The sequence below is a fragment of the Vulpes lagopus genome, chromosome 4, assembly GCF_018345385.1.
Source record: "Vulpes lagopus strain Blue_001 chromosome 4, ASM1834538v1, whole genome shotgun sequence".
Taxonomy (NCBI): Eukaryota; Metazoa; Chordata; class Mammalia; order Carnivora; family Canidae; genus Vulpes; species Vulpes lagopus.
The window spans coordinates 95,933,528-96,077,706 of NC_054827.1; the positions used below are offsets into that span (position 1 = coordinate 95,933,528).

The 144,179-nt window shown below is 37.7% G+C and overlaps 2 protein-coding genes, 1 long non-coding RNA gene and 3 other non-coding genes across 9 annotated transcripts; all 6 read right to left on the reverse strand.

The window, feature by feature from the left end:
• Positions 1-6,611: 6,611 nt before the first annotated feature.
• Positions 6,612-35,508, reverse strand: LOC121489154. The gene is made up of 6 exons (XR_005987285.1): positions 34,025-35,508; positions 33,460-33,604; positions 11,341-19,710; positions 10,840-10,950; positions 10,404-10,488; positions 6,612-9,628 (listed from the first exon to the last, which is right to left on the reverse strand). It is a non-coding gene; the product is annotated as an uncharacterized LOC121489154 (long non-coding RNA).
• On the reverse strand, positions 29,306-29,378 carry LOC121490292. Its single transcript, XR_005987612.1, has one exon. It is a non-coding gene; the product is annotated as a small nucleolar RNA SNORD108 (small nucleolar RNA).
• LOC121490289 lies at positions 31,239-31,299 on the reverse strand. Its single transcript, XR_005987609.1, has one exon. It is a non-coding gene; the product is annotated as a small nucleolar RNA SNORD64 (small nucleolar RNA).
• Positions 34,424-34,495, reverse strand: LOC121490293. Its single transcript, XR_005987613.1, has one exon. It is a non-coding gene; the product is annotated as a small nucleolar RNA SNORD107 (small nucleolar RNA).
• Positions 35,509-37,864: 2,356 nt separating the features above from the next.
• Positions 37,865-48,898, reverse strand: SNRPN (small nuclear ribonucleoprotein polypeptide N). 2 transcript variants are annotated; one of them, XM_041751768.1, is made up of 8 exons: positions 48,880-48,898; positions 43,245-43,313; positions 41,896-42,047; positions 39,977-40,088; positions 39,401-39,553; positions 38,618-38,756; positions 38,142-38,267; positions 37,865-38,038 (listed from the first exon to the last, which is right to left on the reverse strand). In XM_041751768.1, exons 2-8 carry the CDS (start codon positions 43,245-43,247, stop codon positions 38,001-38,003), a joined length of 723 nt encoding a protein of 240 aa, XP_041607702.1. In that variant the 5' UTR covers positions 43,248-43,313; positions 48,880-48,898; the 3' UTR covers positions 37,865-38,000. The 2 variants fall into 2 exon arrangements, with proteins under 2 accessions (XP_041607702.1, XP_041607701.1); XM_041751767.1 differs by lacking the exon at positions 48,880-48,898 and having other exon boundaries at positions 43,245-43,385.
• On the reverse strand, positions 43,253-63,521 carry SNURF (SNRPN upstream open reading frame). Of its 3 annotated transcripts, none has more exons than XM_041751769.1 (5): positions 63,387-63,509; positions 55,596-55,712; positions 53,566-53,661; positions 48,853-49,005; positions 43,256-43,391 (listed from the first exon to the last, which is right to left on the reverse strand). In XM_041751769.1, exons 1-4 carry the CDS (start codon positions 63,398-63,400, stop codon positions 48,900-48,902), a joined length of 333 nt encoding a protein of 110 aa, XP_041607703.1. In that variant the 5' UTR covers positions 63,401-63,509; the 3' UTR covers positions 43,256-43,391; positions 48,853-48,899. The 3 variants fall into 3 exon arrangements, with proteins under 3 accessions (XP_041607706.1, XP_041607703.1, XP_041607704.1); XM_041751770.1 differs by lacking the exon at positions 43,256-43,391 and adding an exon at positions 48,092-48,150; XM_041751772.1 differs by lacking the exon at positions 55,596-55,712 and having other exon boundaries at positions 43,253-43,391; positions 48,880-49,005; positions 63,387-63,521.
• Between the last annotated feature and the right edge of the window lie 80,658 nt (positions 63,522-144,179).

Genomic DNA, 144,179 nt, shown 5'->3' on the forward strand with positions numbered 1-144,179 from the left:
CAGAAATCAAAACTACAATGAGATATCACCTTATACCTGAATGGCTAAAATCAACGTCACAAGGAATAGCAAGTTTTGGGGAGAACGTGGAAAAAAAGGAACTCTCTTATATTGTTGGTGGGAATGCAGACCGGTGCAGCCACTCTGGAAAACAGTACAGGGGGTGGGGGGGGGGTTCATCAAGAATTTAAAAATAGTACTTCTTATGATCTAGGAATCACACTACTGGGTATTTACTCAAATAATACAAAAGCACTAATTCAAAGATATACAAGCAACTCTATGTTTATTGCAGAATTATTTACAATAGTCAAATCACAGAAACAGCCCAAGTATCCACTGAGTGATGAATGGATAAATATGTGGTATATATCTAATGTATGTTATGAAATATATGCCATATATATGATGGAGTATTACTCAGCTATAAAAAGAATGAAATCTGGGATGCCTGGGTGGCTCAGCTGTTGAGCATCTTCCATCAGCCCAGGGCATGATCCTGGAGTCACGGGATAGAGTCCCACATCAGGCTCCTTGCACGGAGCCTACTTCTCTCTCTGCCTATGTCTCTGCCTGTGTGTCTCATAAATAAAAAATAAAATGTAAAAACAAAATTAAAAAGAATGAAATCTTGTCATCTGCAACCACACAGATGGAGCTAGAGAGTGTAACGCTATTTGAAATAAGTCAGTTATAAAAAGACAAATATCGTATTATTTCACTCGTGTGGGAATTAAGAAACAAACTAGCCAAGTGGAGGGAGGGAGAGGAACCAAAACTCTTAACTGTAGAGAAAAAGCTGATGACTAACACAAAACTGGGTGGGTGGGGACAGATAGGTGAACTAGATTATGGAAATTGAGTGCACTTCTGATGTGAAGTGGGTGATGCTTGGTATTGTACACCAAAAACTAATATAACACTGTATATTAACTAGACCAGAATTAAAATTTAAAAATTTATACTATTCTTTGAAATATTCCTATAATAAATGACTAAAGAATTAACAAAACCAAGCCGATGTGACATTTAAATCTAGCTATCTTGGAAAATGGAGGAAAATGTTATAAACTACTACAGGGATAGCATATACTACTTGTAGAATATAGAAACATAATAGTTGTAAAAGGCAAATTTCTTCCAAATTTAAATAGAAATAATGAAAGTTTTTTAAAAAATAAAGGCTGTTGTAGATTCAAGGAATTATGGGTTAACAAACTAAGTGGAATGGAACGCATGATCATTCAAGTGCTGATCTGTATGTCACTATTTTAAAAACACCGAAGTCTAAATAAATTTTATCTAGCAATACCTCAAAGTACATTAGGTATCACACAATGACATACTACAAACATTATCACATTTTATATTTTTCAGTAGGTGGCATTATGATTATCTATTTTTTTAAAGATTTTATTTATTCATGAGAGACAGAAAGAGAGAGAGAGAGAGGCAGAGACAAAGGCAGAGGGAGAAGCAGGCTCCATGCAGGGATCCCAATGCGGGACTCGATTCCGTGACCCCAGGATCACACCCTGGGTGGAAGGCAGGCGCTCAACCACTGGGCCACCCAGGTGACCAGGATTATCCTTGACAAGTACTGGAGTCCCCAAATCTTGAGATACAATAAAGTCCACTGAAAAACTATAAAGCAATTAGTTATTATTTCTAGGATAAGACAGGAAAATATAAGTACTTACTCATAATCAATTTGGGACATATTAGAATTACTCATCAAAAATTGACAAAATGGTCAAATATTCAACATGAAATGAAACAAAAGAAAATTGCTATTAGTACATCAATATCAAGTCATATTAGTACAACTAAGATAGTCCCTAATAGAGATACAGACCTATAAAAATAGTAAGCCTGTTACAATTACTTAGAATGCTCTGTACATTGGAAACAATGCCTCTTTCCTAATACCCTTCATATATTTAGAAATATGAGCCATAGTTTTGTTATGGTCTACATGTACATTTATATTTACATAGGTTTTTATGTAAACATTTTTTACACATACTTACAAATGTCTACATAGATTTTTATGTATTAGTTTACAAAGGTATTTACACATTGAATATAAATGTTTATAGTTATAGATACATAGGTATGTGAGAGAATATAGGAAAGAGAAAACCTCAAGGCAGAAATAACCTCGACCACATTACTTCACCAAAATTCATTTGAAATACTAGAAATAGTGTGTAATCAACAGGAATATGAGAAACCATAAACTTAAGTTCCTCCTGATTGAAATGAATTGCAAAAGAGCCAATGTTTCTAAAATATTTAACACATATGAAACAAAAAAGCACGTAGAAAGTCCTATACTAAAAGATTAAATGATTTAATATTAAGAATAAATTACTAAAAATAATCAAGAAAAATATCCTAAATAAAAATTCATGGTCCCAGCTTTGATCCAGGTTTGTTCCAATTCTTATGATCTCTTTGGACCAATTCACAAATTTACAGGATAATCTATTTTAAAACTCACTAAGAGATTCTACTTAATAAGAAATAGGATACTGTACTTACTTAAAATTGTGCTCTATATGCCTACAAAAATTAAAGATTGATTTGTCTTTTCAAAATATGGTAAAACATTGATAATTAGTTTTAGTTGTTCAGATGTCAAAGCTATTATGATCTCAATGATCTATGAATATGAAAACAAATCATTCCTCAGAGTAAAATATGAATACATCATGACTTATAGCAATTTTCCTTAGATATATACCCAAAGGAAAAGAAAACAGGGAGTCAAGGCATTTTCATGCAAATTCTTGGCACCACTATTCACAATGTGGACAGCCACAAAGCCACTATTCACAAAATCAAAAAGTACGAACAGCCAAGTATTCAAAATCTAATAAAACATGACAAATATCTGCCTCAGAATATTACTAGGCCATGAAAGTAAATGAAATTCTGATATAGAACTTACTTCCTAAGTACCATTCCATACCCTGTAAGGAACTAGGTATCCTCTACGAGTTGCTGGCTGTACAACTGGAGTAAAATAAACCTGGATACTGTTAGGTGGCCAGAGAGTAAGTGGTCCTCAGGAAAGTATATATGAACACATAGACAAGACTGAACACCTTGAGAGACCTGAATGGCCAAATGGGGGACAAACTGATTAAGGAAGAGTAATGAGGGGCACCCCGGTAGCTCAGGAGGTTAAGAGAATGCCTTTGGCTCAGGTCATGATCCTAGAGTCCTGGATTGAGCCCCACATTGGGCTCTCTGCTCTCTGGTGAGCCTGTTGCTTCCTTTCCCTCTCTCTGACTGCTAGTCTGTCTAACTTATAGCACACAATCTGTCAAATAAATAAAAAAAATCTAAAAAACAGCAATGATCTTAATCCATATAAGTAAAATATCCATGAGTCCACATTGAAATGACACTCAAAATTAAATGGGGGTAGGAAGAGGGGAAAGGAATAACTTTTATAGTACAAAATTCAAATTTTAATTAATAATGTGTAAGATAGACAAATTTTTAAAAATCACAATTTATGTTGTCAACACAGAATATGTTATCTGGAAGTTAGTGAAAAAGTGCAAGTTTGACTTCTTTGCCGATCTGGACGTATTTCTTTTTGTTGTCTGATTGCTGAGGCTAGGACAACAGTGGTTGAGAATGGACATTCTTGTTATGTTCCACACCTTAGGGGAAAAGCTCTGTATTTCTCCAGAAAATGGTATTTGCTGTGGGTTTCTCCAATAAGGCTTTTAGGATAGGGAAATATCAAACAGCCCAAGTGCAGAGTTTTAATCAAGAAAGGATGCTGTATTTTCTTAAATGCTTTTCCTTCATCTATTGAGATAATCATATGCTTCTTGTCCTTTGTTAATGTGATGTATCACATTGATTTCCAGATACTGCACCACCCTTGCAGCCCAGGAATAAATCCCACTTGGTTGTTGTGAATAATCGTTTTAATGTACTGTTGGATCCTATTAGCAAATATCTTCCTAGATAAAGGGCTATTATCAAAAATCTATAAAGAATTTATCAAATTCAACACCCCAAAATAAAAAAAAATACGGTCAAGAAATGGGCAGAAGACATGAATAAACATTCTCCAAATGGCCATTTAAATTGCCAACAGACACATGAAAAAATGCTCAGCATCACTCAGCATTAGGGAAATACAGATCAAAACCACAATAAGATACCTCACACCAGTCACAGTGGCTAAAATTAACAACTCAGGAAACACCAGATGTTGGTGAGGATGCAGAGAAGAGAGGAACCCTCTTACACTGTTGGTGGGAATGTAAACTGGTCCAGCCACTCTGTAAACCAGTTGGAGGTTCCTCAAAACGTTAATAACAGATCTACGCTATGACCCGCCAATTGCACTACTAGGTACTTACCCAAAGGATATAAACATAGTAATTTGAAGGGGCACATGCACCTGAATGGTTATGGCAACAGTATCCAAAATAGCCAAAATATGTAAAGAGCCCAGATGCCCATCAACATTGGAATGGATAAAGATGTGGTGCGTATACTCACACACATACTCATGGTCACCACACACACAATGGAATATTACTCAGCCATCAGAAAAATGAAACCTTACCATTTGCAACAATGTGGATGAAATTAGAAGGTATTAGGGCTAAAGTGAAAAAAATCAAAGAGAGACAAATATTATTTTTGATCATATGTGTAATTTAAGAAATAAAAAAGAACACGGGAAAGGAGGGAAAATTAAAGACAAAAAGAGGGAGACAACTATAGAAAACATACTGTGTGCTGAGGTGGGGAATTGGGGTAACTGTAACTGGGTGATGGGCATTAAGGAGGGCACATGATACAATAAGCACTGGGTGTTATACAGAACTGAGGAATACCTAAACTCTACAACTGAAACCAAAAAATCTGTTTTGTCAAAAAAAAATTGTTACTGTGTATGAATTATTGTAAGCAACAAACATCAATACATTCTAAAATTAGCAGATATAGTATAACAGAATTCGTGGGATCTTCCCACAGATACTTAATATGTAACACTAAGAAATCAAAGGAACATCACTAGTGACAAGGCATATCAACAGTATATGATCTCTAGTGATGAACTGAGAAGGGAGCACCATTTCTGTAGTAATATGCACAATTTCAATGACAAAAATCGCACAAACTCATACTGATGAACATTAAGAGATATTTTACAGACTCTTCAAAAATATCAAAATCATGAAAACCAAACAAAACTCGTCAATGGTCTCAAGCAGATGGGACATTAAGGAAAGTATAAGAAGTATATGAAACATGGGATTCTACTTTCAAACATGGATTATAAAAGGATCAGGTTAAAGCAGTTTATCAACTTCCTGGTTTAGATAACTATCAGGCAAACAAAAAGATGTTAATATAAGTTACAGAACAATATACATTTCTATAAGCCAAAAATTATTTCAAAATAAATATTTAAGAATTAATATTAATACTTTTTGTTTCCAGCCTATTAAAAATAATGCTCCAAACATTTTGGTAGAGCAGGCAAACCAAATACAAAAACCTGGCAAAAAAGAACAATATAAGCTGTTTATTTAGGATTTTATGTTTAGAATTTTCAAATAAAACTGTAACAATTATAATAGGGAAATATATATGAATTCACACACACCTTCATGCACATTCACACACAAATGTAGTTCATTCATTAAGATGCAAGAATGTTCATTTTTGGGAAATGTTAGTTTTTAGCCTAATCGATTATAATAGCAAGTATGATCACCTATAATACATGACAAATACAAAACATTTTATTAAACCTGTCAACATATATTGCAATAAATTCTCAACAAAGGAAGGATACCTAAAATGTCCCATAATTAAGTGATACTTATACTAACAGGTTTAATATTCACTGTCAAATAACCAAGAGCCCTTTCTGCTTTACTATATTCTTTAATAACCATGAAAAAATAAAGAAAAGCACAATTTTGGAACTTTAATGAAATACTATTAGGGAAGTAAACTAATTATCCAATCCCCATCACTCCATTAACAAAACTATGATATGACTGGGAATGATTTAAAAAATTACACTAGCAATTTTCCAACATAGCAATTTGATTAAAAATAGAAAGACATACCTTGCAGTTGGATGACTCAATTTTAAAGAGATCTATTCTCTCCTAATTAATCTATTAAATTTGGTGCAAATGAAATTAAAACTGCATTTTTTTTCCACCTTGCAAAATAATTTTAAGCATCAATTCAGAGAAAAAAATGCGACTATATACAGGGAATATTCTGAAAAGAAAGAAGAGAAATGAGATAGAACTCAATGGAATAGACTAAAAATCATCAATAATTTTAAAGTATCAATAGAATGTAAGGCAAACAAATAGAAATGCAGCTGATTATATGTGGGAATTTCTAAATAACTATGGTAAAATTTAAAATGAGTGGTAACTGCTTAAGTCAGGGTAAATAACTTGAGTATGTAATGCTTTAAAACCACAGTTAATGATTAATGAAAAAAATGACAGAACAATTGACAAAAAAATAGAAGAAAATACAGATGAAGAATGCATGATGGTAATGCCCATGTTTTACAATAAAAACACAAAACTCAAAAGGCATGAATTATATCATTATATTTCAATACACAACTTCTGTACAAGCAAAAAGTAAAACATCACAGTAAAATGGTAGTGAGAAACACATAGTATTTCATTTGCAATGCATGGCAAATGGTTAACATCCTTAGTCATAAATAATCTCTTAGAAACCAGTAACAAATGCACTAATATTATAAAGTAAATGAAAAAAATAAGTGATTAGCAGGTTTAAAGACATATGAAGATGACTAAACTGAACAGTAACAGAACAATTCCCTTGTAATACCATGTTATCAAAGATTAATAAAACACTGAAATCTAACGTTTGTACGGTTTCAGAAAACAGGTATCTTAAACAAATGCTGAGAGGCAAGATTGATGAAGACAATGTAATTTGGTGAAAATTTCTACTGTAGACTCAGAATATAAATTTTGGATAGCATTAATTCAATAAAGTGCAAATACTAGGACTATTTCAACAAATTAGCTGGAGGAATTAAAAATAATTTATATATAAGCACGTTATATGCCTAGAAAATCTGTAGCTATGTATGGGTGCAAAAGACTACTAGCCTAACAATTTGTTCAGCAATATACCCCAAAAGGAAATACACAAAACTCCATTAACGGTAGATAATGTTTCTGTGACCTTTGGAACCTGGAAGAAGATTTTTTTATCAATTTTAAATTTACCCTGTGAAAAGTGAAATGTATAAATATGTGCACTATGTATTTATGAGAACACTGAAATGAAGCCTTACAATCATACCATCCTGAGCTTTTCTGTGTATTAACATCTACACCATTCAAGCTCCTGAGACTTAGTCAAATGTCAGTAATGAAAACAACATGCCTTGTTACAATTCCCTCCAATGACACTCATCTTTAGATAACTTTCAAACATGATTTTTCTCAGTCCAGTTTTTCTGATCTGAGAAGTATCCACCCCAACACAAGAACAAGAAGTCTCCATACATTATGGAGATTGTCTTTTGGATTTGAAGATGGTGGCAGAAATAGCATCAGTTTCCGGTTTAGACATCACACATTAGGAAATGGGTAAAAAATTATGTACCATCAAATGCAACAGCCATTTTATTGTGAAGAAATAATGGATGAGAATTACTTTTGGATTTTTTTTAATAAGGCTAGACATAACTACATTTATTGTGTTGACCACTGCATAACACATAGAATTATCAATTCACTATCACTGTTCGCTATCTATATACCTGAATCTAACATAAAATTGTAGGTCAAGTTTTTCCAAAGCCAGTTATTGGTATTCTTTCTTCTTATATCTTAATAAATGGACTGATTCCAACATTCTCATTTTATGTTATCTTTCCAACTATGTATTTGAATTCTTGCTTGTATCTCTAAATTGCTCATTTACATACAGAATTATTTCACATAATCTCTATGCATTTCTGTACACAAAACATGACAACAGTACCAAAAATTCCAATGAAAATATCAAAAGGACATCAGTGCATTTGGTGCGAAAAATGGTAACTATACTAATGATACAGACACTACAATGGAATTCAGGAATAGATTTAGATCCTAATCCATTATTCCAACTGGCTACCAAAATTGTTGAATAGGCACTACCCCAAAGAAGTCCTTAATCTTCTATTTAGTAATCATGTGAAAAAATACTTTATGATTAAAGCTTTCACACCTTTAAGGTTATTCTGGGATTAACAGGTAGGCAATAAGTCTCTCTGAAAAAGAATATCTAAGGAATCTGGCAGCTTTCATCTCATCAATTAATCTTCCAAAGGGGCAGAGTGGGTAATAAAAGAAAAATGAGAATCCTAAAACTCCTAGGTCCATCAGGATCTGGAATTCACTATTTGCTATAACATCAACGGTTTCATTAAAAACTGCTCCCTCTATTTTTATAATTCATTTTAGTTCTAAGATTGCATATCATTAGCTTAGTGCAAGTGGTCTCTAGCCTCTTTTGCATTCCTGAAACTCACTTAATTTAAAATAATCACTTTTTCTTATTTCTCTAATTTCTTATCTTTTACATAATTTAATTCCAAAGTCACAAGAGAGTTCAGTAAAATTGTATTCTGTGGCAGGCAGTAAGTAAAATGCTTTTTGAAAAATATCTGCAAAAAATACATAATGTGAGAAGTGAAATTATGAAAATCAATTTTGGGATTGACCTCATAAAGATGTGTGATTTGATGGGAAAATTGTGAATGGATCCAAAAATTAAAAAAAAAAATTCTGAAATTCCATAGTTGTAGGTCTTAACTAGGTGCCTTCTTTCATCTATTCTTACTGTAACATCAGGTCAGCTGTTACCCTGGCACTACTCCATTAAGATGGAATCTCTACTAGAAAGTGAGTGGTCATATAACAACGCTAGCCAACAAAATATGGCAAAGTGATACTACATGACTTCTAAAGTTGGATCATAAAGGCCACAGGCACTTACACAAAGCTAATACTCATTTTTATGATACTTCCTCTGGGGTAAACTCATTGTGTGAAGGTGCTTTAACCTAACCGCAGCCTTCCAAGTCATCCCAAACCAAATGTAAAAACATGTATGAAATAGGGTGGACCAGATAACTCCAGCCTTAAGCTGTTTGAATAACTGTTAAACACGGGTTCTCCTGGGCTTAGCCCACATTCTGGCACTGTCAGAAATCTTCACATACAGAAATCATGAAATTATAACTCAAGAGATGCATTATGCCAACAACTTTCAGGATTATTTATTACTCAGCAATATTAACCTGAACAGATCTCATTCCCCACTAGCTGACACCAAAAAAACATTAATATTAAAAAAAGCATAATATTAACTCCTGTCTAACCAAATTGTCCCTCTCTAGATCAAATGAACACTTATCCGTCCTTACAATCGTTTCACCAAGGGGTATTCCTGGAATCAGAGATGGGAAGTGAAGAACACTTGAATGAGTAATACTGCCAATGGAGGTCTGGTGATACCAAATCTTGCAATTACAAAGAAAGATGGCAGAATTGTGTTTTCATGGAACTATCATCTCCTAACAGGAAAAAAAAGAAGAAACATTGTAAAGTAAGATATATACCATTCTCATAGAATAGCTAAAGCAGCAGGTAAGTGGAGGCTCATCATGAACTTTCTTACAAATTTCTTTTAATGCTTACACACAATTCCTCATTAATCAATCCTATATGATACAACTCTCCATCAGCACTTAGTTTATGAATACTTTTCAAGCTTTGATTTAAATTCCAGTTAGTTAATAAAGAGTGTAATACCAGTTTCAGACGTACAATTTAGTGATTCAACACTTCCATACAACACCCCTTCTTCATCACAAGTGCACTCTTTAATCCTCATTGCCTGTTTCACCCATTTCCTCTACCTACCTTCCTGCTGGTAACCATTAGTTTCTTTTCTATAATTATGTTTCTTGTTTTGCCTCGGACTCTTCCCTTTGCTACTTTGTTTTGTTTCTTCACTTCCACATATTAGTGAAGTCATATGGCATTTATCTTTCTTTAACTGCTTTAACTTAGCACTGTACTCTCTAGCTCCATCTACTTTATTCCAACTGGCAATGTCTCATTCTTGTTTTATGGCTGAGTAACCCCCATTGTGTTTATTTATCAGTTCTTTCTTATCCATCAAATGATGGACCCTTGGGCTATTTCCATAATTTAGCCATTGTAAATAATGCTGTTATAAACACTGGGGTGCATGTATGCCTTTCAATTAGTATTTTTGTATTCTTTGCATAATTGTCTTGTTCAATTAATTGCTGGCTTACATTTTTAACTTTTTAAGTAACCTACCTTTTTTTATTCCACGGTGGCTGCACCAGTTTGCATTCCCACCAACGATTCAGGAGGGTTCCCCTTTATTTTCAGTTTCTATGAACTATAAAATATATAAAATATAAACTATAAAATATATATAAAATATAAAATATATTTGCAAAGATCCTATTTCAAAGTTTTTTCCAATTTATGCACTGATCATTTCCTTTATAACATTAATTACATAATTGATTATAAATGAGGTAAATAATTGAAAGAAGACAAATAATCTACATTCTGCATATACTATTCATTTCTATTTTCATAAAATTATCTTTGGAAATAATTAACTTTCTCACGAATTCTCAGACTTTGTTGAATATTCCAAAGTCAGCCATTAGTGATATTTTCCTGAGCTTAGTAGTATAACCCTTGTCCTAAAACAGCACTACTTGATCCAAAACCTTCTTACCTGTAGTTCCCAGTGAAGACTTTGAAATTAAGAAAGTCCATAGGATGAGCAATGAATGTTCCTGATATCAGCTGTCCTTGGATTATCTATTCATCTTTTCATAATGTACATCTGATAAGTAAGTACACAATATAGCCAATCAGTTACAAATGAGACACCAGGACACACAGATTAGGATAACTTTAGAATTATAATTATTATTGAATACAGAAATTAAACAAGCAGCTAATATTACTGCACAATAACTTACTAAATAATATAAAACCAACAGCTTGCTGAAATCCTGCTGACAGACTTTACCACGAAAGAATCCATTCTCAATCATGCCCATTAAAAGTCATTTCCAAAATATACCAATAAACGCTCCTTCAAACAATTTGATCTAGTCAGTAATCACAAATATGGCAGTGTATTATGAAAATTTTCCCCTTATAGAGTTTCAATGATTTCTTTAAATTATTCAAGTGTTTATAAACCTAAATATAATTGTTTAGCACCTACCTCAAATCCCATCTTCTCTCATTTCTTTTCATAGGTCCCATAATACTGTTTCAGTGTGTAAACTCTCTGCTGTATTGGAGTCACTAGATCACTCACAAATTATTCATAATGGCCACTGGGAATACAAAATTGGATATAACAGCCCAATACTCCAAAGATGATAACAGGCAGCAAAGCAGAGAGGCACAGATTGGTAGTACCTTAAAAAAAAACCCCTTTCGTTGTTTAAATGTTCCTTTTGAAATCTTTAAAATTTCAAATGCAGAAAGCAGAACAGTCCTCCATTCCCATCTCCCCACACAGTAGTGATACATTTTTGCCATATGATCTTCTAGCGAAATTTCTATTCAACAATTCATATATTCATTTCAGACTGTCAAGTAGTAATAATACAGATAATTAACAATGTATTACCAATCAACTTACACATACACAAAATTTTAAGAGTGCTAAAATAATCACCAATATGATAAAACTGATGAGTACGCATTACTTAACTCTTTAACCATGTCAGAATAATTACATTCCTCAGGAATAGTAAGCATTAACATTTCCATTAGAACAGACATATATGGACATACCTCTGTAAACACACTATTAGTTGATGTTTGTTCAAAAAGTGAAATAATTTTAAATGTCCCTTTAAAACATACTTTCATATCAGAAAATGTTCCAGTGTTTAAATTATATTAGTATAATGAATAAGCTATAACCATTTGATTTTTTATAGGTGTTTATTTAAGATGCTCCAATGTTATACTCAATGTAACACTTTCTTTGTAAATCTGAGATGTAAAATAGACAAAATCCCAGCAGTAAGTTATATTACTTCAAATATTTTCACACTTGAATTTCAATTATTATTGCCAAACTTCTGTTCAAAAACTACACGGACTTAGATGTTTGTTTATACTTTTCTGAGAAATTTTCATAATTTATTACAGGCTACTGAGATGGAACATTTTTGACATTTGTTTATCACATAACATACAAATATAACTATACACTGGAAATTTTCAAAAAAACCTTTTAGAATAACAAAATAATCACAGAAATTCTATTTTCATTGGATATATATACACATGGTAACAGATCAGAAGACAAACATGGATAGCTACTCAAACATTTCGTATTACAAATAACATATTTAGATAGAACATAGAGTCAATTTTAGAAATGTTTAATTAAGTTTGGAATCGAAATACTATTTCTACAATTTTCAGAAAAATAAAATACAAAGCAGTAACCTACAATTAAGAAAAAGAACATTATCAGATTTATATTCCTAAAACTAATTTTACATGTATACATGTACTTAACATTTATATTATATATGGATATATGGATATAGACATATAAATTTGCAATGAGTAAAATAACAATTAGAATACCAAATGTCTTCTAACTATGAATTTATCTGATATTAAACAAAAATTTACTTCTCAAGTATTCATTCTAAGGATAAAATACATCCTGGGTATTTCTGTTTGTTTTGGAATATAAAATCTAATACTTTCTTCTACATGAAAACATAATAATCTTAAGAAAAAGGAAGACGATCCACCTAACATCAAAATGTTACATACATCTAACAGAACAAATTATTAGTCACTTACTATACTTCCAAACCATTTGCAAAAAACCTGTGGTATCTGACAATGAAGTATTTACAAATTTACATGTCATGAAATTCCATGCTTCTGGATAAACTAGGTATTGATAAATAATTTATTCATTTGTAATTTATAAAGTTGTCTTGAATGTTGTCATGTTATCCAGTTAAATATAAAACTGAATGGCTTGAAGGAGAATACAATTTCTTACATATTTCCTATCATTAAAATACATAACACCCTATCAGCAATACAACTATAAAATTACAACTTAGGATTTTTAATGCATAATAAATATGAGGACTAAACAGTGATTAAAATGTAAAATTTTCTATTAGAGAATGCAAGAGTAGAAGTACACTCTTAACTTTCTCCTTCTTCTAACTCAGATACCAAAATATGTATAGCTCTAGAAACCTAAAATTGTTGCAATTTGTAATTGCAAGTGCTATTATACTTGCATTGCTATTACATTTGAGAACAATGAAAATATGAAATTTTACAATGAATTATTTACAAAATTATACTTTGTGAGACTCTACACATCTAGAAAGACTAGATGTTAAAAATTAAAAGCTTGTGCCTGCCTATTATTTACAAAGTTGTCTTGAATATTGTCATGCAACCAAAGGAACACATACAGAACTGTGTATAGTTCCAAGAGGTAGTATAAAGTCTCTTTAACAAAGTCATTTATATCTCCAATGTAAAAAACAACAATAAAAATAAGTGTGGGGGAAGGATGTATAGGTGGAGCACAGAGGAATTTTAGTACAACTAAAAGAGTCTGTATAATACCATGATGGATACAGGCCATTATACATTTGTCCAAACCAACAAAATGTACACCAGGGGGTAACCATAACAAACCATGGACTTTGGTTAATTCATGGTATGTCATGTAAATTCAGTAGGAACAAATGTACCAGTATGGTAAGGGAGACTGATAATGGGGGTGCTAAGTGGATAGTAGTGGGAATTATGCAATCGTGGGGCATGGCCTATATTGCAAATCTTGGTACCTTGCCCTCAATTTTGCTATGAACCTAAATCTACTGTTAAAAAATAGTCTTAATGTAAAAATAATCAAGATACGTATATCAGGATGCTACTAATGAAATGCATTATGATAAATCCAGAAACACCAAATGAATTTACATGATTTAAGTTTTTTAATATACAATTTATATTTATATAATGACACCCTATTCTATTACGAGAATGCTATAATGCATAATCTATTTTCCTCTTAACAACCAAATTAATGTTAAATGTTGTATTGCGGGATCCCTGGGTGGCGCAGCGGCTTAGCGCCTGCCTTTGGCTCAGGGCACGATCCTGGAGACCCGGGATCGAATCCCACATCAGGCTCCCGGTGCATGGAGCCTGCTTCTCCCTCTGCCTGTGTCTCTGCCTCTCTCTCTCTCTGTGACTATCATAAATAAATAAAAATTAAAAATAAATAAATAAATAAATGTTGTATTGCTCCAAGAGCCTATTTATCAATGATCAATGCTTTGCAATATTGATTTTAAAAGACAATAATCCTAACACATTTACAATGAAAATATTTACAAAATTATACTATGATTCAATACATCTAAAAATATTAGAGGTTTAAAATTCATTTGCCAATTATTTACAAAGATGTCTTACTACCACTTAACAATGAACATAGAAATTTTGTGTTTTAGAGTGTATAAAATGTTCTTCAGAAAAATCACTTTCATCAAGAACTTCAGTACATCTGGGAAAGTAAGATAGACTTACATGTCCCTTAAATCAGCAGAAATATAAACAGGTACAATTTAACTACTGCAGTCTAAATTTTCTACTAAATGAAACTGCGAGGAAAAAAACTTTTCACCCCCTCTTCTCCCTGACTGTGTGTGTGTGTGTGTGTGTGTGTGTGTGTTAACAAAAATATAGCTAAGAATCTTTTACCTCAATTTAAGTCATTTGTTTTTAATTATGTCATCAATCCAGGTTATCCTATTCAAGGGTGAATATTAAAAAAAAAAGTTTCTACCCTCTATTTTGTTCATCAACAATTCTATAGACTTCCTAAGTTGAAATTTATAAACTACTATAAATACCAGTGTTTACCAACAAACCATAAAAAGCCACCCAAGTACAATTCTTAGAATAATTTGCAAATGTTAAACATTTCAAACTTATGGTTTATCAATAGCATGACTGCAACATATACATGATTTTCAGAATCTCTTTAAACCAAAAAGGATAGGAAGCAAATGAATCATACATTATAGATGGGACTGGAAAACATCCACTGTCCTGCCCACATATATGTCACAACAAACCACTGATCATGCAGAAAAATTAATTACTATATTGACTTTTTTAAAGTATGGTATTTAAAAGTAGGTTTGTCAGTAATGTCTATATATCTGGAAATAACAAGTGTTTTAGATAACTAAATACACAGCAATCTAGAAATCATACTTAACAATACAGGCTTATTTTACCATTTCATGACTACAAGCATGAGAAAAAGTTTATGTGCTCTAACTTTGGGTGAATATATTCAAAAATATGACAGAAATGTCTGTCCATCAATAGTTATATATAGTATAAAAACAAAGATCTGTTCACATTTGCACACTATTGAATAACAACTTGCCACACACCAAGTGCAAACACATAGGGGTGGTTTTATAATACTTCTACTGGTAATATAGTTTTGGCCATAGTTGTTCAACATTAATAGATTTACTGTGTGTGTATGTATGCATGCTGTGTATTTGTGTGTTTGTGGATAGGGTTATTTCTATACTCTTAGGAAAGCATGTCCATTATATATATGCAGCGCTGAAATGCTTCCCTGCTCTGTTCAACATTTAACATCCAAAATTTGTACTGAAATTTGAAATTATTCAAATCTCATATTTAAAAATATGAATGTAAATAATTTCTATATTTAAAAAAGGGTCTTAAAAAATCTCAATAACATAAAGAGACTTTCAACTATAGAGAACAAACTGAGGGTTACCAGAGGGGAGGTGGAGGGCATGGGTTAATTAAGTGATGGATATTAAAGAATGCACTTGTGATGAGCACTGAGTGTTGTATGGAAGTGCTGAATCACTATATTGTACACCTGAAACTATTATTATACTGAAGGCTAAACTAACTAGAATTTAAATAACACCTTAAAAAAAACCCACAAAAATAAACATCAAAATCAATCATAACTCATGAGGATGCTCAATCTACTATAGCTACCTATATCAATTATAGCAATGTTTTCAGTTTTAACATTTCAATGAAAATATATTTCTGAAATTATTGACAGAAATTATTTATCTAACGTTTTATAAAATGACACTGACCTATATATACACAAATACTACTACAATCTCCAGCACCAAATACATCTCAAATAGACATGGTACAGTAATTCAATTTGCCAAAATAAAATTGTCTCTCAGATTGGTATTTCAAAATATGTGCCTATCAGCGAATTTTATGCAGATGTTCTAAAACAAAAACTAAGATCTATCAGTCTATAATTCAGGTAGCTATCAATACCTTCCAGCAGCTAAAGCTCATAAGCTAAAACTCCCTATATCATCCATCACCAAACAACACAAAGAGCAGACTAAAGCTGAGCGATAATTATTTGGCCAATAAGTATTCTTATGCTAGGATCCTTAATAAATACTTATTTTATAGACATGTATCCAACACATCTGTGTGTATATATACATGTTTGTATGAAACCAACCCCTAAAATCGAGTATTAAATTTAAAGCAGAAACTATTATATATCCTAGCTATTTTACACAAAATAATCTAAGAATATACACCCTGGACTTCAGCTGCCCACATATTTACTAAGAGATAATCTGAAAACTCTTAGGGGTAAATTTTCACACAATATATAATTCATGTATTTATACAAAACATGCTGATATAATAGTTTCTATACATTAGGAAAACAGTAACTGTGCCTATTTTATATACATTTTATAAACATTTCTTTGTTCAGGCCATATTTAATGACCATAGGTTTGACAAGACAATTGCAAACATCCCCCATAGGAACTTATAATCACCTATACAACTATAAGAGTATTTTAAAATAACAACAATCCAGTTATCATTAAATGTTAAATTCCACTGACCTATGAGAACTTTTATAACATGTTATGTTTAACACTTGTAGGATTTACCTGGTAACCCTATTCTGTTTGTATACAAACATCTGAAAACCATGAACAAATGCAAATCAACACTTATGACATTTCTAACATGATGATTCTTATCTAAAACAATGAGATATTAAATATTATATTACACATTACATATTTACCATAACCTAATGACCTGATGAACACCTGAGACTAGATATAATATCACTTTTGAGAAACAAAAATGCCTATCCTAATAAGATGATACGTATTTTTAGCAATGCCTACATACCAAGATTAGATGTTAAACAATTACATTATATATTTTAACAAAAGATGTAACAATATCCACTAAATAGGAATTAATGTTGAGAGGCAATTTAACAATTACACCCTTAAAACATTAACAAATGCCCACAACTGTATTAACATTACAGTATTAAGAACACATATGCAGGTTCCCAACATCTGAGCATGGAGTAAAACCTGGCTGTTAAAGAACTATCTCTGAACTTATGCATACACATATAGCCCTCCATAATTCCCTGTTCTCTAACTTCTAAATTCTGCTTTTGTTTTTCTAATATAAACATCCTAATATAAAAATTCCTCTATATTCTAACAATTAAAATGTCCCAAATATCAGCCATCTCCTGCTTAATAGGATGTTTTAACACACTTTTTTTTTTCAATTATATACAGGGAAATAAAAAAGCCCATCAAACATGCATAGAGGCAGGCCTCTTATACAACAATTCCATCTTGAGTATTAAATCTAATAAAAGTAGTAACATAAAGACTATTTACAGAATAACATCTACAACCACACAGAGCAGCCTTAACAATATTACTATGTGACAACTGCATACAGAACAATCCCCATCCCCCACAAAATGCCACAGCAATAATCCAATCAGATTTTAAAATGTCCATCGCCCAGATGTATCCTAACAGGTCTGTTTCTATAACCGTGTATTGAAAATATTTCCTATACATATGTTAGCAAACTCTTTCTGAGCAATCATAATACCTTAAAGTCACAAAACAATTACATTTGGTTATTTCATGTAAATATTCTCAAAATGCACATAATTAAATAGTACCTTATATTTTTCCTGATTAGTAAAGACTCCCCATGTCCATTTCCTCTTTGCTACCCATAAGCACTCAAACAATGAATACAGAATTGTGTAGATCTTTACAAAATTGCTTCACTTCTTTCTAAAGTCTTTTTCAGAAAGAAGTCTTACCAAACATGTTTTTAGAAACTTCCTTAGGAAACCAACTCTATTATCACAGCAACCACGTAAAAAAGTATCTATAAACAATAAAGATTGGTTTATAAATGTAGGTCTCTGTGCTTGAGCAATAGATTCCAAAAAAGATTAAGCAAAGAAAGAAAATACAATAAAAAACTAATACATGTTGAATTTCATTCTCTTCACCTCCTAATATCCAATGAATAGTTCATACATACTCATTTACTAAGTATTTCACATTTCCATTTCAATACCATTTCCTAATCATAATTTTCTTAAGCATTTAAATAAATTTTTAAGCTATATATGTCCAATAAATTAGTTAACAGATAAGGTTCCTAGCTGTTTTAAAATGGCAGGTAGGGGAAGAAAAAAAACGACTAATATTTGTGTTTACCACATATGCAATAAATGTCTAATGCAGGACAATTACCGGTCAATATTTTGATGGCAAGTTGATACTCCATAGAATGAAAAATACTGAGATATTTTTTCCAAATCCAAAGACTGACAATGAAATATAAATATTTGAAAAGAAAGATGAATTTCAGGATAGTATACGTCTAATTTATTTTGTCTGTGATTTTTGTAGTTGTTAATGCTTCTAGCTCAATTCAGGACGTGTGGTTTCTCTCCACATATTCCTAGAAGGCTGGCTTGTATTTACTTGAGATTGTCCACACTAGACCAATACAACAAGTGCCATCCATTTGAAAATCATTTTCAATTCAGTAGAAATACGTTCACACACTTCCATTTTGGGGAATAATTTGGAATGAGATGCTATGATGATCATGTGTACCATGAAATAGAGTAGATGATGTACAGAGTGTCTCTATAGGGTCCTGGTCAAAGAACCCTTAAATCAGCATGAGGTTTAAACTTTCATAGCAGTCCCTGTAAGTAAAATTGCACATGATACTCCAAAAGAATTTGAAAATTACAATTTTATCAATGCAGATATTCAGACTATTCTCTCCTGTTCATGTTAATGGAGAAAAGGTCTGTACATTATCCTAAATCATCCTAAATTTTAATCACATTGTTTTTTGCTGCACAAATTTCTTATTCAGGGGATCAAAGTGAAAGAAGGTCACAATATTTATGAATACAAATGTTCAGTGACTGAAAGTGGAAAAACTTCCAGTTTTGACAGTGGCAAAAAAAAAAAAAGCTCTTAATATTATCAGTTTATATAATCTTTGTCCTCTTCACTGATTATTGCTTATTTCTAACACTCTTGAAACATCTCAATGTCAACTGCAGATTTTTGAAGCACGGGGACGTGGTTTGTCACATCTTTCCCAAAGACTGTTCTGGCAGACAGATGAATTAGAGAATCTGAAGCTGGAAGTAAGGGGAGCAGTTAGAAATTTTAATACACTTAAAATACACCAATAATTAACAATGAAACTAATCTAGAAAGACATCTCCAAAACATGATCTAATAGAGTTTTGCACAGTATCTGCTGTCCAATAAATTTTCTAAGTTTCTGGATGAAATATTTGTCCATGTTTCTTAGGCTCCATTCATGTCCATGAATGACAGCCACTTCCTCACCTAGACAGCAGTGCCTTTTTACATGTGTGTAAAACTGATAAACATCCTTTAAAAGTCATTGTATGATATGTTTATGAGTGATTTGTAGGCATTTCATTTTACTTGCCAGTATTTTCTTCTTTGAATTACCAATACATGTTGTCATTTTGATTACAATTTGCTCCAAGTCTTTTGAAAAGAGTTGTACAGATGTTTATGTGCATTACAAAAACCAAGAGAATAACCAATATATTTTTCCAACCCAAACAATGACACATTTTCATATCTTTTATGTAGCCAAGTACTCTATTACCTATGTCAATAAACTGTCATATATTGTCAACAGTGCTCTCTTAATTTGTAAGAAAGGTGCACAAAGGGTTGAGTTTAACTGAACATGTGCTTTTCTAAAAATTTAAACATGGAAGATTTATTATCCTGTGAGCTATACTGAAACAGGTGTAAGTATCCAATAAGAGTACACAACCTTAAGAACACCCTCTTCCCTTTCCACCAAGGCCCAAAATAAAAATTTGGCACTCTAATGGTCAGAAAAGGCAAGCTGACTTTAAGAGAATACCCCCCAATTTTGTACCGTCAGCAATGTGGCACAATAAAATTCCCATGTTTTGTAACTAAAAATATTAAAAAGAAAGAGAAATTGGAACTTTATTCTGAAGCAAGGCTTGCCTATACCATAAAGAAAATTTCCTCTGCCTTTTATTCATTTATGTCTTGATTCCACCAGCAACTATAACAATGTATCAATAAGGGGAGGGGCAAGATGGCGGAAGAGTAGGGTCCCCAAGTCACCTGTCTCCACCAAATTAACTAGATAACCTTCAAATCATCCTGAATCTATGAATTCGGCCTGAGATTTAAAGAAAGAACAGCTGGAAAGCTACAGTGAGAAGAGTTGACGCTTCTATCAAGGTAGGAAGACAGGGGAAAAAAAGAAATAAAGAAACAAAAGGCATCCAAAGGGGAGGGCCCCCCAGGACAGGAAAGCTCCATCCTGGAGAGGCAGGAGCTTCACGAATCATCCCAGGAGTTGGAGCAGGATCCCAGGAGGGGTGAGGATGCCCTCAGACTCCCTGGGACACTAACAGATACCTGCGCCCCAGGGAGAGTGTGCCGAGCTCCCAAAAGGGCTGCAGCGCACACCGCTGGACCCGGGAGCAGCTGGACGGGGAGGGCTCAGGGGGCAGTTCCATGGAGAGGGGGCTGCCTGGCCAGGAGCAGGCCCGGGAGCGCAGCCCCAGGAGCACACGATGCGGGGGACACAGCCCAGGATCCAACCTCCCCCTGGGACAGGCAGAGGCCAGAAGGGCACAGGACAGCAAGGACACTCCTGTCCCAAGCTGAGCAGATCACCAGCGCTGCCCCAGGAGCATCCAGGCCCTGCAGACTGAGAGCTCTGTAGTTACTGCGGGAGATGACTCCAGGGCTCTAGAGCTGGCCACTGCCACTGTGGTTGTTCCTCCTGGGGCCTCAGGGGGTAAAAACGCCCACTGAGCCCTGCACCAGGCAGGGGGCAGAGCAGCTCCCCCAAGTGCTAACACCTGAAAATCAGCAAAACAGGCCCCTCCCCCAGAAGACCAGCTAGACAGACAAATTCCAGGGGAAGTCAAGGGACTTAAAGTATACAGAATCAGAAGATACTCCCCAGTGTGGTGTTTTTTTGTTTTTTTGGTTTTTTTTTTTTTTTTTTTTTTTTTGCTTTTTGATTTCTGTTTGCTTCCCCCAACCCCACCCTTTTTTTCTTTATCTTCTCTTTTTTGTTTTTCCTTTTTTCTTTTTCTCTTTTCTTTCCTTCTTTCTCTCCGCTCTTTTCTCCTTTTCCGAGTACGACTTGTTTTGGCCACTCTACACTGAGCAAAATGACTAGAAGGAAAACCTCACCTCAAAAGAAAGAATCAGAAACAGTACTCTCTCCCACAGGGTTACAAAATCTGGATTACAATTCAATGTCAGAAAGCCAATTCAGAAGCACTATTATATAGCTACTGGTGGCTCTAGAAAAAAGCATAAAGGACTCAAGAGACTTCATGACTGAAGAATTTAGATCCAATCAGGCAGAAATTAAACATCAATTGAATGAGATGTAATCCAAACGATAAGTCCTAACGACGAGGGTTAACCAGGTAGAAGAACGAGTGAGTGACATAGAAGACAAGTTTATGGCAAAGAGGGAAACTGAGGAAAAAAGAGACAAACAATTAAAAGTCATGAGGATAGATTAAGGGAAATAAGTGACAGCCTGAGAAAGAAAAACCTACATTTAACTGGGGTTCCCAAGGGCGCCGAAAGGGACAGAGGTCCAGAATATGTATTTGAACAAATCATAGCTGAAAACTTTCCTAATCTGAGAAGGGAAACTGGCATTCAATCCAGGAAATAAAAGAGATCCCCCCCTAAAAACAATACAAACTGTTCAACACCTCGACATATGATAGTTAAGCTTGCAGATTCCAAAGATAAAGAGAAGATCCTTAAAGCAGCAAGACAAGAAATCCTTGAATTTTATGGAGAGGAGTATTAGGGTAACAGCAGACCTCTCCACAGAGACCTGCCAGGCCAGAAAGGGCTGGCAGGATATATTCAGGGTCCTAAATGAGAAAAACATGCAACCAAAAATTCTTTATCTAGCAAGGCTCTCATTCAGAATGGAAGGAGAGATAAAGAGCTTCTAAGACAGGCAGGAACTGAAAGAATATGTGACCTCCCATCCAGCTCTGCAAGAAATTTTAAGGGGGACTCTTAAAATTCCCCTTTAAGAAGAAGTCCAGTGGAACATTCCACAAAAAAAGGACTGAATAGATATCATGATGACACTAAACTCATATCTTTCAATAGTAACTCTGAATGTGAATGGGTTTAATGACCCCATCAAAAGGCACAGGGTGTCAGACTGGATAAAAAAGCAGGACCCATCTATTTGCTGTCTACAAGAGACTCATTTTAGACATAAGGACACCTACAGCCTGAAAATAAAGGGTTGGAGAACCATTTACCATTCAAATGGTCCTCAAAAGAAAGTAGGGGTAGCCATCCTTATATCACATGAATTAAAATTTACCCCGAAGACTGTACTGAGAGATGAAGAGGGACACTATATCATACTTAAAGGATTTATCCAACAAGAGAACTTAACAATCCTCAATATATATGCCCCGAATGTGGGAGCTTCCAAATATATCAATTAATAACCAAAGTCAAGACATACTTAGATAATAATACACTTATACTTGGTGACTTCTATCTAGCGCTTTATACACTCCATAGGTCTTCTGAACACAGCATCTCCAAAGAAACGAGAGCTTTAAATGATACACTGGACCAGATGGATTTCACAGATATCTACAGAACTTTACATCCAAACTCAACTGAATACACATTCTTCTCAAGTGCACATGGAACTTTCTCCAGAATAGACCACATACTGGGTCACAAATCAGGTCTGAACTGATACTAAAAGATTGGGATCATCCCCTGCATATTCTCAGAGCATAATGCCTTGAAATTAGAACTAAATCACAATAAGAAGTTTGGAAGGACTTCAAACACGTGGAGGTTAAGGACCATCCTGCTAAAAGACGAAAGGGTCAACCAGGAAATTAAGGAAGAATTAAAAATATTCATGGAAACTAATGAGAATGAAGATACAACCGTTCAAAATCTTTGAGATGCAGCAAAAGCAGTCCTGAGGGGGGAATACATCGCAATACAAGCATCCATTCAAAAACTGGAAAGAACTCAAATACAAAAGCTAACCTTACACATAAAGGAGCTAGAGAATAAACAGAAAAGAGATCCTACACTCAGCAGAAGAAGAGAGTTAATATTCGAGCAGAACTCAATGAAATCGAGACCAGAACAACTGTGGAGCAGATTAACAAAACCCGGAGTTTGTTCTTTGAAAGAATTAATAAGATACATAAACCATTAGGCAGCCTTATTAAAAAGAACAGAGAGAAGACTCAAATTAATAAAATCATGAATGAGAAAGGAGAGATCACTACCAACACCAAGGAAATACAAACGATTTTAAAAACATACTATGAAAGGCTATACGCCAATAAATTAGGCAATCTAGAAGAAATGGACGTAATTCTAGAAAGCCACAAACTACCAAAACTGGAACAGGAAGAAATAGAAAACATGAACAGGCCAATAACCAGGGAGGATTTTGAAGCAGTCATCAAAAACCTCCCAAGACACAAAAGTCCAGGGCCAGATCGCTTCCCTGGGGAATTCTATCAAACGTTTAAAGAAGAAACCATACCTATTCTACTAAAGCTGTTTGGAAAGATAGAAAGAGATGGAGTACTTCCAAATTCATTCTATGAGACCAGAATCCCCTTAATTCCAAAACCAGACAAAGACTCCACCAAAAGGAGAATTACAGACCAATATCCCTGATGAACATGGATGCAAAAATTCTCAACAAGATACTAGCCAATAGGATCCAACAGTATAGGGATCCCTGGGTGGCGCAGCGGTTTGGCGCCTGCCTTTGGCCCAGGGCGTGATCCGGGAGACCCGGGATCGAATCCCACATCGGGCTCCTGGTGCATGGAGCCTGCTTTTCCCTCCGCCTGTGTCTCTGCCTCTCTCTCTCTCTCTCTGTATGACTATCATAAATAAATAAAAATTAAAAAAAAAAAAGGATCCAACAGTACATTACGAAGATTATTCACCATGACCAAGTGGGATTTATTCCCAGGATAGAAGGCTGGTTCAATACTGGTAAAAGAATCAATGTGATTCATCATATCAGTGAGAGAAAAATCAAGAACCATATGATCCTCTCATTAGATGCAGAGAAAGCATTTGACAAAATACAGCATCCATTCCTGATGAAAACTCTTCAGAGTGTAGGGATAGAGGGAACATTCCTCAACATCTTAAAAGCCATCTACGAAAAGCCCACAGCAAACATCATTCTCAATGGGGAAGAGCACTGGGAGCCTTTCCCCTAAGATCAGGAAGAAGACAGGGATGTCCACTCTCACCAGTGCAATTAACATAGTACTGGAAGTCTTAGCCTCAGCAATCAGACAACAAAAAGATACTAAAGGCATTCAAATTGGCAAAGAAGTCAAACTGTCCCTCTTCACGGATGACATGATACTCTACAAAGAAAACCCAAAAGCCTCCACCCCAAGATTGCTTGAATTCATACAGCAATTTGGCAGCGTTGCATGCAGGATACAAAAATCAATGCCCGAAGTCAGTGGCATTTCTATACACTAACAATGAGACTGAAGAAAGAGAAATTAAGGAGTCAATCCCATTTACAATTGCCCCCAAAAGCATAAGATACCTAGGAATAAACCTCACCAAAAAGGTAAATGATCTATACCCTAGAAACTATAGAACACTTCCAAAAGAAATTGAGGAAGACACAAAGAGATGGAAAAATATTCCATGCTCATGGATTTGCAGAATTAATATTCTGAAAATGTCAATGTTACCCAGGGCAATTTACACGTTTAATGCAATCCCTATCAAAATACCATGGACTTTCTTCAGAGAGTTAGAACAAATCATTTTAAGATTTGTGTGGAGGGATCCCTGGGTGGCGCAGCGGTTTGGCGCCTGCCTTTGGCCCAGGGCGGGATCCTGGAGACCCGGGATCGAATCCCACGTCGGGCTCCCGGTGCATGGAGCCTGCTTCTCCCTCTGCCTGTGTCTCTGCCTCTCTCTATCTCTCTGTGACTATCATAAATAAATAAAAATTAAAAAAAAAAAAAAGATTTGTGTGGAATCAGAAAAGACCCTGAATAGCCAGGGGAATTTTAATAAAGAAAACCATAGCTGGTAGCATCACAACGCCACATTTCAGGTTGTACTACAAAGGTGTGGTCATCATGACAGTGTGGTACTGGCACAAAAACAGACACATAGATCAATGGAACAGAATAGAGAATCCAGAAGTGGACCCTCAACTTTACTGTCAACTAAAATTTGACAAAGGAGGAAAGACTATCCACTGGAAGAAAGACAATCTCTTCAATAAATGGTGCTGGGAAAAATGGACATCCACATGCAGAAGAATGAAACTAGAACACTCTCTTGCACCATACACAAAGATAAACTAAAAATGGATGAAAGATCTAAATGTGAGACAAGATTCCATCAAAATCCTAGAGAACAGAGACAACACTCTTTTTGAACACGGCCACAGTAACTTCTTGCAAGATACATCCAGGAAGGCAAAAAAACAGAAGCAAAAATGAACTATAGGGACTTTATCAAGATAAGAAGCTTTTTTTAAAAAAAAAGATTTTATTTATTTATTCATAGACACAGAGAGAGAGGCAGAGAGACACAGGCAGAGGAAGAGAAGCAGGCTCCGTGCAAGGAGCCCGATGCGGGACTGGATCCTAGGTCTCCAGGATCACACCCCAGGCTGCATGCGGCGCCAAACCGCTGCGCCACCAGGGCTGCCCAAGATAAGAAGCTTTTGCACAGCAAAGGATACAGTCAACAAAACTAAGACAACCTACAGAATGGGAGAAGATATTTGCAAATGATGTATCAAAGGGCTAGTTTCCAAGATCTATAAAGAACTTAATAAACTCAACACCAAAGAAACAAACAATCCAATCATGAAATGGGCAAAAGACATGAAGAGAAATCTCACAGAGGAAGACATAGACATAGCCAACAAGCACATGAGGAAATGCTCTGCAAAACTTGCCATCAAGGAAATACAAATCAAAACCACAATGAGATACCACCTCACACCAGTGAGAATGGGGAAAATTAACAAGGCAGGAAACCACAAATGTTGCAGAGGATGTGGAGAAAAGGGAACCCTCTTACGCTATTGGTGGGGATGTGAACTGGTGCAGCCACTCTGGAAAACTGGTGCAGCCACTCTGGAACTGGAGGTTCCTCAAAGAGTTAAAAATAGACCTACCCTAAGACCCAGGAATTGCACTGTTCAGGATTTACTCTAAAGATACAGATGCAATGAAACACAAGGACACCTGCACCCCGATGTTTCTAGCAGCAATGTCCACTATAGCCAAACTGTGGAAGGAGCCTCCGTGACCATCGAAAGATGGATAAAGAAGACTTGGTTTATGTATACAACGGAATATTACTCAGCCATTAGAAATGACAAATACCCACCATTTGCTTCAATGTGGATGTAACTGGAGGGTATTATGGTGAGTGAAATAAGTCAATCGGAGAAGTACAAACATTTTATGTTCTCATTCATTTGGGGAATATAAATAGTGAAAGGGAATATAAGGGAAGGGAGAAGAAATGAGTGGGAAATATCAGAAAGAGAGACAGAACCTAAAGACTCCTAACTCTGGGAAACGAACTAGGGGTGGTGGAAGGGGAGTAGGGCGGGGGGTGGGGGTGAATTGGTGAGAGGCGCTGAGGGGGGTACTTGACGGGATGAGCACTGGGTGCTGTTATTATGTATGTTGGCAAATTGAACACCAATAAAAAATAAATTTATTATTTAAAAAAACAATGTATCAATACAACAGAAATTACTAAGTATCCAAATTCCTACTTGATACCATTAATGTTTTCTGCTCCCTGTAAAGTTAGAATAAGTCTATGCTTCTTGGTACTATTTTTATGAATCTTCCATGTTATTATCTTAGATATACACAAATATTACTTGGTTAAGTCAGGGCTTGCTTTTTTTTTTTTTTAAGTCAGGGCTATCACACATTGTTTTCTCATTGGGACTTCCAACAAATCTTAGAAGAATCAATGTTTCTATTGTTACTTTGACATAATTTAGGGCCAGGACTCCCTCAGTTGAGAAAGCATCCCATCTGTCTAAATACAAGTCCATTTTCCAGACAACTTCACTAGGGAAATTTATACATTACACAAAATGTAAATAAGAAAAATACAATGCTTCAGATCTTCTGCCGTCCTTCAAAATTAGAAAACCGGTTTCACTGCATTAACTTATTTTCAGAAATCATAAGTTACAATATTATAAAATCCTGTGTAATTTCTTTTACTCACTCCAAGCCACAGAAAGAAGTCCCCTCATTTCAATTCTGGGTTCCTTATTTGCTATAGCATGTAGAAGGGACTCTGATTTGACCTATATATATATTCTTCAGCATTTCCAATCTTGGAGAAAATTAGTCCATTGTAAAACTATTCCCATAAAGAAGCATCATTAGAAAACAGCACTAGATTTCAATAACCAAATACAGCCACCAGAGTATTCACAGCCAAGCTAATAATATAGTAGTTGAAATTTCCCCAGGGAACAGACTCTACCTCAAACTCAGTACACCAAGAAATCCACTGCATTGGTATTGCCAGTTTCTGGCCTACTTAAAATATCAAGAAGTAGATGCTTAAAATAAAACAGGGGCACCTGGCTGACTCAACCGATAGAGCATGCAACTCTTGATCATATAGCATCATGAGTTTTAGCTCCACACTAGGTTGTAGAGATTACTTAAAAATAAAATCCTCAAAAAAAACCCCACAAAGTACTTCAAGTTATGTTGTTCTGTGACTAACAGAACAGAAACAAGATAAACTTTGCACCCAAGTAGAAGTTTTAGGCAGAAATTACCATGTCCTGGAAATCAACACACTATTCACTGAGATCACATCCATTTTTCAAAAAAATTCATGGATACTTGTAAATTTTTTGGTCATTTTATCCAATGTGAACTTGGTGAAAATTTATATACTCGATTCATTATCAAAAAGAATTTTACTTCCTCAATTGAAGTACATAATTTAAATGTGTATTGGTAATTTTTTCTCTGTATAAAAACCAAGGCATTTTCTACATGTCCTGCTGCAATCATTTACTGACTTTTCAGATCTGAACCAGAAACTCCCAAACTACCTAAGCCCTCCAGATGACCCTTAAAGTATACTAGAGTTGAGAAAGTTTGATGCAATCTAAGTTGTCTAGAAATATACAGCTCTATCCTTTCCAGTAATTGTATAAGGAACAAAGAGTTGATCAACACATATTCTTGATCAGAGTAATTTCAACAGTAGACATAATACTGCCAATCCATCTCCAGAAAAGAGACACACAGGGTCTATCATTACAAGCTGGCTGAGACCCATACATTGAAGTTAACAACAAAGAAGCCGATAAATGGCTGTAATTCTGACTCCTAACCTACATTGACTTGTCCAATATTTAAACAGGGGAGCTTTCTTATTTCTAACAATTTGAAGAATCCTAACACTGCTCTCAATTTACAGGTTTCCATCACACTTCTAAAACACTAAGCAGATGCTATAATCACTTAAACCTTGTCGTTTTTCCTTCTCACCTTACTTTATCATATACACCTATGCTCTTACCATCTATTGCTAATTTGTTCCTTCTAAAAACTCTCACCAAAGTGTTCCTATCATAAATTAGCTTGGCTGAACCCCGGATTCTCTTTGTAGGAATGAACGTTGTCATCAGGTTCAATAAACAAAGGAGTCTAATCATCAGAGCCAATTCCCCCTTCCAAAAAAGGATAAAAACTGATCATTATCTAGAGATTCCTATTATGGAGGATTTTCTTTAGATGCAGCACCACAAGAAATGGGTTATTTGGGGGCATCTAGGTGGCACAGTTGTTTAAGTGGCCGACTCCTGGTTAATGCTCAGCTTTTCATCTTAATCTCATGGTCCTGGGATTGAGCCCTGCATTGGGCTCTGCCCTCAGCATGTAGTCAGCTTCAGATTCTCTCTCCCTCTCCCTCCTGCTCCTGCTCTTTCTCAAATTAATTAAAGTTTTTAAAATGGCATTATTTGGACAGAGTTGAGATAGCAAATACCACTGCATGCTTTCTCACTGTATTAACTGACCACCTTAGGCTGTACCAAACATCCAAGATTAAATTACCTTAAATTAAGACTACTCCCCCACAGACTGCAAGGAGTATTTCCTTTCTCTCTCATTCAAAAGTATGTTTCTAATCTAATTCAGTTATAGTAACTGAATTCATCTAGCATATCCCTACTTGGGCAGAATCAGGAACACGGAAAAAAGCCAAACAAATATGAGGTTATAAATATTATAAAATTTCTGGCAGGGAGAAACAGGGAGTTGATAAGGGAAAGACCTGTAAAAAGACTTATCCAACTTGCTCCTTTAAAAAAATGTGATTTTTCTGAATCCCCAAAGCTTTTCCTATAAACTACTACTTGTCGTAGTATCAACACCCATGTTATTTATACATACATACATACATACATACACAAACATACATACCCTACCTTTCCTTATCAAATTAAGGAATCTAAGGATAAAATCCTGGTATATTCAATTTTTCTATGGTACTTTACAAAGTTTTCCAAAATTATCTAATTACCACTCAATACCCTCATAACTATAATAAAGCAAATCACAAGGACCTAATCACAGAATGCCAATTATATATAACAAAAGGTCCATTACTCATATAAGATAAATAATGAAGAATACTAGCAGATTAAAGTCTTGATTCAAAATAAATGCCTGGTATTTATTAGCAAATAAGTTCCTCTCCAGGGCTCCATATTAAATGCAAATTGCCAGTTTCACCCCCTTGAATCAAAATGAGTCAAAGCTTCTAAATTTCCATTTAGGACTCACCAATATACAGAAAGTGGTAACTTCCTAAGAGAATTAGAGTAACTCATCTGATGTATCTTTAAGCATTCTGACTAAGGTGTAAATTCACATTTCAGACCAAAGCAATGTCAACAACAAACCAGCAATTTCTTATTCATGTGGTAATTGGCACTTCCTCATAGTTTCCAGACAGGCTCTTGGGAAACAAGTATAAGGACTGGAGCTGAATGACATAGTAATATTTACATATTTCATATAGTAATACATTTATATAATATATATATAAGAAACAAAAACAAAACCATGAGTCACCTGGGTGGCTCAGTCAGTTAAGTGACTGCTTTGGCTCAAGTCATGATCTGGGGGTCCTGAATCATCAGGCTCCCTTGCTCAGCGGGGATTCTGCTTCTCCCTTTCCCTCTGCTGCTCCCCCTGCTTGTGCTTTCTGTCAAATAAATAATATATTTTTAAAAACACACACAACATAATAGCTACTAATTCTTTACTCTTGAAATTATCACTTGAAATTCATAATGAAAAAGATACACAAATGCCACAAACATAGAAGATACTCTACAAAAAGAAAACGCAGTAGTGTAAATTAGAATCCACTTCCCTTTGTCTCATTGGAAACATCTACACTTCTATTCTCCCTATTCCGCACAATATTGCTCAAAATACCTTATGAAATTTACAACCTAAGAACTTACACTCAGAATATGTATGTCCCAAGTACTTGAATTGACACTTAGGCTGGACTTTAGAGTACTCACATTGAGCTACACTTCATCATGCTCAGTACACCTCATCATATCACCATAAACTCAATCAAGTTTCCCAACTACAACTCTCTAAAGAGTTTAATACTTCTGGATAGTTTATCTCGACTAACCTGAAGTCTTTTAACTTGGGAAAATTAATGATCATCTTTATGTAACAATGTAAGTTAAATGGCAGCACTATCACTCAGCTGACACAGAAATAAGGTGAAAATATGGGAAAAAATTAAAGACAACAAAACCCTAGCAATGTGCCAGAATAACATTAGGATCTTTGGTGTTTTAGAACTAAATAGAATAGCTTATAATCTACTTCTACAAGCAAATCATCCAACAAATTGAAAAATAAAATATTCAAATATCTTAAGGATTTAGATTAAATTAAAAACATCTACCAGGGCAACCCGGGTGGCTCAGCAGTTTAGCGCCACTTTCCGCCCGGGGCATCATCCTGGAGACCAGGGATCAAGTCCCATGTCCGGTACCCTGCGGAGAGCCTGCTTCTCCCTCTGCCTGTTTCTCTGCCTCTCTTTTTCTCTCTCTCTCTCTCTCTCTGTATGTGTGTGTGTGTGTCTCATGAATAAAAATCTTTAAGGAAATTAAAAAAAATAAAAATATCTACCAAAATAATTAGAATCAAAATACATGGTCAAATAAAATTAAGGCAGATCAAATAGGTAAAACACAAAGTCCAACAAGAAGCCTACTGACACATAGTGTTGAGGGCTCTGAAGTTGGTCTAACATCTCTGACACAAAGAACCTAAGTGATATGGTAATATAACCCACATTATCAGGGAAAGAATAGAGCACTTACTTTTTCTAATATAGGTTTTCCAAAAGAAAATAAATTATGGCTATCAGGAACTACATTTTCTTAAAGGTTTTATTTATTAATTAATGAGAGACACACAGAGTGGCAGAGACCTAGGCAGAGAGATAAGCAAGCTCCCTATGTGAAGCCTGATCCTGGGATCAGGCCCTGAGCCAAAGGCAGATACTCAACCACTGAGACACCTAGGTGCCCCAGCAACTGTAATTTTAACTTTATTTCTGCTATAATAGGACAAATAAGGGGAGAGGGGAATTATGAAACATCAGCACATCTGATGTTTAAGGGTCCGGTGCTTGAGGATCACAATGTTACTCACTGTAATATTTGATTACATTACATTATATACAATATTAATTATATTATATTATATGTTAATATTACATTATATGTTAAACCAACTGTAAATTAAATAAAAACTTTTTTTAAAAAGGAGAAAAAAAGAAACTACATAGGGGTAAAAATAAATTTTATATTAGGTATTATCATTTACATTGATGTTGATGGAACTGGAAGGTATTTTACTGAGTGAAATAGGTGAATCAAAGAAAGACAATTATCGTAAAATATCAATAATATGCAGAACATAAGAAACATCATAGATGATCATAGGTGAATGGAGGTAAACCTGAATGGGAAGTCATCAGATAGGGAAAAAAATTTTGAAGAGAGTATTAATTATAGGAAACAAACTAAGGGTTGCTGGACAGGAGGCAGATGGGGGGATGTTGTAATTGGGTAATGGGCATTAAGGAGGCGCTATGATGCCATGAGCCCTGGGTCTTGTACACAATTGAAGAATTACGGAATTCTTCATCTGAAATTAATGATGCACTATATGTTGGCTAATTGAATTTAAATACAAAAATACAGAAATAGCCCAAAGATTTCAGGTGTACAAATATATAACCTCTCTACATCACTGGGTTATCCTCAACTATAAATCTAATACAAATGATTCAATATCATTAAACATCTGGTTGATCTGTGAGCCTTTTTATTGAATCTTGGCTATCTCAACTACTTTTAAGATTAATATTGCTAACCAAAGAAAATTAACCCAGTCAAGTCTTCTAATCATTTCTATTCCACATTAGACCTACCTAAATTATAGGCAAAAAACACCCCATTATATTAACAACATGGATTCCAGAGTCAAACTGAGGTGATACTGAATGCAGAAGAAACTAGTGGATCTGTTTCTTCCAGTCTGCATCCCTGCCACCAGAGGATATGAAGGATAAAAGGACACATCCCTTTTAGTATAAGGAAAGTCCCTTGAGGTTTCTTCATGTATCATTTTTAAAGTTAAATGAAGTATATACTCTAGCCAACACCCAGTTGCTTCCCTTCACGGTCTACTCACTTTTGGTGGAGATGGACTTGCTGCATTAACACCTGAAGTCACTAATCAACATTCATACTAGAACAAACATATCCTTGGAACTGGATTTCAAATACTGCTTTCTTATTGGGCCTTCATCTCACATAAGCAAGAGATACTCTCACCCCTGTAAAATTAAACAGAACTTCCTTATTTCCACTTTTTGACCAAAAATAACTAAAAGGTATTCCTACAAACACAGTGTAAACTTCAATGACAAAGTACCTAGCTTACTAAAACAAGTCAAAATAGACACCAAATGGTTTGGATTGGCTACTATTTAGGAAAAGCAGACTCCTTCTGTGTTAAGAGTATGAAACTGAATATTAGATACAGAGTCTAATCACAGACATTCCACTATATAGAAGTAACTATAATAAATCTAAAAATGCATACCCCAACATTTTAAAAAATTAGTAATTCTGACACATTTCTTATACATCTACTATATGATAAGCTCTATACTCATTGATCACTGCAGACAATTACATAAAAACCAAAATAAATTGTCCACAAACATCAATGGTGTCCATGTGAAGACACTTACCCATACTCACTCCATTTTATAACATATATTCCATAAATATAAGTTCCTCTCTCTTTCCTGGACATCACTTAAGGATTCCGCCAACTCTGGCATTTAATTTTGATCCAAGAGGTGGTAGTTTCCCTTTACATGTCCTTGCTTCCAACTCAGCATATGTGCGTGCCTTCTGGGATCTTAGGATGAGTTTCCTTATTTGCTTTCAACAGCATATATGTTTAATAAAAAAGGAAAAAAATAATGAGCTCTGAATATGTATGAAGATTTTTAAAAAGCTGTATGAGGAATTGGCAGTGTGTACTGCTACACCTGCCATTTCTATGTATTCAAAGTTTTCATGGTAAGCCAAATTTTCTTTTGAAAATAATGTTCTCTGAAAATTCTACTGAGGCACATTGACTGGATTTCAGAGTGTCATTTAAGCTCAAATTTTGAATCATTATGTTCAGACAAGGTCCTATGTCATCATGAACCTAGCCAAGGCCTCTGTAATACACTATTACTTTTCTTTACAAGGTTATTTTACCTGGAGTGGTTTACGTTTGTCCTAAACGCAGCTAACATTGTGTTCAGCTTCCTTGGGATGATACTATTGGTAAGAATCCAGTGACGGGTCAGAAAACTGAGGGGTCATATTCTCTTCTTCTTTCAGAGTCATCAACTATGTGAGCAAAAAAGCACTTCATAAGATTTTTTAAAAAACTGTAATACCAAAAACCCATGATAATATACTCTCCTTTACTCATTTACTATAATTCAAATATTGAGCTTTATTATATTAATGGTCAGTCCCAAGGGAACTAAAACACAAAGATGAGTAAGAATCTGGCAATGTATGATCACCTGGATAATATCTATTTATAAACGTCATAAATCAAATGGAGGCTCTCACGGATGACTTGCTAAAATCAAAGTTTTATTTGAATATAAATAAATTATTTTTCCTCATCTTGAAATCAGATTATGAAAATTCTAGACAAGTATTAATACTGTCACATAATTCTGTAAGTTACCTGGTTTTACTCTACCACAAGTTAAGACTTACAAGTAATGAAGTACCAGTTATGTTTACAAAAATTACAAGATTTCTGACATGTCACCTGCATATGAAATCTGAAAAAGTTAAATTCATAGAAACACAGTGTAATGGTGCTATCAGGGGCTGAGGGGTGTGTCAAATGGGGAGATGCTGATCAAAGAGTACAGACTTTTAATTAAAAGATGAAAAAAAAGTCCTAAAGATATAATACGCAGCATGGTGACTATACTTAACAGTATTGTATTATAATATTTGAAACATGTCAACAGTAGATCTTAAAAGTTCTCACCACAAAAAAAAGGTTAACTATGTAAGGTGATGGCTGTATTACTAAACTTTGTTGTAACCTTTTCACAGTATAGGTGTATAACGAATCATGCAGCACATCTTAAAATTATACAATATTACTTATCAATCAATTATATATTGATAAAGCTAAAAAATTATAGGACTTCTAAAATCTCACAGGATTTAAGAGTAATGAGTTTATGATGGCAGGAAGCTATATTACTTTTTATACATTTTTATAATAAGTCCAGTTTACCTATAAGATCATAAAATACAGAGTAACACAAATAACACAAAACCATAAAGATTTAAAGTAGCATAACTATTAAATTCCAGAATTCTATTTGAAACTATTCAACTACAATGAAAACCTATATTGATATGCAATGTGTACATATTCATGAGGTTACTGCTAATAAATGTGACCAGGAAATCAAAAAGTTGTTGCCCAACCGTGTTTTAGATATAGTATGGAACTCATTTGAATGCAGATGGAGGAAAAAATCCCAAGGACATGTATTTATCGCCATGAATGTTTGAAAATTCTTATGTTATTACTTGTTCATAATGGACCTCTGTAGAAGGTTACATCTAGTACTCCATAACAAAAGATCCAGTCATCTTACATTCCATATGCCATTATAGGAGTGTCTTCACCAAATGTTTTTTTTTCAATATATGTTCCACAATTGAGATTTCAAAGTAGTTCTGAAAACAGAATATTACCACCAAATCAAAATAGCCATAAGAAGTAAGCATCTTGCAAAATCTAAAGTTCTTGTCACTCACCTCTATCTTGCAAAAGAGGTCATCATCTTTACTTAAGGAAATACCAGAGAACAGGTTTTCTTTGAGTATGATGCACGATCACTCATACAAAATTTTAAGGACCATGGATGTCAGGTCTATGTAAGAAGGAGTTTTCCTTCTAAAACCGGAAAAAGTAACATAGATTATTGACGTTAGTCCAGAAAAACAACTGCATAGAAAACAAAGATCTTTGCATATAACCCATACAATTTTTAGAGCAAAAAGTTATACGTTATATGCATCAGTCAATTTTATCTTAACAGAACTGCTTTGACTCCGGAGATCCAGAAAAGTACTTTGCCTGGGGCTCTGGTAACCAAGAAGCTCCACAGTAACATTCACAATCTCTAAAATAAGTATCATATCTGTCTTATATAAATTAACTAAACTAAGGAGAATCTGGCAAATTTGTGTTCCTTTTCTGATAGGGACTATCAATACTAGAAACTACCTTAGGAAACACCATGTAAGTCTGGTGACAATTGCAGTAATTTTGAGGGTCCCTTTTCCTTAGGAGACTATTAGTTAAAAGGCCATGATGAAAGGTGAAAATGAAGGGGCACCTGGCAGGCTCAATCAGTAGAGCATATAACCATTGGTCTCAGGGTTGTGAGCAGGGACCCCACTTTGGGTATTGAGATTATTTAAAAATAAAATCTTTAAACCATTTAAAATATAAAATAAAAGATGAAAAAAAATAAAAAAGATGAAATGGTGATATACATACAACCTTGTTGGTAAAATGAAAGGAGAAGGCACAATCTACTAATCTTAGGTTACTAAGGTAAGGAATTAAAGACAATCTTCAACTAGTATTTCCTATAATCAATAAGGATTGATTCATTGTCTAGTTGAAAGCTTAGCAGTAAAATCTAAAAACCTCTTCCCTCTTCTTTTTAAAAGGGAGTTCATCACTATTGAAAAATCAACTCAAACTGAACCTAGATACTTGGGCATCCCTTAGCTATTTAAGTGGAAGAGGCTGTCCACTCCTCTAAACACTTCCAGTGCATTACTAAGTGATACGGCTGGATATAATCTGTACTCAAGAACATCAACTACATTTTAGGGATAAGTTATATTTAAGTAACATAATTTACTCCAAATATGAAATCCCCCTTCCAATACCCAGGCTCTTCCATTCATTTAAAAATTTATAAGTAAATACTTACTGGCATGTAGTGATGATTATTCCAGGATCATATCTTCTACTCTGCTCACGCAGGCACAAGGGAACTACTAGAAAAGCTCAAACTGAGGTAAACCTCCAAGAAAAAGAAAATCTCCAATTCCAAATGGTTTGATTTAAATGAACAAAGTCTGATTCATTACCATAGTTTCCTTCCGTAGGTAGCCTTACAAGGCCTTTCCCTATACATTCCTTCTTCCCTTGAGGTATGTATGACATAACAAAGTGGAGCATGTTGCGTGTGAGTCTTAACCTAGCCGCTTAAACCCCTGGTTAACAGTTTTCTTCTGTGTCAAGGTTACTGACTGAATACCAGTCAATGCACAAAGTGAATGTTAGGAAGTTTAATCAGGTATCACAATCATTTTATCTTAAAAATTTAAGAGAAAAGTAATTCAATGAACTGCTTAACAGAATTCATCTCATCCATATAACCTCAAGACCAAAACAAACCCAGTCTTTTCTTTGATCTCAACAAAATCAACAGTCAAATAAATGTACAACATACAACAGTACCTTGCAGTTTAATTGCTTTGTGCATTTATTAGCTAATATTAATGCATCAAGGAGGGAACAAAAGCTCACAAACAATCACACAGTTTCACAAGACACATAGCAGGGAAAAAATGGACTTAAGAAGGATCAACAGTATCCTAGGGTCTTGGTGGACGCATTCCTGGGGGAGGTGGACCTGGGGGAAAAAAAAGCAAAATTCCATGGGACCATTAGAAAAACAGCACATAAATATTCAGGGCCCCCAGCCTGCACCACTGCATAAAAGTGTATCCATTCACCTCTAATTCCTGGTGGAGGGGGTCTCATTCCTGGAGGGGGCATGCCTATAGGCGTCCCTCGAGCAGGCGGAAGCCCAATTGGTGGGCCCATAGGTGGTCTCATACCAGGTGGAGGAGCCATAATGCCTAGAGAAGAAAAATGGTGGAAATAAGCTCAGCTGACAGAATAAAATACAAGATAATATTTAAAGAAATGGGTACAGATACTAAGTAGAGGGTTGAACAATTTCTCCTGGATCATTACCATGTAAGCCATCCCCAACTCAACAATCCACAGCATTTCACTAAAAAACTACTGTTTAAAAATGGGAAACACTTTAAGCAACTGGTGGTACTTAGGTTGTTCCTTAGTTCAGTATCTTCTTAGAGTATTTTTAGCCATCACTTCCTGAAGATATTACAGTCTTTTCAAGGAATCCCCCCACCCACATATATCCTTAAGAACCAAATTATTACTTCTTTTTTCAATTTCTTACCTGGAGGTGGTGTTGCTCGCCCTACAGGAGTGGGTGGGGTCCCCCGTCCTGGTGGGTACTGAGTTGGGGCCCCAGCAATGCTGGCAGTAGCAGCAACTGCAGCAGCTGCTACAGTTCCTCTTCCCTGTGGAGTCATTACCTGAGAAGGCAGGGTTAGATATGTAAAGGTACATTCTCACATTATTCAAACACAAAATAAGTGGTGGATACCAGGGCATATTTAGAAGATTTTTTTTTTAATTTTTTATTTATTTATGATAGTCACAGAGAGAGAGAGAGAGAGGCAGAGACACAGGCGGAGGGAGAAGCAGGCTCCATGCACCGGGAGCCTGATGTGGGATTCGATCCCGGGTCTCCAGGATCGCGCCCTGGGCCAAAGGCAGGCGCCAAACCGCTGCGCCACCCAGGGATCCCGATACCAGGGCATATTAAATATGAAATAATTATAGCAATTTTGTACTTCTCCCATTATTTTCTTTTTAAAAATCTTGGCATACTAATATATCCTCCTAACACCCAACATTCCCTATTTTAATCTATTAAGTCCTTTCATTTTCTCAATTCTGGTTTACCCATCTATATTTCTCTTTACTCACCAATAGTAATAAGTTTCTTATCAAGGTGACTTTAAACTTTTCCCCTCCTAATGTGTATTTGTCCTTCAGCACCCTTGATAGCATATGCTGCTTACATAGAATAGGATGTGCACTCAGGCTTTTAAATCTATTCAGCCTCTAGGCAATTTCTCTCAATAATATAAAACCTTCTCTCCTAGTTCCTCACCTGTTGGGATGGTCCCCCAACCCCTCGGACAGGGCCTGCTAATCCAGCAGGAGCCTGGGGAATTGGAACACCAGCTGGAACTCCTCTGCCAGCTGCCCTGCCAACCCCAGGACCTCCTGCAGCTCCAGCAAGTGGTACTCGAGCAATGCCAGTCTGAAACAAGAAAAATTAGTTTGAAATCAAATGATTTACTAATGTTAATAATCTTATTCCTAAAAGATTACTCCTTCCAACTATTTTTCCATACCACTTGCCTTGTAATAGTTATGAAGATCAAAGTAATAGACAGGTATGCCATAAAGGCATTCTACAGGTTCAATGTACATGTCAAATTTTGAGTACATATATATGAATCAGCCACTCCACCCATGTCTTAGGTAGTACTTAGCACACAAAGTAATTCATCAGAAAGTCCTTAATCAACAAGTATAGGAAAATACTAACATTAAGTGCTGGGCACATTTTACTTGACAAATGTATAATTATTATGCTTCATTGTACCCTGATTTAGCAAACATTTAAAATGTGGTATAGCCTTCCAGATTCACATTCTGTCCTGTCCTACATGTTCCTTACATCTTTGGGGGGTGGTCCTTCCACAGTCATGGAAACCAAGTTCTCTCCACGTAGTAACACGAGACCCAAAACACGCTTTTCTTCACGCTCTGGCTGCTTCGCATTCTTTGGCCTACAAATCAAAAGTAAACTTTGGTAAGGTAAGTTTAGAGATCACTCAATAGAAGATTTACAGTTCATTAACTATCAAAACAATAACTGATGCCAAGATATCCTTGCTATTACTAAGTTATGACAAAACAAAAACAAATACAGTATCTCTAGACTCACTGACATCAGGGTAAATGGTGAAGTCCTTTTCCTACAAATTATTCCAGAATGTTCCCTCAATGTTAGACTACAGAGCAAGAGTAATTTCTTCATGAAACACAGATGTAAATGTAGCCAATGTAAGTTTTGTACATCATTCTTAAGTAAATCTGGATGACAGGCAACTAAAACAGTAACAAGAACAGGCAATGAGATCATACCAAATGATAAAGAAAAAAAGGTTTTGAGTAATAGAGATGCATCTGTATTCTTGGCTTTACCACTTACTATATAACCACATGGAATTAAAAACAAATTTAAAAAAGAGAAACCTTGCATACAATAACAACTATCAGCAGCAAAAATCATACATTCATGAGGTTTATACTACATAAGACAGATAAAATCAATTGATAATGCCATTTAACAATCCTCTCTAAATATTACCAGAGAATAATGCACAGTTTAAAGCATTATGCATGTGAAATTATCACTATTACTTAGTGAGAATAGTGAAACAAAGAAATCCATATGCCTAAAACTCTCATCAAGTATCTTCACAATTTTCAACATCATTGGGTTTGTTCTATTTTCAGGAAAATTTTGGATTATGTAAAACAAAACACAAATATTCACCATCCTAGAATTTCTGAAATAATCCTACTTGGTATATTGGGAGGACACTTAGAATACATGAAAAGGAAAGAGGAGGAATACATTTTGAATTCTCTTCAAATTTGCCTGACAAGTGAAGTCTTAAAGAGTATAGCAGACAACTGATGCTGAGCATCACCTTTTTCTTCACATTTAACAAACCTAGGTGAAGTAGGCAAATTAAACTTCTGGACAGAACATCATTGACTGTGGAAATAAAGTAAATCAACCCAAGATCTCGGATGTCCAGAGATACTACAATCACCAACTCAAATGCTCTGGAAAAGTCAACAGAGTGGAAGGAAGTAGGATTCCACACTAATATCCACCAATTTCTGTGATCTTGTTGCAAATGGTCATTGAGTAGCCTGTAAAAGGAAACTCCCTGGTCACAGGTATAAAGAGGGTAGACTAATGGTGTAAGGCACAAATACAGAGGTTATTCCTGAACATATGAAATGGGCAAATCACAAAATAAGTGAAGCGGGTTAAGAACGGACATCAAATCAGCACTGTACATGATTATTTAGACAAAACAAGGTACCATGCAAAGAAGCTAGCAGAACAAATGTTAGTATACTCCTAGCCTGGAGTATACTAATCATATCCCAAACTCCTCAACCATTAAGAGCAAATTATTCTTCTAAAGATTCCTTCAGCCTGAAGGAATGCTACAGAACCCAATCTGTTTTTTTTTTCTTTTTTTTAGAACCTAACCTATTGACAACATTTCTTAACTTTTTAAATAAACATATTCTGGTACTCTGCTCATACTGTGCAGTTCTATTCTAAATTAAGTTCATGATTATGTTTGCAAAATTAGAAAAGTAGTATAAATATAGTGACTCTAAGACTGAGAGTTTCTGATCCAATTCAGAGATGGTTCAAGGGGGGGTAGGCAATAAGCTAGTCCTTCCATAGTTTCCTTCCTTCGCTTCACAATTACCACCTTTAATCCCTCAGTCCTATGATCCTCTTCCTCAGTCTCCCACTAACCAAACCTACAGTGGCCTTACTTGATCTTCCTGAATTCATCACAATCGCAGAGGATCAAGTTCATATGCTTGTCAAAAGCCTTAAAGGTGCCAATGAAGATTCGGCCATCTTGCAAGATACATCTCATTCTATAGTCAATGTGCTGCAGCATCTTGCTGCTCTTTCCAACAGTCTGAAAGGAATAAGAAAAGTTGTCAGTCATTAGCTTGCCTCCAATTGTGTTAGAAATCTCCACATCATGTCTTCCCTACTCTTTTATCAAGCCAAATTTGAGTTTCCTTACCATATCCTCCCTCCCATGTTTTCTCTAAAAATCCCTTTCACAGTCTCAAGATACTGGACCAAATTTAGGACCAGGACATCTATATTCCTTTGCAGAATCCTCTACTTCTCAAAATGTCGCCCTATGCAGTTTCCCATCATCCTAACTATATTTCTTCCCCAATAGATTCACAAATCTAGTTTCCCGTTAGTATTCTATCATTCTAATTCCTTGCCTTTCCCAATTTTAACCCCAAATACCACCCTCTTTCAGAACACTTGATCCTATGGACTATTTCTTTCCCCCAGGCCCCCAGACAAGCAGTGGAAAATTCCTACATCCATCAAAAACTTTCCAATCCCCATCAACCCAATGCAATTACAAAGTACTATTTAGTTCCCCAAGACCTTTATCGTAGTTACATCACACCCCACATCCCTTCCCATTCACAATGTGGATCAGTGTTTCTCAAATATTTGTTTCATTTATCCTACTACGTCACCTTTTAAAAATACTTTTATCCTATGTCACTAACTCCACTGAAATTTTAATATGCTGATAATACCATACCATACCTCTATTCATTTACTATAGTCCTTAAAAAGACCGCAAGCTATTATAAAATCTAATATTCCTTCCACCTCTCAAAATTAGTTTTTTTTGCTGCCTTGGTATATCCCTCTTGTTGAGAATACATGCTGTAAGTTATGTGAAGTTTAACAGAACCACAAAACTGATTAGGATGTTCTATCTCTCTACAGACTGCTTATTATTGTGTATTTACTTCTCAAGCTGTGAAGCACAAACCCCCTCCATTTTCTAAATAGACTCCATGTCTATTTTAACATAAGAATCCTCCATCCACAGGATAGTCCCTTACTATTGTAAATCATAACCAAAACTCTGTTCTGCATTTTCTCACAAGTAAGATTCCTCTTAAGATGTTTTCAACTATTTTATCACTACAACAGGACAAGACATAAAACATCAAATAAGATTCCTTATTTCTAATATTAAAAACCCAAAGATACCCTACACACTATGGCAAATCATTATATTAAGCCCTTCTAGTAGTTTTTCACTCTTTTGTCTTAATATACATCTTACCATGGTTGCTGTTCCACCAAATCCAATGTCCACAGTTAGGTTTCAGGATCCTTAAGACCTAAGGGAAGGCTACAGATAAAGGTATGATGCAGGTTCTCCTACAAACAATGCAAGCTTGGGGCAGAAGCTTCAAACAGTAGATGGAGCCTGTAGAGGAAAGCATGATCTAGCTGCACTGCAATCTACCATGTTTAAAAACAGGTAGACAACTTTTCATGAAAATCATTATAACAGACATGTTCAAAAACACTTCCCATTTTATTTTTTTTTCACTTCCCATTTTCTTATACCCACTCAGTGTATACAAAATTTTATTATTCTCTCACCTTAATCTCCATATTTGTGCACCTAAAATTGACAAAGTTTATAAATAATTTTTGTTTTATACAGAAATTTTACAGGCCTCAAAATCACTTTCATTTCCCATTCCAAAAATGTAATCTTTTTTCTTTCCATTCTTATTTTAGGTGTAGCTCTTTTTGCTCTGGTCCCATGTCATCTCAATGTCAACATTTTACATACGTTTTACACATCTGAATTACTCCCCTCAGGAGTTAGGTTAAAACTTTTGCTTCTTAGCTAAAGCACCTAAATATTTTCAATTTCAATGACCCCCTGACTCCCTCCCTTGCCCCAGCCGAAACCTCTTCAAAATAATGCTACGTTATACATCATCATGTACCTGCTTTTGACTTTGTACATTAAACTAGAACACAAAACAACTGAATACCTTATGTGGATATATGGGGAACTTTCTTAGTCATCTAAAGAATATGCAATACTACAAAAGTGTTGTTCTTCCCATTATACGAATGAAAATGCTCGATGGCAAACAAATTGTCAAAACTGGAAAAGGGTCTCAAACTACCAATTATACTTATTTGAAAAGTAAACATACAAATAAGACTTTAAAGAGAATTTGGCTTTATGTATAAACGTAGCCCCATATCATAAGCAAAATCTGATGTAATTTTACTTTTAACAATACAGTTATTTCCAGTAAAATCTTTCTTCTATTTTCAATAGAAACACCTTTCAACCAGCAAAATACACTCGTTAAATAAATTATGAGTTATCTATTTCAAGATGTGAAAATAAAATCATTTAAGCTGTGGTTGTGAAGTGTAACATCGAAACAAGAAGGTAAAGGATGTTTTGAGGATAGTTTTCCATGTGGAACTATAGAATACTAGATCAGAAAAGAACATAATAGCATGAAAGAAATTATTCACTTAAGGGTGTAAGATGTAAAGGTTTCCTTATAATTACAAAAATCTGATGGCAGTTAAATGCATTTGTATGAGAAAAATCTGATGGCAGTTAAATGCATTTGTATGAGAACTGGGAGTATCAAAATGTCTAAAAAAATAAATTCCTCACCATTACTCAGAGTACCTCTTAAATTTTGTTCTCCAAATGCAAACTGCCATGTACGTTTTGTACATTTTTTTCTGAAAGACAATTTACCTATATACATCCTCAACACTGTCCACACTTCTCTAACATTTATATTAACTGTCTATAATTTCTATTCACTTGCTGCTTCTCCCATCTACCCAATTTATGTCTTCAAGCATACAATGACATCAAGGAGACCTCCTTTTGTAGCATCCAAAATTTGTACACAAATTTATGTTTTGCATAAACCTGACATGTGATGATCTCCAAAGATCTATTCATACCCTCCCCATAAAAATGTAGTTTCTAACCCAAGCTCACATGACTAGTTTAAGGCCTATAATATAGATGTTCTGAGTCCTGACAGGATAATCTATAAAGCAGAGTCTAAATCCTTGTATAATATACTTGTATATTTTTTAGATTAGCAATTTTCATTTTTATATTATATCTATTAAAATATAAAATCTTCAACAATCTATTGTAACAAAGTAGATTCTCTACGGAAATAAAAAAAAAAACACATAGAAACACAAATTAAATGGTAATCTGAAGTTGGTGGTGGAAACAGGGAATGTATGTAAAGGAGCACGAGGGATCGTACTTTGGTAATATAGAGTCCCCAAATTACCTGGCAATGGTTTCAAAAGTCAGTAAATTTACAAAAAACTAGGTGTAGTTATGTAGTTAATGTAAAATATTTGATAAACTAAGACATACATTTTATGTGCAAATCAGAATAGGGGTTAACTGGGATGGCTAAGAAAGATTTCCCTTAATGAATAGCACCTAAAATTTAGAAAAAGTTTATCTCTTATCCCTAATTTAGTACACCATAATAATGAACCCTTGTAAGGGAAAAGACTATCACTTTGCAGATTGATCAAATTTACCTCCATAGAAAAAGACAAATGCTTCAAGAAGAAGAGCACAAGAGCAGGAACGTAACACTGCACTGATTATATGGTTATGAGAAATCTCCTCACATTAAAAAGCATATAAGCAAACAAACAGCTCCATGTCCCGAACTCAAACTTCCTAAGATTCCTCACAAAAGTTCTAACTTCTAGAAAGTCTGGACTTTAAAATGTTTAATCTTTATAAAAACCTAAGTGAAAAGATAAAGTGGTCAAACTTGGCCAACATACATAATAGAACAAATGAGAAATCATGTAATAATGGGAATCTATTAGTGATCATTTAAATCTGGTAAAATATCACATCCTTAACAGAAAATGTACAAAAACCTTTAACAAGTAAAAGAAAACACAAATAAACAGAAAATATTCATCCACAAAACAATGCCAATTAAAACCACACACACACACACACACACACACCAATTTTCCATTTTTGGAACTATTTATTTATCAAAGGAAAAAAAGATGGTACTGAGAAACTGTGCTAATAAGTAATTATTCTGGATGGCAATTGACAGTGCTTATGATGCTGTCAGAAAGCAAAATAAAAGAACATTTAAGAGTCATACTAATATGTATACCCTACATTCCACAATTGGATCTTTATCCTAATAAATTTAAGATACCAAATATGTCTTTAAAATATGTAACTAATATTTATAAAAGCATAGCAAACTAGAAAAAAAAACAAGTACAAGGGAAAAGCAAATCATGAATAAAGTATCATTTATTCATTGCAAGTGATAATTAAATGAGGAAGCATTAATGATATACATTTAAGTGGAATAAATACAAAATAAAATCATTTAAAGGCACGATTCCAACTAAAAAAAGCAAATGGGCAAAATGAAAGAAAATTCACTCTTGCACTGTGATTGAAACATGGATTTTAAAATCTTTGGGTTACTTCCCCATTTTTCTTGGATAGCGCTTGGATGCTTTAGATTTCTATAGTAAAAAAGAAACCTATGTTGTTTTTTTTCTGTCAATTGTTAAAATGTCTTTTAAAACTATCCATCTACATATGTTCTTTAGACCTGATTCTTTAGGGAATCCCTGAATGGCTCAGTGGTTTGGTGCCTGCCTTCGGCCCAGGGCGTGGTCCTGGAGTCCAGGGATCGGGTCCCCCGTCGGGCTCCCTGCATGGAGCCTGCTTCTCCCTCTGCCTGTTTCTCTGCCTCTGTGTGTGTGTGTGTCACTCATGAATAAATAAATAAAATCTTAAAAAAAAAGACCTGATTCTTTAACCCAATTCTTAGACTGGACCTTTTTCTAGAAATTCATCTGGTTCCCTACTCTCTAATGTTTACTTTCATATACCTTCCTTCCTATAACCATTTCTCATCATTATCTTCTATAGTTTCACCATTCCCCAACTGTCCCAACCTGGTGTTTTCATCTTTAAATGTGGTTCTCTAAGAAAGAGAGAAATTGCTTTAAAATGGAGAAGATAGTATTTCAGGCTTTGCCTGCCATTCAATCTGTCACAACCACTCCAGTCTGCTCCTGCAGGTACAAATACAGCTACAGATCATACACAAAATAAAGTTACATGGCTGTGTGCCAATACAATTTCCTTTACAAAAACAGTGAGTTACTTTACTAACCTGTTCTAAAATAATCCTAGAAACTAGTGCTGTTAACTAGCACTTGAAACTAGAATAAATCATGGTATCAGAAAATCAGGATTCTACTTACAGATCATAATATATAGGGATCCTTGGCTGGTTCAGTTGGTAATGCATGTGACTCTTGATCTCAGGGTCATTAAGTTTGAGTCTCGTGTAAGTAAGTAAGTAAATAAATAAAATCATACTTAGAACTTACAAGAGGATATGAACTGCACAGAAGAGCCAAAAAATTCCTGGTTAAAAAAAAATAGTCAACTATTCTAATATATTTAAAAAATGGCCTTTCTCTGGGGGAACAGCTGGGGACAAAGATTCCACTGCTTGAAATCAATTCCAATGCCCTGTAATCAACTCCAGGTAATTACTGGAGAATGCTGAGTAAAGGATTCAGCAGGAGAATTTTTCTCAGAGAATCTGTTTTTCATCCTTTACTTTAAAACTCAAAATAGTGGCTATAAACAATCCTAATTATTGTGAGTTGAGGTTTAAAACACCATAGCACGGGATCCCTGGGTGGCGCAGCGGTTTGGCGCCTGCCTTTGGCCCAGGGCGCGATCCTGGAGACCCGGGATCGAATCCCACGTCGGGCTCCCGGTGCATGGAGCCTGCTTCTCCCTCTGCCTGTGTCTCTGGCTCTGTCTCTGCCTGTGTCTCTGGCTCTGTCTCTCCTTCTATCTCTCAAGAATAAATAAATAAAATCTTTAAAAAAAAAAAAACACCATAGCAGAAATAAAGAAAATCTAGAAGGAAACTCATCTATAAGCCCCCTTCCTCTCCTAGTTTCTAAAAAGTGTATTAAGCCCTTTGGATTACAGTCATTCAAATCTTAAAATTTTTAAAAATTCACATAAAACATAAAAAGACACACTGTAAATAAATCTACATCACATTGAAAAAATCCTGGATAATATTTTTATTACACTGTCAGCTGAATCAAACACATTGATACAGTGTCAGCTGATCCAAATACATTGTTGAAAATGAAAAATGAAAAAAAGAGAACAAAAAAGGAAAATTAGTAAACATGCATGGGAAAATATTTAGCTTATCTGATTATGAATGTGATGTGTATTTATCATTCAGTAGGCATAAATGATATATAATTAAAACAACCAATACAGGTAAAAGCGTATTGTGACTAGCATTCCATTCCTCAAGGCAACACAGACTAATATTTGGTAAAACAATTTAGAAAATGTACCTAAGCTTATATTTCTAATTCAGTTTATTTCCATATCTGCATACTGGAGGAAATGATCCTAATCTGTTATTCTCAGCAGTTCACTGAAGTTTTATTGAAACTACCAGAAAAAGATGAAGTTTCTCACAAAAGTTAACTACAAAACATTCAATATTAAAGCAGTCATTTATATAATGCAGTATTTTTATACAATGTTAATTAGAAAAATCAATGGAAATTAGGTAATAATAAAACTACCTAAAAAGCATACACTACAAATGACTGAGAAAGTGCCAGGTTAAGAAGATCAAGGTTCTATTGCTTGCTTTTACTTTTCTTTTTTAAACTTTCTGCGGGTGTGAAAGTTTTAAGAAAACAATGTGACATATTTTTAAAATATTTATTTTAACGTATTCCAAATAATTGACCTCCAAACACACCATTTATTTATTCCTAGCCATGACTGTATCAGTTCTAACCTGGTTTTTCACTTGGATATTAGCTACCTGGATGTTCCAATACTGCTTTAACCACCTCTTGGTGTCTCAGCCAAGAATGCCTGTCTCAGTTCCGCCTGGAAATCCACCACAGGGACTTGCTGCTGCTGAGATCGCCTTGGGTACAGCTGACACCTATGACAAGAATATAATACATAAAAAACAAATGTAAGTTAAAAGAGTATTGCCTATATGGATAATAATATAAAGGATAATGTGGAGACCCTTACATTTAAAGAGAGCCTGAATTAAGATCAGAGCTTGCTATTACCTTATGAAGAGACTATAAGAAACAGGAGTTTCCAATCTACACAGGAATGTGCAAGGCACAGAGGAACTATTGGGGGGATAGCACCCAAGAAACTTAAAAAGTTTTGTTTTAAAAAGCCCTGTGGGGGGATCCCTGGGTGGCGCAGCAGTTTGGCGCCTGCCTTTGGCCCAGGGCCCGATCCTGGAGACCCGGGATCGAATCCCACGTCGGGCTCCCTGCATGGAGCCTGCTTCTCCCTCTGCCTGTGTCTCTGCCTCTCTCTCTCTCTCTCTCTCTCTCTCTCTCTCTGTGTGTGTGTGTGTGTGACTATCATGAATAAATAAATAAAATCTTAAAAAAAAAAGCCCTGTGGAAAAACCATTAGAACCATATCCATTACTCACTTTCTAACCCTATATGGAAATAATTCTTTAGCCCCTAGGAAGGAGGTATTTGCTAAGTCAATTCCAGCAAGACATTAAGGCTGTTGTTATCCATACTGATACTCTGATGAGTTACCACCTAAAACAAGGAACTACCAGAGCCCAAGTTTTTCAGATCTCAAACTACATAAACTGACTACCTATTAGAAGGGAATTCCAGATGAAAAGTCCTCAACATATCTCTTTGGATCAGCAATCTGGCTGTGAATCTAATTCTGAGAATGATGATGTAGGAAGTGTTACTAGCTAACAAAGACAAGCATGAAAAAAAAAACCACCGCCAATTCTGCCCTTGTTAAATGTGTATGTGTATATATATACATGTGTATATGTATATAAATATAGATCTACACAGCAGTTAGATTTGGAAATGAGCCTGAAAAAAGGTTTATTGCATTATTTTTATACAGTTTTTAAATGACATTTTTAGTATTGTTATATAATAAAGAATTAGGTTAGACTTTGTCCAGGACTCCTGGGAAATAACCTCTAAATCCTTGAGTTTACCAAGTGATAGCAGTATCTTCATTATTCTTGGTGAGCCCCTTGGATCATACCGGAGCTAAAGCTAACAAGAAGATTCAGGATAGGGGCTGGCAAAGCCAAAAAGACCAACCATGTGATTAGAGTGTGGGGCCTTGGACTTGACCTCTTGGGAAGGGATGGAATCAAGGGAGACAGAGTTCCTGATCACATGATCAATGATTCAATCATTTTTAGTAATGAAACTCTAGTAAAACTTTAGAAGGCACCCAAAGGTCTAGTCAGTTTCCCAGTTGGTAATATATATACACTAATGTGCTGAGAGTATTATCCGAAGGACATGAAGTTACAGATCTTGTCCTATGAATCTCTTCATTTGGCTTTTCCTGACTTGTATCCTCTATAGTAAACTTAATAGTAAGCACAGTGTTTTTCTTGAGTGCTGTGAATCATTCTAGCAAATTACGGAACCTGAGGAAATAGTGGAAATCTTGAATCTATATCCAGCTGTTGAGAAGTGCAGGGGGCCTAGAAAATCTGGGGTTTGCAGCTGGTTGGTATCTGATGAAGGTAATCTTATGGAGGGACTGTACCCTTAATGTGTCAAATCTGCACTAACTCCATTAAGAGTCTGAATTACACTGCTCATGCTTTCAAAAATAGCCCACTTTTATTTAGGCATTCTTAGTCCAATCCTTTATTACCAAATGGTAACTGAAAGTCTGACTTAATCAGTTCTAAAAAGTGTTTCAGATAAAAAAATTTTTAGTTTTTAAAAAGCTACTGGAGTGTTCCTCTTGTGTTTAACCTGAAACCCAACTGCAAACTAAAACTGGGAACATCGAATACAGTACACATAACATTCATTTCATAAAATGCAGAATATAATTTAGAACGACATCTAAAAGGTTGCATAAAATAGACTCTCCAACCCCAACCTCCAAATTCAAATTTATAATACATCAAAAAACAGGAAAGGGGGCACCCAGGTGGCTCGGTCAGTTAAGTGTCTGCCTTTAGCTCAGGTCATGATCTCAGGATCCTGGGACTGAGTCCATCAGGCTCCCTCATCAGTGGTGGTTAGTGGTAGGGAGAGTCAAGTCAGCTTCTCCTCTCCTCTCTGCCCCCTCCACCTGCTTTCTGCATGCACGTTTTCTCCCTCCCTCTCTCTCTCTCTCTCTCTCTCTCTCTCTCTCTTTCTGTGAAATAAATAAAATCTTTTTTATACCAGTGAGAAGAGTGAAAATTAACAAGACAAGAAACAACAAATGCTGGAGAGGATGTGGAGAAAGGGGAACCCTCTTGCACTGTTGGTGGGAACGTGGACTGGTGCAGCCACTTTGGAAAACTGTTTGGAGGTTCCTCAAAGAGTTAAAAATAGAGCTACCCTACCACCTAGCAATTGCACTACTGGGGATTTAACCCCAAAGATACAGATGCAGTGAAAAGACCGAGACATCTGCACCCCAATGTTTATAGCAGTTATAGCCAAACTGTGGGAGGAGCCTCGGTGTCCATTGACAGATGAATGGATAAAGATGATGTAGTAGTTATATATTATATACACACACACACACAGGAATATTACTCAGCCATCAGAAATGATGAATACCCACCATTTGCTTTGTTATGGATGGAAATGGAGGGTATTATGCTGTGTGAAGTCAATCAAAGGACAAAAATCATCTCTTTTCACTCATACGGGGAATATAAAAAATAGTGAAAGGGATTAAAGGGGAAAGGGGAGAAAATGAGTGGGAAAAATCAGAGAGGGTGACAGAACAGAAGAGACTCCTAATTCTGGGAAATGAACAAGAGGTAGTGGAAGGGGAGGCGGGCAGGGGATGGGGTGACTGGGTGATAGGCCCTGAGGAGGGCACTTGATGGAATGAGCACTGGGTGTTATACTATATGTTGGCAAATCGAACTGCAATAAAAAATATACCAAAAAAAGGGGGAAAAAGTAATTCCCAAAATAAAAATGTAATAAAAGAATTATGAGCTCAAAAGAATAAAATAAACAGAGAAAATGGGGATATCATTAGCCTCATCAGTAATTTAATGTGTAAATGAATGTCTTGCAACTTTCCCACAAATAAAATGAATAACAAAAATAGAAAACAAAATTCTACCCCCATCTTATAATAGCTTTGTAAAGAAAGCCTTATATTTAAGTAAAATAAAATGTAAGTAATATTAATAACAAATATTAACTTTCAAATTGACTTCTGTATCTTTGTTAATAGCTAATGCAAACCCGTTAACCAACTTTAAGCTAATGATAAATGAAATTATTATGCTACCTATACTCTACAATTTATATAATAAGGTATTTACATGCAATGACATAGATCTCCAAGACATATTGCTGCAGAACAATAAATCTCATAGATGTAAGCAGATCAAAAGTATGCCTCTCTCCCTTCTTCCTTCCATGTGTGCATACACATGAATGAATAGGAAAGGTCTTAAAGTTATAGACATCTACATACCTGTAGATGAACTCTAGGCAGGGAAGGACAAAGGAGGGAATGGACTGCTGGTAATTTGACATAGATACTTTTTATCTCAAGGTTATGTTTTATAACATACATACAATATACATGTACATGAATATATAATATTCATGTATTTTTAATACTTGTAATTTTGGAAAATAAATAAAACAGCTTTGGCAAAGGAAGAAAAATGTTACCCATTGATTCTGTCAAGATACATGATGATAACAAAATACAAGATCCAATAAATACCAGTATGTGTCAGGTCATTAAAATGTTGGTATATTTTGCATTAAAGTAATCCTTCTGGAAAGCTAAATTTAAAAGTATGTAGGGGTGCCTAGGTAGCTCAGTTGGTTAAGTGTCTGACTCTTGATTTCAGCTCGACACATGATCTTGGAGTTGTAGGATAGTCTCCCCCATCAGGCTCTCTGCTTGGTGGGGAGTCTGGTGGCAACTCTCTCTCTCCCTCTGCCCCTCCCCTGCTCACTCTTGCACTCTTTCTAAAATAAATAAATAAGTCTTTAAAAAATTTTTTTTTAAATACAAGTGTATCTATGCATAAATATCCTATGTAAGGAAAGGAACAAATACATTCATTTCAAGTTTTTAATTGGATAAATGTATTTTTTACCCGAAATAAAAATCTGGATAGTGCAACATTAAGTATGAATATATAAATTAGCATTCCATCAATTCATAAAAAATTTGGCAAACATAGAAGTGATTTAGTAACAATATGAATAAAACAGAAATAACAAATATTAAAGGTTAAGGATGAAGAATTTTATTAAGATAAAATCCACCTACACATTTGGGAAAAAATGCCTTTTACTAAAGTTTTTACAAAAGTTAGTACCACATGGTTAAGGTTGATTCCACTGTTTTGTTCTATATTCTATATTATAAGCATAGGTTTCTTTCATTAAATTAATTTCAGTACCCTTCATTGCAGGATATTCCATCCCAATATGAACAAGAATTCTAAACTAAATTGGTTCTCAAGCCACACTATACTCACTCTTGGTTGCTCAGTGAGGCTGTCCTTCTACGTTTGACTTGGACTTCCACCTCTGGGACGTGCTGTTCCGTAGTCCGTCTCAGGTGTAAGCGGTCCCTGAAGTAGGGGACATCCATCATCAACCTTAAAATAACCACTTATTTAAAGGCTGTACTTAGAACTATTTTATATAATGGAGTACTTAAAGTACTTGTAATCTAATTAAAACAAGGTAGTAATGTATGTAAACTATATCTCAATAAAAATGGGGGAAAGGAAATGAGGCAAAATTTAAATGAGAAAATCCTCCAATAGTCAGGATCTATCCTAAAGCTTCTTTCTCCCATTACAAGTCCATTAACATCAGGGGTGCCTGGGTGGCTCAAGTGAGGATCTGACTCTTGGTTTTGGCTTAGTTGGTGATCTCAGAATGGCAAGGTCATGATTTCAGGGTGGTGACATCAAGCCCCATATGGGGCACAGTGGCTAGTTTGCTTCAGAGTCTCTCCCTCTGCCCTATTCCCTACCTGCAAGCACCTTCTGTTTCTTTCTCTCAAATAAATACATCTTAAAAAAAAGAAAAAGCTCCTGACATCAGAAAACTGGGAGTGATGGAGATATCAGAGAATTAGGCAAAAAGAAAATATTCATTTCCACTTACTTTTACATATACAGATATAAAACTATACATTTGCAGAAACATATTTATATACACTGACCTACTACCCATACCTACATACCATGAAAAAAATAGTAATGTTGGAAAATATTTTATTAGGACAGATGTTTTAGAATAATGGAATAAAGCATAAAGTTTAAATTATACAATTTCTACTTAAGCAACCTCTTGTTGAAATATTATTTTCCTAGGGTTTGCAAAACAAAAAATAAAAGGTTGCTTAAGCAAAAAATAAATACATAAAACCAACACAGCTACCACCATCTTATGACTGCAGAACTCACAAAATGGCTGCTCAAGGGATCTGAATATGAAATCTCCCACCTTAGAAACTACAAGAACCACTCTTAAAACTGCAATTTAACAATGCTTATCAGAAAGGAAAGAAGAAAAATCATTTTATGAAAGTCCTGCATATATTTCAACAGAATTCAAATGAAGCATCCCAAAACTAATTCTTTGAACCTTTGCTATTTTAAAATTCATGCTATATTGTGCAAGGCAACCAATCAAATAAATAGCTTTTCAATAAGCCCAAGTTGTTTTACTGCTTCAAAACTACAGTTTTCCAATCAATAGAAATCATTTAAAAATGTACATGAGAGTGACGGGCACTGAGGCAGACACTTGACGGGATGAGCACTGGGTGTTTCTCTGTATGTTGGTAAATTGAACACCAATAAAAATTAATTAAAAAAAAAAATAAAGGGCAGCCTGGGTGGCTCAGAAGTTTGGCGCTGCCTTCAGCCCAGGGTGTGATCCTGGAGACCCAGGATCAAGTCCCACATCGGGTTCCCTACATGGAGCCTGCTTCTCTCTCTCTGCCTGTGTCTCTGCCTCTCTCTCTCTCTCTCTGTGTGTGTCTCTCATGAATAAATAAATAAAATCTTTAAAAAAAAAAAATAAAATAAAATAAAATAAAATAAAAAATGTACATTAGATTTTTAAATAATAAAAGTATAGAATTTGCTCATCTCCTTGACCTTTGATCAGGCAATGGTTTCTTACATACCTAAAGTACCAGAGAAAGGAATCCATAAATTGGATTTCATCAAAAGTGAAAAATAAAAATTAAAAAAATAAAAAGCATTTGCTTCAAAATATACTATTAAGAAAGTGAAAATACAACTGGCCAAATGGGAGAAAATATCTTCAATTCACGCAGCTGATTAAAGCCCAGTATGCAGAATATTTAAAAAACTCTTAGAACTCAGTAATAAAATGAAAAAACTCCATTTAAAAAGAGGTGAAAAACTGGAAAAGATTGATTTCCAAAGACTTACAAATTTGTATCAGCACAAGAAAAGATACTTAATATCACTATAGCCACTAGGGAAATGCAAATCAAAACTACAAACACACTACTTCACACCTCAGGAGTGGAGGAGGAGGTGGAGAAACTGGTAGTGGGAATGTGAAATGGTGGAGCCTCTGGCACTTCCTAATAATGTGAACCACGTAGTTTGCATTTGACATCGTAATTCCAATCCTAGAGGGAGTAAAATAAAAACATAAACTTGAGTGTGAAGGTTCCTAGCAGCATTAATCAAAGTGCCAAAGAGTGGAAACAACCCAAAATAGAACCACTAAAAAATAGATACAATATGGTGTGCTATCCTATATTCAGTACAATGGAATGTCTGTCATTCAGTCCTAAAGAGGAATGAAGTATTTATAGATGAAACAGTTTCACAGATATATTCATTAAAACATTAAAATTATATAATAAAGAACTATCATGGACCACTACATTGTAAGACCATCAATTATGATTAATAGTTTATTAAAAATAACTCTACCAAAAAATCCTTTAAAAAACTAAAAATTTCAGTTCCTTTATCCCTTTCATAGCAGTTGCTCAGTATGACAACATCTGAGTTCACTGGAGAAAGGAACCAGCACATAAAAGTATTAAATTTTCTAAATCCATTTTAAAGTTACATGTAAGATAATCAAGGAACAGCTTTGTTTTGATAATCTAGAACTTTGTTCTAAGGGGGGCACTTGACGGGATGAGCACTGGGTGCTATTCTGTATGTTGTCAAATTGAACACCAAAAAAAATAAATTATTAAAAAATAATTTTAAAAAAATAAATATATGTACATTTATACATTATAATCCTCCTGCATTCTCAACCTAAAAACCAGCTTTCAGAAAAAAAACATTTAAAGGGAAAAAAAGAGGGTAGGCCGGGATCCCTGGATGGCTCAGCGGTTTGGTGCGTGCCTTTGGCCCAGGGCGTGATCCTGGAGTCCCGGGATCAAGTCCCACAGGGGCTCCTTACATGGAGCCTGCTTTTCCCTCTGTGTCTCTGCCTCTCTCTCTCTCTGCCTCTCTCTCTCTCCCTCTCTCTCTCTCTCTCTCACTGTGTGTGTGTGTCTCTCATTAGTAAATAAATAAAATATTAAAAAAAAGAGGGGAGGCCTGGCTGACTCAGTAAAGCATTTAACTCTTCATTTGTAGATTGAAGATTCTAGCCCCTCATTGGGTGTAGATATTACCTAAAAGTAAAATCTTAAATAAGTAAATAATAAAGGAAAATAAAAGATGGGGTGCCTGATTGGCTCAGTTAGTAGAGCACGTGACTCATGATTTCAGAGTTGTGAGCTCAAGCCCCACACTGGGTAAAGAACTTACTTCACAAATGAATACAGCCTGGGTTGCTCAGTGGATTACCACCACTTTCAGCCCAGAGTGTGATCCTGGAGACCCGGGTGGAGTCCCACGTCAGGCTCCCTGCATGGAGCCTGCTTCTCCCTCTGCGTCTCTCTCTGTGCATCTCTCACAAATAAATAAGTAAAATCTTAAAAAGAAAATAATACTAAAAAAAATGAATACAAATACCAGGGAAATGTTGTATGTGCACAGTTTTCTTGCTCCAAAATTACTTTCATTAATAAAAATGAATGGGAGAAGATATTTGCAAATGACGTATCAGATAAAGGGCTAGTTTCCAAGATCTATAACGAACTTATTAAACTCAACACCAAAGAAACAAACAATCCAATCATGAAATGGGCAAAAGACATGAAGAGAAATCTCACAGAGGAAGACATGGACATGGCCAACATGCACATGAGAAAATGCTCTGCATCACTTGCCATCAGGGAAATACAAATCAAAACCACAATGAGATACCACCTCATACCAGTGAGAATGGGGAAAATTAACAAGGCAGGAAACCACAAATGTTAGAGAGGCTGTGGAGAAAAGGGAACCCTCTTACACTGTTGGTGGGAATGTGAACTGGTGCAGCCACTCTGGAAAACTGTGTGGAGGTTCCTCAAAGAGTTAAAAATAGACCTTCCCTACGACCCAGCAATTGCACTGTTGGGGATTTACCCCAAAGATTCAGATGCAATGAAATGCCGGGACACCTGCACCCCGATGTTTCTAGCATCAATGTCCACAATAGGCAAACTGTGGAAGGAGCCTCAGTGTCCATCGAAAGATGAATGGATAAAGAAGATGTGGTTTATGTATACAATGGAATATTACTCAGCCATTAGAAATGACAAATACCCACCATTTGCTTCAACGTGGATGGAACTGGAGGGTATTATGCTGAGTGAAGTAAGTCAATCGGAGAAGGACAAACAGTGTATGTTCTCATTCATTTGGAGAATATAAATAATAGTGAAAGGGAATATAAGGGAAGGGAGAAGAAATGTGTGGGAAATATCAGGAAGGGAGACAGAACATAAAGACTCCTAACTCTGGGAAACGAATTAGGGGTGGTGGAAGGGGAGGAGGGCGGGGGGTGGGGGGTGAATGGGTGACGGGCACTGAGGGGGGCACTTGATGGGATGAGCACTGGGTGTTATTCTGTATGTTGGTAAATTGAACACCAATAAAAAATAAATTTATTATTTAAAAAAATAATAATAATACTGATTTGGAAATAACACAGAGAAGCAACAAGTGATGACACTACACAATGTTTTTCCAAATAGCCTAACATTGTCAAATATTTAATGCCTTATATCCTGCCAAAAAAAAACTAATAAAAATTCAACTACTAAGATCTCAAAATGAAAAATAAGAAGAAAACATAACATGTGAGGTAATTAATATCAGTCTACATATCTTCCCATAAAGAAAATCAGAGCCTCCCAACCAAAATTTGTGGAACCACCAAATAGGAAATTCTAATCCAGCCAACACTCAGGAACTAGAAGGCAAAAGAAGTAACTGGCCTACACAATATTTGTTACTGAAAGAGACAATCTTAGCCACCACCAACTCTTACTCAAGCTTTCTGGCTCTGGGCCACAAAAGTGGAAGGAGACCAGTATTAAATTCCTTAATGTACACTTAAGATCAAAAACCTCGTTGTTCCTGTCATGTTGAGACAATACTCATACCCTGCTTACTTCAAGGATTCTTCCTAAATATAACTAAGCAGCAGAGTGCACTGCCGAAGTAAGTGATGAAACTCCAAATGGATTATAGATCTAAATGTGAAACCTAAAATCATAAAACTCAAAGAAAATATAAGCAGTAATTTCTTGGACGTTGGCTTTAGCAACATTTTCCTCCTTAGGTCTCCTCTGGCAAGGGAAAAAGATAAAAAGCTTTTAAACAACAATGGACAATATCAACAAAATGAACAGGCCACCTGAAGGGAACTGGCATTTGCAAATGATAAATGTGATAAAGGGTTAATATCCAAAATATATAAAATTTAAAAATCCAACATGTGCGCACACACAGAAATGAAAAAAAAACCTCATGAAAAAATAGGCAGAGGAACTGAACATTGTTTTTCAAAGATAGCAGGCCAACAGATACATAAAAAGATGCTCAACATCACTAAGCATCAGGAAAATGCAAATCAATACCATATCGAGGCATCATCTCAAACCAATGAGAATAGTGAGTATCAAAAAAGACAAGAAGTAACTATTGGGGAAGAGGTGGAAAAATGAAAACTCATGCACTCTTGGTGGGAAAGAAAACTGGTACAATCACTGTAGAAAACAGTATATAGGTTACTCAAAATATTAAAAACAGAAATATTACATGATACAGTAATTTCACCTGAGTATGTACCCAAAGAAAACAAAAGCACTAATTCATAAAGATACATGTACCCTAGTTGACTGTACCAATACTTATATAGCCAAGTCACTAAAACAATCATCTGTTTATCAATAGATGAATCGAAAAAGAAGCTGCAGTATATAAATACATATATATATACACAATGACTATTACTCAGCCACAAAGAAAATGTTGCCATTTTTAACAAGATGAATGGACCCAAAGGATATAAGTGAGGTAATTCAGAAAATGCCAAATATCTTATTATTTCACTTACCTGTGGAATAAAAAAAAAGGGGGGGGTAAAACAAACACAAAGAGATACCCAAAAATACCAAGATGAAAACTGCTGGTTACCATGGAGAAGGGAGTGGGAGGTACAGGCTTCCAGCTACAGGAGGAGAAAGTGTAGTCAATGATGTGTACTGTTCACAGCACTGCATAATGACATATAACTGCACTTGTGAACATTGCACAACATGGAGCTGTTGAATCACGACTTTGTACACCTGAAACTAATGAAGCATTGTGTGTCAACTAAACTCCCCCCCCCCCAAAAAAAAAATTAACTTTGAGGCTCTGACATCTTAAATGTGGAATTTTTCAGCAACAAATCTGAGCATATTGAGAGAAAAGGGAGGAATAAAAATCCAGCATCACCAGATAGAGCAAAGTATGAGCAATGGAGCACTAGACAGATGCACTGGGCAAACCAAGATAACACAAAATAAACTGAAGAAGCCCCAGCCAGACAGTCCCTTGCTTTAGCCATACCACAGTCCTTGTTTCTCAGCACTAACTACAGACAGGGTTCCCACTGCCCAGTCATTCTCAGGTATCCCTAACCCTGACCACATACCCAGGTCTGCCCACAGGGCCCCCCATGTTTAGACCCTGAGCCTGCACCACTGACCACGAAATGGCCGCGCTGACCCTGACCACCTACCCTTGTCTGCCCACAGGGCCCGCCATGTTGAGACCTTGAGCCTGCGCCACTGACCACAAAATGGCCGCACTGACCCTGACCACCTACCCAGGTCTGCTCACAGGGCCCTCTGTGTTGTGAGCCTCCGCCACGTACCACAAAATGGCCGCCCTGACCCTGACCACATGCCCAGGTCTGACCACAGGGCCCGCCATGTTGAGACCCTGAGCCTGCACCACCAACCACAAAATGGCCGCCCTGACCAGGGCAGTACATGCTCGACCTGCAAGGAGCCAAAGGGCTCAGATGTCAAAGCAAAATGAAATTATTTGAAGCAGTATGTGTATACAAGTGCGGAAAATAAACAGTAAGTATAACAGACTTCCAGCCTGTTTTTTTAAACCTACTCAAAGAAACAATCCATAACAGAACTTTCCAAGGTTTCTGGGTTTAGGTTTTCCTTAATTACATTCCAACACAGCACAAGCAGACATCCTGTTTGATAGAGGAAAAAAGGCCAGCCTATCAACATTGTGTGTGTGTGGGGGGGGGAATGAAGTTCTTGAAAATGCCCACCTATATGCAAAGGTGGAATACAGTATACCGGATAGTTAACTTGTTAATTATTTATTCTCACCCAATTTTCACAGTAGCTCAAACTTCAAAAATGATGCTTCAATAGCATCACTAAGAATCTGACCCAGGCAAGGATTCCCTGATCCAGTGCACATACTTACAGCCGTGAAGTATTCTAATCTTCTGAGTCTCTGCTCTGCTCCCCTTCAGCAAACAGCCTATAGCTCTCAACTTCTACGAACCCTGCAGGAGCCCTGACCCCCCGGTTTAAGGAAACTGAACATAAAGGCAGCATCACAAAAAGAATATCCAGACTAAGAAATTGACTCTTGAAGGTGCTGCAGCTGTGGGATTACCCAATCTGGAAAATGAAAGTAAAATGTTGTAAGAAGGGCGTTGTTTCAAAGGTGACTGGATCCCCTCTGAATATCAAGAACTAGACTGTTCATAATACAACCTGGGAAATCCACGACAATGAAAGGGGGGACCTCTCTGAAAACATTTAAAATCTTCACCAGTAATGGAGGCCGCCTGAGGTGGCACTCCAGATGCAGGGATGACCTCGCCCTTCCACCCTGCCTGCAGGCCCTGTCTTTCTCTTCCACCTTGAAGCAGAGAGGCAGGGAAGCAGCACTGCGGCTGGTGCACACGGGCAACGGAGACATGAACGCACTGCCTTCTCGCCCTCTGCAACGCAGTGTGGCCTCACAGGGAAGGGCAGCCACGGCACACGCTCATCAAACCCACGTCTTCCCTCCCTGCACCCACTGCGGCCGTCAGAACAGACAGGTGACGGGGTTGCTGCCCACCACGCCCCGCAGACAATGCACACATGCCTCTCCGGTGCCCGCCCATCCCAGCTGTGCCCGCGCATCCAGAGCCCACAGCTTCCCCCACTGCGACACTCTGGGGAGGGACTCGCCGCCCGCCAGGGAGCCTCCTCCCCTCAGCCCTGCGCTCTGAAGATGCTGCAGACCCGGGCGCGTCGGGAGAGCTGCGGAGGCCCCCTCCCCTACTGCGGCAGGGGCAGGGGCACGGGCCGGTTGCCACCCCTCCATCCCCCTCCCCACCTCCCGCCGTGCCCCCCCCACGCCTGCGCACATCCACAGCTCTGCAGTGGCAGCCATCTTGGCGAGCCTCACAATGGCTGTGACGCGGCACCACCAGAGCCCTGCAGACCGTACACGGAATGCAGGGAAGACCCCACCTCTCCGGCACTACATCCTGGAACTCGACACGCCTCGCATAAGCTCTGCCTACCATTGCCTGAATCTTACGCCAGAACCACAAAAGTGAGCAATTACAAATGAGTAAAATATCCAAAGACAAACATTTCTTCAGCTACCTCTTCCGGTGAGCAATGGACCACTGGTTCGCCCTGATACCAACTCTTAAGACGGCCTCGGGTCAGAGAACTGGACGTTCGCCCCTCTTCTGCTAAGTGCTGTGGACCACCTGCTGTCCCCGCCGGTCTGCCCTTCACCAGACTGTGCACTGCCTGCACCCCGTTACCACGCTCCGTCAGCCACTGCGGTGAGAACCGCTCTTCCAGGGATCCCAACACCACAGCATCATCATCACCCCCACCGATCCTCCCATCACTGCCATAGTGACGGCTCTCCAGGGATCTGATGTACATCATACCACCACCACCACCACCGTCACCTCCCACCGCCTCCAGATCCCACACACCCACCATTATCACACCACACGTCACCATTACCACCACCCTGGTGACCGCTCTTCCAGGGATCCGGCACAGACCACCACCATCGCCGCCCCTGGAACCCGCACACACACCGCCATCACCATCACCACCACCCCTGGCCGCCCCTCCCATCACCACCATCACGGCCGCCTCCCTGCCCCCCCCCCCCGGCACACACCACATCCAAGAGGGTCACTGGTCCACCACGCCAGCCTCTCTACTGCCCTCATGGTGGTCTCCCTGCCGCCCAGTCCTGAACACTGCCCTGTCAGCCACCCCGCCGCTCCTCCTAGAACTGCCCCTCCCTACCCCACCGTGACGGTCACTTCGCTGCTGATCACCCTGCCATCACTTCCCTATGACTGCCACAGGGATCACCTGGTGGACCCCCAAACCTCCAATACTGCCGCCCTGGCCAACCCCGTACCACCACCACGAACAGCCGACTTCCTACCCCCCCTACCATGGCGGCCATACCGCAGGGGACACTTCACCCTGAGGACCGCTCCTTCTCACCACTGTGGCCGCTCTGCTACCTCCCAGACAGCACAGTCACCCTGTCTTTTACACTTCGGAACCCCACCGACCCCACCCCACCCTACCTCCCTGCCATTCGCACCCACCGCAGCCATGGTCATGGCCTCAGATCTCTCAAGGACAAAGGGCCAGTGCAGAAAAGGATCTGATGTGAGAGAACAGATCTCTCACAGGAGACGGAGAGGGCACCGTCCACGGAGGTACAACGGACCCTCAGACCCGCAAGGTGCCCCCTTGTTCTCCGGAACAAAGACTTCAGAGCCCGGGTTCCGAGCGTATACAACGCGGTAAGTTCCGCAAACGTGGAACACTGAACGCACAAAGCAACTATTCCCCAGGTTGTCTGTAAGGGCAGACGGACACACAGCTGACCTGGCCCGCTCCATCGCGCTGTTAGCCGCTCCTCAGAACAGACAGTCACGCATCTCCGGCGACCACTCCACTCTGCGCCCAAGTCACTGCGCCAAAGCCAACCAGTCACGCCAGCTCTACCCGCGCATGCGCAGCAAGACGCCCCTCCTGCAGGCTGCGCAAGCGCAACAGCTTGCCGCAGTGCTGAGGTCCTGCCGCAGTGCGGGCAGGCCGGTAGTACCCCTGCTAGCAGGAGTAGACGGGTTCTGAATAGCCAGAGAGTTAGCACCTGGAGAATGAGACCTCAGTGACTGCACCACCACCTTGGGGTTAATGGCAAAGTCTCTCTCTCCCCTTTTTAATATGTGTAAAATGTTGAGATAAATCTTCGCAGGCACCGTGAGCCAGACAATCCTGATAATAATCACCTTCGTGTCTTCCTGTAGACCATGTCAGAAACGCTGATTTGGAAAAGTTAAATTGATGCAAAAGCACAGTCAATGCAATATTGCCAGATAATCAAAGCCCAGTCTAGAAGAAAATCTCTTTTAAAAAATACATTGTTTGAATTTTGTTGGGTTTCTTTTCCCCTTTTTCTGCTTTCTACAATTTTTTTTGCAAGTTGTGAAAAAAGATGACAAAACAGTTAAGATACAATTAAACTCTCCAATACAGAATGGGTAAGTAATTAGGAAAGTTGGTTACTCATTTCATATAAAATGAAAAATGAACTTGGATTCCTACATAAAACCTTTTACATCGGTACGTTGAAATTTTTACTTATAATCAGTGATAGCTAGAGTGGGGGAAATGGCAGTTTCATACAACAGGGATGAATAAGTAGATACAATGATTTTGTTTTTTTCATATAACAGCATCTACAGATTTAAGGGACACTTTAGTAACTCCAAAATCTATTACCTATGTGTAACATGGAAAAAGAAAATGCTAGGAAGTAAAAGCTAAGGAAGTAATCCTGGAGCTATAGTTGCATAGAATTTTACATAGCATTGTTATTTTCACAATTCTCCATGTCAAAGAACTCAGGGTGAGGGTGGGCTAATGATGATTAAATGGCTAAAATCCCCTCCCCATCCTCCTGAGCTAGTGCTTTGTTCAGCCATACTATACAAACAAGTGTGAAGAGACATATTAATGCAGACATCTATCATAATAAAATATTGGAAACTAATGTGCCTCATGAAAGATGCATCTATCTTATAGATATATAAAAATAAATGTTTACATATACATAAATAATAGGCTGATATATATAAATATGGCTCATATAAAGAATGAATCATTTGAAACTATCAATATTAAACAGATTTTGAGAGATGCCTGGGTGGCTCAACAGTTGAGCATCCGACTTTGGCTCAAGGTGTGATCCTGGTTATGGGATGGAGTCCTGCATTGGGCTCCTGGCAGGGAGCCTGCTTCTCCCTCTGCCTGTGTCTCTGTCTCTCTCTGTGTCTCTCATGAATAAATAAAATCTTTTTTAAAAATTTGTTTAAATAAAAAAAATTAAAATAAGCAGATTTTGATTTACAAAATTGACTAACAGTTCATTTTTTACACATTCTTGTGAAGTAACATAAGGAGTTCATAACATACTTCCCCAAAAGTAGTATTGACTATTCACTATTTACTCCCCTACCCATAGAAAGTCAACTCTGATCAGAAGAGCAAAAAGGAATATATTATATAAAATTAATACTATGTGGATATTTTATGTAAATATAGGTTTACATGCATATTGAAAACATGTATGAAAGAACACACACCACTACAGTTAGTGATGAAAACCACCTTGGACTCAGATTCATTTGATTCAAATTATACTTTTGAAACTTGACAGCAATGTTACTTTAGGCAATTTATCTTTCTGTGCCTTTTTTTTAATTTGTAAAATATGGAGGAATTGTACTTATATAAGGATTTGACAGCTAAATAAGTTAATATGTATATATAGAACAGGGCTTGGTTCAGACTAAACTCTGTGAAAGTGTTATTAGCTCTTCAAATTGCCCCAAATATTATAGTGGTAACTTTCACTAGGAAATGAAAATTGGGTGTGTATGTGTGTGTGTATATATATATATATATGTATATGTAATACATGTCTTTTAGATTATAGCCTTCCTACTGAGTGTGTAATATATGTAATATATACACATATTTATTTATTGCATATATATGTGTATATATGCACATATATATACACATATATGTAATTGTTAATTAAAATCTGTACCTTATTCATATTTCCTCAGATTTTTTTTTAAGATTTTATTTATTTATTCATGAGAGACACAGGGGGGGGGAGAGAGAGAGAGAGGCACAGACACAGGCGGAGGGAGAACCCGGCTCCATTCCATGCAGGGAGTCTGACGTGGGACTCAATCCCAGGTCTCCACCTGAGGGCTGAAGGCAGCACTAAACTGCTGAGCCACCAGGGCTGCCCCACCTCAGATTTTTCATAATGTCATTTTCTTATTGTGGTAACATATGTTCAGTAGTCATGTCCTGCTGGCTATAAAAATTTGGATATTTGGTTTTTTATGTTTTTACTGTTTACACTTTTTATAGTGATCATTAATTACTTTTAGAATTAAAAGACATAACAAAATTATACTTCTCAACTCTGATGTACTTGATTGCCTAGTTTATCGATCCATCTTCCAATTCCTTTCCAGTCTGCTCTTTCTGATAACTCTATCCACTCTCATAATTTTCTAGATGTTCAAACACCCTAAGAATCTAGTTCTACATGCCAAAGAAAGTATAAGCTCCCTGAGCCTTACACACAATCCAAAGAGAGCTGCCATATTGGATCACTCATGTATTTAAAGAGTTTAATTTATATCACTTTATAAACCTGATTGAGCATGCTCTGCAATTTGGAAGTAAATATACAAAGAGTAAGAGAGAGAGAGAGAGAGAGACTTTACCAATAAGCTTTGCTATAAGGACTATGTGGCTAGACTCAGATACATCTCCCAAAAATTCAATTTTTTTCCAAAGTCTAGACCTATCCCCAAGTCATACATCTCCCAAAAATTCCATTTTTTTCCAAAGTCTAGACCTATCCCCCAGTCATACACTCAAATGTATGAGCTTAAGGAACAACAAATCTGGAATAAAACTATTCTCAAAAAAAAAAAAAAAAAGATTCTCTATATAATGAAGCTAAGGAATCTGAAAAAGTGATCAGAACTCCTACATAATATACAAAAATTAAATCAAAATGGATTAAAGACAATGTAAGACTTTAAAATATAAAACTCTTAGATGAAAACACAAGTGTAAATCTGTGTGACCTTGACTTAAGTAAGCAATGTTTTCTTTGATAGGATACCTAATGAATAAGCAACCAAAAAAATTAAGTGGACTTCATCACAATTACATAAAAATTTGTTTTTAGAAAGACACTATTAAGAAAATAAAATGACAACCAGCAGAATGGTAGAAAATATTTGCAAATATCATATAAAGGAAGTCTTACTACTCAACAATAAAAGGATAAAAAATTTAACTTCAAAACATTTGAATAAATAATTCACCCCAAAACAATTAACAAATGGCCAATCTGCACATGAAAAAAATGTTCACCATTATTAGTCATTAGGGAAATGCAAAAGATTAGCTCAATGAGGTGCCACTTCACACTCAGTAGGAGGGCTATAATCTAAAAGACAATAACAAGTGTATGGAGAACCTTCATATTTTGCTGAAAGGAATGTAAATTAGTGAAGCCCCTTTAGAAAAAAGTTTAGGAATACCTAAAAATTTAACCATAAATTTTTCCTATGACCCACAACTCTACTCTTAAGTATATAACCCAAAAGAAATGAAAATACACATCTATGCAAAAATTTGAATCTGAATTTTCATAGCAGTTTTACTATAATAGAGAAAATAACTCAAATGTCTATCAACTAATGAATGGGTAAATCCCAACAGCATTATTTTGAATTTTCTTGCTTTTTGAAATAATCCAAATAAACAGTGATAAGTTCAAATATACAAACTTGATGTTTTTGAAGTAACTCAGTCAATCATAGGGGAAAAATTTGAGGACAGGAAGGAGCAAAGAAAAAGTTTGTTTTGAAAGTAGATTTCTATGTTGAGTTTGTAATATTGTGCAATTATATGTTGAAAATGTATATTATTACATTAATAAATTGTTATAGACAAGTGAGTGATAGATTGTGATGATTTTGACTCATATGAACTGTTTTGTATTTCCTGAATTTGAGGCAAGTATAAAAATCTTACTCAGGTTTGAAAATAAGATGTCCTGCTACTTCGATAAAAGCCCTTTGTAGGGGGTAAAAATATACTTTAAAATAAAATAAACAGAACTATATTACAGAACAAGGTATAAAATCTTTAAGTATAAAACAAGATATTATGAAATTTTGTTTGTGGGACCACTAGACAATCTCTAGTCTATCTTTTCTGCCATTAGAAGGACTTTTATGGAGGAATATTTAAAATATGATTTTTGTCTTTTTTAAATACATTTTTGTTGGATGAAAATAAAAGTCATATCCACTAAAACAACTTTTTTGAAATTTTTATTCCAATGTATCAGAACTAAAACAATTACAAAAGTTAAAATTAAAAAAATGAGATGCAAACAATTTGAGATACAGGTAAAACGACTTCGTATTTTAAACATTTGCGGAATATGAACAATATTTGAAATGATACTGCAAAGAGACTAAAGTCCTTTTTATAATAAAATTTAAAATTCAGAAGCAGAAATTCAAGGCAATAAAACTATAAAGACTACAATGGTTTAAAATCTGCATTCTATGTGAGCAGCTATTTTTCATTATTCATTTATTTTACAAATTGTTATCTAGTAATTACTCACTATGTTATCTAGTAATTTTGCAGGTACTTTACCTAACCCAAATGACAACCATATGAATTGTTTCCTATTTCCATCCCTTTTGCACATTAGGACTGAGGCCCAAAAATGTCCAGAACCACACTCAAAGTCACACAGTTCACAAGTAGTTGAACTCAGATTCAAGCCTAGCACTCTGCTTACTTTGCCTCTGCTCTTAACCACTATTCTATGCTACAGTGAGTATTGTAGGCAGTGACTCTCATTATAATTTTTATTCCACAAAGTTAAAGCCCAAGCAGAAAGCTGGGTGGAAGACAAAACAGAACACACACTTTCAACACAAAAGCCCAAGACAACCCCTACAAATTCTTTGCTCAAGGCACTGGGTGGCAGCCTTTCCCTACAGGCACAATCTATTCACAGGAAACTGACCAGGATATATTTTTGTTGTAGGCTCCCTTCCCCCAATCTTAGGAACAGCATTCTTGAAAATCCCAAAATCAGCTCCAGAAGAGGCTGAGCAGGGAAAGGAAGTACCTACTCCCCTTGATAATACTCCAGCAGGTCACAAGTAACAACAACAACAAAAAAATGATACTCTTCCAGCCGCAGCTCTTGCACACATCCTCACCGTATCCAGGCTTTGGGCAAGAACACACTACTTGTGTGTCAACAAAGGACACCAAATCTTACCTACTGCCTGTCCATTTTGTAAGTAGTTGGGAGGGAATCAAACAAAAGAAGGGCAATTTTGTGGCACATGAAAATCATATAAAGTTCAAATTTCAGTATCCATAAATGAAATATAATTAGAACACAGGTGTATAGAAAAACCCAGTCTTTCCTTCCTGATTGGGAAAAATTCAGTTCTCCACTTTATGTGTTTCTCCCTTATTCTCACACTACTATCACATTCACATAGAATACTTCACTACTGATACTTCTGTCACTGAATTTGTGGGGTTTTCTCCACATCAAATGATTCTCTATGACACCAGCAGGGTGTTGTACAATTGAACTCAACTCTGATACTGTCTTATGTGGAGACTGACAGATCCTACAGAAGATTGCTCCCACCTACTTCAGATGCCAATTACAAGTAGTGGGTCCAGAGGTCACCTGCAACTTTTGTCTGGTGTGGCTACAAATCAGAGGTTTCCATGACCTTCTGGGCCTTTTAGTTTAATTAATGTGCTAGAGTGGCTCACAAAACTCAGGAAAACGTTTACAGTTCCCCCTTAAACAACACAAGTTGAAACTGCATGGGTATACTTTATATATGGGTCTTTTTCAGTAAATAAATTAGAAACATTTTTAGAGATTTGTGACAATCTGAAAAATCTTTCAGGTACATCACATAGCCCAGAAATACTGAAAAAAAAAAAAAGAAAAAGTATTGTTGTAAATATATAGTATATAATACATGACATATAAAATAGGTGATAATCAACTATTTGTTATCAGTAAGGCTTCTGGTCAATAGTAGGCTATTAGTAGTTAATTTTGGGGTGGAGTCAAAATTATGCATGAATTTTAAACTATGTGGGAGTTGGGCCCCCTAATCCCCACATTGTTCAAAGCTCAATTGTACTTACGTTGACCAGTTTAATTAAGGATATGATAAAAGGATACACATGAACAACCATATGAGGAGATACATAGTCCTAAGTCTAGGAGGTTTCTAAGAGCAGGAGCATTTGTCCATGGAGCTGGGGTGTATCATCTTCTAGGCACATGGATGTTTCCACCAACCTGGAAGGTGAGTACTGTCCGTTGGGAATTTTTGTGGAGACTTCATTAGGGAGACATGATCAATGATTAGCTCCATTTCTAGCCCCTCTCCCCCTCTCTACAGAAGTAGGGGTTGGGGCTAAAAAAATTCTAAGCTCCCAATCATGACTTCATCTTTCTGTTGGCTAGAAATCCAGGAACCATCCAGAAAGAAGCCCACCCAGAATTGCCTCATTAGAACAAAAAAATGTTGCTAGGATTCTTATCAGTCAGGAATTTGCAAGGGTTTTAGGAGCTCTGTGTCAGGGATGGGGTCAAAGACCAAATATCGAAAAAAGAGTTGCCCTTAGCGTCCTTATCAACCAAAAAAAATTACAAGGGTTTTAGGAACTCTGTGCCATGAATGTGTGTATTGTGTATATTTCTTTTGTTGAAGTATACTTGATGTATTTTTTTTCTATTATCTCACACAGCCATATCCATTTGTTTATATATTTATCTGTGGCTACAACTTCACAATTGAATAGTTACAACTGATGGGGTTCAGGCCATACTACCCATGAATATGGCACCTTGGCATATTGAATATTTTAAGCTGACAGAGTTTGAGGAAATTGCAGAAGAAAAAATATTCACTTTGGGGGCATCTGGATAGCTTAGTTGGTTAAGTGCCCCTTTTGATTTCGGCTCAGGTCATGATCTCAGGGTTGTGAGATGTAGCCCTGCATTAAGTTCTGCACTGGGCAGGTAACCTGTTTAAGATTTCTCTCATCTCCCTCTTCAACTCACCATCCTTTCTCTCTCAGAAAAAAAAAATTCACTTTGATCTCCTCCCCAACCCTTCTCCTCTGAAATAGGACACAAAATCCTCAAGTGAACGGGGCCCTCTCTATACCTAGAGTGAAGGTATATCCTTTTTCCAAAGAGAAAGGAATGCCAAGAATCTAAACAAACAGATCAAAAAATAAAAAAATAAATAAAAATAAATAAACAGATCTTGCTCAATTTCCCCCCACACTAACCTCTTGTTCTCTGACCTATCATATTCTTCCATGACTCCCCCACCTTTCATCAGATCTGGCAAAAAAAAAATATCATCTGTTTCTTTGGGTCTTCATTTCCTTAAAAATGAAGGCTTCTGGGTCACACAAAACTTAAACTTACATTAGATAGATATATGATGATAGATAGATAGATAGATAGATAGATAGATAGATAAAATTAATAAAATAAAATAAACATATTAATTTTCAGACCCAGACAGAGGCCCTAAGACACTTGAGGAAACTTTTCCTCCCCTACATGGTGGAAACCAGAGGGTACACAAAACAAAAATATTTACTAAATGACTGTAATGGTAATATTATGTGTCAAATTGAGTAAGCCATTATACCTAGATATTTGGTCAAATGTCAACCTGTATATTTTTGTGAATATACTTTTAAATAGGATTAATATTTAAATATGTAGATTTAGGGCAGCCTGGATGGCTCAGCGGTTTAGCACCACTTTCAGCCCAGGGCATGATCCTGGAGACCTGGGATGGAGTCCCATGTTGGGCTCCCTGCATGGAACCTGGTTCTCCCTCTGCCTGTGTCTCTGCCTCTCTCCTTCTCTCTGTCTCTCTCATGAATAAATAAATAAAATCTTTAAAAAATTCTCCCTCTGCCTGTGTCTCTGCCTCTCTCCCTCTCTCTGTGTCTCTCATGAATAAATAAATAAAATCTTTAAAAAATATATTTAAATATATTTAAATTAAAATATATATTTAAATGTAGACTTAGAATAAAACATTACATAATGTAGGTGATCCTTATTCAATTGAAGGTCCTTTTTTTTTTGTTTTTGAGAGAGAGAGAAGAATGTGTGCCAGCATGGGGAGAGGCAGAAAAAGAGAAAGAGAGGGATAGAGAGAATATCAAACAGATGCCAATATGGGTCTCAGTCCCATGACCCTGAGATCATGACCTGGGCTGAAATCAAGAGTCAGACACCTCACTGACTGAGCCACCCAGGTGCCCCTCAACTGAAGGTCTTAAGAGAAAACAAACAGGGGTCCCAAGTGGGTATGACTGACTTTGGACTCAAGCTTCAACATCCACCCTTTACCAGATCTCCAACCTCCTAGCCTACTTTGTAAATTTTGGGCCTGCCAGCCTTCATAATCACATGAGTCCATTTATTAAAATAAATCTCTCTCTCCCTATTAAACTGGCCCTTTAGAGAAAAGGTTTTGCTGATCTGTATCCTGGTCACATGGCCTACGTCACAAAAGTTGTCAGGGACTCCTAATCAGAATAGTGTGATGGGCACTGGGGAGGGCACTTGACGGGATTAGCAATGGGTGTTATACTATATGTTGGCAAATCAAACTTCAATAAAAAAAAATAGAGAGAAAAAATATAAAAATAAAATAAAATCCTCCTCATTGTATTTATTCTTACAAGCTCTACTAGAAATGCTAATTTTGATTTTTTTAAAATATTTTATTTATTAATTTCAGAGAGAGCATGAGAGAGCACAAGCAGGGGGTGGGGGCAGAGGGAGAAGGAAAAGCTGGCTCCCTGCTCAGCAGGGAGCCCAATGTGGAGCTTGATTCTAGGACCCTGGGATCATGGCCTGAGCTGAAGGCAGATGCTTAAGCAACTGAGCCACCCTGGTGCCCTAATTTTGAAATGTAAAGCCTAAGAAATATTCTTTTAAAACATGCAAAACACATAGACCAATGGAAGAGTCCAGAAATAAACTTTTGCTTGTAGTAAAATGATCTTAACAAGAGTACAAAGACCATTCATCTGGGGATAGGACAGTCTGTTCAATACACAGTACTGGAAAAATTGAATATCCACAGGCAAAACAATGAATTTGGATCAAAGACCTAAACCTGAGAGCTAAAATTATAAATCTCATAGAGAGGGACATCTAGGTGACTCAGTCAGTTAGGTGTCTGCCATCAGCTCAGGTCATGATCCCAGGGTCCTGGGATCCTGTCCTGCAATGGGCTCCCTGCTCCATGGGGAGCCTGCTTCTCCCTTTCCCTCTGCCCCAGCTATACTCTCTTTCTCTCTCCCTCCCTCTCTCTCTGAAGTATATAAATAAAATCTTTTTTAAAAATCTCATAAATGCTTCAAGACATTAGATTTGGCAATGATTTCTTTGATATGACACCAAAAGCAGAGGAAATAAACAAAAAATAGATCAAATGGAGTATACCAAGATTTAAAACTTCTGTGTAATAGCAGTGTGATGAAAGCAATTTGCAGAATGGGAGAAAATCTTTGTAAATCATATCTGATAAGTGGTTAATATCCACAATATATAAGAATTCCTATAACTCAACAACAAAACAACCTGATTAAGAAATGGGCAGTGATGCATGGGTTGCTCAGATAGTTAAGCCTCTATCTTCAGTTCAGGTCATGATCCCTGGGTCCTGGGATTGAGTTCTGTGTTGGGCTCCCTGCTCAGCAGGGAGTTTGCTTTTCCCACTGCCTAATACTCCCCCTACTTGTGCACGCACTTTCTCTCTCTCAAATAAATAAAATCTTAAAAAAGGAAAGAAAGAAATAAAGAGAGAGAAAGGAAGGAAGAAAGAAAATGTGCAAAGGACTGGAATAAGAATTTCTCCAAAAAAGAGAAACCATTCAGTAAAAATCAGAATTCAACGAGTTACCACTTTATACCCATTATAGTGGCTATTAAACAGCAACAACAAAAACAGAATAACAAGTATCGCCAAGGATATAGGGAAACTAGAACCCTTGTGCTTTGCCTTTAGAAATGTAAAATGGTACATCTGCTACAGGAAACAGTGTTTCAAAAAAAAACAAACAAAAAAAACATAATTAGCATATGTGGCATGTATATGTTGCATATACAAGCAACAGAATATTATTCAGTTTTAGAAAGGAAGAAAAGTCTGACACCTGCTGTAACATGGATGAACTTTGAAGATATTATGCCAGTGAAATATGCCAAAGAGCAAAGAACAAATGCTTTAGGATTCCACTTAAGGAAGTATCTCGACTAGTCAAATTCACAGAGACAGAAAATAGAATACTCATTGCCAAGGGCTGAGGATAGAGAAGAATGGGAATTGTTACTTAGAGAGTTTCAGTTTGGCAAGATGAGAAGAGTTCTGGAGATGCATGGTTGATGATAGTTGAGCAATGTGACACACCAAATGCCACTGAGTTTACACTTAAAAATGGTTAAGATGATAAATTTTATGTAATATGCATTTGACCACACACACACAAAGATAATGCAAAGCCTTATGACAAAGGAGCAAATTATTAGATTCATGAAAATCAAGTCCAGATGCAAATTTTAAAGTACTAAAAAATGTCAGTATATTATACATTTCCAGGGAAATAGTCTTGGTTTTCACTAATTACTTTATTAAAAGGTACTGGTAAAACATTTATTTTTTATCAACAACTAATTATGTTATTCAAAATAAGTGTTTTTTTGGGTTCTCACTCCCCTGGCCTCAACCATCACTAGTCCATTGATCCATACCTATGCTATGCCTAAATCTGAGTCTCCTCCCACTGAGATTCTGGTTCCCAACCCCCTCACCATTCCTGGGTCAGGAATCTGATAATTTCAGGAATCTGGGCTCCCTGAAAATATGGCATCAAACTTGGCCTCTCAACTCTTTTCTTTAAAGAGTTTGTTTGTTTATTCATTCATTCATTCATTCATTCATTCATGAGAGACAGAGAGAGAGAGAGGCAGAGACATAGGCAGAAGGAGAAGCAGACTCCCTGCAGGAAGTCTAAGGTGGGACTCGATCCCAGGACCCCAGGATCACGACATGGGCCGAAGGCAGACATTTAACTGACTGAGTCACCCAAGCACATGGAGAAAGAGAATCTTAAGCAGTCTCCACACCCAATATGGAGCTTGATCTCACAACTCTGAGATCATGACCTGAGCTGAAATCAAGAGTTGGACACCTAATCAACTGAACCACTCAGGCACCCCGGTCTCCCAACTCTTGATGTCAAAGGGTATGTCAAGCAACCTTGATTCTTAGAGACAAATTTTAAGAAAAAATCAAGGAATATAGGTAAGTATACTTTTTAGCAGGAGACTCATTGTTACACTCATTATTAATTTGATGTGGGAAACAAAGGCAGATGAAAGATTACTAAATTTCCTCGCCACCTACTGTCCATTGACAAGTCCTTGAAATAGGCAGAGTGGGATGCCTGAGTGGCTCAGCAGCAATTGAGCATCTACCTTTGGCTTAGGTCATGATCCCGGTGTCCTGGAATCAAGTTCCACATTGGGCTCCCCTCAGGGAGCCTGCTTCTCCCTCTGCCTATGTCTCTGCCTCTCTGTCTCTCACATGAATAAGTAAATAAAATGAAAAGAAAAAAAAAAAGAAAGAAAGAAACAGGCAGAGTGACATTTCTCTAGGGACTCAACTGCCCTGATGTTAATACTTTGTTTAGGTCAACAGATAATCTTATCCTGATCCCCAGGACCCTGTAAGTCTATCTTAACTTATAAAAATTTCTCTACCAATTTCCTTTACTCCCCAAGATATGTGTTGGCAATCATGCCCCAAGCATATGACCTAAAGGATCTCATGACTAAGGTTTTATTAGACAGTTATAAATGACCTTTTCCCAACAATAGCTAGCCTCCTCAAGGTCCTGGGAACCTTGCTTCCAAATTCCTTAGAGACTTACACTATGCAGAAACCCCTCCCAACTTGAAACTATATAATGGGCCACTCCTTACAACCACAGTGCAGCTATTTCTGCCCATAGGTCCTGTCCCTATGCTTAAATAAAACCACCTTTTTGCACCAAAGATGTCTCAAGAATTTTTTCTTGGCCATTGGTTTTGGACTCTAACATCTTTTCCTACATAACAATCTACAGGATACTCATAGAGCAGGAAGGGTGCAAAAATGGAGAAATAATATAAATAATGTAAAGAATGAACTGACCTATAGTTCACTTTTCGCAAAAGCAAGAAGGACCTTCTTATACTTAAGCTTATTTGAGGGCAACTTTTCAGATTCCAATGGTTTGAGAGATCTCTTGTTAGAAATTTCCCTTGATTGCATTTGTTCCAAACAGGCAACATGTGCTAGAGATGACATATTTAGAGCAACACAATCTCCAATCCAAATGACTTGGCATGTGTCACTCCCCTTGAAACCTTTTATGATTCCTCTCTTTCCAGTACAGTCCTCATAACACTCCCCATTCCTCCATGGTTCTGTCTTATCTAAATCTCAGGTCAGACTCTTGCTTCTAGCCTAGAACCTCTTTCTTTCCATCCTTGTTTCAGTTTGGATAGTTACGAACTTAAGGAAGCCTCTAAGGAAGCTATTGGAGGTAGAGACATCTTAACACAAAGCACATTCTCTATGCCAGTACTTCTACCTGGATTTCAAATAAAACTCCCCAATTAAACAAAATCTATCTTCCACTAGAATGTAATCTTGAAAAGGGGTCTTATCCTCCTAACTGGTGATCCTCTAAACATACACACAAGTAACTGAATGCCTGCCCCTCACATGAGCATTCAATAAGAGCTTAATTGTATAAATCAGAGGTCAGAAACTCTTTTCTGTAAAGAGTCAGAGAGTAAATATTTTAGGCATTAAGAGACATAGGTCTCTGTTGCAACCACTTTGCTGCTATACAGTGCAAAAGAGCCATAGACAGTGTGTAAATAAATGGATTTAATTGTACTCCAATAAAATTCTACTTATGGACACTGAAATTTGAAGAAATCATATTTATTAAGAGATTTTATTTATTCAGTTGAGAGTGAACAAGAGAGAGCACAAGCAGGGGGAGGTGCAGAGGAAGAGGGAGAAACGGTCTCCCCACTGAGCAAGGAGCCTGACAGGAGGTTCAATCCCAGGACCCCGGGATTATGACCTAAATTGAAGGCAGATACTCCACCAACTGAGCCACTCAAATGCCCTTAAATCATATTTTTAAAGATTTTTTTCCCAACTACTTGGAAACATAAAAATCACTTCTAGCTACATGCCATATAGATACAGGTAACAGTCTAGATTTGGCGATAGATTGTAGTTTACTGGCCAATGGTATAAATTGATACAATTTAAATCAGCTCCAGATGTGTGTCTAGGATTCCATTATTTATTTTTACAGTTTTCCTACAGACTTCTCCATATCTTACCAGAGGACTATCCCAGTGAAAATCTTTCAGTATATGCCATGTGCCCTCCATTCTTTGGGGCCTCTAAAACCATTAAACCCCATATCCTGCCTCTCCCTTCTATCTCTATGTTTGTGAGGCAGATCATTCCCCTTTTTGGCAGTATCTCCAAATGTTTAATTTCCTGATTTGTGAACTTCCATTAAACCCAAACCTTTCCATACCCTAGAGTCCTAACCCAATCATTGTCTTCCTTAAGAATCCCTACCTGACTACCCTCTATCAGGGTCCCAAACACTGTACTTTGCTCATTGTCTTGTCATGGACAGCAGGTTGTCTGATTACTTTCTTTCTTTTCCAAATAAGCTCCTAACAAGAGCCATTGATATTTTACCAACAATTCCACAAATAAGCTGGCAAAAAGTGAATTTTCAATTACCACTATAGAATCAATGATTCTCACTGTTGGGAAATATATTTTTAAAAAAGAATAAAACTGAAATAAACTAGAAATCATTTGATATATGTGACATCTTTGCTAATAAGACAGGGACTAAGCATAATATGTTCAGGAGAGGGGTGTCACTAGGCAAAACTAAGTAATAGAAGCAGTGGCTCTGTCGTGCTAACAGATGGGCTGGGGAGAGTGCTATAATGATTGAAACTTGCTAGAAGGGGGATCCCTGGGTGGCTCTGGGGATCCCTGGGTGGCTCAGCAGTTTAGCGCCTGCCTTCAGCCCAGGGTGTGGTCCTGAAATCCCAGGATCGAGTCCCACGTGGGGCTTCCTGCATGGAGCTTGCTTCTCCCTCTGCCTGTGTCTCTGCCTCCCTCTGTGTCTCTCATGAATGAAAAAGAAGAGAAGAGAAGAGAAGAGAAGAGAAGAGAAGAGAAGAGAAGAGAAGAGAAGAGAAGAGAAGAGAAGAGAAGAGAAAAGAAAAGAAAAGAAAAGAAAAGAAAAGAAAAGAAAAGAAAAAGAAAAGAGAAACTTGCTAGCAGGGCTGGCTCCTGGCTCACAGAATATAGAGCTCCAGCCCCAAAGGTGAGAGCCTTACCTCTGGGGAACTGGCTGCCTGTGATATTGTGATTTAAAATAAGAAATATATATTTGGTCTTCATCCCCCTTTCTGGCATAGAGCTTCTGAAATTTTTGGAATTTCCTTTGATGAGGTTGATAAAGTACCTTTTGCTAATATTAATGAGATACATTGGAAGACCAGGCCAGATGGGGTCTGGTTTGGTTGCCAGGAGGACCATGTGATTAGGAGGTTGGAATTTTCAATCCCATCTCCCTAATATTGGGGAGGGGAGACAGGCTGAAGATAGAATCAATTTCCAGTGGCCAATATTTAATCAATTGCTCCTATGTAATAAAGCCTCCATAAAATCCCATAAGGATAGGTTTAGGAGAGTTTCCAGGTTGTTGAAACAATGTTTCTGTGTGCCATTGTGCTGTGTACAAACCCCAAGGGTAAACAAGTTCCTTTGTTTGGAACCTCACCCTACATATCTTTTCATCTGGCTGCTGATTCCTATTCTTTATATTCTTGGTAATAAGCTGGCAGTCTAGTGAATAAACTGGTTTCTTGAGTCCTGTGAATTAATCTAGCAAATTAATCCAACCCAGGAGGAGGTCATAGGGATCTTTGATGTATAGCCAGTTAGTCAGAAGCACAGATAACAATCTGGAGTTAACAACTGGCATATGAATTGGAGGACAGTCTTGTGAGTTTGAATCCTTGGCCTGTGGAATCTGATGCTATCTTTGGGTAGATGGTGTCAGAATGGAGTTGAATTACAGGTCACCCAACTGGTGTCCAAGAGTCCCTTGATGATGTGGGGGAAAGTCCTCCACACCTTGGAATTGAGTGAAGAAACCATAACACCCACGATTCAGCCAGCATAAATATCACTGTTCTCTAGCTCCCACACCAACACCAGCTCCAGAACACTACTGGATAGGAGAGAAAGACAAAGAGTGGGGGAACTGAAAGAACTGGTTAACCTGTGGGCTTCCCTTCAAGTACTCCAAACATGTTTCTTTGAACTTCTTTTTCTAGTACATTCTCTGGAAAGAGTAAAGAAACTGATACACTGGTAACTTAAGTGACTTGCCCAAGTTCCCACACCTTTTTTCTCTATTACCATCATAAGGCTAAGAAAATCACATGCACATGCCAGTGAATTGGCAAGATTTAGATCCAGACAGTGCTACAGATGTGGAAGATGTTAAGATGTTTAAGAAGAACTTACTAAGGAATGTGAAGAGCAGTGTTTGGCTGGCTCAGTTAGTGAAGCACATGACTCTTTATCTTGGGGTTGTGAGTTCAAGCCTCAGGTTGGGTGTAGAGATTACTTAAAAAAAACAAAGAATATGAAAGAACATGGAATGATAGGAAGTAATGTTAGAACAAATTATTAATCATTTATAGAGAGAGTAACTGATTGAAAGCCCCAATGATCATTTTTAGTTATATAGGTGAAATATCTAACCACTGAACTCAGTTAATGACAAACTCCTGACATAGTTCTACTGAATGGAGATGTTCTGGTAACATAAGGAAGAGTTCCAAAAATTGAGATATGATCTGGAAATGGTACTGCATTTAGTCAAAGAATGAATAGTTAAGGAAGACTTGGAAAGAGAATTAAAGGGTTGGATAAATAGCAGCAGATACTGCAATCCCTTAATGTACTATACACAATGAATGGAAGTATCACATAGCGACATTTCCTGAATTGAAAACTTTCAATAAGCTGAAAATAAAAATATTTAAAAGAGAAGCTTCTGGCTGGCTTAGTAGAGTATGTGACTCTTAATTTTAGGATCACAAGTTCAAGCTCCATGTTTGGTGTGGAGCCTACTTTAAAAAAATTATTAAAAGAATAGGAGACACTCTTGATTACTTAGGTATCTAGAAGACCATTTTCCTCTATATGAAAGAGATGTTAAAAAGAAAAAATAAAGTCAAGGATCAACTGCATAGGGGTGCCTGTTTGGCTCAACTGGAAGGGTGTGCAGCTTTTTTTTTTTTTTTAAGATTTTACTTATTTATTTATGGTAGACAGAGAGAGAGAGAGAGAGAGGCAGAGACACAGGCAGAGGGAGAAGCAGGCTCCATGCACCGGGAGCCTGACGTGGGATTCGATCCTGGGTCTCCAGGATCGCGCCCTGGGCCAAAGGCAGGCGCTAAACCGCTGAGCCACCCAGGGATCCCCCGGGTGTGCAACTTTTGATATTGGGATCATGGGCTTGAGTCCCCACGGTGGGTGTAGAGATTACTAAAAAATAAACAATTAAAAAAAATCAACTACATGGCTGATAGCATTGTGTGAAATGTTACAGATTCATATAAATAGATTAGATATTCCACATGATCCTGATCAAAATTAGTGATTCCTTTTGGCCACCTTATATTGAGCTGCTGTTACTATATGGAATTGCCTGGACACATCCAAAAGATTCAACCTAGTTAAAACTGAAATATTCCATCAGTGAAAGGATGATGTCTTTTTCACATAGTACTTTAAGAATCTTGTCAGTGATAATGAAAACACTGAGGAGGGAGGGGCAAGACGGCGGAAGAGTAGGGTCCCCAAGTCACCTGTCCCCACCAAATTACCTAGATAACCTTCAAATCATCCTGAAAATCTACGAATTCCGCCTGAGATTTAAAGAGAGAACAGCTGGAATGCTACAGTGAGAAGAGTTGGCGCTTCTATCAAGGTAGGAGGACGGGGGGGGGGGGGGGGGGTGGACAAATAAAGAAACAAAAGGCCTCCAAGGGGGAGGGGCCCTGCGAGGAGCCGGGCTGAGGCCGGGGCGAGTGTCCCCAGGACAGGAGAGCCCCGTCCCGGAGGAGCAGGAGCTGCACCAACCTTCCCGGGCGGAAAGGGGCTCGCAGGGAGTTAGAGCAGGACCCCAGGAGGGAGGGGATGCCCTCGGGCTCCCGGGGACACTAACAGACACCTGCACCCCAGGGAGAGTGCGCCGAGCTCCCTAAGGGCTGCAGCGCGCACAGCGGGACCCGGAGCAGCTTGGAGGGGCTCGGGCGGCGGCTCCGCGGAGGGGGCTGCGGGAGCGCGAATCCACCAGCGCAGGCGCCAGAGCACAGGGCACTGGGACACAGCCCAGGGTCCGGCCTCCCCTCAGGGACAGGCAGAGGGCGGGAGGGCCCAGGACAGCAAGGACGCTCCTGCCCCGAGCTGAGCAGATCAGCGGCCTCGCCCCAGAGCCTCCAGGCCCTGCAGACGGAGAGCTCTGCAGCTACTGCAGGAGCTGAAACCAGGGCTCCAGAGCTGCCTCTGACACTGGGGTTGATCCCTCTGGGGCCTCACGGGGTAAACAACCCCCACTGGGCCCTGCACCAGGCAGGGGGCAGAGCAGCTCCCCCAAGTGCTAACACCTGAAAATCAGCACAACAGGCCCCTCCCCCAGAAGACCAGGTAGATGGATAAGATCCAGGGGAAGTCAAGGGACTTAAAGTATACAGAATCAGAAGATACTCCCCCGTGGTTTTTTTGTTTTGTTTTGTTTTTTTCTTTAGTTTCGCTTTTTGATTTCTGTTTGCTTCCCCCACTTTTTTTTCCTTTCTTTCCTTTTCTTTCTTTTTTTTCTTTTTTTCTTCCTTTTTTATTTTTTCTTTTTCTCTTTTCTTTCCTCCTTTCTCTCCTCTCTTTTTCTCCTTTTCCCTATACAACTTGTTTTTGGCCACTCTGCACTGAGCAAAATGACTAGAAGGAAAACCTCACCTCAAAAGAAAGAATCAGAAACAGGCCTCTCTCCCACAGAGTTACAAAATTTGGATTACAATTCAATGTCAGAAAGCCAATTCAGAAGCACTATTATACAGCTACTGGTGGCTCTAGAAAAAAGCATAGAGGACTCAAGAGACTTCATGACTGCAGAATTTAGATCCAATCAGGCAGAAATTAAAAATCAATTGAATGAGATGCAATCCAAACTAGAAGGTTAACGAGGGTTAACAAGGTGGAAGAACCAGTGACTGACATAGAAGACAAGTTGATGGCAAAGAGGGAAACTGAGGAAAAAAGAGAAACAATTAAAAGACCATGAGGACAGATTAAGGGAAATGAACGACAGCCTGAAGAAGAAAAACCTAAGTTTAATTGGGGTTCCCGAGGGCACCGAAAGGGCCAGAGGGCCAGAATATGTATCTGAACAAATCCTAGCTGAAAACTTTCCTAATCTGGGAAGGGAAACAGGCATTCAGATCCAGGAAATAGAGAGATCCCCCCCTAAAATCAATAAAAACCATTCAACACCTCGACATTTAAAGGTGAAGCTTGCAAATTCCAAAGATAAAGAGAAGATCCTTAAAGCAGCAAGACCAGAAATCCCTGACGTTTATGGGGAGGGGTACTAGGGTAACAGCAGACCTCTCCACAGAGACCTGGCAGGCCAGAAAAGGCTGGCAGGATATATTCAGGGTCCTAAATGAGAAGAACATGCAACCAAGAATCCTTTATCCAGCAAGGCTCTCATTCAGAATGGAAGGAGAGATAAACAGCTTCCAAGACAGGCAGGAACTAAAAGAATATGTGCCCTCCAAACCAGCTCTGCAAGAAATTTTAAGGGGAGCTCTTTGATTCCCCTAAGAAGAAGTTCAGTGGAACAATCCACAAACACAAGGACTAAATAGATATCATGCTGACACTATCTCATATCTTTCAATAGTAACTCTGAACATGAACGGGCTTAATGACGCCATCAAAAGGCGCAGGGTTTCACACTGGATAAAAAAGCAGGACCCATCTATTTGCTGTCTACAAGAGACTCATTGTAGACAGAAGGACACCTACAACCTGAAAATAAAAGGTTGGAGAACCATTTACCATTCAAATGGCCCTCAAAAGAAAGCAAGTGTAGCCATCCTTATATCAGATAAACTAAAATTTACCCTGAACACTGTAGTGAGAGATGAAGAGGGACACTGTATCATACTTAAACAATCTATCCAACAAGAGGACTTAAAAAAATCCTCAATAAATTTGCCCCAGATGTGGGAGCTGCCAAATATTTAAATCAATTAATAACCAAACTGAAGAAATACTTAGATAATAATACACTTATAGTTGGTGACTTCAATCTAGCTCTTCCTATACTAGATAGGTCGTCTAAGCACAACATCTCCAAAGAAATGAAAGCTTTAAATGATACACTGGACCAGATGGATTTCACAGATATGTACAGAACTTTACATCCAAACTCAACTGAATACACTGAATCAACTGAATACACTGAATCAACTGAATTCTCAAGTGCATATGGAACTTTCCCCAGAATAGACCACATACTGGGTCACAAATCGGGTCTGAACCGATACCAAAAGATTGGGATCGTCCCCTGCATATTCTCAGACCATAATGCCTTGAAATTAGAACTAAATCACAACAAGAAGTTTGGAAGGACCTCAAACACATGGAGGTTAAGGACCATCCTGCTAAAAGATGAAAGGGTCAACCAGGAATTTAAGGAAGAATTAAAAATATTCATGGAAACTAATGAGAATGAAGATACAACCATTCAAAATCTTTGGGATGCAGCAAAAGCAGTCCTAAGGGGGAAATACATCGCAATACAAGCATCCATTCAAAAACTGGAAAGAACTCAGATACAAAAGCAAACCTTACACATAAAGGAGCTAGAGAAAAAACAGCAGATAGATCCCATACCCAGCAGAAGTAGAAAGTTAATTAAGATTTGAGCAGAACTCAATGAAATCGAGAACAGAACTATGGAACAGATCAACAAAACCAGGAGTCGGTTATTTGAAAGAATTAATAAAATAGATAAACCATTAGCCAGCCTTATTAAAAAGAAGAGAGAGAATACTCAAATTAATAAAATCATGAATTAGAAAGGAGAGATCACTACCAACACCAAGGAAATACCAACGATTTTAAAAACATATTATGAACAGCTGTACGCCAATAAATTAGGCAATCTAGAAGAAATGGATGCATTCCTGGAAAGCCACAAACTACCAAAACTGGAACAGGAAGAAATAGAAAACTTGAACAGGCCAATAACTAGGGAGGAAATTGAAGCAGTCATCAAAAACCTCCCAAGACACAAAAGTCCAGGGCCAGATAGCTTCCCAGGGGAATTCTATCAAACATTTAAAGAAACCATACCTATTCTACTAAAGCTGTTTGGAAATATAGAAAGAGATGGAGTACTTCCAAATTCGTTCTATGAGGCCAGCATCACCTAAATTCCAAAACCAGACAAAGACTCCACCAAAAAGGAGAATTAGAGACCAATATCCCTGATGTACATGGATGCAAAAATTCTCAACAAGATACTAGCCAATAGGATCCAACAGTACATTAAGAATATTATTCACCATGACCAAGTAGGATTTATCCCCGGGACACAAGGCTGGTTCAACACTCATAAAACAATCAATGTGATTCATCATATCAGCAAAAGAAAAACCAAGAACCATATGATCCTCTCATTAGATGCAGAGAAAGCATTTGACAAAATACAGCATCCATTCCTGATCAAAACTCTTCAGAGTGTAGGGATAGAGGGAACATTCCTCGACATCTTAAAAGCCATCTATGAAAAGCCCACAGCAAATATCATTCTGAATGGGGAAGCACTGGAAGCCTTTCCCCTATGATCAGGAACAAGACAGGGATGTCCACTCTCACCACTGCTATTCAACATAGCATTGGAAGTCCTCGCCTCAGCAATCAGACAACAAAAAGACATTAAAGGCATTCAAATTGGCAAAGCAGAAGTCAAACTCTCCCTCTTCGCCAAAGACATGATACTCTACATAGAAAACCCAAAAGCCTCCACCCCAAGATTGCTAGAACTCATACAGCAATTTGGTAGCGTGGCAGGATACAAAATCAATGCCCAGAAATCAATGGCAGTTCTATACACTAACAATGAGACTGAAGAAAGAGAAATTAAGGAGTCAATCCCATTTACAATTGCACCCAAAAGCATAAGATACCTAGGAATAAACCTAACCAAAGAGGTAAAGGATCTATACCCTAAAAACTATAGAACACTTCTGAAAGAAATTGAGGAAGACACAAAGAGATGAAACAATATTCCATGCTCATGGATTGGCAGAATTAATATTGTGAAAATGTCAATGTTACCCAGGGCAATTTACACGTTTAATGTAATCCCTATCAAAATACCATGGACTTTCTTCAGAGAGTTAGAACAAATTAATTTAAGATTTGTATGGAATCAGAAAAGACCCCGAATAGTCAAGGGAATTTTAAAAAAGAAAACCATATCTTGGGGCATCACAATGCCAGATTTCAGGTTGTACTACAAAGCTGTGGTCATCAAGACAGTGTGGTACTGGCACAAAAACAGACACATAGATCAATGGAACAGAATAGAGAACCCAGTAGTGGACCCTGAACTTTTTTTTTTTTTTTTTTTTTGTGGACCCTGAACTTTATGGTCAACTAATATTTGACAAAGGAGGAAAGACTATCCAGTGGAAGAAAGATAGTCTCTTCAATAAATGGTGCTTGGACAATTGGACATCCACATGCAGAAGAATGAAACTAGACCACTCTCTTTCACCATACACAAAGCTAAACTCAAAATGGATGAGAGATCTAAATGTGAGACAAGAGTCCATCAAAATCATAGAAGAGAACACAGGCAACACCCTTTTTGAACTAAGCCACAGTAACTTCTTGCAAGATACCTCCACGAAGGCAAAAGAAACCAAAGCAAAATTGAACTATGGGACCTCATCAAGATAAGAAGCTTTTGTACTTCAAAGGATACAGTCAACAAAACTAAAAGACAACCTACAGAATGGGAGAAGATATTTGCAAATGACGTATCAGAAAAAGGGCTAGTTTCCAAGATCTATAAAGAACTTATTAAATTCAACACCAAAGAAACAAACAATCCAATCATGAAATGGGCAAAAGACATGAACAGAAATCTCACAGAGGAAGACATAGACATGGCCAACATGCACATGAGAAAATGCTCTGTATCACTTGCCATCAGGGAAATACAAATCTTAACCACAATGAGATACCACCTTACACCAGTGAGAATGGGGAACATTAACAAGGCAGGAAACCTCAAATGTTGGCGAAGATGCGGAGAAAAGGGAACCCTCTTACACTGTTGGTGGGAATGTGAACTGGTGCAGCCACTCTGGAAAACTGTGTGGAGGTTCCTCAAAGAGTTAAAAATAGACCTGCCCTACCACCCAGCAATTTCATTTTTGGGGATTTACCCAAAAGATTCAGATGCAATGAAATGCCGGGACACCTGCACCCTGATGTTTAAAGCAGCAATGTCCACAATAACCAAACTGTGGAAGGAGCCTCGGTGTCCATTGAAAGATGAATGGATAAAGAAGATTTGGTTTATGTATACAATGGAATATTACTCAGCCATTAGAAATGACAAATACCTACCATTTGCTTCAATGTGGATGGAACTGGAGGGTATTATGCTGAGTGAAGTAAGTCAATTGGAGAGGGACAAACAGTGTATGTTCTCATTGATTTGGAGAATATAAATAATAGTGAAAGGGAATATAAGGGAAGGGAGAAGAAATGGGTACGAAATATCAGGAAGGGAGACAGAACATAAAGACTCCTAACTCTGGGAAAGGAACTAAGGGGTGGTGGAAGTGGAGGAGGGCTGGGGGTGGGGGTGAATGGGTGACGGGCACTGAGCGGGGCACTTGACTGGATGAGCACTGGGTGTTATTCTGTATGTTGGTAAATTGAACACCAATAAAAAATTAATTTATTAAAAAAAAAGAAAACACTGAGGACTACTTGGATAAAGAACATTATTTGCAAATCAAAGCACATACTCCATCTTCCCTTTGTCATTAAAATGAATGTGTATGTTCTCATTCATTTGGGGAATATGAATAATAGTGAAAGGGAATATAAAGGAAGGGAAAAGAAATGTTGGGAAATATCAGGAAGGGAGACAGAACATAAAGACTCCTAACTCGGGGAAACGAACTAGGGGTGGTGGAAGGGGAGGAGGGCGTGTGCTGGAGGGGAATGGGTGACGGGCACTGAGGTGGACACTTGACAGGATGAGCACTGGGTGTTTTTCTGTATGTTGGTAAATTGAACACCAATAAAAATTAATTAAAAATAAATAAATAAATAAAATAAAATGAATGTGCCAAAGGGGTACCTGGCTAGCTCAGTAGAACGTGTGACTTTTGACATGTGGGTTGTAAGTCCAAGTGCCATGTTGGGTATATACATTACATAAAAATAAAACCTTAAAATAAAAATCCATATGACACAATCTATTAACTTTTAAAAGATTTTATTTATTTGAGAGATTGCAAAGGAGGAAGGACAAGCAGGGTGAGGGACAGAGGGAGAGGGATAACCAGATTCCCCATTGAGCAGGGAGCCTGATTTAGTACTCAATCCCAGGACCCCAGGATCATGACCTGAGCCCAAGGCAGACACTTAACCAACTGAGCCAGTCAGGTGCCCTTATTTTAAATTATTTTAAAATGGTCTTCTCTCATTCAGTTACTGCTTTGGAGTTTTAAACTATATGGACAAGTAGGCAATTAAAAATATTCTAGACCAAAAAAAATTCTAGACTTAATATAAAATATTTAATGTACCTTACTTCATGCAATATTCTTTGGAAAATTATTTATGATGTTGCTAATGTAATATTTTCCATTAAGTTTCAATAGTTTTTAATGCCTTTAGGTTCCATTTAGTGCTTAGCTCTTTTATATTTAGGAATTATAATAATAAATACTATATAATAATATATAATACTATATATATATACTATATATACTATAGTAAAATAGTATAATATACTATGCTACATAGTATGTGTATATATGTATATCCAATAGATGAAAAGATACTTAACATCACTCATCATGAGGAAAACGCACATCAAAACTACAAAGAGATATCTATTGGAATGGCTAAAATAAAAACACAAGACACAACAGGTATTCGCAAGGATGTAGAGAGACGAGAACTCTCTTGCACTGTTTGTTCCTGGGAATGCAAACTGGAACAACCACTCTGGAAAATAGTATAGAGTTTCCTCAAAAAGCTAAAAATAGAACTATAGAACTACGCTTTGACTCAGCAATTACATTACTAGGTATTTATCCAAAGGATACAAAAATACTAATTCAAGGGGATGCATCAATCCCAACGTTTATAGTGGCATTATCTATAATCACCAAACTATGGGAACAGCTCAAGTGTCTATCAATGGATGAATGAGTAAAAGTGTGATATATATATATATATATATATATATATATATATATATATATACACTCACACACACATACACACACACACACACAACACTTACAAATACATACAATGGAGTATTACTAAGCCATAAAAATAATAAAATCTTGTCATTTGCAAAGACATGGATGGAGCTAGAGAATATAATGCTAGGTGAAACAAATCAAAGAAAGACAAATACCATATTTTACCCCTATGTGGAATTTAGAAACAAAACAAGCAACGCGGAAACATGAGAGACAGAGAGAGACAGAGAGACAGAGAGAGAGAAAGCAAATAATGGACCCTTAATTATAGAGAAGGGACTGATGGTTAGCAGACAGGAGGTGGTTGGAGGGATGGGTTAAAAAGGTGATAAGGATTAAGGAATACACTTTTAATGAGCATCAGGAGTTGTATGGAAGCATTGAATCACTATATTATAGAACTAAAACTAATATTATACTGTGTTAACTAGAATTTAAAAACTAAAAGAAACTGTACTTCATTTCTGGGGCATCTGGGTGGGTGCCAGAGTCGGTTAAATATTCATCTCTTAGTTTCAGCTCAGGTTCTGATTTCAGGGTCAGAAGATCGAGCTCCAAGTGGGGCTCCACACTCAGCATAGAGTCTACTTGGGATTCTCTATCCTCTCTCTGCCCCTCCTGCTTGTGATTACACTCGTTCAAATAATTAAAAAAAATTTCATTTCTGATAATGTATAGATGCAACAGGAAACACATTCAGAAACTTCTGGAGATGGTGATCTATCTTCTGAGAGTTTAAACTAAGGACTAGGCAGAATGAATGAAAAAATATCTATGCATAAAATATCCTTTCCTCTCTTAAATAAAACAATAACAATACAATTTATTACCTCCTTTATTCAATTCACTTGAAAAATATTTATTTTTCTCCTGTTGCAGAGACTGGTTGCTGACATGAAAAGTATCACAAGTACCCTGACCTCCTGTTCACTATTCCACAGGAAAAGAATTGTTGGAGCCAGCTTGGGAAAAAATGCACATATGCCTTTTATAGGAAACTGTGGTGCAGCACCATGGAAGGTTGTCTGGGCCTTGGCCAGAGCCCTGGGCTTCTGTTACCCAAGGTTCAGGCAGACAAGCTGCTAACTTCAAGAGGGGACACCCACCTGACAGGGTCCCTGCAGCTTCTCTGAGCCAAGGTAATCTCAGGCCCTGGGTACTTGTAAGTATTCCTCATCCCCCTAGGCCAAACCCCTTTCACTTTCCAGAAAACTGCTTGCATTTTCTGTGACATTTTTAAAAATTTGACATTAAACCTATGATACCTGCATTGTGCTCCTCTGGTTTGTCAACCAATGGGAAAGAAGGAGAACAGAAGATGAAAAGGGAGGAGAAAAGAAAGGAGGAGAGAAGACAAAACAGGGAAGACTCAGGGAAAGAGTGTTCTCAGTGTGGAAGAATATCATGCAGATAGGGAATGGAGGAAGGCAAACCAAAACTGTGTAACCAGATTGGGATTGAAAGTATCATTATAAATACCTGGAAAAGATACATGAACACACAGTTTTAAATATCTATATATCTGTACACAGATCTTCACCAACTTATTTTGGGGTTATGTCCTGATAAAACTGAGTTGAAAATATTGTAATCAAAAATGTTTAACACACATAACCTACCAAACATCATAGCTTAATCTAGCCTACCTTAGACATGTTTAGAACACTTACATTAGCCTATAGTTGGACAAAATGCAGTAGATGACTATTTTATAATAAAGTGTTGAATATCCCATGTAATTTATTGAAAGTGTAAAACAGAATGTTTGCATGGGTACAGACTGCATGGCTACCTGGTAGCTGTGGCTCTCTGTCCAGCATCATGGGAGAATATCACGCATATATGATCAATATCATGATGTATCATCATCCTGAGAAAATAGTAAAAATTAAAATTTGAAATATTGCTCTCTCATATTCTGGCTTCCAAAATGACCAAGACAAGAAGGAATGATGGTGTGCCAAAAAGGGCCACATGCAGCCCATTCACTGCACCATCTGCAATCATTGTGTGTCTGAGGACAGCACAATTGAAAAGTTCTTAATGGGAACACCGCCAGCAGGAACATTTCCAAAGCAAGTGTCTTTGATGTCTATATGCTTCCCAAGCTGTGTGTGAAAGTCCATTACTATGTGAACTGTGCCATTCACAGAAAGGTGGCCAGGAATTGTGCTGGTGAAGCACAGAAGGACTAAACACCTCACTCTGATTTAATCCATGGGTGCTGTCCCACCACCTCCACCAAAGGCCATGTAAGGGGCTAAATCCTTAATCACTGGAGAAAAACTGGGGTGAAAAAAAATCAATAAAATGGAGATTATACTCTAAAAAAATTTAAGTATGATTTCTACTAAGTGAGTATTGCATTCACACCATTGTAAAGCTGAAAAATCATAGGTCAAACCATTGTGAATTGGGGACTATCATACTTATTAGAACTCTCTCCTCTCTTATATATATGTATATATGTATATATAACTATAACTATAGCTACGTACATAGCTATATCTACATATCTTTATCTGAAATGACCTAAAAGCATTATTAGTAGTGCTGAGACCTTATTTTCATAACCAACTTTCCTGATGTCTATTTTTTTATTTATGAATTTGAATGGCTAATATAGTCACATGTTGAGAAATAAAAATGTACAAAATAGCATACCATGTAAAATGTGCCTTCCATGCCCAATGACCATATATCCCCATTTTCCTAGTGAAGACTCATTTTACAATCATTATCCTGGCATAATAATGAATAACCCCTTCTTTCTCTCAGAAGTATGCTATTTTGGATTATAAATTATCAGTCTACTTGGAACCCTCTTCATTCAGCATGCTGTCACTCCAAGACATACAGAGTCACCTGTGTTATCAGTGTATACTTCTGGAGGAATTTTATGCATATAAGTAAATACATACGTAAATTCTGTTTTTTTTTTAAGAAATGAGTATATCCACAGTATTTTAACTTTATTTTGCAGTAAACTTACATATATAGAAATTGCAAAAATATTGAAAAGAATTCACATTTACCTTTTACCTAGACTCACTAATTTTAAATATTTTGCCACATTTGGTTTGTCATGTTTTGAGCCACCATCACTTTCACTTGGATTGCAGTTTCTAGCCCTCCCTCTCTCAGCCCTCCTTCTAAATAATTTGGGAAAATTAATACCCAAAGGAAGACTCCAAGAGGACAATATTGAGAACTTTGTAGAGTAGAACACTGGCAGAAATGATAGCAGAGGAAGGGGCGTATTGGGGTGGGGGGGTGGGATGCATAAGGAAGCCCTGCAATCCTAATTTTGAGAATCAAAGAATCACAGAATTAGTAGATATATAGATGATTTACCCATGAATGACATAAAACAATGGAAATGTCCTCTCTCCTAGGAGCACTTTATTTTTTATTTTTTTAAAAGGATTTTATTTATTTATTCATAAGAGACATAGAGAGAGAGACAGAGACATAGGCAGAGGGAGAAGCAGGCTCCATGCAGGGAGCCTGATGTAGGACTCAATCCTGGGACTCCAGGATCATGCCATGAGCCTAAGGCAGACGCTTAACCACTGAGCCACTCAGGCATCCCACAGGAGCACTTTATAAACTTAATAATAACGCTGAGTGGCATAGGCCAAAAAAAAAAAAAAAAAGCCTGAAATTTTAACTTTACCTGCCTCACTCCTGAATAACTTCAGTGCAAGCCTTCATAAATAATTCTATTTAAGTCAACAAAAATATAATCATGTGGATTTTAACCTTATTGTGTTCACAGACTAATAAGGAATTAGAACTAGTTAATGAAGCTTGAATTTAAATAGTAAGAAAATAACTACAGCTAAACCAGAGGTTGTGTTCCCTCTATCTGTACCCAAACCTCCTGCTAGAGATGCATGTATTGCATCTATTGACAATAGTCATTTATCCGTTTTCACACTACTGAGTGTAAGGGTCTGGTCTAGTCTTACTTTTAAGTATAATGGTCTCAGGATAAACATACTGAATTCATGGCAGCAGTGTTGTTGATATTGTACACTACACAGGACCCAAGCAATTATCAGATACAGAAGGGCCCCATCTGCCTTGGGAATTGTTTAGATATCATATAAAATGGTATATATTATATATATAAAATTGAACACCAATAAAAATTAATTTAAAAAAAAGTTAAAAAAATATTATATATATAAATATGCATAATTGTTGGTATTAGATTTATAGTGGTGATAGATCTTGATAATAACTGTCTAGAGAGGAGAATTAACAGCTGGATCTACACACAACATAGATAAATATTGAAAACATAACAGCCATACTTTGGAGATATTGTGGGTTCAGTTTCAGATCATTGCAACGAAGTGACTATCACAATAAGGTGGGTCAAATGAACTTTTTGGTTTTCCAGTACATATAAAAGTTATGTTTATACTATAATTTAAGTGTGCAATAGTATTAGGTCTTAAAAAAAAGTACATAAATTATTTTGAAAATATTGCTACAAAAATGCTAACCATCATGTTAGCTTTTTATAAAACATAATCACTGTCATAGATCATCATGCAAATAATTTAAAGTTTTAAGTTTTATGGATGTGACACAGAGACATGGAATAAGCAAGTGCTGTTGGAAAAATAGCACAGGTACAGTTGTTTGAGTCAGGATTGTCACAGATCTTCATATTGTAAAAAATGCAACATTTGAGGATCCTGGCTGGCTCAGTTGGAAGAGTGTGAGACACTTGATCTTGGGGTTGTAAGTTCGAGGCCCACATTTGGTACAGAAATTACTAAAAACAAACAACACAAAAAATGTAATGTCTGTGAAGCACAATAAAATGAAGTATGCCTGTTGTAAGTGGGGGAAAAACAAAAAAAATATGCAGGTAAGAGCAAGTAAACTCTATAAACTGTATAGCTTAAAATATGTAATCTTAATGGATAAAACTCTAAAGACTACATGGAAGATTCATCTCCATTAAAAGAGAACATCAAGATTGGGAAGGGATGGAGAAAGAAAGTGATAAAACTTTTTGTGGGGAAAAATTTACCTTCCTTTATCACAGTCGTTAATTCTTTAACAAATAAATGTATTCTAAGTAGGCTTGAAAATTTCTGTTCTCCAAATAAGAAATATTAGAGAATTTTTGCTGAAAAGTCTTGCTTTACATTTATTTTATTTTATTTTGTCTGTTTAATAGTATATGAAGATCTTCAATAAATGCTGTAAACTGCTCTTCCCCACCCTGCAAAAACCAAAAGATTGAGAAGGAATACTCAATAGTTGTGAGAGATCCAGGGATCTTCCTTCACTTGGGTGTGAGCCTGAATAAGCCTCTTTGGGTGATGATGATGATGATTTTTGAGAGAGACAGAGAGAGAGATAGAGAGATTGGGAGTGCAAGTCGGGGAGGGGTGGAGAGGGAGAGAAAGAATCCCAAGCACGCTCTACTCCCTGCCTAGAGCCCAAAGTGGGGCTCAGTCTCATGACCCTGAGATCAGGACCCCAGCTGAAATCAAGAGTGGGATATATAACCAACTGAGCCACTGGCTGCCTCTGTATGATATTTTTTACTTTTAAGATGGAATATTCCATGGAAAGCAAGAACAATGGCCAATACAGAGCAAGTATTCACTAGATGCTTGCTGATAGTGGTTACATTCACATCGTCTATTATATTCAACCCCAACAATCTGAGGTTCTGTTCAAAAGCACAATTGTTTTAACAGACCAAGGAGGACCATGCTAAATTCATTGAAATGACTGTGCCCTTTTGAAATGGCCACTTGACTTGGAGATGCAAAAGCAGGAAGCAGGTCTTGAAACCTCATTCTGAAATGTTCACAGGCTCAAGGCAAAACATAAGGTCTTTTACCGAGTCCAAGGCTGTTCATTTACAATGGCATTCAGTTAATCTATCTCTAGCTGGAACTCTGTAACCACAGGATGATTTGGAAAAACTGACCCTATATGTTCCCTGTTGCAATAAACCCCATGCTTTAAGATTCTACATCAGTGTTACTCCCACTCCCTTACCTGGAAAATTAGTTGGGATCTCCTTAGACTAATAGAAGAAAGACTCATTCTTGAGCGCAAATAGGCATGATTCTCAGCTTACTCTGCAGCAATACGTTCTGGGAGCAACTACAACTCTTCCAGGATCCGTGTTTTCAAACATATAAAAGCATCCACCTGCTTCCCTGTTAATTCCCCCAAATAATCCTCAGGGCAAACTCTGTTCACCTGCTAATGTCAATCTTCTTAAACATGGCTGCATCAGAAATCTTCACAAAGCTGAACTTATAGTTCCAGTTCCACTGACTGGGTCACACCCAGTCTTGCACTAAGGCAATCCTGTCAGAAGAGCATTACATCTGTATCATTGGGGTAAATACCTGGTAGTACAATTGCTGGGTCGTAGTGTAGCTCTATTTTTAACTTTTTGAGGAACCTCCATAATGTTTTCCAGAGCGGCTGCACCTGCTGGCATTCCCACCAACAGTGTAAGATGGTTCCTCTTGCTCTGCATCCTTGTCGACATTTGTTGTTTCCTATCATGTTAATTTTAGCTTTTCTCACTGGTGTAAAGTGGTTTCTCATTGTGATTTTAATATGTATTTCCCTAATGACAAATGATGTACAGCATATTTTCATGTGCCTATTGGCCATGTGTAGAGCACAGGGTATTATACTATATGCTGGCAAATTGAATTTAATAAATACATTTTTAAAAAGGAGAAAAAGAAGAGCAATACAGTTGGAATATTGTAACTGTCTTTGGATCTATGCCAATCCCAGAATTTGTGAGTGTCCCCACCAGGCAACTTGTAGATATCTCTGCTCTGTCAGAAGCTGTTCTGAGATAGAAAGAGAAGATAATGTACCTTTAGATCATGCTCATTAAATCCCTACTTGAAAGGATGCCACACCTGGGTAACACTCCCAAACAAATCTGAAAAGAGCTTACAACATAATTACAAAACATTAGCTATCTAAATGCTCAGTGAGCTGAGGGCTCTGCTTCAGGGATTCGAGATTTGGAGGAGAGCCTAGTCCAGTGCTTTTCAAACTATAAGGAACTTTGAAATCACTGGAGACTTTATGGATTCTGATTCAGTAGGTCTGGATGAGAGCTGAGATTTTTTTTTTTTTTAAGAGCTGAGATTTGCATTTCTCGGAAGACTCCAGCTGATGCCAATGGTGCTTGTTCACAAACCTCACTTAGAGTAACAAAGATTAAGCATCCTGCTTAAGGTTGTCCTTGTCAGGGAGACATATATAGATAGAATCCTAATTTTAACTAAACTTCTGTGTGATCTTGAACATTTCTGTCCAGAGTTGAGTTTATGACTAACCCTCCTCCCACTTCTGCCTTGATGAGGTTTGAGTATGTCAAGCATTCATTTACATATTAAATCAAGCATCAGTTCTGCACTCTCAGACTTGGCACATCAGTAATTTTCTCTATCTCAATTAGTGAACCCCAGTCTCACTCACTGGTTGTGCTACTGTGATCTCTCAGAGTGTGATCCTCAGATCAACCCTGGCATTTGTTAAAAACAAATTATTAGGCCCCAAACCAGACCTAGTGAGTTAGAAACCTGAGGTGCAGGGGGGCAGAGGGGTTTCATTCTGGGGTGATAAGTCTTCAGATTATGCTGATACATTTTCCAGAAGGCTATAACAATCAAGCAGAACCACTGGAGAAAATAAAATATCCAAAAATTATATTTATAACTGCACAATATTATAATTGAAATGTTCATTGCTTTATTGATATGAAAAATGTTTCTTTTTTAAAAGATTTATTTTAGAGTAAGTGAGAGAGAGTGCACGCACATGAGTAGGAGGGTCAGAGGGAGAAGGAGAGAGAAACAGACTCAATGGTGAGCACAGAGCCCCAAGTGGGCATCTAACTCATGGCCCCAAGATCACAACCTGAGCCAAAACCAAGAGTCAGCCCCTTAACCGAGTGTGCCAACTTGGCACCCTGATAAATGGTTCTTTTTTATTTTTTTTCTTAAAGATTTTATTTATTCATTCATGAGAAACACAGGCAGAGGGACAAGCAGACTCCTTGCAGGGATCCTGATGTGGGACTTGACCCCAAGACTCTGGGATCACGCCCTGAGCCAAAGGCAGATGCTCAACCACTGCACCACCCAGGCGTCCCAAGAGTGTGTAACTTTTGGTCTTGGGGCTGTGAAATTAAGCCTCATGTTGAGTGTAGAGATTATTATTATTATTTTTAAAGATTTTATTTAGTTATTCATGAGAGACACAGTCAGAGGGAGAAGCAGGCTCCATGCCCGGAGTCGGATGTGGGACTCCATCCCGGAACTCCAGGATCACGCCCTGGGCCAAAGGCAGGCACTAAACTGCTGAGCCACCCAGGCATCCCAACTGTAGAGATTATTAAAACAACAACAACTACACACTTGATTTCCTGCAGACACGCACACATGCAAGAACCTGAAATAACTATATACTGATATGTTGCATAAAACTCACATAATTTTTTAAGATAAAATAAGTGGCACTGTGGCAAATTTGCTCCAAGAAGCCCTTGTATCAGCTCTATGTGAGCAGACAGGCTTCATAGAAAAGTGATAGAGTGATGGAATTAAAAGAAAATTGAGTTTTTTTTTATAATATGAGTCTTATTAAAAAAAAACAAAATTACCATTACTTAATGGAAAGTATCTCAAGTGTTTAACAAATGTTAAAAACAACACAAAATAATTGGTTTGAAAGGAAGGCACATATGCAATTTTGTGCCCAGATGATTTCTGTAGCCATAGAATTAATGCAAAAAAATGTTTTCATGTTGTTTTCTGTGAAATTCAAAGCTCTCTTCAGGGCACATTTGTAAAGTCAGAACTAAAGGAAGAAGGTAAAAGATAAATGGGGAAAATTCAATCATTTAAAGTGTGTATCATATAGGGCACATTTCTAAGGCTGTAGCTGCAAATTCATGTTTGTTTATTTATTTATTTATTTATTTATTTATTTATTTAAAATATTTTTATTTATTTATTTATTCATGAGAGACAGAGAAAGGCAGAGACATAGGCAGATGTCTCATGCCCTGGGCTGAAGGCAGGCACCTAACCTCTAGCCACCCAGGCATCCCATAAAAATTTCATGTTTTAGAAACCTAAATCCTAAACATAATAACGAAAGCACTGAAAAACTCAAATATGAAACAGGTAGGTTTCCTGGTGCCTGGAAAAGGAAAACAGAGGAAGAGCTCAGAAGCAGCAGAATTGACCCCTGGCAGCCTTGGTCAGCAAGGCCTCCTTACCACCGTGCCTAGGAATGGGGGCGGAGATATGCTGGTCCTGGCTCACTTCCTCCAGGATGTGGTCCAGGGATGGTTTGCTGAAACCAACCCATGGAGCAAGGGCTTACCAGGTATGGAACCTCAAGAGAAACTTCTTATAATATAATAATTTTAGTAATAATTATAGTTTTTAAATGATTTCCGTTTTCAGGATAGGCTCCATTAGCCTGAAAAAAAAAAATACTTCAAAATTACTAATTAAGTTCATTCCTTCAGGATGCTCCAAAAATAAGTTTTAAATAATTAGTGATATGGGAGTGGTTCCTGTCTCACGGAGTCGAAGAATGAATGTTGTGGACAAAGGAGAGTGAGTAGTAAAGGGATAGAAGTGTTAAGTGGGGAGAGAGAGCTCTCAGAAGTCAGAAGGGTCCTGACTGGGTTGCCACTGAGGACTTATAGACTTGGCCTTTTATTGAAAGCCAACCAGGAAACCTAAATCCTTTTAACATTATTATTGACATCACCATTGAGTAAGTGCTAGTGATAACATCTTTAACGGCTTACTTATTCTTTGGGGTCTGATTATTCTTTGTTGGTCACAGATGACTGTCATAAAAAAGACACCCTCCCTTGTCCACACCGAGGGCGGTTGTCTGGCTTGTTTCCTTATCTCTGGTTTCCTTACACCTCAGCATTTTTGGGATTTTTGTGAGCCTGTTTCTGAGTGGCCCCCCACCTAGCCCTGCCTAGCCCCATTGTCCCTAACTCATTAGGACACCATAACACCATGATAAAACATATATCCCAAAAAGTGTTTGAGGGCAGCCCTGGTGGCGCAGCGGTTTGGCGCCACCTGCAGCCTGGGGTGTGATCCTGGAGACCCGGGATCGAGTCCCACATCGGGCTCCCTGCATGGAGCCTGCTTCTCCCTCTGCCTGTGCCTCTGTGTCTATGAATAAATAAATAAAATCCTAAAAAAAAAAAAAAAAAAAAAAAAAAAACCAAAAAGTGTTTGATTCACAGGAATTGAATCATTGACCAAAAAAAAAAAAAAAAAAAAGACACCATATCATTTCAAAGGAAGTTTCCCTTTATTTTGTTCTTTCCCATTTTTCTGAAATTTGTGACCTTCAGAAATGCGTTCTTAATTAAAATTTCAAACTTGGAATGCAGTACGTACTGTACAAATACATGCTGCTACTGGCTAAATTTAATAATATTAACGTGATCTATATAATACATATGCATGTATACAATGAAACACATAGAAGCATGCAATGATGGCATTTCTTAAGTGGATATCTAAACAGAAAGAAACCAAAATGCAACATTGTGTAACCATTCAATTAGAGGCTGAGGTAAACTTTAGTTTCCTAATTCCTGAATTGTTCTTTTAATTATGTTAGCACGTATTCCTTCTTAAAAAAAAAGTCAAAATGGTGAAAAATACCTAAATATATGTTATTTTATAAATATTTATTTATTTAAAATTGATTATTTTTTAAAAAAGACTGGACATAGTTGAGGATCATTCCTAAATGTGGTACTAGGAGTTTTATCATGTTGGAATTATTCTCTGCCTCCTCTTAGATTTTCTATAGTCTTAATATTTTCTATCATTACATTAAAAACTACATAATAAAATAATTAATAGAATTTAAAAATTACAAGTCAACTTCCAAATAATTAAGAATAAAGGAAATAAGAAATCCTATATTGTGGAATAGTTTGGAGTAATTGAGGAATGCAACAGATATAAGTTTCTTCTATATCTTTGTAATACACATTGGAATCAGAAAGTGGGGACCAGCACTGAGGAAATGCATCCGCTGGACAATAAAGTTGAGGCAGACAGTGAGTTCCAGTGCAAGCAGATGAGAGGAAGGAAAGGGAGCAGTGGAGCATTGAGTAGGGGTGAAAGTAAACAAAGATCAGTAGCTACTTTGAATATAATTTTGAGAGCTATTTATTTCAAAATTCTGCAGAATGCACCAAAATTGTCATACTAAGAATATTTTTTAAACTCAAAATTTTATTATTTTTAACATAATTCTTGAAACTTGGGAAATTTTGTCTCAGTCAAGCAAATGCTCTTCAGTTAATTCGATGATTTTGTTTTTAAGGTAAGTCCCAAAGAATGCAAGACAAAACCTAAAATTTCATTGTATTAAAATAGTATTCCCATTTAAATAAACAAATGAAACTTAATAGCTTCAATGTAATTTTAAAAGTATTTGAAAATTGAAACCAATGAAATTAAATAAAGAGAAATAAAAATAAATGCTTATGCAATATTTTACAGACAATAATTATAAAACAAAATGTCTATGGACATAAAAACATCACGTTATTTTTCTGATTCAATGCTAATTACTCTACATGCATAAATACTAAAACCAAAACACAAGATTATTCCGCATCTTTCCCCCACCTTCATAGGTGGTCTTTTCCTTTGTGGAGCAAACTAATGATGGAAATTCCCCTAAAGGAGGAATCTTACAGAAGCCAGGAAGACAGAGTCCAGGAGCCAGAGGGAAGTCATATAGGGCACCACATCCCCATGCAGTGCAGATGCTCCCCGGATCATCCCATGGGGGTCACTGTCCTCCTGCCATTCACATGACCTTCCCTGGTGTGCCTGGAGAGATCCAGCAGGGTGGAAGGATTATGGGCTTTCCACTGGTGGTAGTGCCAGGTCTGGTGCCCTGATAGAACCTGGAGTGACAAACTCCTGGCTTCTAGGCTTTGGAACAATGGCTGCATTGTTTCTGGTTTCCTGCTACCCTGCCGATGGTCCAGAAGTAAGATTTTCAGATCACTGCAGAAAATCTAAAATTGACATAACATAAAATTCAATCTTCCATAAAAGCATTATAAACCAAACCTCAGTAGGTACCAATATGCGGTCAGGAAACCACAGATTTCAAGACAGGTTTGTCTTGTTTTAAAACTTCAAATGCTCTGTAAGTTAACAATTGTATCGTTATATAATTTTGACTATATTCCAACGATTTCGAAGAACTGTAGAAAAAATGGCTTAAGTAAAGACACTAGGTAGGTGGAAACAAATGCTAACAGAACTTTAGTTGTTAGAAGGATAGAAAAATTCGAAATTAGTAACTGGACTCATTCAAATGAAAAATTAGCAAATCAAGAAAAGCAACACTATGATTCACTTAGAGAAATTCCAACAAGGTGAATATAAAGTGATTTATTTTTTTCCTCAATCATATTGGAATACTTTTTAAAAGCAACCTACCAATGATTTAGGCTGTGAAATTACATTTATCTTAGGAACCACCTTGCAACTGGTGAGGAAAATGACACATATTTATAGAAGGATGAATTTGACACAAGACAAGCACAACCATGAACATTTCATTTTATAAGAAAATATGAACTATGCATGTGTGTCCAAAGAAACACCCTGTTGTAGCCCATGTTTGTAAATGAAACTCATCAGTATAACAGGGTTTCACACCAACCTGAACAATAGTTAACTATAGGAAGTGACATTACAAAATAGATATGTAGCCAGGCTTCCCTGTGTTTTTACTGTAAATAATTGAGTTGTGTTGTTTCCGTGGAAGCAAAACATAGTATTATGTTTCAGTTTAGAAATAAGGATTTAAAAACAGATTCCTACTCAAATGAATGCAGTTATTTTTGGCTCTTGGGCCCATCTTTTCCTTGTTAAGAATTTTTCTCCTTCCAGCCTAGTGAGACTTGACCCCTCCCAACACAATTCTGCATTTTCCTCAGCAGCTGCTGTGAGCTTTTCAATGAGATTGACTTTGGCCTCTCATTTTCTTGATGCCAGATGGCACTGCAATCTTGAGTCCTATAAATGAAATGAAGTTTCTATTCCCGAACATGAGCAATAAAGGCATGTAAATAACTTGTGCATGGAATATTCATGGACTGATTTGAGATCTCTCACAGGGAAGAATAAGTGGATGTAGAGAATGCTGTGAGTTACAAACCACTATTCCTAGTGGTCTCTACCTTGGACTTCAGGATTATTTTTCTCTCTCTGACAAACCCTTTATCCTTTTTCCTGCACAAACTCTCTCTAAAACCAAGGGTTTGAATTAGTAAGTTTTCAGATAATAAGAAAACAAAATTTTCAATATAGACAAATAGCAATATTCCTGTTGAGAAGATATCAAATGTAGCTAATGAATTTAAGAACAACATACAATCAAGTAATTGAAGTGTCATTAAACATTTTCAAAATTTAGCTCCTACAAGTATATTCCACTTGTTTCAGGTAGATAAAATATTTTCTATTTGTGGTGCCTCAAATATTTTGTCTTTTGTTCATACCCTATTTTCTACCTGGAACAGAAATCCTATTTTTATCTTCCCTAATTTTTTTTCCTTTAGTTTCTACTATTTACCTTTTATGTATCGGTCATTATTTGCTTCCTTCAGGGAGTCTTCCCTGACCACTTAAATCTAAACTACAGGCTCATATATCCTCTGAAATCCTCCAGTACTGTGCACAATCCAAATCACAGCTTTTATACTAAAGGAGAGGAAAAAAAAGTTTTTCTTTGTATCATTCTAGATTCTCCACTGAGACTGTAACAAAAAGTTAGAATAACAAGAGAAAAATTTACACATTAAGTTTTACATGATATGAGAGCCTTCATAATGAAATGAAAGGACCCAGAGGAACTTTAAACCTGAATGTTTTTATACAAGGTTTGAAAAGAGTTGAAAGTCATAGAAAAATATGGTAGGACAAAAGGTTAAGGGCTAAGTATAATAAACTGGAGGAAATTTAACAAGGCCTATTTTCATTCAGATTCCTTTTGGTGTCTCCCTCTGTCTTAGGAGACAAGGATGGTCCTTCCTCCAGGTATAGGGAGAGCAGCTCTCACAGGAGTGTCTTAGCACTTGCTTCACGAAGAAGGTTAGCAAGTCCTTTCAGTAACTATTGTTTCTCAAATTCCTTCAGCTTAAAATAATATGCCAAGGTACCATATTTTGGGGTACTCTCCTGAGCCCTCTCACTATGCACAATTTAATTGCCTATTAATTCATCTGAATTCCCACTCCATTGATGTTAAATACAAAAGGAAAGCTGTTTTTTTTTATCTGCTCATCCACTATAGGTAAAGTAGGTGCCATGTGATTGCCACTCAAAATTTGCATACATGCAGCAGTTTCCTTATACTCATCTACTCTTCCCCAAATTAAACACAATTTAGTATTTAAATAGTACCACTTCTTTTTTAAAAATTTTTTTTTCTATTTATGATAGTCACAGAGAGAGAGAGAGAGAGAGAGAGAGAGAGAGAGTCAGAGACACAGGCAGAGGGAGAAGCAGGCTCCATGCACCGGGAGCCGGATGTGGGATTCGATCCCAGGTCTCCAGGATCGCGCCCTGGGCCAAAGGCAGGCGCCAAACCGCTGCGCCACCCAGGGATCCCAATAGTACCACTTCTAAGTCCAAAAATATTATTAAAACTTTTACCACATTACAATTTCTCAGTTTCTTCAAATTACATAGAGATAAAAATGACATCAAGTCCTCTCCCTGTCCTATCTCATCTCTTTCTCCAAACCTCCATTTTACAACTCTATGAATAGGTGATTCTGATTTTTTGTAATTTGTCAGTGTTGTGCCATGCTTCTTCTTGCCTCCTTACACTGGCAAATTTTCTTTCTGCTTGTGTGTCCTTTTCTTTCTATGTTCTGTGCGCTTGAAATCTGTATTCACCCTTTAAGAATGAAGTCACTCATTTTACTCCAGAGACCAGTGTTCATATCTCATGGTATTTTATTTTATTTTATTTTTATTTATGATAGTCACAGAGAGAGAGAGAGAGGCAGAGACACAGGCAGAGGGAGAAGCAGGCTCCATGCACCGGGAGCCCGATGTGGGACTCGATCCCGAGTCTCCAGGATCGCGCCCTGGGCCAAAGGCAGGCGCCAAACCGCTGCGCCACCCAGGGATCCCCTCATGGTATTTTAAGATATGAGTTGATCCTGATTATTTGTGGATTCAATATTTGCAAATCCATTTACTAAAATTTATTTGTAACAGCAAAATCAGTGTTTGTGGTGCTTTCAGGGTCATTTGCAGACAAGTGAAGATTGACAAAAACTTTAAGTCATTCTTTGAGAGTATGTTCCCAGCTAAGATCAAATAAGGTGATTGCTTCTTTATTTCAGCTTTATACTGTTAAAGTGTTCTGTTCATGGTGTATTTAATGCCACTCCAAGTCTGTGAATTGACTTAAGTTTGGAAGCTAGGTGGAAATCTGTTGCATTTTTGGCTTTTCCTCTTTTATAGCTCAAATAATACTCCGGTAGGCTTCCCATCTAGTTCTAGGTACCCTCTGATCAGTTAGCTACTATCATAGATCTCTGTGTGGTAAAACATTCTGATTACTAGTATATCCTCACTTTATGGTAAATCATACACCATGACTGTGGCAGTTAAGTTCTCACAAAAGCAAAACTATTCAAGCCATCACCAGCTGAAGAAGACAACATGATAAATCTTGAATCCCTGGTAATTGCACTGATATTATTAATTCAAACCAAGCAGGTGTTATATTTTCCCTCCTTGTTATAACCACCTTAGACTCCCCTTCCAAACATGCAGTAATTTCAGAGATGGCCTAGTATCTGTTTTAAGGGGTTCATCTGGGGGGATCCCTGTGGTTTAGCACCTGCCTTAGGTCCAGGGCATGATCCTGGAGTCCCAGGATCGAGTCCCACATTGGGCTTCCTGCATGGAGCCTGCTTCTCCCTCTGCCTGTGTCTCTGCCTCTCTCTCTCTCTCTGTGTGTGTATTTCATGAATAAATAAATAAATAAATAACATCTTAAAAAAAAGGATTAATCTGATCAGATGAATCTCACAAAAGATAGTCTACATTTTAATTAATTAAAAGTCAATAATGAAGTGTAGATTCGTGACCCTCTCAGAAGCCTTTCTGGAATAATCTGTGATTGGTATAGGGCAGGAAAAGACTGAAGAAAGAGGCAAGCCAATACAGGTTGGTAGGTGGTTATTTTATTTTATTTTATTTTAATTATTTTATTATTTTTTGGTAGATGGTAATTTTATTAATAGTAATAATGATGATGATATTGTTATTATAATCACATTGACTCATCAAATCTTAAAAGTTTACAAAAAGGCCCTAACTAGGCTCAGACACTTTTTTTAAAAATTTAAATTTTAGGGAGACAGAACATGAAGACTCCTAACTCTGGGAAACGAACTAGGGGTGGTGGAAGAGGAGGAAGGCGGGGGGTGGGGGTGAATGGGTGACGGGCACTGAGTGGGGCACTTGACGGGATGAGCACTGGGTGTTATTCTGTATGTTGGCAAATTGAACACCAATAAAAATAAATTTATTGTTAAAATAAATAAATAAATAATACATTTTAGTTATTTTTTTAAAGATTTATTTATTTATTCATGAGAGACACACAGAGAGAGGCAGAGATATAGGCAGAGGGAGAAGCAGGCTCTCCACAGGGATCCCTCTATGGGACTCAATCCCAGATCCCGAGATCATGCCCTGAGTCAAAAGCAGATGCTCAACCACTGAGCCACCCAGGCATCCCTAAATTTAAATTTTAGTTAGTTTATGTGGAGTGCAATATTGGTTTCTGGAGTAGAATTCAGTGATTTATTACCTACATATAAAACCTAGTGCTGGGATCCCTGGATGGCTCAGCAGTTTAGTGCCTACTTTCGGGACAGGGCCTGATCCTGGAGTTTTGGGATCGAGTCCTATATCTGGCTCCCTGTATGGAGCCTGCTTCTCCCTCTGCCTGTGTCTCTGCCTCTCTCTCTCTCTCTCTCTCTCTCTCTCTCTGTGTGTCTCTCATGAATAAATAAATAAAATCTTTAAAAAAAGAAGCAAAAGAATAAAGAAAACATTAAAAAACAAACAAAGAAACAAACAAAAAACCTAGTGCTCAGGATGCCTGGGTAGCTCAGTGGTTGAGCATCTGCTGTTAGCTCAGGGCATGATCCCAGGGTCCTGTGATCAAGTCCCACATCAGGGTCCCCACATGGAGCCTGCTTCTCCCTCTGCCTATGTTTCTGCCTTTCTCTCTCTGTCTCTCATGAATCAGTGGATAAAATCTTAAAAAACAAAACAAAACCCTAGTGCTCATCACAAATGATGAATGCTCATCACTCTTTAATACCCATCACCTATCTAGCTCATCACCCAGCTACCTCTCCCCATCAATCCTGTTTGTTCTCTATCATTAAGTCTTTTTTTAAAAAAGATTTTTTAAAAATAGATAGATTCATTCATTCATTCATTCATTCATTCATTCATGAGAGATGCAGAGAGAGAGAGAGGCAGAGACACAGGCAGGCAGAGGGAGAAGCAGGATCCCTGCCAGGAGCCGGACTTGGCACTTGATTCTGGATCCCAGGATCGCACCCAGAGCCAAAGGCAGATGCTCAACCGCTGAGCCACCTAGGCACCTTAAAAAGATTTTAATTATTTATTTGACAGAGAGACAGAGAGACAGAGAGAGGTATATATATATGTATATATATATATATATATAGAGAGAGAGAGAGAGAGAGAGAGAGAACACAAGCAAAGGAATCTGCAGGCAGAGAGAGAGAGAGAAGTAAGCTCCTCAATGAGCAAGGAGCTCAACACAGGACTCAATACCAGGACCCTGAGATCATGACACAAGTCAAGGGCAAACATTTAACTGACTAAGCCACCCAGGCTCCCCTGTCCTTATGAGTCTTGTAGTGTGTTTCCTTCTCTTCTTTTATCCTTTACCCTTTCCCGTACGTTTAGTTGTTTTCTTTCTTAAATCCCACATATGAGTGAGATATGGTATTTTTCTTTCTCTGACTTATTTCACTTAGTATAGTACACTCCAGCTCCATCCACCTCATTGAAAATGGCAAGATTTAACTTTTTAAAAAGATTTTATGTATTTATTCATGAGAGACACACACAGAGAGAGACAGAGACACAGGCAGAGGGAGAAGCAGGCTCCCTTCAGGGAGCTCGATATGGGACCCGATCCTGGGACTCCAGGATCATGCCCTGGGCCAACTGCTGAGCCACCCAGGTGTCCCAAGATTTAACTTTTTTGATTGGCTGAGTCATATTCCATTATATATATTATTCCATTACTGCTGAATGGATAAAGATGTGATGTATGTCTACAAATTCTTTATCCATTCAGCAGTTGATGGGCATTGTATTTGAGCTCTCTTCATAGGCTATTGACAATAGTGCTATAAACATCGGGATGCATGTACCCCTTTGAATCAATATTTTTGTATCCTTTGGGAAAATATCTAGTAGTGCAATTGCTGGATCATAGGGTAGTTCTATTTTTAAATTTTGAGGAACCTCTAATCTGTTTCCTAGCATGGCTTCACCAGTTTGCATTCCCACCAACACCATAGGAGTGTTTTCCCTTCTCTGCATCCTCACTAACACCTATTGTTTCTTGTGTCGCTAAATTTAGCCATTCTGTCAGGGGTGAGGTATTATCTCATTATCGTTTTGATTTTTTTTAATATAAATTTATTTTTTATGGGTGTTCAATTTACCAACATATAGAATAACACCCAGTGCTCATCCCATCAAGTACACCCCTCGGTGCCCGTCACCCAGTCACCCCCACCCCCTGTCCACCTCCCCTTCCACCCCCCTAGTTTGTTTCTCAGAATTACAAGTCTCTCACATTCTGTCTCCCTTTCTGATATTTCCCACTCATTTTTTCTCCTTTCCCCTTTATTCCCTGTCACTATTTTTATATTCCCCAAATGAATGAGAATATATAATGTTTGTCTTTCTCTGATTGACTTATTTCACTCAGCATAATACCCTCCAGTTCCATCCACATCAAAGCAAATGGTGGGTATTTGTCGTTTCTAATGGCTGAGTAAAATCCCATTGTATACATAGACCACATCTTCTTTATCCATTCATCTTTCGATGGACACCGAGGCTCCTTCCACAGTTTGGCTATAGTGGACATTGCTGCTAGAAACATCGGGGTGCAGGTGTCCTGGCGTTTCATTGCATCTGTATCTTTGGGGTAAATCCCCAGCAGTGCAATTGCTGGGTCATAGGGCGCATCTATTTTTAACTCTTTGAGGAACCTCCACACAGTTTTCCAGGGTGGCTGCATCAGTTCACATTCCTACCAACAGTGCAGGAGTGGTCCCCTTTCTCCACATCCTCTCCAACATTTGTGGTTTCGTGCCTTGTTAATTTTCCCCATTCTCACTGGTGTGAGGTGGGATCTCATTGTGGTTAAGATTTGTATTTCCCTGATGGCAAGTGATGCAGAGCATTTTCTCATGTGCACGTTAGCCATGTCTATGTCTTCCTATGTGAGATTTCAGTTCATGTTTTTTGCTCATTTCATTATTGGATTGTTTGTTTCTTTGGTTTGAGTTTAATAAGTTCTTTATAGATCTTGGATACTAGCCCTTCATCTGATAAAAAAGAAATAAAAGGCTTTCAAATTGGCAAAGAAGAAGTCAAACTTTCCCTCTTTGCTGATGATATGATACTCTACATAGAAAACCCAAAAGACTCCACCCCAAGATTGCTAGAACTCATACAGAAATTTGCAAGTGTGGCAGGATACAAAATCAATGCCCAGAAGTCAATGGCAGTTCTATACACTAACAATGAGACTGAAGAAAGAGAAATTAAGGAGTCAATCCCATTTACAATTGCCCCCAAAAGCATAAGATATCTAGGAATAAACCTAACCAAAGAGGTACAGGATCTATATCCTAAAAACTACAGGCCACTTCTGAAATAAATTGATGAAGACACAAAGAGATGGAAAAATATTCCATGCTCATGGATCGGAAGAATTAATATAGTGAAAATGTCAATGTTACCCAGGGCAATTTACATGTTTAATGCAATCCCTATCAAAATACCATGGACTTCTTCAGAGAGTTGGAACAAATTATTTTAAGATTTGTGTGGAATCAGAAAAGACCCCGAATAGCCAGGGGAGTATTGAAAAAGAAAACCAGAGCTGGGGGCATCACAATGCCAGATTTCAGGTTGTACTACAAAGCTGTGGTCATCATGACAGTGTGGTACTGGCACAAAAACAGACACATAGATCAATGGAACAGAATAGAGAATCCAGAAGTGGACCCACAACTTTACTGTCAACTAAAATTTGACAAAGAAGGAAAGACTATCCACTGGAGAAAAGACAGTCTTTTCAATAAATGGTGCTGGGAAAATTGGACATCCACATGCAGAAGAATGAAACTAGACCACTCTCTTTCACCATATAGAAAGCTAAACTCAAAATGGATGAAAGATCTAAATGTGAGACAAGAATCCATCAAAATTCTAGAGCAGAACACAGGCAACACCCTTTTTGTACTTGGGCACAGTAACTTCTTGCAAGATACATCCATGAAGGCAAGAGAAACAAAAGCAAAAATGAACTATTGGGACTTCATCAAGTTAAGAAGCTTTTGCACAGCAAACGATACAGTCAACAAAACTAAAAGGCAACCTACAGAATGGGAGAAGATATTTGCAAATCACGTATGGTTTTGATTTGTATTTCCCTGATGACGAGTGATGTTGAGCATCTTTTGCATGTGTTTGGGCTCAGTCACTGTTAAGATGAAAACATTTTCAGTATTATAGCATCAACTCAAGGCTCATGTCCTTGGAGCAAAAAGGGCAAGTGGAACCTACACCCAGGGGGAGATTAGTGGGTCCAGCTTATGGGACAATCAGTTGTCATATCTTTTTTGATCACATTCCCCAACATTCCAGCCCTTGTGACTGGCTCTTACAATATCATATGCCCCTCTTTTCTGCAATGGGCCTGAGTGGTCAGCAAAGGGTTTCATAGCATGGAGGTGGCTCTTGTGGTGGCTATCTGGCCACATTGGAGACAGATGTCACAAGAATAATATAGGCACATGCAAGAGAAAATTCAGATTAAGGCAATATATTTTTTAAATTATTTATTTATTTGACACAGAGAGAGGGAGAGAGCACAAGCAGGGGAGGAGCAGAGAGAGAGAGAGAAGCAGGTTCCCTGCCAAGCAGGGATCCTGTCTTAGGGCTTGATCCCAACACCTCGGAATCATGACCTGAGCTGAAGGCTGACACCCAACCCACTGAGTAACCCAGGTGCCCCAAAACAATGATTTTTAAAATTAGTGAAAACTTTTTCTACCAAGAGATAGGATCCAAACATTAACTTATTAAATCTTGCTGTGGGTTTTGGGTCACTCAGGACACTTATTTGTGTCCTCCTGTCATTTAATAAAGATGCTATATTAACAGACTCATTAGGTATGAGCATACATCATTCTGTACGGATAATAGTACAGGTGCCTTCTTGTGATGCATAATAATGTCTAATACCATCCTACTTAGGAGGACATAAGAGTCATTTCAGGGTTGAGTAGGACCAGGCTTTGTTGGTTATCATGCAGGGCTTGCTGGGTGAATTTAGTAAGGTATCCTGTTTGTGCTATAACATCTTCTTGGCCTATGGGGGGAACAAAGGCAGTGACCAAATGATTATACCTGTGAAAAACAATGTCTAAATGGCTGTGAGGAGAGGGAGGTAGGCAGCTTTAGGAACTTGCCTTGGTTTTAAATGCCATACATATTGGCCAGGGGAAGAAGCATTATCAAACATGAGAAGATGAAATAGGGATGGGATATACCAGAGCAGAACCCCCAACTTCTCTCTTCTCTCAAGGTGGATGTTCCATTTCTGTGGATAGGTCTGCTGATAGCCTTATGCCTACCCTTATAGGTTAAGGACTTCTTGTCCCAAGCTATTTTCTGGATTTTCTCTTTATCTTAGAAATTTGCAAGTTTTACTATAATATGTTGGGGTGACCTGTTTTCATTGATTTTTAGGGAGGTTCTCTGTGCCTCTTGGACTTGAATGCCTGTTTCCTTCCCCAGATCAGGGAAGTTCTCAGCTATAATTTGTTCAAATAAACATTCTGCCTCTATATCCCACTCCTCATATTCTAGGATCCCTATAATACAGATATTATTTTGCTTTATGGAATTGCTAATTTATCTAAATCTCCCTTCGTGATCTAATAGTTTTCATTCTCTCTTCTTTTCATCTTCCTTATTTTCCATCATCTTTCATGTTACTGATTCACACTTCTACTTTGTTCATGTTCATTTTCATTTTATGGCCTCCACCTGGGACTGCATAACAGATAGCTTTTTAAATTTTGGTATGACTAGATTTTAGTTCTTTTAGCTCTACAGTAAGGGATTCTCTAGTGTCTTCTATGTTTTTTTGCAAACCTAGCTAGTATATTTATAATCATTGTTTTTTAAATTCTAGTTCAGACATCTTACTTATAACTGTATTGATTAAATCCCTGGCAATTAGTACTACCTCCTGTTCCTTCTTTTGGTATGAACTTCTTTGTCTTGTCATTTTGTCCAGAAAAGAAAAGAAGAAAAAAAGAGAATAAACAACGACAACAGAAAATAAAAACCCAACAAAAATCTATATATATCCTGGGTGTGTTTTGGTCTGCTTGTTAAAGGAAGTTAGATCACAAAATTAGAAAGGAAAACTTATATCTATAAAAATAGAATAAAGTGTCTTAACTATAGGAAATAAACAGAGTTGCTGGTGGGGCGATGGGGTAACTAGGTGATGGGCATTAAGGAACATATTTGATGTAGTGATGTAATAGATATAATATGCAACTGAGGGATCACTAGATTCTACCTCTGAAACTAATAATATGTTATATGTTAATTAAATTGAAGTTAAATAAAATATTAATAAAGAGTAAAATACAATGAAAGGAAACAAAATAATATATATAACAAAATTAAAATTAAAAAACAATTAAAAAGAAGTAAAAAATAAGAAAAAAACAAAAAATAATACAAAAAGAATAAAGAATAAAAATACAATGAATGCTATATACTGTTTTCCCCAAGAGCTGAAATTTTGCAGCTCTCTGTGATCAGTAAACTTGGTCCAGTGAGTTGTTTGTGCTGGTCCTCTGGGGGAGGAGCCTCTTGCACTGATCCTCAGGTACACTTGCCCTAGTATAAATGTGCCTTTCATGCACAGAGACAGGGCTCAGAATAAGGGGCTCTGGATTCCACTACGTGGCTCCGTTTTGCTCCTTGAAGGCTTTCAACACTGATGAGTGGGGTGAATATGACTATACCTGACTCTCTATCCCTGGAGCTGAGAATTCGTGTCCCCCACTCTTCAGTGAGCCATCACAGAAAAGCAATCAATCACTCGTCTCCCTGGTTTCCATACAAACTCTGCGTTCACCCACCCTGTGACTGAGTGTTTTTATTTCAGGCACATTACTGAGTTCCAAAACTCCAAATTTTATGGACTCCTGTGGCGCAGACCTATGCTGTTCTGCTTTGGGGTGAAGGGGAGGTCATGACACACTTCTGCTTTTTGCCAGACCCCTCCCAGGAAAGTGGTCACCCAACTGTGCAGTGGTTTGCAGTTTATGGCAACGCAGAACAGAAAGCTAGCACCTAGACTCCCCGTTTTCAGCTGGCTTCACTGCTGCTATGCCTAGGAATTCTGCCATACTCAGGCACCAATGGTTCTTCCTGTGACCCCAAGGATCCTGAGACCACACTGTCATAGTCACATTTCCACCCTGCTTCAGCACCTGAGCACCTACTTATAAGCTAGGGATGTCCCCCACTGTAGCCAACTTCTGAAAGTTCTGATTTTGCACTCCTCTGTTTGTAATACTTTGCAGAAACCTCCTTAAGAAGGCTCCCTTTTCTCCACCATATCCTCAGCTATATCACACTGGTTTCAAGTCTCCACACCTTCAACCCTCCAAACGGTCATGCTTCTCTACTTGTAGGCTTGTAGCTTTGGTTTTCTCAGTTCTCTGATTGATTTCTCAGGTGTTCAGAATTATTTGATAGTTATTTAGTTGTATTCAAGGGATGAAACAAACTTGGAGTTTGTCTCCCTACTCTTCTGCCATCTTAACTTCTCCCCTGTGACCAAAGTGGTTTTCTCTGTGAACAATCTATTCTGTTGTTTTATCATTTTATTTTTATTTTTATTAACCTTGTCACTTGTAGGTTATAGGGAAGATGAATCCTCTATTTAATATCAAGTTTCTGTGTTTGTTTTTTTCTCAGTATTACAGAGATTGACCTTTGAAATGTGACCCCCAATTACTATCTATTCAATGGGAGTATCCATTCATAGTACTTAAATTTCTCCAATCCCCTAATGATGGCAGCCTGGTTTGCATGACAGCAGGGGAAAGCTTGTTAGGCTAGATGTGGTTTCCACACAAACCAAAGCATATTTAGAACCATCTCTCAGGGGAGGGGGCCAATATAATAAATTTTCTAATTCCTCACTGGTCAAGAAGTCTGACAAATGGCCCCAAATTCTTTTGGCAGTTGCTGTAGGTCTTTTTTTTAGAACAGACATGACAGGCTATTACTGCACTAAGTCACTGTATTTTAAAGGAAATCTGACATCCTTGGCAATATGTCATTTCACCAGGGTCTTTCGATAGCCATTCTTTCTCTGCACTCAATCTGCTCTATCTACTGATGGGTCAGTAGCTAAGGCTTATACCCAAGCTAAGGCATCAGCTTCCTCATAGACAGGTGATGGTAGTGCCTTGTTAGCTGTGACATGGAAAACAGTGAGGGCTGCCATAGACTCTTGCATATGGACCCAAATGTCTCTCTACATGTCTTGACCTCACATGGGCTTATTCATAATCATCCACCCCTTGGCTTTCTATTGTCTGAGCTGTAAGATTAATCCCTTTGGAGCATGACTGTGATTGCAAAGTGCTCATGAGTAATCACCAGACAGACTGCTCTGAGCTCAGCTCATTGGCTGCTGCATTATCTGACGTGTGAGAGGCCCTACCTGGAGGAGTGTTGTGTCCGCTGCTAGGAGCTGTTGCTCTAAGGGGACAAAATCTGTCCCCTTTCAGAACTGGGACCAGAATGCTAAGGGCATTCTTCTGCTGTTTCTGCTATAGTGCCTAATTCATAATTTTTAGTCAAAGACCTCTTTAACTAAATTAACTAAATTGTTAGATACTTGTGAGATATCCAGACCTTTCATCTGCTTCACTAGTATTTTTGCCTTTTCAAAGATGGCTTGCTTCACTGATCCCCAGTCCCACATACGTCCTTGTTAGAGAGCAAGAAATTCCTGTCCTTTCAAGGAACTGGAATAAGAGTCAAATTTATAGGAGATAGATTAAGAGGAGAAAATCAAATTTAAGAGGCATATGGAGAATCCACATAGACATGGAAATTCCAAAGACAGTCAGGTAAACTGATGTATATATGTCTTTCTGACATAAGGAGACGAGAGTTGGGGTCTGGGATTTCAGAGGAAAGAAATGCATTATGGAACAGATGTTTTGATAATCATATGTTTGCTCTAACATACAGATGGGTCATTCAGATAAAATTTATATGTTAATAACCCTATTCTGGGGAAGACCCTCAGTTAAATTCCACTGTGTGATTAAGGGAGAGACAAAAGTTTCTCTTGAGCCCACAGGATCTCAAGTGCCTTCAATTCAAGATAATCCACATGCCAAAGAGACACATTCTGGGGAAGGGTCCTATCCTGAACCCCCCTTCAGTTTCACTGCCGGAAACTTCTTTGAGAATTTCACATATTAGTACATGAGCTGGTAGGTTCTTTCATCTCATCAATCCAATTTCTTAGTCCTGACAATACAATAGATCAGTTTAGTCGAAGTCACTTCAGGAGGCAGTGATGTAGGCATATTTTTAAAGTCAGGCCTGTGATTCAAGAAATCAGGTATTAAGGAGGAATTTCTATGGAAACAAATGAAAAAAAAAAAAAACTGGTGGTTAATGATTGGGTCAAGTGTTAAGCCAGTTTCTGGGTCCTAATGCTGCTGGTTACAAAGACTTAAGGATGTCAGACTTGTAGCATCTTCAGATAGTGTGATGGCAGGTAATGGGAATCTGACAGATTTTCCTATTTTTTTTTTCCAAGTGTTCTCAAATGTCTCTGATGATCTTTTGAGTGGACCATAGAAAAGGTTCAAAGATTGTCTATGCATGAGCTATTATAGCAATTTCTTTACAGAAAGTCATTTGTATTTAATTTGCCGGGCTTCAGGATAAAGGGCAGTTTAAATTCTCAAATGATTTCAAGTCAGAAAGGTGGGAACAAAATCAAAATGTTAGATTGGACATTTGTAGCCAGGTATTGGAGAACATTAAAAGAACCTAGGAACTAGTCCAGTTTATAATGAATAGTGTTAAAATCTAATATCTAAAAAGATGTTACTGAAATATATTTTCTCTCTATAATCACCCTAATTTTTACCAAAGATAGCCAACATAATTCTAATTTTTTTTACAAAATAGGTATGATTTCAAAAAAATAAATAACTTGACCTGATTATTTAAATAAGCAGAGAGAGAATACTGACTCTACATAGCCTCTTTAAACTTTGCTGGATCTTTTCATAAGGAATTTCTAGATAGAACTATTTTTCTAAGATCTTATTTATTTATTCATGAGAAACAGAGAGAGGCAAACACATCAGCAGAGGGAGAACCAGGCTCCCTGTGGGGAGCCTGATGCAGAACTTGATTCCAGGACCCCAGGATCACAACCTGAGCCAAAGGCAGACTCTCAACCACTGAGCCACCCAGGCAACCCTAGATTGAACGTTTTTTGGTATATTTTTTTATTGGAGTTCATTTTGCCACCATATACTATATCATCCAGTGCTCATGCCATCAAGTGCCCCCGTAGTGCCCGTCACCCTCTCACCCCATCCACCCCCTCCCCTTCCACTACCCCTTGTTAGTTTCCCAGAGTTAGGAGTCTCTCATGTTCTGTCACCCTCTCTGATTTTTCCCCACTCATTTTCTCTCCTTTCCCCTATAATCCCTTTCACTATTTTTTTTATATTCCCCATATGAATGATACCATATAATGTTTGTCCTTCTCAGATTGACTTACTTCTCTCACCATAATACCCTCCAGTTCTATCCACGTTGAAGCAAAGGGTGGGTATTCGTCATTTCTAATGGCTGAGTAAAATCCCATTGTATATATAGACCACATCTTCTTTATCCATTCATATTTCAATGGACACCAAGGCTCCTTCCACAGTTTGGCTATTATGGACATTGTGGCTTATAAACATTGGGGTGCAGGTGTCTCAGCTTTTCAGTGCATCTGTATCTTTGGGGTAAATCCCCAGCAGTGCAATTGCTGGATCGTAGGGTAGCTCTATTTTAAAATCTTTGAGGAACCTCCACACAGTTTTCTGGAGTGGCAGTACCAGTTCACATTTCCACCAACCAGTGCAAGAGGGTTCCCCTTTCTTCACATCCTTTCCAACATATTTTGTTTCCTGTCTTGTTAATTTTCACCATTCTCACTGGTGTCATGTGGTATCTCATTGTAGGAATAGAGGGAACATTCTCAGCATCTTAAAAGCCACCTACAAAAATCCCACAGCAAATATCATTCTCAATGGGGAAACACTGGGAGCCTTTACCCTAAGATCAGGAACAAGACAGGGATGTCCACTCTCACCACTGCTATTCAACATTGTACTAGAAGTCCTAGCCTCAGCAATCAGGCAACAAAAAAGAAATAAAAAACATTCTAATTGGCAAAGAAGAAGTAAAACTCTCTCTCCTTACATATGACATGATACTGTACATAGAATATCAAAAAGTCTCCACCCCAAGATTGCTAGAACTCATACAGCAATTTGGCAGTGTGGCAGGATACAAAATCAATGCCCAGAAATCAGTGGCATTTCTCTACACTAACAATGAGACTGAAGACAGAGAAATTAAGGAATCAATCCCATTTACAATTGTACCCAAAAGCATCAGATACCTAGGAATAAACCTAACCAAAGAGGTAAAGGATCTATACCCTAAAAACTGCAGAACACTTCTGAAAGAAATCGAGGAAGACACAAAGAGAAGGAAAAATATTCCATGCTCATGGACTGGAAGAATTAATATTGTGAAAATGTCTATGCTACCCAGGGCAATTTACATGTTTAATGCAATCCCTATCAAAATACCATGGACTTCTTCAGAGAGTTGGAACAAATCATCTTAAGATTTGTGTGGAATCAGAAAAGACCCCGAATAGCCAGGGGAGTATTGAAAAAGAAAACCATAGCTGGGCGCATCACAATGCCTGCTTTCAAGTTGTACTAGAAAACTGTGATCATCAAGACACTGTGGTACTGGCACAAAAACAGACACATAGATCAATGGAACAGAATAGAGAATCCAGAAGTGGACCCTCAACTCTATGGTCAACTAATATTCGACAAAGAAGGAAAGACTATCCACTGGAAAAGGACAGTCTCTTCAACAAATGGTGCTGGGAAAATTGGACATCCACATGCAGAAGAATGAAACTAGACCGCTCTCTTTCACCATATACAAAGATAAACTCAAAATGGATGAAAGATCTAAATTTGAGACAAGATTCCATCAAAATCCAGAGGAGAACACAGGCAACACTCTTTTTTGAACTTGGCCACAGCAACTTCTTGTAAGATACATCTATGCAAGGGAAACAGAAGAAAAAATGAACTATTGGGAATTAATCAAGATTAAAAGCTTCTGAACAGCAAAAGAAATAGTGAAGAAAACTAAAAGACAACCTACAGAATGGGAGAAGTTATTTGCAAATGACATATCAGATAAAGGGCTAGAATCCAAGATCTATAAAGGACTTATTAAACGCAACAGCACAGAAACAAACAATCGAATCATAAAATGGGCAAAAGACATGAACAGAAATTTCACCAAACAAGACATACACATGGCCAACAACTGGCCAGATCTTAATGCATGGCATCTTGTGCCTTCCTAGCTTTGCAGAATAGCACACTAGGATCTTTAAATTTTTATCCTACTCTGCTATCTTGTCTGCCAGCCCCTAAACCATCAGGCTAGTGGGCACTCTCATGTCCTTTTTCAAACATTAGCTCATTTTTTAACATCTAGACATGAGCTTCAACCTCCAGCCTGATATTTGTGGTCAGCTGAACTGCCCTTGGTAGTTGCCAGCCCACTGCAACTAACATGTTTTCCTTCTTTGCTGCAGTGTGCAATTTACAGTTCCTCCAACTAGCACATTAGACTGTCTCACATTGCCCAGGTGTCCCTGTACTTATGCAGTAGTCTTCAAGCATCTGACGTAGGGGCCTCCTCTTCCCAAACAGAGATCTATGGCCAACTCAGATTTCTCCCATGGATACCTCATTCCCAAGGCCTATTTCTTTGGTCTCCTATTTCTTTGGGCTCAGCAATTATAGGTTCACAAGTCCCTCAGGAGCATTTCTGGTCTAATCTAAAACTGGACCCCATATACAGAGGGCAGTGAGACTGAAGAAAGAGGCAGGTCACTCTAGGTTGGTAAGTAGCAAATTTATTTTATTTTATTATTTTATTTTTAAGGATTTTATTCACTTCTCTGAAAAAGAATGATAGCACACAAGCAGGGGGAGAGACAGAGGGAGAGGGAAAAGAAGAAGACTCTCCGCTGTGCAGGGAGCCCAATGTGGGGCTCCATCCCAGGACCCTGGGATTATGACCTGAGCCAAAGCCGACACTTAACTGACTGAGCCACCCAGGAGCACACTGGCAAATGAAAATTTTAATAATCTCAAAGGAAACCTACATATGAGGCTTGTCTTAGGTGACGGCAAGATGAATGGATCCCTGCACTGGCTCACCAAATCTTAAAAGTTTTTAAAGAGGCCTTATCTAGTCTAAATCACATAAAATGTGCAGATAATTCAACATCACATCAATCTTAACACTATGTCTTGGAGAAACCACTGGGAGTGGGAAAGGCAAGTGGAAATCACATTCAATGATGGAGAAGGGTGATGGGGAGGAGACTTTGAGTGTCTGGGTGCAAATCATAGGTCAATCAGTGGTCATGTCTTTTTTGATCATGTTCCCTAATGTAAGGGAACATGATCAAATTATGATTATGTCTGCAGTAGTTCTTCGCTTTTGTCCTCTAACATAACATAATCACAGTAGTGATATCCCTTACCATATTCCGTTGGCAGGCTCCACCCACACTCAAGGGGATGAAATTACATAAAGGTGTGATTAATTATGGGTCACTTTAAAATGTTTTGCCCATAGGCACCACACTTCAGGTACCATCTGCTGCATTGCGAGCACACGCATTCTCTCATCAGACCAGCTGGTGATTTCATGCTCTATCTGGTTTTCCCTTTTCCAACATAGGTTATGGTTCTTTTCTTTTTTAATTTATTTTTTATTGGTGTTCAATTTGCCAACATATAGAATAGCACCCAGTGCTCATCCCATCAAGTGCCCCACTCAGTGCCTGTCACCCAGTCACCCTCACCCCCGCCCACCTCCTCTTCCACCACCCCTAGTCCGTTGCCCAGAGTTACGAGTCTCTCATGTTCTGTCTCCCTTTCAGATATTTCCCACTCATTTTTTCTCCTTTCCCCTTTATTCCCTGTCACTATTTTTTATATTCCACAAATGAATGAGAATATATAATGTTTGTCCTTCTCTGATTGACTTATTTCACTCAGCATAATACCCTCCAGTTCCATCCACGTCAAAGCAAATGGTGGGTATTTGTTGTTTCTAATGGCTGAGTAATATTCCATTGTATACATAGACCACATCTTCTTTATCCATTCATCTTTCGATGGACACCGAGGCTCCTTCCACATTTAGGCTATTGTGGACATTGCTGCTATAAACATCAGGGTGCAGGTGTCCTGGCATTTCATTGCATCTGTATCTTTGGGGTAAATCCCCAGCAGTGCAATTCCTGAGTCATAGGGCACATCTACTTTTAACTCTTTGAGGAACCTCCACACAGTTTTCCAGAGTGGCTGCACCAGTTCACATTCCCACCAACAGTGCAGGAGGGTTCCCCTTTCTCCACATTCTCTCCAACATTTGTGGTTTCGTGCCTTGTTAATTTTCCCCATTCTCACTGGTGTGAGGTGGTATCTCATTGTGGTTTTGATTTGTATTTTCCTGATGGCAATTGATGCAAAGCATTTTCTCATGTGCTTGTTAGCCATGTCTATGTCTTCCTCTGTGAGATTTCTGTCCAAGATTGCTAGAACTCATACAGCAATTTGGCAGTGTGGCAGTATACAAAATCAATGCCCAGTAGTCAGTGGCATTTCTATACACTAACAATGAGACTGGAGAAAGAGAAATTAAGGAGTCAATCCCATTTATAATTGCACCCAAAAGCATAAGATACCTAGGAATAAACCTAACCAAAGAGGTAAAGGATCTATACCCTAAAAACTATAGAACACTTCTGAAAGAAATTGAGGAAGACACAAATAGATGGAAAAATATTCCCATGCTCATGGATTGGAAGAATTAATATTGTGAAAAAGGCAATTTTACCTCGGTCAATTTACATGGTTATGGTTCTGTTCTGCTAAGGATATACCTAGAAAGAACTCGTGTATTCTGTGTGCGTTTATTATGTACTTAGCTTCCATGTAAGTAGAACTGAACATAAACAATTTATAGTTGAATTCATTATTATCATGACCATCATAATTAATTATTGAAGTCTTATATTAGAAAAAAATATTTTTTAAAGATTTTATTTACTTATTCATGAGAGACACACAGAGAGAGGCAGAGACATAGGCAGAGGGAAAAGGAGGCTCCCTGTGGGGAGACCAATGAGAGATTTGATCCCAGGACCCTGAGATCATGACCTGAGCCAAAGGCAGAATCTCAACCACTGAGCCACCCAGGTGCCCCCGCCTTTCCCACCAAAATACTGTAATACCAACATTTTACATCTTTGGCTTTGGAAAACCTGGTGCTCATATTTTCCTTTCCACTGGCATCTCAGTGACTAGATCGGAATTCTTCAAATATAGAATTTGTCTTTTGCTATGCCTCGTCTTGTCTTATGGCTGTATTGGAGCAGGGGATATTCAGGTGGGGCCAATAGTTATGTGAATTGCTTCAATGTTGTGTTCCAAAGGATAAATTGCTATAGGACAGGAAGATGATGCAAAGAGTAATAGAGAAAGAGTACATTTGTAAAGGCAAATATTTTCTTTTTTGAAAAGATTTTATTTATTTACTCATAAAGACACAGAGAAAGAGGCAGAGACATAGGCAGAAGGAGAAGCAGGATCCTCTCTGGGAGACCAATGGGGGACTCAATCCCTGGACCCTGGGATCCCAACCTGAGACTAAGGCAGATGCTCAACTGTTGAGCCACCCAGGCATCCCAAAGCAACTATTTTCATAGTGTTCTTACTATATAGTTCTCCAGAAAGTGTTCCTGTTTTAGATTTCTTAATATATTTGATTCCCAAAAGATTCAATGAAGTGATCATTTTTATTATTGACATGCAACAGATGAGGAAATGAAGCATCAGTAGTGAGATGGAATTAAAGAGGTACCCCCAAATTCTTAGGTCTAGTAAGTGTGGCTCCAGGAAGACTATACAATGAACTAATTGGGTGTATTTACCTCCATAGTTTCAACAATGGCTATAATATAATTACAACTAAAGCAGCACTGGAGTTAAGGCATTGCCCGCCTCTCTTTGCAGAAGAAGTTAGTTGACCTATGGGAAGCCTTAGTCCAAAGATAGTGTTAGGAAAGGAAAATGCTGGTAATACCACCTCCCTGGTGGGCAGGAGTACAATAAGACAACAGTAAGACAATTGTTCCAATGGGATGTTGGAAATAGGTGGAAGTCCCTTAGGAAGGTTTTCCTTCCAGAAGAAGGCAAAATTGCATAGAGAGAAAGTTTTTGATGTTTGTTCTTCACACTGTCATTTTATTCCAGACTACAAGAGAACAAAGGTCTCTATTTACCACTACCATCTTACAATGTGACTTTAGAAGGGACTAGACATTGAGACTGAAGGAATAGAATCTAAAAATAGAATGTGTCCTTGATAGTATTGCTGAGCCATCTTTTCAGTCCTTTCCTGTTTCTCCTAGGATTGCTTGTTGCATGTGACTGAGTCCACTCCCTGTTAAGATAAATCAGATAGGTGTTGTTTCTCACAGAAAAGCATAATTGAAAAAAGTGAAATAAAGTTTATCTCCCTGAATGATGTGCTCAGAAAATGCCCAGTCCCTTCATAAATGAAGAATACATTCCAGTAGTGTAAATGTGAAAAAGAAAGCAAACATTACGTAGGAAGTTTTTTCATAGAAAATGGCAAAACTGAATAAGATGTCATTTGCTTTATCCTCTTCATACATTGTATTTATCCCTGACAGCATGAAAACCAGATCCAATTTACTACCCATGAAACAACAACATGAAGATGAAGGGCTACACATTAAGTTTGGAGAAAATGGAACCTAGAAGGAGACTCGCTCCTTGTTGGCATGGTCCATCTACCATCCCAGCTCTTGTCTGCCTAGCTAAAGATTTCATCTTGTCCTGATAAAGATTAGATTATCATTTTTTAAAAAACTTAAGTTCCTGTTAGATAACACTGTAATATTACTTTCAGGTGTACAGTTTAGTGATTCAATACTTATATACAATACCAGGTGCTGCTCATCACAACAATTACATTCCTTCATCCTCATCACCTACTTAACCCATCCACTCATCCACCTCCCCTCCGGTAGCCATCAGTTCTCTACGGTTAAGAATCTGTTTCTTGGTTTGCCTCTCTCCTTACCCCCCCATACCTGTTTTTTTTTTCTTTTTAAAAAATGTTATTTATTTATTTGAGAGAAAGATAGAGAGAGAATTGGGGAGGGGCAAAGCGAGAGGAACAAGCAGACTCTCCGCTAAACATGGAGCTCCACTTGGGGTTCGATCCCAGGACTCCTTCAGATTAAGATCGGAAGTCAGATGCTTAACTGACTGAGCCACTCAGGTGCCCCTTGTTCTGTTTCTTAAATTCCACGTATGAATGAAATTTGTCTTTTTCTGACTGACTTATTTCGCTTAGCATATACTCTCTACCTCTATCCACATGTTGCAAAGGGCAATATTTCATTTTCAGCATGTTTTAGAATAAAAAGGTTTTATTTTTTCATAGTTGAATGTGTTTCTGGTCTTTGTTGCTTAACTCATCCAGCAAATAATTTTTTTTTTGTTTCAGTTTAGACAGATGTCTCTTAGTATTTCATGTGTGATGGCAGAGGAGCTTATATTTTTCTCTCATTTGGTTTAACTCTTAGATTTCTTCCTCCCATTTGGTTGTCTAAATAAGGGGCTTTGGATCTTTTTTCTTGCTTAAGAAAAGGCTTACCAGGAAGTCATTTGTTTCAGTTGATGAAGCCTCAACTTTTGGGGAGAAACCAATACTCACAGATGTCCTCTGGGATTCATTTAATTTATTTATTGTTGCAGCATTTGGTATACCTGAATAAAACTAGCAGTGTTATAACTGAAAATCAGAAATGACAATTTATCTCTGCATGCAGGACTTTGGGTGGGCAATCTTTATCTGCAAAACTACAAAAAACTCATTAGACTCCTGAGAAATCTGACCAATTAATCAATAATTATAATACCATCTCGCAATTAGACTTGTTCTGTGAAATGGAGATATTTGGAAATTGAGTCTTTAAGATTTTATTTGCATCTTTTTTGTGTATTTGAATGTGTGTCCATGTAAGCTGTAAATGTATATATATATTTTCTCCAACTCCAGATGGTATGGCTAAAATTGACTTATAAAAGAGTTCTATTTAGTTGGTTTAAAGGTAAGGTCTTATAAGAACTGGGCACTCTGAGACTCAAATAGAAATCCAAATGTTTTACAAGTTTATGTGATCTTAGAAAATATTCAATATTAAAGCTAATTTAAGGTTGTTTTAATTAAGTAGACATGTCTTTAGAATTATCAGCATTAATTGGAAAATTTTTATTCTGCCTGTGTTTACCAAAAGGCAAAAAGTTCATGTTGTGCTCATTGTGAAATTTGTCAGAATAGAGTAGGCGGGGCAAGATGGCGGAAGAGTAGGGTCCCCAAGTCACCTGTCCCCATCAACTTACCTAGATAACTTTCAAATCATCTTGAAAACCTACAAATTTGGCCTGAGATTTAAAGAGAGAACAGCTAGAAGGCTACAGTGAGAAGAGTTCGTGCTTCTATCAAGGTAGGAAGACGGAAAAAAAATAAAAATAAAAAAGCATCCAAGGGTGAGTGACCCCTGCAAGGAGCCGGCTAAGGTCAATCGGCGAGTGCCCCCAGGACAGGAAAGCCCAGGCCCGGAGAAGCAGGAACTTTACCAATCTTCCCGGATGGAAAGGCACTCGCAGGGAACTCGGACAGGATCCCAGGAGGGGCAGTGGAGCCCCCACATTCCAGGGGTCACCAACAGATGAAGTGTGCCCCGGGGGAGAGTGCGCCACACACTGCAGGCTGAGCTTCCTAAAGGGCTGGAGCGGGCACCTGGTGGGGAACCGGGAGCAGCACAGAGGGCGGCTTAGGCGGCAGCTCCGCACGGAGGGGGCTGCACATTCCGGGAGCATGATTCCAGAGGTGGAGGCTCCGGAGCACAAGGCACCGGGGCACACAGCCCAGGATCTGGTGCTCCCCATGGGACAGGCAGAGGCCAGGAGGACACAGGAGAGCAAGGACGCTCCTGCCAGTGGGAGGCCCCGAACTGTGCAGATCAGTGACCCCTGCCCCGGGAATTCCAGGCCCCTGGGGACCGGGAGACTGCAGTAGTTGCTGCTGGAGCTGACTCTAGGGCTGGAGAGCTGGCCTCCACCACTGTTGTTGTTCCTCCTGGTGTCACCTTGTGCCTGGGACTGAGCGGGGCTGCCAGGGAACAGGGACCTCACAGGATAAACAGCTCCCACTGAACCTGGCACCTGGCAGGGGGCAGGGCAGCTTCCCCAGGTGCACACACCTAATAATCAGCACAGCAGGCCCTTCCCCAGAAGACCAGCTGGAAGGACAGGGGAAGAGCAAGTTCTTAAACAAGCAGTGCTGAAAAGCTCCAGGGGAAGTCGATGGACTTACAGTATATAGAATAAGAGGATACCCTCCTTGTTTTTTGATTTTTGTTTGTCCCTCCCCCTTTTCTTCCTCTCTTTTTCCTTCCTTTTTCCAGTACAACTTGTTTTTAGCCACTCTGCACTGAGCAAAATGACTAGAAGGAAGAACTCACCGCAAAACAAAGAATCAGAAACAGGACTCTCTCCCACAGAATTACAGAATTTGGATTACAATTTGATGTCAGAAAGCCAATTCAGAAGCACAATTATGAAGCTACTGGTGGCTCTGGAAAAAAGCATAAAGGAATCAAGAGACTTCATGACTGAGAACTTAGATCAAATCAGGCCTAAATTAAAAATCAATTAAATGCGATGCAATCTAAACTGGAGGTCCTAATGACGAGGGTTAATGGGGTACAAGAATGAGTGAGTGACATAGAAGACAAGTTGATGGCAACGAAGGAAGCTGAGGAAAAAAAGAGAAAAACAATTAAAAGATCACGAGGAAAGGTTAAGGGAAATAAATGACAGCCTCAGAAGGAAAAAAATCTACGTTTAATTGGGGTTCCAGAGGGTATTGAAAGGGACAGAGGACCAGAAAGTGTATTTGAACAAACCATAGCTGACAACTTCCCAAACTAGGGGAGGGAAACAGGCATTCAGATCCAGGAGATAGACACATCCCCCACCAAAATCAATAAAAACCGTTCAACACCCCCAACATTTCATAGTGAAACTTGCAAATTCCAAAGATAAAGAGAAAATCCTTAAAGCAGCAAGAGAAACTAAATCCCTAACCTTTATTGGGAGAAGTATTAGTTTAACACCAGACCTCTCCACAGAGACCTGGCAGGCCAAAAAGAGTTGGCAGGAGATATTCAGGATCCTAAATGAGAAGAACATGCAGCCAAGAATACTCTATCCAGCAAGACTCTCATTCATATTAGAAGGAGAGATAAAGAGCTTCTGAAGAGAGGCAGAAACTGAAAGAATATGTGACCATCAAACCAACTCTGCAAGAAATATTAAGGGGGACTCTGTAAAAGAAAGAGGAAGTCTAAGGGAACAATCCACAAAAACAGGGACTGAATAGGTATTATGATGACACTAAATTCATATCTTTCAATGGTCACTCTGAACATGAATGGGCTTAATCATCCCATCAAAAGGCACAGGGTTTCAGACTGGATAAAACAGCAAGACCTGTCTATTTACTGTCTACAAGAGACTCATTTTAGACCTAAGGACAACTGCAGCCTGAAAATAAAAGGTTGGAAAACCATTTACCATTCAAATGGTCCTCAAAAGAAAGCAGGGGTAGCCATGCTCATATCAGATAAATCAAAGTTTATCCCAAACACTGTAATAAGAGAGGAAGAGGGCCACTATATCATACTTAAAGGATATATCCAACAAGAGGACCTAACAATCATGTATATTTATGCCATGAATGTGGGAGCTGCCGAGTATATCAATCAATTTTTTTTTTTCAATCAATTTTTAATCAAGGTTAAGACATGCTTAGGTAATAATACACATATACTGGGATTTCAACAGGGCCCTTTATTTTTTTTAATAAATTAATTTTTTATTGGTGTTCAATTTATCAACATATAGAATAACACCCAGTGCTCATCCCGTCAAGTGCCCCCCTCAGTGCCCGTCACCCATTCACCCCCACCCCCCACCCTCCTCTACTTCCACCACCCCTAGTTCGTTTCCCAGAGTTAGGAGTCTTTATGTTCTGTCTCCCTTCCTGATATTTCCCACACATTTCTTCTCCCTTCCCTTATATTCCCTTTCACTATTATTTATATTCCCCAAATGAATGAGAACATACACTGTTTGTCCTTCTCCGATTGACTTACTTCACTCAGCATAATACCCTCCAGTTCCATCCACGTTGAAGCAAATGGTGGGTATTTGTCGTTTCTAATGGCTGAGTAATATTCCATTGTATACATAAACCACATCTTTTTTATCCATTCATCTTTCGATGGACACCGAGGCTCCTTCTACAGTTTGCCTATTGTGGACATTGCTGCTACAAACATCGGGGTACAGGTGTCCTGGCGTTTCATTGCATCTGAATCTTTGGGGTAAATCCCCAACAGTGCAATTGCTGGATGGCAGGGCAGGTCTATTTTTAACTCTTTGAGGATCCTCCACAGAGTTTTCCAGAGTGGCTGCACCAGTTCACATTCCCACCAACAGTGTAAGAGGGTTCCCTTTTCTCCGCATTCTCTCCAACATTTGTTGTTTCCTGAACATGGTGCTTTCTGCAATTGATAGATATTCAAAGCACAACATCTCCAAAGACACAAGAGCTTTAAATGATATTGGACCAGATGGATTTCACAGATATTTACAGAACTTTACAACCAAATGCAATTGAATACACTTTCTTCTTAAGTGTACATGGTGCTTTCTCCAGAATAGACCACATATTGGGTCACAACTCAGGTCTTAACTGACACCAAAATGGGGATTGCATATTTTCAGACCAGAACACTTTGAAACTAGGACTCAATCACAAGAAGAAATTTGTAAGGATCTCAAACACATGGAGGTTAAAGACCATCCTGCTAGAAGATGAAGTGTCAACCAGGAAATCAGAGAAGAATTAAAGAAACTAATGAGAATGAAGATACAACTGTTCAAATTCTTTGGGATACAGCAAAAGCAGACCTGAGGGGGAAATACATCGCAATACAAGCACCCATCAAAAAACTGGAATAACTCAAATACACAAGCTAACCATGCACGTAAAGGAGCTGGAGGAGGAACAGCAAATAAAACCTTCACCCAGCAGAAGAAGAGAGTTAAAAAAGATTCAAGCAGAACTCAATAAAATAGAGATCAGAAGAACTGTGGGAGAGATCAACAAAACCAGGAGTTGGTTCTTTGAAAGAATTAATAAGATAGAAAAACCATTAGCCAGCCTTATTAAAAAGAAGACAGAAAAGACTCAAATTAATAAAATCATGAATTCAAAAGGAGAGATCAACGAAAATACCAAGGAAATACAAACAATTTTAAAAACTTATTATGAGCAGCTATATGCTAATAAATTAGGCATCTAAAGAAATGGATGCATTTCTGGAAAACCACAAACTACCAAAACTGGAACAAGAAGAAATAGAAAACCTGAACAGGCCGATAACCACGAAGGAAATGAAGAAGTCATCAAAAACCTCCCAAGACACAAAATCCAGGGCCAGATGGCTTCCCAGGGGAATTCTATCAAACATTTAAAGAAGAAACAATTCTTATCTACTAAAGCTGTTCTGAAAGATAGAAAGAGGAGGAATGCTTCTAAACTTGTTCTATGAGGCCAGCATCACCTTAATTCCAAAACTAGACAAAGACCCCACCAAAAAGGAGAATTATAGACCAATATCACAGATGCAAAAATTCTCAACAAGATACTAGCCAATAGGATCCAACAATACATTAAGAAGATTATTCACCATGACCAACAGGATTTATCCCCAGAATTCAAGTCTGGTTCAACACTCATAAAGCAATCAACATGATAGATCATATCAACAAGAGGAAAAACAAGAACTCTATGATCCTCTAATTAGATGCAGATAAAGCACTTGGCAAAATACAGCATACATTCCTGATCAAAACTTTTCAGGGTATAGAGATAGAGGGAACTTTCCTCAGCATCTTAAGAGCCATCTATGAAAAGCCCACAGCAAATATCATTCTCAATGGTGAAACACTAGAAGCCTTCCCCTAAGATCAGGAACATGACAGGAATGTCCACTCTCACCACTGCTATTCAACTTTGTACTAGAAGTCCTAGCCTCAGCAATCAGGCAACAAAAAGAAATAAAAGGCATTTAATTGGCAAAGAAGAAGTCAAATTCTCCCTCTTTGCAGATGACATGGTACTGTACATATAAAACCCAAAAGCCTCCACCCCAAGATTGCTAGAACTCATATAGCAATTTGGCAGTGTGGTAGGATACAAAATAAGTGCCCAGAAATCAGTGGCATTTCTATACACTAACAATGAGACTGAAGACAGAGATATTAAGGAGTCAATCCCATTTACAATTGCACCCAATAGCTTCAGATACCTAGGAATAAACCTAACCAAAGAGGTAAAGGACCTATACCCTAAAAACTGCAGAACACTTCTGAAATAATTTGAGGAAGACACAAAGAGATGGAAAAATATCCTATGCTCATGGATTAGAAGAATTAATATTGTGAAAATGTCAATGTTACCCAGGGCAATTGACACATTTAATGCAATCCTTATCAAAATACCATGGACTTTCTTCAGAGTGTTGGAACAAATTTATTGAATAGACTAGACTGCCTTTTTCTAGTGGATAGTCTTTCCAGCTTTGTTGAATATTAGTTGACCATAAAGTTGAGGGTCCACTCTGGATTCTGTATTCTGTTCCGGTGATCTATATGTCTGTTTTTGTGCCAGTATGGTCAACTAATATTCGACAAATCAAAGTCTCCAAAAGACTATCCACTGGAAAAAATACAGTCTCTTCAATCAATGGTGCTGGGAAAATTGGACATCCACATGCAGAAAAATGAAACTAGATCATTCCCTTACACCATACACATAAACTCAACATGGATGAATGGTCTTAATGTGAGACAAGATTTCATCAAAATGCTGTAGGAGACCATAGGCAATATCCTTTTTGAACTTGGTCACAGCAACTTCTTGCAAGATACATCCATGAAGGCAAGAGAAACAAAAGCAAAAAGGAACTATTGGGTCTTTATCAAGATAAAAAGCTTCTGTATATCAAAAGAAACAGTCAAGAAAACCAAAAGACAACCAACAGAATGGGAGAAGATATTTGCAAATGCCCTATCAGATAAAGCACTAGTATCCAAGATCTAAGGAACTTATTAAACTCAACAGCAAAGAAACAAACAATCCAATCATGAAATGGGCAAAAGACATGAACAGAAATCTCACAGAGGAAGACATAGACATGGCCAATAAGCATATGAGAAAATGCTTCACATCACTGGCCATCAGGGAAATACAAATCAAAACCACAATGAGATACCACCTCACACCAGCGAGAATGGTGAAAATTCACAAGGCAGGAAACAACAAATGTTGGAGAGGATGTGGAGAAAGGGGAACCCTCTTGCACTTTTGGTGGCAATATGAACTGGTGTAGCCTTCTGGAAAACTGTGTGGAGGTTCCTTCAAAGAGTTATAAATAGATGTGTCCTATGACCCAGCAATTGCACTGCTGGGGATTAATCCCAAAGATACAGATGCAGTGAAACGCTGGGAGACCTACACACCAATGTTTATAGCAGCAATGTCTACATTAGCTGAAATGTGGAAGGAGCCTCGGTGTCCATAGAGAGATGAATGGATAAAGAAGATGTGGTCTATGTATACAATGGAATATTACTCAGCCATTAGAAAAGACAAATACCTACCATTTGCTTCAACGTGGATGAAGCTGGTGAGTATTATGCTGAGTGAAATAAGTCAATTAGATAAGGACAAAATTATATGGTCTCATTCATTTGGGGAATATAAAAATTAGTAAAAGGGAATAAAGGGGAAAGGAGAGAATATGAGTTGAAATATCAGTGAGGGTGACAAAACATGGGGGACACCTAACTCTGGGAAGCAACCAGGGGTAGTGGACGGGGAGGTGGGTGGGGGGTTGCGGTGACTAGGTGATGGGTACTGATGGGGGCACTTGGCGGGATGAGCACCGGGTGTTATGCTATATGTTCGCAAATTGAACTCCAATAAAAAAAGTTAAACAAAATTTTATCAGAATAAAAAGACATTAGAATTTTATCTAAGGCCTCATGAAGTGTTAATGGTATTCTAAGAATACACAAATTTAAATTTTATTTTATTTTAATTTTTAAAAATATATTATTTATTTGATAATGAGAGCACACAAGAGGGGGAGTAGGAAAGAGAAAAGCAAGCTCCCTGCTCATCCTGTGGGGATCTATCCTAGGAAGCTGAGACTGAGACCTGAGCTGAAGGCAGATGCTTAACTGATTGAGCTACCCAAAATTAAATTGATTAACTGATTGAGCCCCTCAAATTTAAATTTTAATAACTGTAATTAAGACTACTGTAAATTATAAGGGAAACATCTCTGCATGCAAGGGAATTGAGACCAGTTATTTAAAAAAGGAAAATGGGTTCACTGGATAGTGCAGTCGGTTGAGTCCAACTCTTCCTTTCTGTTCATGTTGCAATGTTAGAGTTGTGAGATTGAGCCCCGGGTTAGCTCTGTACTCAGCGAGAAAACTGCTTGAGATTCTCTCTGTCTCCCTCTATCCCTGCCTCCTACTGTGTGCTCTGTCTCTTGAATATATAAAAATCTAAAAAAATAAATAAAGAGTAAAAATATAGGAAAAAATCTAAATGAATGTTGAAAGGAAAGTTGTAGAAGTCCTGTAAGAAAGGAGTCTTTGAAAAGGAATTTTTGTACATGGCTGTGACTAAAATTATGGAGATCAGTGTGTAAAGTTAGGGGGTGATCAACATCTTGGGTGGAGAAGGGAGAATAAGAGAGGAAAACTAGGCAGAAATTGATCAATGATACAATATCAACAGAAACCTTAACTGATTCTCTGAAGAGATACAAAAATGGATTACCCTTTGGAACTATTTTAAATTGAAGCAAATGGCTGGACTTCTACAATGGTCCCTCAGCGGGACCATCTGAGAAGAGGGCATGACAGTGGCAAAGCAGCTGTGTTCAATCAAGATAATCCCTGATGGTATTTGACAGCTGAGAACTGTTGGTAGCATTCCTACATCTGAGAGTCTTTCACTCCTGATGGAAATTATGATCAGCACATTGTGTCATCCACCATAGGAATTACTATCCATGCAGTGCCCTGGATATCCTTAATTCAATATGTTTTTAAGATTTATTTATTTATTAATCAGAGACATAGAAAGAAGCAGAAACACAGGCAGAGGGAGAAGCAGGCTCCCTGACAGGACCCCAACATGGGACTTGATCCCGGATCCTTGGATCATGCCCTGAGCCAAAGGCAGATGCTCAACCACTGAGCCACCCAGGCATCCCCTTGACTCAGTGTTTTTAAAAAAAGTTTTTATTTAAATTACAGTTAGTGAACATACGGTGTAATATTGGTGATTCCACACTTCCATATAATGCCCAGTGCTCCTTTCAGTAAGTATATATCAACATGGGAGATAACAGGAAGGGAAAAGAGGGACTACATAAAAAAAATTATCTTGTTGGAATTAATGGGTTTTAATATCAGGAGTACACTTGCTTAAGATTGGAATTTGTGTTTTCTTCATTATAACGACAGTTTTCTCATATTATTGGTTTAAATTGTAAATAAAGATTTTTCCTTATCTTTAATCTGCCTAGAAAAACATGGATCCTATGTTTTGTCTTTAATAAGTCTTTAATTACTTAGAGTTGAATCTTCTCAACATTAAAAGAGCTAAGTTTTGTTAACTGTATAATCCTCTGTATTTGCTTTTCGAATGTCTAATTGTCACCTTGGCTAGATAATAATTTTTGTAATAATCTTTAATATTATTTAAACATGTGCTTTAAAGCCTTCTGATATGTCAAATGTTACAAAATAGAACTTCTAAATGAAGTCTTCTTGACTAATTAGGCTTGTTTATTTGGTATGTCAAATCATTTTGGAAGTATTGTCAAATAAATGATGATAAACCTGGGATGACTGAGTGGTTCAGTGGTTGAGCATCTGCCTTTGGCTCAGGTCATGATCCTGGGGTCCTGGGATATAGTGCCACATCAGGGTCCCCACAGGGAGCCTGCTTCTTCCTCTGCCTCTCTCTCTGTGTCTCCCATGAATAAATAAAATCTTTAAAAAAATGACAAACCTTCTTAGCTTATTATATGGTTAATTGCTCTATAAAATTTCCAAGGTTTTGATATGTCCTTGTCTAATGTCATCACTTATAATTTTAATTATTGAAGTGCATGTCACCAAATTTCCTTGTCAATTGCATTCTAATGACAAGTACAAGACTCAGATAACTTTAAGATTATTATGTTTTCATAGCAATGTATTTATTTGCATTATTTCAATAAGAATCTGGACTTATGACAGAATACAATAGAAAAAATTGATTATATATATCAATGGAATGTCATATTTGAGGGAGCTAGGTAGAGACTCAAGTATGACAATGCAGATTTGAGGAATTAAGTTTGCCTTTACAGAGGCAATGAAGCCCCTTGGAAAAATTGGCACTTTGCTTACAGAGTTCCCAGAAGCCTTGTATAGTGAGTAAAGAAGGTCACTTCCTGGCAGGTGCAGAAACCTCAAGATTATTTTGGGGCCCTTGAGAAGACTTCACTCAAATCTATAGGTATTGCAGGCAAAGTCTGATGACAAATATTTGGCTTGTCTTATTAGCTGTAAAAGGCTGTTAAAAGTTCAATTTGAAATTCCTTATGGAATGTTCCAGTAAAGCAGTCTAAAAACAACAACAACAACAAAAACTAACACTATACGGTTAATCAATATTCTTGCTATGCTTTTGTAAATAACTAGGCCAAGTTGTTTCCAATTTTCTCCCATTCTCTTGTCTTGGGATCATTGACAACTAAAACTGCTCTCTTTCCCTGAAAGTTGAAGCTACAAAACTTGAGGTAATCTTCAAAGAAAAATCACCAAAACAACCCATGCCTGTTCATGCCTGTTGCTGTATAGACACTGAGAAAGATTACCAGAGACATGCAGATAGTTGAACAAGTTCATTTCAACCTTTCTAATTTGGTGGACTTATCATTGGAAAATGCAGAATTTGAGATATTGATGGATGGGAACAGTTTTATGGGTCAAAGACAAGAACTGGATGTAGTAGTGACCCATCCACTATTGTCCATCGCTGAGAACACCAGAAATCAAGCTGTTTGAAATAATATTTCTAAATGAGTGGAGATAGTTTCCACTTCTCTAGCACAATTTCTGCAAGAAGTATCTACAGTGGTCATTATCCCAATGTCCTCAAGAATGAGAAATATTCAAAAGACAGTGGGAATTGAAACCAGTAACCAAAGGATTAATGGGACTAAACACAGTTGCAAACTAATAATACAACTGCAACTTTTTTATTCAGACAGTTTTGGTTTGCTTTTAAATTTCCTTGACTAGCTTCTTTTGGGGAAAGTGGATTTGAGTCTTACCCTCCCATCTTATTTGTCTGCTTCTTGAATAACCCCTTTCTTTGCTGCATATTTAACATCTTAGTGACTGTCTTTGCATATTGGGCAGAAGAAGCTGGATTTGGTTACACAGTGAATGCATAAATGACCTAAGAGCTTCTCAGTGTGTCCTGTCAGAGAGTCTTATTTTAGGCAGAGATGGAGCAGAAAATAAAACTGATTTTCTGATTTAAAAGACAAATTGAATCCCCAGGTACTTAAGGTGTGTACTGTTATTGTGAAGACATTTATCTTTAATGTTGGTTGTAGATGCAGGGAAACACCTTTTGAAGCTGAGTATGTGGAAATCTTAATTTTGTTGAGTCTTTTTTGCCTATGGAAATGGTCTCACCAACACCAGTGGCAGCAGAATTTTCACCCCAAGTGATTGCAGCCTGCGTATCGGCCGAAAAAATCCTCATTTCACTCTGAGATGATCAACTCTGCATTGCCTGAGAAAATGGTAGAGGCAAAACCTGAGGCAGTTGCTACATATGGCTGGACTCATGTCCTAGCAGACCCCTAAAGGGGCAATCTGTGATCCAAGAAGAGGTGTGTTACATTTTTAAAAGAACTACCTGATTTTTTGAGTATTGAGTTTTTAAAGTTCTTTATATATATTTTGGATATAACCCTTTATCAGATATGTCATTTGCAAATATTATCTCCCATTCTGAAGGTTGCCTTTCAGTTTTGTTGATTAATTCCTTCACTGTGCAGGAAGCTTTTTTTTATCTTGATTGAAGTCCCAATAATTCATTTTTGCTTTTGCTTTCCTTGACTCATGAGATGTATCTAATAAGACATTGCCATAGCAATGTCAAAGAGGTTGCTGCCTGTTTTCCTCTAGGATTTTGATGGTTTCTTATCTCATATTTAGATAATTCATTCATATTAAATTTATTTTTGTGTGTGGTATAAGAAAATGGTCCAGTTCCATTCTTTTACATATTGCTGTCCAGTTTAAAAAATAGGCAGAGGACATTTATAGACCTTTCTTCCAAAGACATACACATGGATGATAGACACATAAAAAGATGCTCACCATCACTCATCATCAAGGAAATACAAATCAAAACTACAATGAGATATCACCTCATACATGTCAGAATGGCTAAAATTAACCACACAAGAAACAACAGGTGTTAGAACATAGAGAAAGGGGAACCCTCTTGTACTGTTGGGAATGCAAACTGGCACAGTCACTGTGGAAAACACTATGGAGATTCCTCAAAAAGTTAAAAATAGTGCTACCCTACGACTCAGCGATTGCACTGCTGAATATTTATCTAAAGGATACAAAAATACTCATTTGAAGGGGCACATGCACCCTGTTTATAGCAGTATTATCAACAATAGGGAAATTAGGGAAAGAGCCCAAATGTTGATCAACCAATGAGAGGATAAAGAAGTTATGGTATGTGTGTTTGTGTGTGTGTATGTGTGTGTGTGTGTGTATGTTTTACTGAGCCATAAAAGAACAAAATCTTGTCATTTACAATGATGTGCTAGAGAGTATTATGCTAAGTGAATTAAGTCAGAGAAAGACAAATACTATATTATTTTACTCATATGTGGAATTTGAGAAAGAAAATAGATTAACATGGCAGTGGGGGAAGAGAAGCAAACCACAAAAGAGACTCAACTATAGAGAAGTTAGGGTTATTGGAGGGGAAGTGGGCAGGGGGAAGGGTTAAAGGAGTGATGGGCATTAAGGAAGGCACTTGTGATGAGCCCTGGGTGTTGTATGTAATTGATGAGTCACTAAATTCTACACCTGAAACTAATATTTTACTGTATGTTAACTAACTAGAATTGAAAAAGAAACTTGGAAAAAATATTTTAAAAATAAAAGAACTACTTTAGTTTTCCAATTTATATAAACATAATTTATGAGAATTGTAGGAATGGGCATTAAAGGTTGTATGATAATGTGGAAGCAACATAAAATTGATAAGCTAAATTTATTGAAATGGGCCCACTTAGAGTTTGTGTATTTAATGTTGCCAATTGGGTAGTGGTGAAGGGCACTATCAGTTTATTGGGCTTATTGGCTGAGACATTATTAAGTTATGGCTCACTGAGAGTGAAATAGAAATGTCCAATTTCCCTTGGTTTAATACAGAGCAAGAGATTTAAAATTTAGGGAGACATATAATAGTACTTCAGAAATATATTTGAGAGTAGAACCCCAGAATTTGTAATAAGCTTTGTGATTTCTCTTCTCTTGAGACCAGACATTACGGTGGGAACCACAACCACTCATGTGGAAAATCTAAATATCCAGGAATAATTAGATCCCAAGGTGGCAATGGCCAATGACCTCACTCAACTGGCATAAGCAAGTTTGATATAATTACTATAATGGACAGTGGAGACAAAGCCACAATCAGAATAGTCTGTCACAGGGGCACCTGAGTGACTCGGTTAAATGTCTGACTAGATTGCAGCTTAGATTGTGATCTCAGGGTTGTGGGATTGAGTCCTGTGAGCTCCATGCTCAGCACAGTCTGAGATTCTATCTCTCCCTCTCTCCATGCCCCTCTCCCTGCTTGCTTGCTCTCAAAAATTGGGTTAAGGGAATGTTTTAAAAAGTCTGTCACATGGGCACTGAGGGGGGCACTTGACGGGATGAGCACTGGGTGTTGTTCAGTATGTTGGCAAATTGAACACCAATAAATACATTTATTATACAAAAATAAAAATAAAAAGTCTGTCACAGTCCTAGGGCATTGGCTGATTATCATAGTATTCTTAGAAGTGAAAGAAAGACTACTAAATTATTAGTTAATCTGTATAAACAGAAAATTTCTAGATCAAGGGAATGAATGTCTAATGTGAATCATAAAAATAGAGTCACAGCCCATCAACCAGTTCCATGACTTTAGCCAGTTTAGAAACATAGAACCATTCAAATGTAGGGGAGACCAGTCTCCTTGAGAGAGGACAATATTACATTACTGTTAAAATATTTCCCAGCTTTTCTCAAGGGGGCATACAGCCTTTGATAGGAAATCTGTGCATTGGGGGAACTGATACAATCAGACATTTTGGGGACTGCTTAGACACTGGCTCTGAACTGACATTGTTTCCAGGAGACAAAAAAATCACAATAACCTTATATTAAGAGGAAGTCCTTATGGAGGACAGATGATGGATTTTAACTGAGTACTGTTTCACAGTTGGTCCAGAAGTTTCTTGAACCCATCCTGTGGTTATTTCCCACAAGTAAAATGTATAGTTGGAATAGAAATATTTAACAGCTGTCAGAATCCCCTCCTTGGTTTCCTAAATTGTCAAGTGAGGGCTTTATGGTGAAAAGGCCATAAGAAAGTCATTTGTACTGCCTCTGCCTGGTAAAATAGTAAATCAAAACTAATATTGAATTCCTAGAATTGCAGAATTTCATGCCACGATCAAGAACTTAAAAGATGAAATACTGGTGATTCCCACACATCCCTCAAAACTCTTCTATTTGGCCTGGGCAGAGGCTAGATGGCTCTTGGATAATAACAACAGGTTAGGGAAATTTGGACCAATGACGATGCTAATTGTAGTTGCTGTAACACTTGTATTATTGTTTGAGCAAATTCACACATTCCCTGGCATTTGATAAGCAGTTACTGATCTGGCAAATGCCTTTTTCCTAATACCTATCTGCGTGGCCCACCAAAAGCAGTTTCCTTTCAGATGCCAATGTCAGCAATATACCTTCACTATCTTTTACTTATTTTTTCTTTTTTTAATGTAGAAAATGGTTTATTTTTTAGATGAGATATTCCAGGTGCTTTTGTAAGAACTTAACTCAGTTATTCTATACAGAACATACAATCATCTCAACATACAAGTTACTACACTTTGTGTACTCTTTTGGGCACACCTGGATGGCTCAGTGATTGAGCTTCTGCCTTTGGCTCAGGTCGTGATCCTAGAGTCCGGGGATTGAGTCACACATCGGTCTCCCCTCAAGGAGCCTTATTTTCCCTCTGCCTATGTCTCTGCCTCTCTCTCTCTGTGCCTCTTGTGAATAAATAAATAAAATCTTAAAAAATAAAAAAAGTTTGGAGACTCAAAACAGGGTCAAATGCCTGAGATAAAAACGCTCAGTTCAGGCTGGGTGAACATAGAGTGCAAACAGAAACTAGGGAGACAAGAGTGATTGATTGATTGCTTTTCTGTGAGGAGTCACTGAAGAGTTGTGTGGCACAAATTTTCAGCTCTGGGGCTGGAGACTGGGGCACAGTTTCAACCTCTAAAGCCATCTAGAAGCCTTCAGGAAACAAAACCCACATAGAGTAATCTGAAGCCACTTAAAACGAATCTGGCTCCTTGGCAAGAGGGATGCGATTTCACTAGGGCAAAGACACCTGAGAATCAGGTCAACAGGCCTTTCCCCCAGAAGACCATCTGGGTAATACCAAATTTACCTATTGCATAGAACTGTAAAATTCCAGTGTTAGGGGAAAATAGTGTGTAGAATTTGTTTTTTTTCCCTCATGATTCTTCAATCTTTCAGTTAATTTTTTTTCTTTTTTAAATTACTTTTCAAATAGTTTCTTATTTTAACAACTTTTTTAAAAGTCTTCTTTAAAATTTTCATTTTTTAAAATTTTATTTACGTATTCTTTACTTTTGGCTTCTTTTCATTATATTCAATTTTTACATATATATGTGTATATATATATATATACACACACATATACATTTTGTGTATATGTTTTATGTATATATGTTTTTCTTTCTATACAATTTTGGGATTTAGTTTCTTCTAAAAAAATACACCCAGGATCTAGTGCATTATTCTGTTCTGTCACTTGTTGGATTATATTATCTCTTTTTTTCCTTTTATCTTTTTTGGTTTCTAATTTCTTCTGATTTGTTTAGTGTATATGTTGCTGGGATCACAGTTGATATATTTGTATTCTGTTCCCTTGTTCAACTATTTTTTCTGTGGACAAAATGACAAGATAGAAAAAATCATTCCAGAAAACAGAGCTAGAGGCAGTACTAACTGCCACAGACTTAATCAATATGGATACAAGTAAGATGCCAAAGCTAGATTCAGAATAACAATTACAAAGATACAAGCTGGGCTTAAAATAAAGCATAAGAGACACTATAGAAACCTTTCTGGAGAAATAAAAGAACTAAAATCTAATCAGGTCAAAATAAAAAAGGTGATTATTTAGGTGCAATAAAAAATGGAGGCTCTAATTACTAGGATAAATGAGGCAGAAGGGAAATCAGTGATATAGAAGATAAAACAATGGAGAATAAAGAAAATGAGAAAAAGAGATAAACAGCTATTAGATCACTAGAGGAGGATTCAAGAGATCAGCAATACAGTAAAGCAAAACAATATTAAAATAATTGGTGCTCCAGATGAAGAGGAGAGAAGTACAGAAGGTATATTTGAGCAAAGTAGCTGAGAATGTCCAAAATTTGGAGAAGATATTAGCCAATCAAGACCAGGAAGTGGGGGGGGGGGGGCGGGGGCGGAACAAGATGGCTAGGAGTAGGGTCCCCATGTCACCTGTCCCCACCAACTTACCTAGATAACTTTCAAATCATCCTAAAAACCTATGAATTCGACCTGAGATTCAAAGAGAGAACAGCTGGAACACTACAGAGAGAAGAGTTTGTGCTTCTAACAAAGTAGGAAGGCAGGAAACAAAATAAAAAAGAATCAAATGGGGGAGGGCCCCCACAAGGAGCTAAGCTAAAGCCTGGGAGTGAGAGCCTCCAGGACAGGAGAGCCCAGTCCCAGAGAAGCAGGAACTTTAAAAATCCGCACCAGATTCTTCCCGAAAGGAAAGGTGCTTAGCAGGAAAACTGGGCAGAACCACAGGTGAAGCAGTAGAGCCTCCAGGTTCCTGGGGTCACCAACAGAGGAAGTGTGCCCCAGGGAGAGTGTGCCACAGACTGTCGGCCAAGCTCGGTAAAGAGCTGGAGCACGTGCCTGGTGGGGTCTTGGGGAGAAGCCTGTCGGTCAGTTGGAGGGTCCAAGCACAGGGGGCTGTGCCCTGCTGCCATGGGGAGCCGCAGCCCCGGGAGCTGATTTCAGCAGCACAGGCCCCGGATCCCAGGGCGCTGAGCAAACACAGCCCACTATCCTGCACTACCCCTGGGACACGTGGAAGAGGAGAGGGCACAGGACAGCGAGGACATTCCTGCCCCCAGGCACCCCTGAGCTGTGTAGGTCAACACCCCACACTCTGGAAGCATCCAGGCCAATGTGGACTGGGAACTGCCGTAGTTACTGTGGAGGCTGACTCCAGAGCTGGGAGGCTGGCCGTGGCCAGTGTTATGCTCCTCCTGGTGTCACCCTGTGCCTGGGACAGAGCTGGGCTGCCAGGGAACAGAGGCCTCACAGGATAAACAGCCCCCACTGACCTGTGCACACACCTGAGAATCAGCACAGCAGACCCTTCCCACAGAAGATTAGAGGAAGGACAGGGGAAGAACAAGTTCTTCGTGGAGAAGTGCTGGAAAGCTCCAGGGGAAGTCAAGGGATTTACAGGATAGAGAACCAGAAGATACCCCTACTTGGTTTTTTTGTTTGTTTGTTTCTTTTTATTTTTTTCTTCCTTGTTGCAATACAAACTGTTTTAGCGACTCTGCACTGAGCAAAATGACTCGAAAGAAGGACTCACCACAAAAGAAAGAACCAGAAACAGTACTCTCTGCCACAAAGATATAAAATTTGGATTACAATTCAGAAAAGCCAATTCAGAAGCACAGTTATAAAGCTACTGGTGGCTCTAGAAAAAAGCATAAAGGAATCAAGACACTTCATGATGGCAGAATTTAGATTTAATAAGGCTGAAATTAAAAATCAATTAAATAAGATGCAATCCAAACTGGAGGTCCTAACGATGAGGGTTAATGAGGTAGAAGAATGAGTGAGTGATATAGAAGACAAGTTGATGGCAAGGAAGGAAGCTGAGGAAAAAAGAGAAAAACAAAAGATCATGAGGAAAGGTTAAGGGAAATAAATGATGGCCTCAGAAGGAAAAATCTATGTTTAATTGGTGTTCCAGAGGGCGCCGAAAGGGACAGAGACCCAGAAAGTGTATTTGAACAAATGATAGCTGAGAACTTCCCTAACTTGGAGAGGGAAACAGGCATTCATCGAGGAGATAGAGAGATCCCCCCCTAAAATCAATAAAAACTGTTCAACACCCCAACATTTCATAGTGAAACTTGCAAATTCCAAAGATAAAGAGAAAATCCTTAAAGCAGCAAGAGACAAGAAATCCCTAACCTTTATGGGGAGAAGTATTAGTTAACAGCAGACCACTCAACAGAGACCTGGCAGGCCAGAAAGAGTTGGCAGGAGATATTCAGGGTCCTAAATGAGAAGAACATGCAGCCAAGAATACTTTATCCAGCAAGGCACTCATTCAGAATAGAAGGAGAGATAAAGAGCTTCCAAGATAGGCAGAAACTGAAAAAATTTGTGACCACCAAACCAGCTCTGCAAGAAATATTGAGGGAGACTCTGTAAAAGAAAGAGGAAGCCCAAAAATAACCCACAAAAACAGAGACTGAATAGGTATTATGATGACACTAAATTCATATCTTTCAATAGTAACTCTGAACGTGAATGGGCTTAATATCCCACCGAAAGGCACAGGGTTTCAGACTGGATAAAAAATAAGATCCATCTATTTGCTATCTATAAGAGACTCATTTTAGACCTAAGAACACCTCCAGCCTGAAAATGAAAGGTTAGAGAACCATTTACCATTCAAATGGTCCTCAAAAGAAAACTGAGGTAGCTATCCTCATATCAGATAAATTAAAGTTTATCCCAAAGACCATAGTAAGAGATAAAGAGGGCCACTATATCATACTTAAAGGATCTATATCCAGCAAGAGGACCTAACAATCATGAATATTTGTGCTCCTAATTTGGGAGCTGCCAAGCATATCAATCAATTAAAAACTAAAGTAAAGACATACTTAGATAATACTACACTAATACTGGGAGACTTCAACACGGCACTTTCTGCAAATGACAGATATGCCAAGCACAACATCTCCAAAGAAACAAGAGGTTTAAATGATACTGGACCAGATGGATTTCACACATATTTACACAATTTTGCATCCAAATGCAACTGAATACATGTTCTTCTCAAGTGCACATGGAACTTTCTCCAGAATAGACCACATACTGGGTCACAAATCAGGCCTCAATTTATGCCAAAAGACTGGGATTGTCCCCTGCATATTTTCAGACCAGAATGCTTTGAAACTTGAACTCAATCACAAGAAGAATTTTGGAAGGATTTCAAACACGTGGAGGTTATAAAGCATCCTGCTAAAACATATAAGGGTCAGCCAGGAAATTACAGAAGAATTAAAATTATTCCTGGAAACTAATGAGAATGAAGATACAACTGTTTAAAAACTTTAAGATACAGCAAAAGCAGTCCTGAGGGGGAAATACATCACAATACAAGCATCTCTCAAAAATTGCAAAAAACCCTCAAATATACAAGCTAAACTTGCAGCTAAAGGAATTGGAGAAAGAACAGCAAATAAAACCTACATCAAGCATAAGAAAAGAGTTAATAAAGATTCAAGCAGAACTCAATGAAATAGAGACCAGAAGAACTGTAGAACAGATCAACAAAACCAGGAGTTGGTTCTTTGAAAGAATTAATAAGATAGAAAAACCATTAGCCAGTCTTATTAAAAAGAAGAGAGAAAGGACTCAAATTAATAAAATCACAAATGAAAAAGAAGAGATCACAACCCATACCAAGGATATACAAACTATTTAAAAAAACATATTATGAGCAGCTATATGCCAATAAATTAGGCAATCTAGAAGAAATGGGCGCATTTCTGGAAAACCACAAACTACCAAAACTGGAACAGGAAGAAATAGAAAACCTGAACAGGCCGATAACCAGGGAGGAAATTGAAGTAGTCATCAAAAACCTCCCAGACAATATAAATAATAGTGAAAGGGAATAGAAGGGAAGGGAGAAGAAATGGGTAAGAAATAGCAGAAAGGGAAATTAAAACATGAGATACTCCTAACTCTGGGAAACGAACTAGGGGTGGTGGAAGGGGAGGAGGGTGGGGTTGGGGGTTACTGGCTGTTGGTCACTGAGGGGGGGCACTTGACGGGATGAGCACTGGGTGTTATTCTGTATGTTGGCAAGTTGAACACCAATAAAAAATAAATTTATTATTAAAAAAAATCCCAGGACACAAAAATCCAGGGCCAGATGGCTTCCCACAGGAATTCTATCAAACGTTTAAAGAAGAAACAATTCCTTTTCTACGAAAGTGGTTCCAAAAGATAGAAAGGGATGGAATACTCCCAAACTCATTCTATGAGGCCAGCATCACCTTAATTCCAAAACCAGACAAAGACCCCATCAAAAAGGAGAATTATAGACCATTAGCCCTGATGAACACAGTTGGAAATATTCTAAAGAAGACACTAGCTAACAGGATCCAATGGTACATTAAGAAGATTATTCACCATGACCAAGTGGGATTCACCCCTAGGATGCAAGACTGCTAAACACTTGTAAAGCAATCAATGTGATGTATCATATCAACAAGAGGAAAAACAATAACTATGTGAACCTCTCAGTAGATGCAGAGAAAGCATTTGACAAAATACAGAATCCATTCCTGATCAAAAACTCTTCAGAGTGTAGGGATAGTGGGACCATTCCTCAGCATCTTAAAAACCATCTACAAAAAGCCCACAGCAAATATCATTCTCACTGGGGAAACACTGGGAGCCTTTCCCCTAAGACCAGAAACAAGACAGGGATTTCCACTTTCACCACTGCTATTCAACATAGTTCTAGAAGTCCTAGCCTCAGCAATCAGGCAACAAAAAGAAATAAGAAAACATTCAAATTGGCAAAGAATAAGTCAAACTCTCCCTCTTTGCAGATGCCATGATACTGTACTTAGAAAACCCAAAAGACTCCACCCCAAGATGGCTAGAACTCATACAACAAATCGGCAGTGTGGCAGGATACAAAATCAATGCCCAGAAATCAGTGGCATTTCTCTACACTAACAATGAGACTGAGGACAGAGAAATTAAGGAGTCAATCCCATTTACAATTGCACCCAAAAGCATAGGATACCTAGGAACAAACCTAACCAAAGAGGTAAAGGATCCATATCCTAAAAACTACAGAACACTTCTGAAAGAAATTGAGGAAGACACAAAGAGATGGAAA

Bases quoted from the DNA above. Each gene is read 5' to 3' on its own strand.
- SNRPN (XM_041751768.1), bottom strand. The intron at 39,554-39,976 runs GTAAGGAACATG...TTCTTGTTTCAG, and splicing joins AAGGACCACCCCCCAAAGAT to ACTGGCATTGCTCGAGTACC. The intron at 38,039-38,141 runs GTGAATGGATAC...TTTTTCCCCCAG, and splicing joins CCCTCCACCAGGAATTAGAG to GTCCACCTCCCCCAGGAATG.
- SNURF (XM_041751769.1), bottom strand. The intron at 53,662-55,595 runs GTGTGAAGTAGT...CCCCTACTTCAG, and splicing joins CCTCCTCCTCCACTCCTGAG to GGACCGCTTACACCTGAGAC. The intron at 49,006-53,565 runs GTGAGTATAGTG...TTCTTGTCATAG, and splicing joins GCCTCACTGAGCAACCAAGA to GTGTCAGCTGTACCCAAGGC.